Below are 144179 nucleotides of genomic sequence, written 5' to 3' on the forward strand. Positions count from 1 at the left end.
CACAGACATAGAAATCAGGGATGCTTTGGAAAGTATCAAAGAGGCAAGTACAGGGACTAACAAACCAACTACCCAGATCCTAAAAGAGGAACTTTTAAAAGTTCCTGCCCATGCTTCAGGTCAACTACCCTCAATTGACTCCCTAAAACGCACAATTGCACGCCAAAAAAGACTGACAACTACAACTCAACCTAACCCAAAAACATTTGAAGAAATTGTAATTTCCCCAGAAATGAGCATCACACATAATAAGGATAGATTTGTACTATTTGACAACGAAAGCTCTACAAACAGAATTATTATGTTTGCTACTGCAACAGTTTAAGGAAACTACAACAATGCGAACACTGGATGATGGATGGGACGTTTAAACCATGCCCTAAACCATTCTACCAACTGTATAGCATACATGGATTGTACCATCATTACAATATACCATTTATTTACTGTTTGTTACCTAACAAACAACAAAACACATATACAGAAATACTAAATGTAATAAAAAATGAAACTAATAATTATTTTCCCCAGAAAATAATTATTGATTTCGAGCTAGCAATGATTAATAGCATTTTAAAAACATTTCCCCACACAGCAATCCAAGGATGCTATTATCATTTTAACCAAAGCATATGGAGACATCTCCAAAAATCCACATTAAGCATACAATATGCAACAGATAGCAATTTTGCATATCAAATAAAAAAATTAATTGCACTATCCTATGTCCCTGTTACTGATGTAGCAGAACATTATAATAAACTAATTGACAGTCCATACTACAAGAAATATGAAGATAAATTAGCCCCACTTCTAGACTACTTTGAAGATACTTGGGTGGGAAGGTTACATAGATCTGGACACAGACGCCAACCTAAATTCCACATAGCTTGGTGGAATGTATACCTAAGTACATTGAATCAAGAGGCTAAAACAAATAACAGTGTAGAAGGATGGCACAATGCATTCCAAGCTACCACTAGCAAAGGGAAACCCACCTTCCACAATCTAATATAAGCTTTACTAAAAGAACAAAGCCACCAAGAGGTACGCATAGAACAATCTGTAACACAAATAGGACCTAAACTAACAAAACAAACAAAACAAATGTTCCGACTACTTCCAAGCCAGGTCACACTATATCCTTCAACAAGAGGTCTAGACTACCTATCCCTAATAGCAAAAACTCTACTGTAAATTATCTGTTAAAAATTTAACTATACTTTCTTGTATTTACTCAAAATGTTACAAATTCTTGACATTTTGGTTTAATAAAAAATATTACATATTTGTTGTACATATTTATAAGCATTGACAAAACATTCTGTAGACAAATATGCCATATTTATTATTACAATAACATTAAAATTTACATTTCCCACCCTAATAAAATAGATTTAAAAATACTTACAATTTCTTTAACAGACGAAAACGTAATACAGCCACTGATAATGCATCCAATCCCTTGGCAATCCATTATAAATCCAATTTTGGAACAACTTAAAAACCCGAAAATAATGAAAAATTGAAAAAAACGCTACAGGAAATTCCAATAAAAGAAGTGTGGTAACTGTATTATTTAAAGTGATATACACACACATAGTTAAATAAAAAAAAACACATATTCTTCTCCCAATCCAAAGCGATAACCTCAAAACTTGAAAAACAGGGAAACAACATTGAAATGGAACTAAAAAAAGTGTGTTGACTTTCTTTAAAAAAATGAACATACACACAGTTAGTTTCTAAAAAAACACATTAACTTCTCAAAGTCCATTCCGAACTGATAGCCATAAAAACCCGAAAATTAATAAATAAATGTAAAAATCGCTCCATGAAAACACGAAAATAGGAGAGAGAGTTTTAAATATTACATTTAAAAGTAATACACTCTTTTCTCCCAAAAAAAACGCTCACTTCTCCGGAAACAAACATCGACATACGGGAACCTGTAAAAAAGCATACAGAAAACAAACCCACCCACACAAACGCCCACACATTTCAAAATATACATAAACAGCAATGTAAAGCATTGAAATCCAGATATAATAACATCCTAAGCATTAAACTACACCATGCCTCAAAAACTCACAACACCTCCGTCAAAACGAATGTTCACCTGAAACGTTGCAAAACAACGACCACATACACACTATAGCACTATAAACCTCTAATATACACTCAAAAACTACTACTCTGTAAGTGATATTAGTTAAAATAGACCTTACCTTTCTCAACGCGACGCAGCTTCCAACCGCGAGCTTCTCCAGTCCTGAATGAAGCAAAATAACCTTACGCAGTAAAAAAGTAGTCCCCTTGAAACAATATTAGAAACTAAAATATACTAAATACAATGTTCTAAGTCGAAATAAAATATATAACTACACTTATAAATTTATACACAATTTTCTAACACATATAAAATTATTATTATTTTAAATATCCTTTGTTAATAAATATAAAAAAATATTTCATTAATATTATTTAATATTAATATTGTACAAATATATAAACATTGCAATAAATACATAAATCATATGTAAGGTGAAAATATATATTATATATTTTTTTCCTTTATTTAAGTGACTCTACAACTATATTCAATTTGTAAATTAATAATATTAATAAATAAAATGATTTATTTATTATTATTATTAATAATATTTATATATATCAATTGTAAATAAATACAATGAAAATATAAATGTGACTTAATATTTGTTGATGAGATATATGTTATGTTATTATAAAATTTATAATCTTTTCACAATTGTAAATTAATTTTAATAATTAATATACTATATAAATTATTATTATTAATAATGCTAAACATGTATTTTCTAAAAATTTATTTACCAATAAAATATTATATACAACTAACTAAATGATTTAATAATTGATATTGCATTAATAATAATGTTTTTTCCTAAAAGATTGATATACATGTAATAAAAAAAATTCTATAACTTATTTTCACAAAGAACTGTAGTGTTTTATTTAGGAACCTGAATCAATATTCCTAATTTATGCCCTTGTCCGGTTATAATCAATAATATCCATACAACGGCATAATAATCATATCCATAATTCAGTCGTAGCACATGCTGTCACATTAAGCAAGGCTACTTCTCCGGCCCCCTAGTAAGCACACTGAGTTCTCTAAACAAAACCAAGCCTCCAGCAACCTGGGAAATCCCCCTTGCTTTTGTTTTGATTTAGTCCTAGAACTCCTGTAAAGCACTGTAAGAACGGCCAGTTCTTAGTGACATCTTTATTGACGTCTTATGTCCAACCTTACATCAAACTCAGGCACCTTTCAGGCCAGCTGATGCGAGAGCCCACGGACGCTGCCCCTCCTCCTTGACGCACTGAGAGAGACACTGTCTTTCTCCTGCCGAGAAATCCAGCTCCGGTGTTTCCAGATACCTTCGCGGGTTACTGGGATATCGAGTCCTGAGAAAGAGATACAAGACCTCCTGCTTTCTATTACCCAGGTACGGAACTGACTAAACCCTTACAGAGAATTCTTGAGTCAGATTCTTGGCAAAACAAACTTAACTTAAACTGCTACTTACTTACTCCTTCCCACGTATTAGGCTTAGGTCAGTTACACCGGGGTAGGCGTATTTCGAAGCACCAGTTGAGTACGATTAGTCAATGTATATATGTATGTATATATTTTATCTATTTTAAAGTATCATATGGCTAAGAAACCATATCAATGCTTTTACAGTATTATTTTATAATCCTCCTTTTACTCTACGCACTTTACTTTACCATGAGTATTACAATCGTGGCAATTCATTTCTCTTGTATGAGGAAGAAGACTGCTCAATAAATAACACCTTTTATTGAAAACGCCCGTCTCTCTTTTCTCTGCATTCTGGTGAAACTAAGTACGCACATTTGACTGAGTGAAATAGCTGTCTATTGGTTTCACACGACTCTAGAGATACACTCTTATTCAGGGAGAGCAAAGTTGTCATGTTTTATGGTTGTCAGAAGCTAATCCCTTCTTGTCTATCCAGGGAGGTTAAACTCCTCCTCGTTTATTCGAGAAAGTTTCTAGTGACCTCTGAGCTAGCTGGCAAACCTTAAGTCTAATATAGTCAGTAGAGACCTAGATAACCTCAGTCCTACGTCTACACTGCTGAATATATTATTCCAATGCGCAGAGCCTATTGAGAATATAGGAACTACACTACATGGCACCCAACGTTTGGTAAGGCGATAAATCTAACGCAAGACGTTAGAGTAACTCAGTCGTGCTTTTTCACACAGACCCTTTTTCCCGTAAATACTCCAAAAGACGTCTGGAGTGGGTAAAAGGTTAAAAATCCGCCGGAACTTAGTAGGAAGAGATTTCTATGTATAGTTTTTGGTTTAGTCAAAGTTGAAGGATACAGTGTTCTAAAAATATTGTGCACCTAATCTTTGTTTCCTTGAAACTTGATCGGCAAAAAAAACCTTTCTGTCAGTAAAAATGTCAGAAAGTGAAGAAGAGAGGGAGGCAGCTAGAATAGCAGCTCGACTTCTAGCGGATGACACTAGTCTCCTGCAGACCGACCCAAATGCTATACTCATTCCGGTCAACATAAGAAAAACTATAACTCTTAAACTTATAGAGAATGGACTAACATCGAGAGGTGGTATAGTCGTATTCGTAATTGAGGCGCATGAATATCGGCAGACAGAGGTATTCTATTCATGGATAAACTTTTCAGCAGAAAATGCTGTCACACACGAATTCCACTATTACAAAATAGAGGAACCACCGGATGAATACACTCCTTTCGAGGAGGTGGAAATCCCATTAAAATACCAAGAGCACCTGCTCTGGTTTAAAGGCGCCCTAAAACATAATAATCACATCACCAGGCTCGGTCCACTAGGTAGACCAGGAGCAACGTGGCCGGTTCTAGCCAGCTACACACCACATCCCGACATTGAAAAAATGTCAAGTGAAGAACTCTTAGTTGAAATAAAAGAATTAACAAAGGCATATAGAGAGATGGTTCAATTGGCAACGGAGGATATAACATTCCTCCAGAAATTGAAAGAGAGAGATATAGCAGAACAACCATTTGAACTTGCGAGAATCATAGAAAAATCCTATGAAGAACTAGGAAGAGATAGTTTGGGTGGGAAACCAGTAAAACCCCAACTAACTGAAAATCCTGAAAAAATATATATTAAAAATAATCTAAACACTCCAAAAAAGAGCTGGGATGGAAATAAACAATCCACTCCCAAAGAAAAAAGATTCCAGTCCAGAGGAAGGTCTCCTCGGCGGAGAGAAAGATCTCCGGACCAAGGACACAAGTCTCCCCAGAGGGAGCCCTCTGAGAAAAGATACAACCTTAGAAATAGGGATAATCTAAAGGAACCTGATAGATATCAAGATATTGATACACGTCCCTCTCGATCTTTTCAGACTTCCTCGCAGAAATCGGAAAGAAGAGGACGGTCAGAACAAAGGGAAGAGCACGTCAAGTCCAAAGACAAAGAACCTGCTCATCAAAGTAAAAAATTAAAATTTCCAAGAAAGAAGGTAGCCAGCATTAAAATAGTCAAACATGCCGAGGATACTGAGGACACAGCTGAAAAACGGAGAGTGGGCCCAGACAGTGCTAGACAGCGCAGGAGAAGTGACCATAGCTCGCAAGATCCTGATGAATCATCTGGAGACAGTGGACACGAATGAATACATTCAAGTGGAAACTGCAGACAGCAGAGTTGGCAAACCTCATAAAATATACCAGATAACATTACGTATAGAGGGAGATAAGACTAGGAGAGTAAGGGGTCTATAACCTTTCCAAAGGCTATGACATCCTTTTAGCTGAAAAGGACTGGCCCCCAGAGTTTGTCAGGGAGTGCACTCATGGCGAAGAAATGATTATGCCTGCCTTCTCAAATCACGTTCCAATTCACAAAAAATATACACTTGCAAGAAAGTGGGCAGTAGCCCAAGCTCCTGCATTATATAAAAATCATGTAGGATAGGATGAGGACTCTCCTCCTCACAAAATCCAATTAAAATGTCAACCAACTGCACAAAGGCAGTACCCAATTAAGCAAGAAGCTAAAAAACAGGTCAGGGAGATCTTAGATCAACTTGAATACCAGGGGGTGATTGAAACATGCACCTCACAAATGAACAATCCTTTGTTTCCTGTCTCCAAGCCAGACGATTCATAATGCCTAGTTTTGGACTACAGACACCTTAAATCATGTTGCAAGACATTTGCAGTACAAAACTCACACAGTGCAGCACTAATGAATAACATTGTGCGCAAAAAATACAAAACAACATTAGACATCTCTAATGGATTTTTTTGTCAAAACATTGCACCTGAAAGCAGGTATTTGACCGCTTTCTCAATAATGGGCTCGCAGAAAATTTCTGTCGACTCCCACAGGGGTTCAAGAATAGCCCAGGATTATTCTCAGCAAGAGTAACAGAGTTACTACATATGTATGATGATGAAACACTATCTTATGTCGATGACATCTATCTGACAGATGATGACTTGGATACTCACTTGAAAAGAGTGAACACCATAATACTTGGGTTCGCAGCAGAGGGTTACAAATTCAACTTTAAAAAGTCACCAATTGCCCATCTAACTGTCCTGTTTTTAGGATATGAAATATCAAGTGAAGGCAAGAGCCTAGAAGACAATTTCTTAGAGAAGTGTGCTGTACTCCAAGCACCAAAAACGCTGAGGAACTTACAATCAATACTAGGTTTCCTGAATTTTGGAAGAACATACATTCTAAATTATGCAAAGAGGGTTAAACCTCTCTGTGAATTAATAAAACCAGACTTTAAACCAATCAATTGGACTCAAAAACACACAGAAATTTTGAGATCATTGCAAACAGACATGTTAGCGAAAACAAAATTGCAAACTCGCGATAACACACGCAACCTTGTAATCCGAGTCATCCCAGGAAGATGCGGATTCACGTACCTGACCTCTAATGAGGGAGAAAAGGTACCAATAGCATACAAATCACACTTGTACTCACAAGCTGAAAGAACATTCAGTCTTGCGAAAAATGTTGGAAATGCGGTTCGAACAGCTGTAGCAAAAGAAAGAGCCCAGGCCCAAGGCAGACAGATTACTGTTTTAACAGCAGAATCAGCCTTCGAGGCATTATGTTATGTTATGTTATGTTAAGGGGATTTTGTATAGCGCGCTGTCACCGGAGGTATCATGGCGCTGAAAGGGTGCTGAGGAAAAAGAGGGGATTTAGCAGGATTGTGGAAAGAGCCAGGTTTTTAGTGATTTGCGAAATTGGAAGAGAGTGCCGGAGGTCCTAACTGGGAGAGGGAGAGAGTTTCAGAGTTTGGGGCCGAGGAAGGCGAATCTTCGACCCCCAGATCTACAGAGTTTAAAGGAGGGGACCACCAAAAGATGTAAGTGAAGTGATCTAAGGTTACGTGAAGGACAGTAGGGTCGGATAAGGGATTTCAGAAAAGCGGGGCAAGAACCAGAGAGAGACTTAAAGATAAGACAGCCAACCTTAAAGGCGGCCCTTATGCTGACCGGGAGCCAATGTAGTTTGACAAGGAGGGGTTTGGCGGACTGCCACTTCGGAATCCCGAGGGCCAGTCTCGCCGCCTGGTTTTGAATGATTTGCAGCCTGTTGATGGAACATTTGGGCAAACCGTAATAGATGGAATTTGAAAAATCCAGGCGGGAGAGAACAAGGGCCATGATGACTTGTAACAAGGCATCGGGAGTGAGGAGGTAGGCCACCTTCCTAATCCTGCGTAGCTGGAACATGCAGGAGGAAACCACCGTCCCCACCTGCGGCCCGAGGGAGAGCTCAGCGTCAATAGTGACCCCAAGGCTTTTCACCGAGGCTACCGGGGTGGGAGGGGAGCCAAGCTCTGCCGGCCAGAAGTGTGGACCCCAGTGGACGGAGCTCTTACCCGGCAGGAGGAGCTCCGTCTTTCCTGGGTTCAATTTCAACTGGTTCTGACACATCCACTGAAAAATATGGGACATAACTGCCTGGAAGGTAGGAATAGCAGAGGGAGAGTTTAGAGAGAAAATGAGTTGTAGGTTGTCCGCGTAATTAAAGACGCGGACGTCCCACTGCCTCAAAGAAGAAAGAAGAGGGTGAAGATAAAGATTGAAAAGAAGAGGGGATAGAGAGGAGCCCTGGGGGACCCCACAAGGCAGATGTTCCCTAGGGGCCCTGAATGTACCTAGGCTGAGAGACTGAGATCTCCCCATAAGGAAAGATTTCACCCATGCCAACGCCAGGCCCTGGATGCCGGCCTGTTCGACACGGTGGAGAAGGATGTTGTGGTCCACCGTGTCGAAAGCGGCCGACAGATCTAATAATACCAGGGCCTGAGAGGTACCCTTGTCAGCTCCGTCTCTCAAGGTGTCTAGGACAGCCAGGATCACAGCCTCCGTAGAATGACAAGGACGGAAGCCGGCCTGGTTGGCCTCGAGAAAGATGGAACTCTCGATGAACCCCGAGAGGCAGGCAGTGACATGGGCTTCCAGGATTTTTGAGAGAAAGGGTAGGAGAGAGATGGGACGATAGTTTGCCGGGACGGCAGGGTCGGCTCCAGGCTTCTTCAACAGGGGCACTAGGACGGCCTCCTTGAAGGAGCTGGGTACCGTCCCGGAAAGAAGAGAAGAATTAAGCAAAGGAAGGATGCAGTCAGGTAAGGAATGGCAGATGTCACGAAGTATGGAAGGTGGACAGTGGTCGTCAGGAGAGCCAGACTTGATCCGGGCAGCCAGGTTGGCTAAAGATATGGAGTCTAGTAGAGGGAGCTGAGTAATAGAAAAAGCATTATGAGGGGATGTGACAGAATCAGCATCCAATGAGGTGACCAGGATAGTGCCCTTAATCAAAACAATCTTCTGTAAAAAAAAGGTACTAAGTGCATTGCAAGATTCCTGGGTAGGGGCCTGAGACAGGAGCGTTCTGGAGTCAGACGTGAATTCGTCCAGAACTCTGAAGATCTCCTTCGACTTACAGGGGGCTGACAGGATGCGCTCGGAGACATAGGCTTTCTTGGCTGCAGAGATAGCGGATTTATACCTATTGCGAGCTGCCACATAAGTATCTCTGCTTGACGGGCAGTAGTCTCTTCTCCATCTGCGTTCAGATTGACGAAGTTCTAACTGTAAAGTTTTGAGATGAGGAGTGAACCATTTATGTGAATGGTTATGGCGAGAGCGAGGGAACTTAGTTAGTGGGGCAAAGATGTCGCTGGCTGATATAAGCCAGCTAGAAACCTGCCCATCTAGCTCATTAATGTCAAGGTTATTGAGGGAAGGGGGACGTGTGTGAGACAGGTGAGCTAACAGTTTGGAGGAATCAACGGCCTTCCACTTGCGAGCCATGCCACCCTCCCGCGGAGGGATCCTAATCTGACCAGCCACAGAGATGGTGGTGTCGATAAGGCGGTGGTCCGACCACACGCAAGGTGTGATAAGCGGGTGGGAGGGCTTCACCCCATAGACCCAGATGTGGTCAAGTATATGGCCACCACTGTGAGTGGGAGAGGTGACTAATTGGCTGAAGTTTAGGCTCGAGAGACCTTCAAACAATTCAAGAGCGTGGGGACCAGCGTCCCTGTGCTGAAACCAATAGTTGAAATCCCCGGCAATGACTATGCGTGGAGAGGAAGTAGCAATGCTAGCAAGCTGTTCAATAAACAGCGCAGGGAAAGAAGGCATGGACTGGGGGGGGCGGTAGAGTACCATAAAGGTAACTGCGCCCACCTCGGTTCCAAGACTGAAGACCAGGTTATCTACATCAGGAAAAGGCATAGAGGTAGGAGTGATAACCTGAATATCCTTTCGTATTACCACTGCGACCCCCCCTCCAGGGCGACCCCCATGGCGGTTGGTGTTGAGCAGGCAGAAGTCAGGAGGTAGCGCTGCCAATATGTCCGGGAGGGAGTCGTCCGTAAGCCAGGTCTCAGAAAGTAAAAGGACGTCAGGCCTTTCAGTCATGAGTAGATGGAAGATGTCAGTTTGATGCCTGACTAAAGAGCGGGTATTCAAATAAAGTAGGCGGATCTGTGACTCAGGAATAGTGGAAGAAGTGGGGGGAGTGAGAGGACCCAGGTGGGGGGGTAGGTTACCAGTAATTCCGAGTGAAGTAATCCGCGTCCATTAACAAGCCCACGTAATTTAACTACCGTGGCATTAGATCCAAAATGGATACAATGGGAAAATTCTCTTGCTACAGAAAAAGTGAAATACTATTTTGACCCGGAAATGAAAAAATTGAAATATCTAACATATGAAAAAGAATATCCTCTGCCTAACGACATTCTGCTCCTACAACAGTACGCCTGTGTAATATACACAAACAGTTATGCAGAACCTTCAGTTTGGGGAAAACAAGCTTATAACGCTACGTGCGAGGTTGTCAAATGCCGGTGGTGCGGAGGTAAATTGAGACCACTGGTAACAATGTCACAATCTGTAAAAGACAATTCAGGTCAACAGACTGAATTAATAGCTTTAAAAATGGCGCTTGACATTGCCGATCAAGAATTCCCGACACTAATAGTGTGCGATTTGCATTCCTGCGTCAAATCATACAATAAAGACTTGCAGAAATGGGTTCAAAACTGTTACAAAGATGACACAGGTGCCACAATCAAGCAAAAATTGCTTTGGGAACAAGTAGTTCTTTTGAAGAAAGAACTACAAAAGACTCACGTGATACATACACTGAGTCATCAGCGTGATGGCGTTCATGCTGCAGAGAATTTATTGGCTGAGACAGCCACAACGGAAGCAACTAATCCGGCTTCCGTAGCCACAAAAAAGCGTTCAGAAAAATACATAGACGGGGAAACCATGCTGGTGGTAAAAACGTCTTCAAAAGGCGACTGTGCAGCATTACCCGTGAACTATCCACTCAATTATACATACATAATCGATGCAAACTCCGTTCCTTTTGCTCGAATCCCTGGAGTGGGGGATAGAGTAATTCCAAACACGAACAGGAGAATCTTCTTAATACAAGAAGCACATATGGGATTAGGTCTAAGGCATCAGATGATCAAGGAATCTCTGACAGAATTACAATCAGAATACTGGTGGCCGGGAATGAGCTTGGATAATCACAAATTTGCAAAAAATTGTGAAAACTGCAACAGAGATCGCAGTGGCGAACCGGCCGAAGTAGTGCCAGAACACCTAATAGAAAGCATAAGGCGATCTATACGCATGATTAAACAGGAAACATGCGTCCCAATGTATATTATTTGAGACTAGATTCACCTAAAATGTAGACTCCAGCGCTCGGCTGACGCCAGAACTGTTATAAAAGATTTGCGAGTCTATATCGGCACATACGCAATTGGCATGCTACATTCTGACCATGGTCCTGCTTTTAGCTCTCGAGCTTATAAGGAGGCCATGACCAGCATGGGCATTGCATTGCGGTACTCTTGTCCCTTCCATCCTGAGGGAAACGGGATTGTGGAAAGAAAAAACCGAGACATAAAGCAATATATAACGGCGAGGGTATTAGGTACGGGTGATGGATGGGTCCAACATTTAACAAGTGTCCAACGTAGTCTTAACAATCTGCCAAGAAATTCTCTAAAAGGTTTCAGTCCGTATGAACTATTGTTCGGGACTAGAATGCACATTCAGGACCTCGATAGTCAGACTTCAGTGGTAGAAGAAAAATGCTTTGATATCAAAGATCGTTTGGCTATTTTACAGGACTTAAATGAAACAAGAAAAGACCTGAGCAACGTAAAGCTAAAACAGCAGCCAATGGCCACTGAAGAGAAACCACCTGTCCCAGCAAGGCCTGTCTGGATTCCAAAGATTGGGGATCTGGTCAGAGAGAAGATCGCGGTGAAGAAGGAATTTGGGCCTTCTTACAGAAAAGCAGTGCCTGTCTTAGCTGTCAACGGAACAAGATCAGTTGTACTACCGCCCCTTTCTGGTAAAAAGGAGAACCGAGTTGTATCAATCGACCTGGTCAAACCACAATCATGTGGCCGATAATAAGTAGTAGGCCCTGTGGACTCCCAAGAAATAGCAGAAGACCAAATCTTGCTACAATCCAAGAGGTTCAAACTGAGAGACTAATCACATTTGATAAACCTGCAGTGATTAAAAAGGGACTATGCAATAATGCCATGGAACTTGTGCCTCTTGAAGCCCAAATTGAAACAGTTTATCAAGAAACACCTGTCTACAACGATGTAGCCACAGACTATGCTAATGAAACAAAGAAAATTCCAAAAGCAAATAAAAATCCGGAAGCGATTCCAACAATTGACAGAACTGCATCTGGCTACTTCATCAATTTCTATGACTTTTCTGAGGATCCAAGCGAGCCTGAAGAACAGCCAACAACGAAATCTTTTAAAAACAAAGTAACAGAACTCTTTCATCAACTCAAAGAAACCTATCTGATTTCTCCATGGATTGAATTTTGGATTGTGTTAGGTGTACTTTTCCTCCTGCTTTGGCTCATCATGGTTCTTTGGGAAAATTCATTGAGGGAAAATATAGTACAATGGACACAGCAAGTCAGAACATCAACTTGGTCCTAAAGCCACACAAGTCATCTCACATCGAGAAAAGAGAACTATCATCCGTGAATGTCACAGCCAATCCAATACCCGGTGGGGTAGCTTGGGACAAAACAGATTACGAAATGTATGGCCCGGTCGAGCTCTTGAAGTATCCACACCAGTTTAAGATTTCATTGAGTGACTTTGTAAAACCGAGCACATTCTCTGATGATTGGGGCTTTGAAAGTATTAATGATATGATGTCAGATTTAGTAATGTCAGCAAAATTTACAGAACATGATTACTTGCAGGGTTCATCTAATTATGAAGAAATGTACTGCTACAACCATTTTGCACATCACTATTTGCATAAATCTGCTCAACCTAGAAATGTTTTAAACTATAATCAATGGGAACATTGTGCAACTCCACCAAAAGGCAGTTCAAAAACATTTTATGAGAAATTCCCATACTTCTCAGGGTTTAACACAAGTGAAGCAGAAGTCTTTTATTTCAAAATGTTAAATAAGACAGGAATGAAAACAATGCTGACAAACACTAAATTAATCTATTCAGAAGCATTTTATGAACAAATGATTACATTTGGTTTTGATTTTTTGAAAAACAATATTGAAACAAAAACCATCTGGGGTACCAAAGATTGGCAGGTCCAAGGTATAGAATCATTATTTAGAGCCTGCATGATCCCAGAACAAATTATATTCTTGAATTATACCATTCAACAGACAACCTGTCTTGGCCTAGCCAAAGTTAAAGACTTAAACAAACCGTCTATTCCAAAGCCAACACCTGACAATAATAGCACTACAGATGTTGAGATAGACGTATCCCATATTTTTAACCAAAATAGAACACATCCTGATTGGAAAAAATGGTTGATCTGGCCCACAGACACAAATAACTGTCAAGATAGATTCCTGAACAAAATACAGGGGTTCAAATTGACCAGGCCAGACCCTAGATACTCCCAGAGACAACATCCAGGGATAGTTACAACATACAGTGTAGGAAAACTCTGCCTCGAATGGCTACAGAAATCCACACTGGCAGAAATTAAGCAAGACTTGACTTTACTTAAAGACGGTGCTGACTTGCGTGATTTCATAATGGGACCACGCAAACAGCGTCCAAAACGTTTCATAGCGGCCGGTATATATGCAGCTTACAATGAAGCTTGGAAAGAAACGCAAATTGAAACAGCAGAAAAAATACGGGAAATTGACCGTATTAATTTGGAAAAATCACTTTCTGTTGTGGACAATGGGTTAATGACTCTGTCTTCCAGAATATATTCACTGGACAGTATTGTATCATCTGCTATAGATATAATAGAGCAGGACTTGCTAATGTTACACCATGGTCAGTCCCAATTACGTTCTATTGTACAGCTAGGCTGGACGTTACAAAATCTGCGTTCAGGCTACGTGCCTTGGCGTTTAATCAACACAACGTCATTATTCTCTATCTTTAACCTTACTGATCCACAAATCAGCTTGGCACAGAAAGGAGCGGAATATACAATTCTGAGCATTGAAAAACTTGAGAGATTACCATTGACAATGCCAGAACGACCTGTCATTGAATGGATAATACACGGAATAATAACTATTTCGATAACAACTTTCCAATTTAAATTCTGTCAAGAGTATATACCAGCAGGCCAGTATGAAAGGTTGGGTAGAGGGTACATTAAGTCATCATGGAAATTACCTTACACACACACATGTTATAGTGAAAAGGAACAGAATGTATTTCTCAGTGGTAATAATTGTAAAAGTTCACTAAGTGGTATACTTCTGTGTCAAGGTATTAACCTGCATGGGGCCTGTGAGGGGACTTCAAATAACCTTTCATGTCACCAGCATGACACACCTGCAACTCGAATAGAGCCATTATTTGGACGGCTTTCTAACGGGAGCTATATTCTAATAGTGGACCACAGATGTTGTGGCATGGTGCCAGGAAAAGCTTATCTCGTGAGTGTTAGTACCATGGTCACTTTCTGTATGCAAGTATTGTTTCCAAACAGCACTCCAGACAGGGAGGCAAAAATTTGGCAATTTTTGAATATCTCTTCTATTCGAATTGATACTTTAAGCGGAATGAAGTCTGTTCTTTTACAGACAACTGTGCCCTTGACGTCATCAAAAGAAACGTATGATCTGCAAGTCGCAAGGACAACGGAAGAGATACATAGCCTTTTATCAACATACTGCCCCCTACATTTCGCAGAAATGTTAAGCCAAATCCTAAATATGTCTGATACTGGCGGTATCCCACATGTATTTAAGACAATTTTTTCGGGACTGTTAACACCCTTCACAACAGTTCTGGGCATATTTCCTAATTTTGTCCATTCTGTCTTTGGCGGCCTACCACTCCTGTTGGGACTCGTAGCAGGCATTTTATTTTTGATACTCCTGCTTCGTTATGGCAAGCCAAAACGCAGGCAAGACTCCAGCAACAATGGAAGAAACGATCCTAGCTATACGCTATCGGGACCGCATAACTAAAGTCCTTGGATTAGCCCGGCTAAGAGATCTGAATATGACCTGGTTTCTTTCATTCAGACCCATCTGGCAGAATTGTATCTTACCTGTGCTTCGATGTATGCTATGCGGAGAAGAATGCGTGTTGGACGTCTGTCTTACACTACAATCAGCAGTACCATTGGATACAGATACTTTGCTAAGTCCTGTAACGGCTCATGCATCGTGTTGTCCCCAGCAGTTACCAATCCTGATGACGGCATTCGTTGAGACTTCACCACTGCAATTAAAGGGTAGTGAAGTATGAGATGAGAGCAACATCACCCAGGTACAACCTTCTGTGAGCATTGCTGATCCTGACATCGATGATAGCAATCATTCTCACGACTGCACAGTTGCGGCATTTTCCAACTTGGTCGAACTTTCACCTGAAGCGGTAAACCACTTTTTTGAAAGTCTGTCTGAAATGATGTTTTCCCCCGAACAAAAAGAATAACTTTTAAGCAAACTAGTACACAGCGTTCCCTGAACTCTGAATTCGGCCTTCGGCTTTGATAAACAAAAGCTACTGAACATATTTGGAACTATATATTTTCTCTCTCCCCTGAAAGCGAAATTATTTTTTGCCCGATTCCAAAATATTTACCTTTTTTCTGGCACATGTACTCTGCTTGAAGTAGAACTATTCTTAGAGAACAGAGCTTCTATTTTAGGAACTATGAAGACAATATATCACGTCAGCCTCTAGCACATTTACAGCAACTGTATTTATATGTGATGGAATGGTCTCGACCCTTTTTTCTGTATTAAGAGCCATTTCATGTGTAAATTTCGCAAATCATTCATGCCGATATATATATGCATCCTTTTTAATGAATGATTACACTGCTTGAAAAGCGTACAGTACCTATAATCATTTTCATGTATTTCGCATACACCATTTCAAATGCAAAAATGTATTTTGGGGTGGGTTGGTATACACATGCACCTTTTATGTTTACTATTGCTTAAGTTTTAGTATTGATGGACATTAATTTGTGGAGTGGGTATAGTGTTTTATCTAGGAACCTGAATCGATATTCCTATTTATGCCCTTGTCCGGTTATAATCAATAATATCCATACAACGGCATAATAATCATATCCATATTTCAGTCGTAGCACATGCTGTCACATTAAGCAAGGCTACTTCTCCGGCCCCCTAGTAAGCACACTGAGTTCTCTAAACAAAACCAAGCCTCCAGCAACCTTGGAAATCCCCCTTGCTTTTGTTTTGATTTCGTCCTAGAACTCCTGTAAAGCACTGTAAGAACGACCAGTTCTTAGTGACATCTTAATTGACGTCTTATGTCCAACCTTACGTCAAACCCAGGCACCTTTCAGGTATAAATATACCAACGTTGCCTTAAGCAAACACACAGTGGTGATTCTGGAGCAGAGCAGCTATCCACTTGCCCGAGAGCCCAGCTGATGCGAGAGCCCACGGACGCTGCCCCTCCTCCTTGACGCACTGAGAGAGACGCTGTCTTTTCTCCTGCCGAGAAATCCAGCTCCGGTGTTTCCAGATACCTTCGCGGGTTACTGGGATATCGAGTCCTGAGACAGAGATACAAAACCTCCTGCTTTCTATTACCCAGGTACGGAACTGACTAAACCCTTACAGAGAATTCTTGAGTCAGATTCTTGGCAAAACAAACTTAACTTAAACTTCTACTTACTTACTCCTTCCCACGTATTAGGCTTAGGTCAGGTACACCGGGGTAGGCGTATTTAGAAGCACCAGTTGAGTATGATTAGTTAATGTATATATGTATGTATATATTTTATCTATTTTAAAGTATCATATGGCTAAGAAACCATATCGATGCTTTTACAGTATTATTTTATAATCCTCCTTTTACTGTACGCACTTTACTTTACCATGAGTATTACAATCGTGGCAATTCATTTCTCTTGTATGAGGAAGAAGACTGCTCAATAAATAACACCTTTTATTGAAAACGCCCATCTCTGTTTTCTCTGCATTCTGGTGAAACTAAGTAGCACATTTGACTGAGTGAAATAGTTGTCTATTGTTTTCACACGACTCTAGAGATACACTCTTATTCAGGGAGAGCAAAGTTGTCATGTTTTATGGTTGTCAGAAGCTAATCCCTTCTTGTCTATCCAGGGATATTAAACTCCTCCTCATTTATTCGAGAAAGTTTCTAGTGACCTCTGAGCTAGCTGGCAAACCTTAAGTCTAATATAGTCAGTAGAGACCTAGATAACCTCAGTCCTACGTCTACACTGCTGAATATATTATTCCAATGCGCAGAGCCTATTGGGAATATAGGAACTGCACGACAGAACATTGTATCTAATATGGACAAAATTATTTAAAAGTCTATTTAGAATTCAAAATATGAAAATAAATATTTACTTGCTTATTAGTTTGTAGTCATGTATATTGACAACATCTTTTTTAAATAATATTAATATATAATATATTAACATTATTAAATAAATGTGTAATATGCTTTAAAAAAATTGTTCTAAATGGGTTGTAAATATTACAATTTATTTACCAAATGTAAGAAACAACACTTTATAATTTATTTTGGAAATATTGTCAAAAATGTCATTATTTAAAAAAGTACTACATTTATGATTATAAATAAATGTTATGTAATACATACAATTTAACTAACTACTTAAGATAAATGTAACAAATGTTGTATACTGTACTGTACATGTTATAAATACAAATTGACAATACAATTTTTCCAAACATCCATGTCTACTTATTTTTTACAAATTAATAAACTGTAATGTAAAAAGTAGAAAATTTATGAATACAGATATAAATGTAAAAATTCATATACCATTACATAAATTTAAATTACAATTAAATAACATAAGTTTTTTTATAAATATTGTATTTGATATTGATTTTTAACATATATATAACTTACTATTCCCACTGCTTTGAAATTACATAGAACAACAACAAGATGCTGGAGACTTACCCAATGAAATATACTACTCAAAATACAGTCAAATCAATATCAGTGAAGATACTGGACACTGACCAAATGTAATTTACTATCCCAAATCCAGTCAGACAAATATCAGGGAAGGTGCTGGACACTGACCCATTATAATTTACTATTCCAAATCCAGTCAGACAAAAATCAGGGAAGGTGCTGGACACTGACCCATTATAATTTACTATTCCAACTCCAGACTGACAAATATTAGGGAAGATGCTGGACACTGACCCATTATAATTTACTATTCCAACTCCAGTCTGACAAATATCAGGGAAGGTGCTGGACACTGACCCAAGATAATTTACTATTCCAACTCCAATCAGACAAATATCAGGGAAGGTGCTGGACACTGACCCATTATAATTTACTATTCCAACTCCAGTCAGACAAATGTCAGGGAAGGTGCTGGACACTGACCCATGATTATTTACTATTCCAACTCCAATCAGACAAATATCAGGGAAGGTGATGGACACTGACCCATTATAATTTACTATTCCAACTCCAGTCAGACAAATATCAGGGAAGGTGCTGGACACTGACCCATTATAATTAACTATTACAACTCCAGTCTCACAAATATCAGGGAAGGTGTTGGACACTGACCCGTTATAATTTACTATTCCAACTCCAGTCAGTTAAATATCAGGGAAGGTGCTGGACACTGACCCATTATAATTTACTATTCCAACTCCAGTCAGACAAATGTCAGGGAAGGTGCTGGACACTGACCCATGATTATTTACTATTCCAACTCCAATCAGACAAATATCAGGGAAGGTGATGGACACTGACCCATTATAATTTACTATTCCAACTCCAGTCAGACAAATATCAGGGAAGGTGCTGGACACTGACCCATGATTATTTACTATTCCAACTCCAGTCAGACAAAAATCAGGGAAGGTGCTTGACACTAACCCATGATTATTTACTATTCCAACTCCAGTCAGACAAATATCAGGGAAGGTGCTGGACACTGACCCATTATAATTTACTATTACAACTCCAGTCTGACAAATATCAGGGAAGGTGCTGGGCACTGACCCATGATTATTTACTATTCCAAATCCAGTCAGACAAATATCAGGGAAGGTGCTGGACACTGACCCATTATAATTTACTATTCCAACTCCAGTCAGACAAATATCAGGGAAGGTGCTGGACACTTACCCATGATTATTTACTATTCCAACTCCAATCAAAGAAATATCATGGAAGGTGCTGGACACTGACCCATTATAATTTACTATTCCAACTCCAGTCAGACAAATATCAGGGAAGGTGCTGGACACTGAACCATGAATATTTACTATTCCAAATCCAGTCACACAAAAATCTGGGAAGGTGCTGGACACTAACCCATTATAATTTACTATTCCAAATCCAGTCAGACAAATATCAGGTAAACTGCTGGACACTGACCCATTATATTTTACTATTCCAACTCTAGTCAGACAAATATCAGGGAAGGTGCTGGACACTGACCCATGATTATTTACTATTCCAACTCCAGTCAGACAAATATCAGGGAAGGTGCTGGACACTGACCCATTATAATTTACTATTCAAACTCCAGTCAGACAAATATCAGGGAAGGTGCTGGACACTGACCCATTATAAATTTATATACATTAACCTATTTTGTAACATATTTTATTTACTAATAAAAAAATAGATGTTCAAATTTATAGTAAATATCACATTATTTAGATAAATTAAAAAAAAGATTAAAAATTTAGATTATTTATGAAAGTATTTTAAAATTGTGGGATATATATTGTATAAATATCTAATAATGTACGCCATATTTTAGTAAATTGATATATTCTGATATGTTTTCATATTTTTGTTTCTATTAATATTTAATAACTGTGTTATAACCTTTAGGAAAACATCCAACATATTTTACACATTTACACAATAAAAAAAAAATTTTTCAATAAAAATTATTAGAAAATATTGAATAATTTTTTTTTAAAAATTTCATTTTAAAAATATTTTTTCTATTTATTATCTACATTTCATACAAATTTCCAAATTACTCGTCATCCTTATCCCCTAATATCACAAAATCCCCCTCCTAAACATAAAAAATAAACAAATACTTTTTTAATATTTATAATTTATAAATTTCAATAACATTTTTATTAAATTTTGTTAAAATTTAAAATTTCTATTTCATTACAAATTTTTTATTTCTTCTATTTATTCTCTACTTTTCATACATATTTTTAAATTACTCAACACCCTTATCCCCTAATAACGCAAAATCTCGCTCATAAACATTAACATTAAAATTAATATATTTTTATTACAATTTTAAAAATCATTTTATTTTTAAAATTGTATTGTTAAAAATGAAATGTTTTTTTTTAATTTTTAAATTTAGTTTTTTCTATTTATTAAATAATCTCCCACTAGACTTTTACATTTATCCCCAACCTTATCCCTTAATAAACCAATATCCCACTCCTAAACATTAACGTTAAATTACATTTTTTTTATAAATTTTTTAATTTTGTATTTAATTTTTTTAAATTTAAAAAAAATTAAATTTTAATATTTTAAAATTTTAAAAAGATTAATTATTTTCTATTTATTAATTACTTTTCCTCAAATTTTTTAAATTACTCCCCACCCTTATCCCCTAATAACCCAACATCCCGCTCCTAAACATTAATATTCTATGTTTATTTTTTAAATTACATTTTTAATTTTTTGGGATTATTTTAATTGCATTTTTTTTTATAATTTCTAAATATATTTTTTTTATATTTATTTAATTCTTTTAGCTACATATTTTTAAATTACTCCCCACCCTTATCCCCTATTAACCAAACATCCCGTCCCTAATAGAAAACTTTTTCTAAAAATGTACACATTTCTTACATAAGAAATATTAACTAAAAACAACTTTATTTATGTTTTATACACACTATAAATTATTATTGGTTTTTATTACATTATTAGTACTTGATATTTATATTTTCGATATTTATACCAATACTCAAAAAAACGATATTAAGACTACTCTATATTTTTGAGTAGATATTTTTGTGTTCGATATTTTATTACTATTTTCTTTAACGATATTTTGCACATCAATATTCTATTTTTCGATATTTCCCTATACTCGATATTTTGTAATCGATATTTTGTCTATTCAATATTTTAGAATCGATATTATGACCAGTTACCGGGTCATAACATGCGTTATCTGTATTTAACACAGAGGGGCATTTTATCAAGGACCGATGTTAAAATGATCGCCATTTTATCGGCAGGAAACTGCCGATAAAACAGCGATAATTTCAACACCGGTCCTTGATAATATGCCACTGAATTCTGCATATTTTGCCTTTTTTACAGCCCTTTTTCACAACCCATACCTTTTGGCGGGTTTGACCTTCCAGAATTTATCAGGGGCATCCTCAGACAGTGTGATCATTTTAACACAACTCCTAATTGTGATCTCTGTGCGTGTTTGTATAGGGATAGGAATTTAACCCGCACTTGTAGGTCCGAAATTAATTTCGGCAAAGGGGGAAAGGGAGCCTGGGGGGCTGAGAAGGATGTCACAAGACACTTCCCAATTAGTGCACTTGGAGAACTTCGCCCGCCTCAGCTTTCAAGGCTACTTCTCGGAATGATTTTGAACTGCAAACAAAATGTAAAAGTACATTGAGACAGAAATGTAAATCTCCAACCCCACTTTTACCTTTCTTGTTCATCGGGCCTCGTGCTGGTATTTCGTCAGATACTCTTAGAATAGAGTAACTTTGACTGTTTGCATTTCAGAAGAGTAGCTTAAGCCAAAAACCACACTTTAAGAAAGTAATATTATTCACACCCTGATTCTCAGAGTTGTCACAGGTCAAAATTTACATTTGTAAGGCACACTTTGGAAAGAGGAACATGTTCCAGTACTTTGGAGCTCACAAGTTTAGAATTATTGGCAGGATTGTTAGAGTTTCCAGGACAGGTGGTGCACTTTGCGTAAGAAGGTAAGCATACACAAACTAGTCATTTTGGGCATATTAATTTTCCTCAGATAATTAGTCTCTCGCTCTGGAATCCTACATGAATCTCGTTCCCCGGGTGCAAGAGGGAAAGAAAAACGGCCATATAATATGAGGTTCCTGTGCAAGAAGTGATGAGGAAAAATATTTTTTGCGGGAGATAAAAGTCTTACACGTGGTAACACACTTAACTTTCAATAGTGGAGCAAAATTGGCCCTGAAGGTCATTCTTCTGAGGAGTGACACTCCCCAATTGTGCACGTTTTAAAGCCCCAAATTGCTTGGCAGTGTGGATTCATCTTTACATTAATTATTTGTTTTGTCTCTCCTACGTTCTGTCGTTCGTCTTTAATATCACTGTATGAGTCGTGCTAATGTACAACTGTGTGACGTTTGAGTTTTCATAGTTGTTTGTGCAGAGGCTCACACATTTTGATGTAATGCCCAAAGAAAGACTTTCATTTTCTGCTTGTCCAATGGCAGCCAGATAATGCTCCTAAATAGAGCTGTGACAAATCCGGTCGGCGCTCCTACACGAATATGAGTAGTTTTTATATTATGACATTTACATTTGTGTCTCCAACCATAAACAGTGTGGAAAGGAGTCATACTGCATTTTACTAACACCCAAAACCATACATGTGGGGGCTCTCAAGCTTCAAAGAAAAAACACACCTAGGAACACTCCCATCCCCACTTCTTGAGGAGGATTTATAAGTGCGGATTTTTCCACACTCGTGGTGGAGAAATCTGCACTCCTAAACTAATATATGTCTGCTAGGAATCACTTTGTGTAAAAAAGATATGTTCATGAATAAACTTACGTTTATGACTGATTTACCTTTATGGATTAAGTCCTATCTGTTTATTTAATTAATTGACATGGTGGTATATTCTGTGAGAATTGAGAGAAAATGTAAATACTACAACAAATCTCACGGCCTTCTAAATTTAAAATATGTTAAAACTAATGACGCAGGTGTATTTTGTTTCAAAGCGTCCACATCCCATTTTCTAAATTAAAACATATAGTACATTTTTCTAGTTGGCAAGGGGTGAACACATTTTTGATGGTCGTTCCTGACTGTGAACAAATAATTATGTGTTGTGAAAAAAGGAACTACTTTGCAACAGATATTTCCAGGCTGATCTTGCACCTGCAGCTAGGAATGACTGGAAGAGGCAGTAGTTTCTCTTACATTATTATTCATCAATAGATGAAAGAAAGTTCTATGCAGATGAACACAACTATCTACCCAGAATTTCAAGAGCAGGATCCTGAGGACAGGGCAAATCTCTCGGTTGCTAAGCCCTAAATACCAGTTCAGTTGGATTTGTCACATTCTGTGCAGAAGAGTAATAGAGTCAAGAATCAGCCAGTGGACTGGGAATAGATAAGCACTGTGTACCAATGGGGAAACAAAGGATAACAAATATACTATGTGACCTCATTATGTTTGCCCCTTTAGTTTTGTCGAGCCCGTTAGATTGAGTAACTGGGCACATGGGAAATTTAAGGTTTGCAGAAACACTTTGGACCTGTCAGTGGTGTCTCTGGGAGAACCCGCGGGGAGAAATATGGAATTACCTTATGAATGAGACCAGAATAAGCATATTTTCCATTTAAGTCTCAATTTCTCAGTGGAACCTCTGGATTCCACGCAGATACTCCCTAACTCTGCACCCCCAGAATTAACAGGACTCCAGTAATATTAACTTTGGAGGTGTGGACTTACTGGGTACAGGACCAAAGTCAAAGTCAAAGTCAAAGAGTTTTATTTGTATTGGTACTCGACAGAGGACCACAAATATACATTTTACAGAAATAAAAAAAAGAAATTTCACATCTCATCAATATAATGGCAAATTTTTTTAAAAAAAATTATAAAAATTGTAGCAAACAAATTCATTTGGTGGCTGTTTACACAACTCTAATAGTTCGCTCACTCGTGTAATTCTGCAGGCGCGATAAATAGGGGCAAGAAATCTTGTGCGTGCTATAGTTACTTTTGAGCTAGGACATACAAACAGCAGGTGCTCAATGTTTTGGTCACCCCCTTCACACAAAGGACATAGCGACGATCTTCCTGGCAACCATCTTACCGTATAGGTTAATACGGGTAGGATGCCCAATCTTAACATGGTAACCGACCTCCTTGCGCCATGGGTCAAAGAAAACCCGATGTACGGGTGAGTATGTTGATATTCCAGTGAGTCTACATAGGTTTTATATGTTGACAATTTTTTACAATGTTCATAATCTAGATCATAACTTAGCTTCGGGGTGAAACATTTTAAGAAAAGTTTCATTTGGGCTGCTGACCAAGTAAGCATAATGTCCGGAGTAATTTTTGCCATTTTGAATACAGCAGTCATGTTATTTAAAAAAGTCTGATTTTTTGCTTCATCGTCAAAGGTTTCTTTTTTCAGTAGGTATCTTAAGGTGCCCTCCTTTGCGTGGAGAAGATTGTGGGTCCACCTAATTACATTAGCTACCGCTGTGGCGTAGGAGCTTGTAATGGAGAATTCTAGTCGCAGAGCTTGAACTGGTATGGAATCTGAGACCTTCATTATTCTTTTTAAAATTTTCCCCTCTTTACGATCCATATAGGTCCATTGCTTTATTGGAATATACTCAGTTGCGTATGATAGCACAGGGGGGATTTTTACTTTACATATTTTTAACAGACAGGAAAAGTGCCTGTTCCCAGTAGAACGATAGAGTCTTAGGACGGCCTCAGCGTGTACTTCAGATTTCCTCATTAAGTTTTCTATCTGTTTTACATTTGACATGTTCTTGGAGAGAATCCTGCCGAGATAAGGATATTCGTTAACTACTTCTAATTTTTCTCCTCCTAGGTTCCAACTGTACTTAGCACTTGATTTCTTCCCCGAGAAGGCCACAATTTTTGTTTTCTTTAAATTTGGGATTAAAAAATTTGCTTTTGAGTATTTGTAAAGAATATCCAGTGATTTTTGCAAACCAAAGGGAGTGAGATCAAGCATCACTATGTCGTCAGCATAGAGTAGTGCATGCATGCTGTGCTTAGCGATTTTTGGGGGTAAACTTGAGCCCTGCTGTAACTGTTTGGGCAAGTCGCTAAGGTATAAGGAGAATAATATCGGGGCCAGAAGACACCCTTGTTTTAGTCCATTAGCTGTATTTATCATTTTCGTTAAACCTTTTTCTCCCCCCATTTGTACTTGACACCAGGTACTGGTGTGAAGATTTACTATGGTTTGCAACAATTGTTCTAGAATTCCAAGTCCCCTAAGTTTGTGCCATAGGATTGGTCGATCAACACGATCAAACGCAGTTGAGTAGTCTATAAATGCTGCGTATACTGCCTGAGATTTTCCCATTACATATTTATCTAATATTGTCTGGATGATAGCAATATTGTCTGTAACTGAATGTTTCGGCCTGAAGCCCGCTTGGAACATTGGAATTAGATCCAGCGAAAAAGCCCAATCCTTTAGTCGTTGTAATACCTCTGCAGCAAAGATTTTTCCTACGGCATCCATTAATGCAATTTGTCGATAATTCCCTGCGATGATCCTGCTCCCCTTTTTGTGTATTGGGATGATAATACTCCCCTGCCAAGATTTAGGAATTTGACCAGTTTTGAAAATATGATTGAATAAGGTTGATAACAACTGGCTCCACTCCTTTGAGTTTGCTTGAAAAATCTTTATTGGAATCTGGTCTGGGCCAGAGGCACCTGTTTTTCTTGCTTTTCGGATATTCCATTCCACTGAGGTTGCTGTAATTTTGAATGTTTGTGAATTATCTTTCTCCTTTTTATTGTCTGAACTTTTTTTATCGGAGCTAATCGGGTTTGCTTTGTACAGGTCAGTCAGATAAGTTTCCCATTCCTTCGGTGGGACAGGTATTGTTTGGAGTTTCTTTTTTGTGCCTGTTATTTTAGCTATGAGGGACCAATATTTGCGTTGATTATATTCTTTTGCAGCTATTTGGAGATCGACCCAATTACGATCTTGTAGTGCTTTTTTATTTCTTTGTTTCTCTCTTCTCAGTTTATTTTTTTGTTTATTGATTTCTTTCTCAATGGACAGGGAAAAGTTCATGTATTGGGCACGTACACGTTTGTTCAGTTTTTTCTTCGTGATAGAATTTTGGGTTTTATTTTTGTTGTAATTTTGTTTATTCCACTTTTTATCTCCCGGTATAGCATGATGTAGTTTATCTAGTAGAAAATTTTTGAGTTCTTTAATTATATATTCAAAATTTTCAATTGGGTCTTCCAAGTTTGTTTTCACTAAGAGTTGAGTGTGCTCAATCAATGTAGAAATTCTGTCCAGAGTTTTGGAGCTCCAGAAAATTCGTCTCTGCTCACTATTTATCAAGACAGAACTTCTATGAAAAATTATCTGGCTGTCAAATGATGTTAGAGGCATCCATTCAGTAGTTAGATTCATTAAAGCATGGTCGCTCTCTAGGCTAAACTTTGTATGTAGATATGTAGCAGTTTCCAGCAGATTCATGCTGCAAATGATGTAATCGATGATAGAAAAGCTTCCGTTGCCCCGTCTGGTGTAAGATGCCGGAATGTCACCTTCTATGTTGCCATTCAGGATTACTCCATTTAGATTGGGTAATGTTGATAGTAGTAGTTTGCCTCTTTTATCGGTTTGTATACCTTTAGGGAATTGTGGAGTTGAAAATTCTATAGATTCCTCATTGTATAATTGTACCCATTTACTAATTTCAAAATTAGAAATGTTGCCATTTAGATCGCCTGCAATTATATATGGTATGTGAAATTGATCTTCTACTATCTGCATAATGGATTCCATGATGTCCAGAAATGTGATATCATGTTTCTTGCCGGGAGGGGCATATACATTGAAGAGCAAGATTGCCGTTTTGGATGCTGCATTATGTATTTTTAAGAAAACCTTAATGCATTGCAGATTGTCTAGTTTGGTCTGTACAACTTCCTGGGCCCACATGTATTCTTCCCTCAATAGAATGGCCAATCCACCTTTAGCGTGGCCCCGGTTGGTGGCTTTAGCTGGAATATCGTAAACATAATAACTTTTCTGAAAAAATGATTCAGTTGCCCAGGTTTCTTGCAGCATCAGGATATCTGGATGATTACTTATGGCTTCCGACATTTTATTCTTAGTTTTTCCTGCCATGTTCCACGATATAATTTTTAAGCCATTGTTAAACAGATTGTCCTGGACGTGTGGAAAATTTAGTACTATTCAAGGTCTCAGATACCCATGACCATGACTTTATACATTCGCTAAATTCCTTTTCTTTTGGGTCTTGGTACCATACTGCTCTTTCACAGTTTTCCACCTGTATTTTTAGAATGTCCTTCCCTAAGTGTTTAATTCCTGAATTCATCACACCAGTCACCTCAGTATTTCTTAGAGGTTTTTTGTATTGAGAGTTAGAGATTTGTCGTATTTGGTCATCGTACCATGAAGGGATTTTGTTTTCTTTTGGATCCACTCTTTCGATGACGTCGTATCCATGTTTATGTAATGTCTCTTTTTCTTTAAGTATGATCCCGGGAAGAACAGATGACCAGAAGGTTACTGTTACTATTTTGTTATTGTCTTGTTTCGGGAAAATTACTAAATCTATTTCATTACTATTCAAGGATTTCAAAGGCTTTATGTGGTGAAGGAGGTTAATGACCCTTCCTCTATTAAGTGGGACTGAATCCACTGGAAAAAGTTCTTCAAATTGTAGTGTTTTGGAATATGACATTTCCGCCTCATGTTGGTATTTTTCTTCATTTTTTCTTTCACATATATTTTGATATACTGTTTTTTCAAAGAACTTGTGTGGAAAATATTCTTTTGCTGTTGGGTCCAATGATTGTAATTTCTCTTCATTATTGCTATGACTGATTTCCATTATTTCAAGTGGTTGAAGCTTTATAGTTTCAACTGTTTGTACTTCTTGTGTTTTATTAACAGTTATAAGTTTTTGGAATTTTAACTTACGGTTTTTCTTTTTATGGATCCGTCTTAAAGGTTTTTTCCTCCTCCTTTTACCTTCAACTTGTTCAGTTTCCGTTTTTTTGTTGGTTATTTCGCCATTTTCACTTTCTGATGTTTTGTTGAGGCTGACTTCTTGAGTATTTTGAACAGTATCATTTTTTTGTGTGACTGTTTTTATTGGTTTTGAGAAGATTGGATATTGCCTTTCCTTTTGGGGTATTTCCAAAAATAGTTTTTTTAAAGAGAATATTGTTGTTTCATTTTGACTTTCTAACTTTCCCTTTTTTCGTTTTAGTACATCTGATGTCTGAGTACCACAGTCACGTTTTAGTTTCTCCTTTTCAATGATGTAGTTACTTATGTTATTCTTTTGCTGTTCATTGTTATTGGGTATTAGTTGTTTTTTTTCCATTTCAGGGAGTTCTTTTCTTTTCTTCTTTTCCTCTACTAAGTGCCTTAATATTCCAATTTGAACATCCAGAGTTTGGTCCGAATTTTCTAATATGTTTCCCAAAAAGGAAAGGACCGACTCCAGTATTTCATGTAACGAAAAAAGGACCTTTGACACTGGTGTGTCAATATTAACAGAAATGTTGGTTTTTAAATTAAAAGGATCTATTGATGACTCAAGTGTAAGAGGTTGTTCAGAAGTTTTAAGCAGAGGACTATTAGTTAACTTAAACTCTGATTGATTTTCTGATGTCTTAGATTTATTAACACTAAGTTCTTCTAATTGACATGATTTTCCCAAGCTTTTTATGGGTGTGGACGATTTTAGATAAATCGCCTCTTGATCCTGGGATTGTAGGTTTTGTGAGGAATTGAGTTTTTTTTTATGTTGTCAGATACCAAATTGCTCGAATTTAGAGTTGGTTCAGCTTTAATTGGGGTGCATATTTCTACCCCTGTATATGATAGTGGAATGGGTATATTTTCTGTCTCCAATAATTTCTTAACTGTTTCCTCTTTAGATGTTAGAGCAGAAAAGTATTCACTGATAGCCGGGGTCCGTGTTATACGGCCTTGTTTTATTGATTTATCTGTCGATTTCCGTACCGCATCCTCTGTGCCCATACGTTTCATAAAAATAGTCAGTGATCGTAGTTTTTTAAGCCCCATTTCCTTTTCGTTTAGTTTTGTTGTTACTATCAAGCTTCAAGACTATCTTCTATTGGCCCACTCTTAGCTTGGGTAATTTGTATCAATCACGTTTATTGTTACAATTTGTCTTTGCGTTTCATGAGCAGATGTTAGTGGGGTGGCCCGTCCCGTCCTTGTACGTCCTCTGACGGCCACAGACGGCCCGCCCTTTGCCCGGGCTTCGCCCGGCGTCCCGTTCGCGTCCCGCGAGACGGTGCTGCTACTGTATTTATTCGAGGGAATGCGGCCGTGGGCGGGGCAGGCAGGGGGCGCTGACCAGGTGACGTCAGGTCTCGCAGGGACTCCTGGAACAGAGAGTCCCTGCCGCGCAACACCCCTGCAGCCTCTCAACACCGCGGCAGCTGTTCCAAGGATTCCTTCGCTCACAGGTCAGAGGTCTTCATGAGACGCAGCGGCTCCCGCGCAGCGGGAGCGGCAAGTTGTGGCGGTATTAGCAGATGAGGTAGCTTGCGAAGCAAACAAGCAAGCCACAGTTTCTCCAAGCAATCTGGATTCAGCAGGCAAGCCACAATTCTCCAATCGTTCTGGCACTCGGCGGGGTTATCACCGTGATGTCTTTGACAAACGCCTTATCAAGGTCTGCCGGCCGTGGGCGGGGCAGGCAGGGGGCGCTGACCAGGTGACGTCAGGTCTCGCAGGGACTCCTGGAACAGAGAGTCCCTGCCGCGCAACACCCCTGCAGCCTCTCCACACCGCGGCAGCTGTTCCAAGGATTCCTTCGCTCACAGGTCAGAGGTCTTCATGAGACGCAGCGGCTCCCGCGCAGCGGGAGCGGCAAGTTGTGGCGGTATTAGCAGATGAGGTAGCTTGCGAAGCAAACAAGCAAGCCACAGTTTCTCCAAGCAATCTGGATTCAGCAGGCAAGCCACAATTCTCCAATCATTCTGGCACTCGGCGGGGTTATACAGGACCAGAGTGCTCATAATGAGGCCCCACGTGGTGAATGCAGAGAGTTAGGAAATCTGATATATGGGAATTGTAAAAAGTACAGAAAGACAGAATGCATTGTAGAAGATGGCTCAAGAAATCACATCTACCCTCTTGCCTGTCTAACTGCAAAACCACAGACCCAGAACTCGTGGACCCCACGCCCACCATCTTTGTGTTTTTAAATTTGATATTTTTTTCTGGGAGGACCAGGCAGCAAATAGCTGCTGCCCCTGTATCTTATAAGAGGCTTTTGTGCTACTTTGTTCTAATTTCCTTTTACTCACTGATCTCTCTCAGATCGGTAAAATTAAAAAAAATCTTGCCAGCTTCATTTTTTAGGTATGGATACCTAATGATGCATGCACATGCACACGTCATCACACATGTGCTGCCTACAAAAAGACACAGCCGCTGCAGCTGCACCACCACACTTTATTTTTATAGCATTGCCAAAAGACATTGGCAAAGGTGAGAACTATTGGCTTTGACAGTGCTTTTGTGTATATAAACTTTCACTATTTGTCACACCTGAGATTGCAGCTATCTAGCTCCTTTTTCATATGGTTATTCTCATGCTAGCTTCTACTGGGATCTCCCAATGAAGTGGTCCATCCCTGCTCCCTACCTCTTTGTTTGTATTCCTCGATCTGGCCTCAGTTTCTTGACAAGGGATATCGGAACGTGACCGGTAGAGCTAGGGTGACCAGGCGTCCAGGATTTGCCAGGACGGTCCCCGTTTTTCACCAGCTGTCCAGACAGATTTCAAGAAATTTACCTCATGTCCCGGTTTTTGAAGAGGGTTGACTAAAAACGGGGTAGTTTTTTTTTATGTTTTACAAAGCAGGGATAGTTAGAAGTTGTTCCAAGAAAGCAATTTAATTCACAGTCAAGCTACTGGGTTTAAAAATTGCATCTTATGTATGTTCTTACTGCCTGTTTTGTAATTCTCTACTGAGGAGCGACTTCATTCTGTGCGCTCGGTTGACGTAAAATTATAGTCCTTCTATTTTTGTGAAATGTCCCATTTTTTTGCTTTAAAATTCTGGTCACCTTAGGTAGAGCTAATTCTGAGTGTCATCGTACAGGGAGCAGGGAATACCGCTTCTGGAATTACTGCTTCCGTTTAGTAATTCTGCTGCTTTACCAGGCTGTGATGACTTTTCTGGCCGGTGGGTTGAGAGTGCTTAATTTGAAACGGTGGTTTCCTGTGCCGGTGCTGGGTGCCGCCACTCAATTGTCAAAACCGCAGTTAGCACAGTATACCAGATGGTGGCACTGTTCATCTAATTTAACAACCGTTGTCCGTGAATTCAATATACACAAAAAATGACTAATTCCTGCCTCCCCGGCCATTCCTTCAGCTTGGGAGACCCGGAATAATCTAAACTGTCACACTTGCAGGCAAGAGAGATGGCTAGTAGTTGTTTTGGTACTGCCATTGGCCGTGATGATAGGGGCCAATGGTGGTGCAAACTGCAGTGACCTCCTGGTCAGAGCCCTGGTACTTATTGTTTTACAAATTAAGCACTGGTTGAGGCCCTTTTCCACATGTCCTCCCGTACTTTGGACCTTATTCCACTCACAAATGTCACCTGCTTTCCTGAGTGCATATGCGGATCATGTTTGCTCCTAGTATACTAGCATTGTGCAGGGTGGTTTCTCCTGCAGGCTAAATATACATTTATAACAATACTCAACCCTTGTCCACAAACTAGTGCTCTTGGATTTCGCATACTAAATCCAAAGCTTTGTGCTTTTTTTCTTACCATCAATCATCTGACTTTCATCAAATTTGCATGAAGCCATTGGAGTATATGGAGTATTGTTTGGCACTGCTTTTAAGTGCTTTTGCGAACCTCTAATAGTTTATCTGTATCCACCGCCCCAAGCGGCTGGTGAGAATTTGAGCTGAAGATGAGGTAGGATAGCTCGGTGATGATGCAGGGGACTCGGGGATTCCCTGCCCCCAGGGAAAAAACATTGTAAGTAAATCCCCCATGTTTTTCGTTAGTGGTAGCATGTAACTTGTTCTGTGTTTAAATGGCATCCTTTTTAGGTCAGTTGTCTGCAGTCGAAGGTTTGCAGGCATGCTCCTTGGAATGTTTTGTGAGTTTTCATTTATCAGAGGTGTGGCTACTTGAAAAGTGCATTTCTGCATGAAAGGCCGCTTTTTAGTTAATTTGTTTCTTACACAAAGAAAATATTTTTTTCTCATATTGAAATCCCTTTCTCTCCCTAGCCACCCTACAAAGTTCGGGTGTGTCCTGTTCTGTTTCCGACTCTAAAAAAAAACATTCACTTTAGCCCCTTAGCAGGAACAAATCTACAAAAATGTCTTGAGTGGGAAAGGGCCGAAGGGGAGCTTGTGAATGGCCACGAACTGTTGAGCTTTTTTTGGCGTTCACAAGCTTTTAAAGCTGTGTGTGACCTATAACGCCCACTTCCCACTCTTTGGTGGGATTTACACTCGCAAATATACCACAAGTGTGGGTGGGATACGACTCTGGGAATTAAGGGGCATATTACCAAGCAATAGCGATAATTATCGCTATTGCTTGGTTAGAGAGAAAAATGTACCGCAAAGCTGCGGCGATTTTTATCGCAAATAAACCTTGGTATTACCAAGGTTTATCGCAAATGCGATAAAAATCGCCGCAATGCATGAATATCGCTGAAAAGTCAGTGATATTCATGCATTATCGAGCTAATGCCCTTAGCCATGTTATCCACCTCCCATTGGATAACATGGCTAAGAACTGCTCAGAGCAGGTGTTACTTTTTGGAGATATTCGCGCTAAGCGCGAATATCTCCAAAAGTTGGTAATCGGAGATAGCGATGTTAGCGACTGTTTCCAGTCGCTAACATCTTGGCACGCCCACTTTGCATGTCATTAGTGATAAATATCACTGACATGCAAAGTGGGGCCCAAGATGGTCGCTATCTCCTACTAGCTGTCGCTAACTGGTGTTAGCGACAGCTAGGTAATAGGGAGATAATTTTATCTCCGCTTTCTTGGCTTTTAAAGCCAAAAAAGCGGAGATAAACCCCCTTGATAATATGCCCCTAAATGATTTACGGGTGCAAGGTATGAGTGTAACTACCTTGCACTCATACATAAAGCCATATGCTCTCGCCACATGGATATATAGCGTGCAAATCACTGCCAGCAGGTGAAGTTTTAACTTTGTGGGGTGAAAAATTATTAATTTATTCTGAGTGTGAGCACGTTTTTTTCACACTAGCGAAAGGCTAAAGAATCGTGTGCAGGCTGCAGCATCGGTGACAGTGTTTCTCAAAGAAATTATCTTTGGCATTTCCTCACTCTGAGAAAAATGTGCTCACTCGCCAAGAATCAAAGCAATCATTTTTCCCCACCACTTTCACTTCCCCAGCTGCCACTGGCGTAAATAACTTTGTAAAATCGCTCTTAATGCTTTGATACTCAATGATAGGCTAAGTAAAGCACTTCACAAAATATAAAATATATGAACATATTCTTCGGATCTCAGAATTTTGACCAAGTTTGCACTCAGGTTATAAAGAGTTTGTTAAAAAGTAACAGTGCTAACCTCACTGTGTCTTATCTGGGTTATTAGAGTGATATGGTTAAAAAGTTAATTTTCCTCAATTGTAATTTTGATATGATTGATGTTTTTTACAACCAGTGCTTTGAATAGGCTGGTACTGCCCGGTACTGAGTACCAGCACTTTTTTATTTTGAGAGGGAGAGTACCGGCATTTCTCAAGAGAGAAGTTATACTTTTAATTCGAGAGTACCGGCACTTCTCAAGAGAGAAGTTATACTTTTAATACGAGAGTACCGGCACTTCCTAGAAACAAGCAGGTACTCTGCTACAGAGTCCCTGCACTTCTGTTTTTCCATTTCAAGTGCTGCGTACAACGTGTATTCCTTCTTTCTGAGAATGAGGTTCATTTGTATTTGTAAATCCTCTTACTCCTTGAAATATTTTTAGACTGTCAGTGACTTCAGTTTACCTACTGCACGACTTTCTCAGATGCAGGACATAAGCGCCACCTTTAGGTACTGTGAGTATCTGTAATCCCAGAATGCAAAATTACTGCAGGATTACCACTCTGCCCCTATGGAATGGGATATTACTAGAAAAAGTGATGTGATCACAGTGAATTCTACATTCTGGGACTTTTCAAGAGCAAAATTCGTCCACATGTTACTTTTTCTCGCGAAACCTAGGGGCAGAAATACCTTAGGCGCAATTACCATATTACGTGTAAACCTGATTTGAGGGTGAAAACACCTGCATTACCCAAATCAGCATTACATGGAAACTCAGAATGAAGGCCTTAGTGTGAATGATGATTTAATGACTGCTGAATGAATCCATATATTGTTGTGTGTTTACTTGGGACAAAGTCACAAGTTCAGGGCGACCACGATGGAGTGCGAACTGGATAAAAGGACCAAGTTAGGCATGCTGAATAAGAGTACCTTAAAGCCTGGTTGTGGAGCATTGCAAGATCCCACGTCAAGGATGCATTACGCAGCTGAGACAATGCAAGGGTTGGAGTGGACATGTGAGGACCTTTGTTGACGTCTAGGATGTCACCAATGAGGGGCTTGTAATGTGAAGTCCCACATAGAGGATGGAGCACGGATTAGCTGGTTCCACAGAAGTTGTGGGGTATGTGACGCAGAGTCCTACATAGTCAATGATGATGGTGTCGACGAAGGGCTTGAGATGTGAAGACCCATGTCAAGGATGCGTCATACAACAGCTGTTCCGATGAGGATGTGGGCTGCGGTGTGAAATCCTGAGTCCGAGATTCATTGCACAGTGGTCCTGGTATGGAGTTTTGTGAGGCACTGTGTCACGCTGTGCCTGTTCTGCTGCAACCACAGCTGGACAGTCAGTGTTCCTTCTTTGCCACTTCTAAGAGTTCGGGACTGGGACAGCACCAGTTGCAAGGGTAGTACTCACAGCAGACAGAGTACAGGTGCTGTGTTCAAGGTGGTTGGAGACTTCAGTCCCTGAGGCTCTGGTCAGAAGGCCAGCCAACAAGTCCTTGAAATCCCTCTGGTGGTCCTGGGTTCAAGATTCAAGTCCAATCCATTCACTTAGACAACAGGGCAGCAGGGCAACAGAGTAGCAGTCCTTTTTGCAGAGTAGCACAGCAATCCTTCTGAGTCTTCCACAGGGCCAGAGGTGTACTGAAAAGTTGGTCTGAGGATCCAATATTTATACCTGCTGTCCACTTTGAAGTAGGAAAAGGTTCTGGAGGTTTCCACCCCAGAGGCGTTTAGAATGTCCTGCCTCCCTGCCCTGGCCCCAGGTTGTCTGGATTCACAATAGACTACTGTCAAACACTTTGTGAGTGCACTCTGGCTAATCCCGTGTGATGTGCAAGTGTGGCAGGTGACAGATCCTCCCGCTCATCAAATCAGAGATGGCCCTTCCTACCAACACCTATTGCACTTTGTCTCACTGCCTGAGAGAAATACATATAGACCAACTGCCACGGACACTGAGTCATGTGACCCAGGATACAGAAAGCAGACACCAAATGGTTGGGTCAAGAAAATGTCTCCTGTCTTAATTTTTCTCTTTAAAATCCTTTTTAATCTCACTCACATGGGGCGTTTTTTCAATCTTAGGTTCTAACCGTGCCTCTCTGTGGTTGTTTGTGGCTCGCTTATACGCACGTTTGATTACTTTACTAGGGTACTTCTTTTCCGTTAATAGGTTGGATAAATTGCAAGCATGATGTTTGTATAGTTCGACAGTTGAACAGTTATGTCTTACCCGTAAAAACTGGCCAAGCACTGCTTGCACCTTCTTCTGTTATTCATGTGGCCTGGTCACAATCAGATCCACATAACTTCACCCAGGGATATTGGATAGTGTTAGTAGCTCTGTAGTTCGTAGTGTAGATGACTGGGGTAGATGAATGGGGTAAAGTAACGATTTAAAAAAATTCACATTCACGTACGGTGGTACATGGCGCAATAATTGCTGAGTATTTGCGAGGCAATTGTGCGCCCCCAGGCTTGATTGTTAACTATGCCCCTTGTCTATTTCTACAGGTTAAGGTTTTCCTCAGAGATTGGTCCTTAATAGCCTGGCGCTGCACGCGCGACTGGCTAATCCTGATTATTAGCAAACGGTTAGGAGACGCCATTCTTATAGAGATACAGGCGACTGAGGCCCAAATTAAAACCACCATCACTAGTACCCTTTTCAAAAAGAGCCAAGAAGAATCAAATAAATCAAACAAAGAATTTAAACTTTCATCTAAGATTGAGAAATTCAAAAAAGACCTGGCCAAATTTAAGCATGAGGTGGTCTATCCATATACTAGTGATGATTATACCCCTCCAGAGTTTAATAAGAAGGGTAAGAGATATGACTCCACATACTCGGTTAGAACCGGGGTCTCTAGTTGGCAGGGGTATGCACCCTAGTCTAAGTAGGGACCACCGCTTCCGACCTGGTAGCTTGGCGCAGAGCAGCAAAGGCGTAACTTCAGAGGCAATGTGTAAAGTATTTGTGCAACACACAACGCGATGACACAGTAAAAACACTCACAAAAGGAACACCACACCAGTTTTGTATAAGAATAAGAATTTCTTTATCTAAAAATTATTCGAGAACCAAAAGCAGGTAAATCCAGCTCCAGGCAAGATCAATAATAAAAAAAGATTCCAGTTTCCAAGCAAGATCAATAATCAATAAGAATGAATCCAGTTCCCAGGCCTGATCAATAATAAAAAAGGATTCCAGTTTCCAAGCAAGATCAATAACCAATAAGAATGAATCCAGTTCCCAGGCCTGATCAAATCACCAAAAGCTCATGTGTCCCAAGGGCTCCTGCTGGTAATGTCTTTCTCACAGTGTCTTTGAATGGCAAAAGTTCACTTGAGGTAAGTTCTTATAGTCAAAATTCACTGTGGGAAGGTTCTTAGGCCAAAGTTCCCTTGTAGCGTAATAAGTGTGCCTCTCATAGAAATTATGCTCCCAGCGTAGGAAGTGCGGCTGCCCAGGCGCTGCTGGTAATGCTAAAAAATGCCCCAGTGTCAATTACCAAGTAATTATGCCCCCATAGGCCGGTCAGTAAAGGACGGTTCCCAACCAAGCACAAAGCTCACACTCCAGGTACCCGGCCAACCCGCACCCCGCCCCCTCGCAGCAGTCTGGTTGCATTGAGGCGTTACCTGGGGTGGTGGTTGCGGGCGCGGGTGCGAGGCTCCTCTCCCCCTGGGGCCTCGGGCTCAGCAGGCGCTGCACGGGTGTGGGTCACGGCCACACAGCACTCCTTTAGCACAACGCTTAACAGTGCCTCCAAGTCCGGGGCAACGACGGAGCCTCCTGCCACACAGCGCTTCGCTTCTCAGCGCTACACAGCGCGCTCCGGTCCCAGTGGCGGTGACCTCAGGGCCAGTTTCAGTTGGCTTGCGCCAGAAGCAGAGGCAATCACAGAGCCCTCGGGAGGATCACGGGGCAAGCAGTGCTGAGGGCAGGCCCAGCGTTGCAGCGCAAATCTTGAGAGTGTTGTTGCTGTTCCAAAGGGCAGTCTTTAAAACGCTGTGGTCCAAGGACAGGTAGTTTCCTTTAGCTTAAAAAGGGTGCAGTCCCAAAAAGGCAATCTTTAAAAGGTTGTAGACTCTTTAAAATGTGGTTCAAAGAAAAGTAGTTCCTTTGGGATGTTGTGGAGACACTCTGGTGGTGATGTTGCAGTCTCTCATGCAGGGCAGGATCAGCAGACAGTAGGGCAGCTCAGCAGGTTGTGGGGCAGCAGTTCCTTGGAGCAGTCAGCCTCCTTCCCAGTGGCAATCCTCTTGCGCAGCAGTCCTCACTCCAGCAGGGATTCTTCCAGGTCCAGCAGTGTAACAAGAATGTGAGGCCAGGACCCGCCCTTATATATCTTTTTAGTCTAGGCTAGAAAGTGGTGGAAGTCTCTGGAAGGGTCTGGGGGGCAGGGGCTTCTGGAAGAGTCCAGGGAGTTCTGGTATGTTCCCTGCCTTCCCTGACCTAGCTGTCACAGTGACGAGAGACAGGCCGTTAAGGCTACAGTGGGCAGCCCATCACAGCTCATCCCAGGGAAGAAGGTGTGAATCACCACTCCCACCTCCCAACCCAGGCAGGCTATCAGTAAGCAGAGGGGAGGGGGGAGTCTGCAGCCTAATCTAAGTGTAGGCAGGAAAAAGTCCCCTTTATAAAAGTGGGATCCCTAGCGTAGTAATGCCCAAACCCTATATATCATTGGAAAGGGTTCCCCGCCCCGAGTCCAACAAGACTAAACATGATAGACTTATTAGTTCCCTGTCAGAAGTTAGTCCATAAGGGGAGGTTCCCAATGTTAGCCTATGGAGGATTAAGCCTTACTGCGGTAGCAGTGGCTTGTGGCTCATATGCCAGCCTCACAAGGTTTTAGGGGAGAGCACCTGCACCTCAGCACTGTTTAGCAGTGGTGAGGCGCCCAGAGTCCTAAGTCCAACAAAATATAGGATAAAAATGGGAGGCAAAAAGGGCAAAAATGTAGGGGAGACCACCCTAAGGCTGACAGGTCTAACACGTGTCCCCCCCAGCTGAAAGTGGGGAGAACTACCCAACCTCTAGGGAGTTCTCATCACTAAGGCGGAAAAACCGAGAGAGACTGTCAGCATTGGCGTGGTCTACTCCGGGTCTGTGTTCCACCCTGAAGTCCATCCCCTGTAGAGAAATGGACCACCTCAACAATTTGGGATTCTCGCCCCTCATTTGCATGAGCCACCTGAGGGGCCGGTGGTCAGTCTGGATCAGGAAGTGGGAGCCAAACAGATATGGCCTCAGCTTCTTTACAGCCCAGACCACCGCGAAGGCTTCTCTCTCTATCGCACTCCACCGCTGTTCTCGGGGGAGCAGCCTCCTGGAGATGAAGGCTACTGGTTGGTCCCGGCCCTCCTCATTGAGTTGCGAAAGTACCGCCCCTATGCCATGCTCTGAGGCGTCCGTTTGGACAATGAACTCTTTGGAGAAGTCAGGGGCCCGGAGCACAGGAGCGGTGCACATGGCCTGCTTTAGAGAGTCAAAGGCTTTTTGGCAAGCCTCTGTCCAGATCACTTTCCTAGGGTATTTCTCAGCTTAGGTTAGCTCAGTCAAGGGGGCCACAATGGTGCCATAGCCCTTGACAAATCTGCGGTAGTAACCTGTGAGGCCCAGGAATGCCCTGACCTCAGTCTGTGTTTTGGGAGGCTCCCAGGCCAGGATGGTTTCTATCTTGGCCTGTAGGGGCTGCACCTTGCCCCCGCCTACCAAGTGTCCTAGGTAGACTACCGACCCCTGCCCTATCTGGCATTTGCTAGCTTTGATAGTCAGGCCTGCCTGCTGCAGAGCCTGAAGCACTTCCTGGAGGTGACCCAAATGGTCCTCCCAGCTGCTACTGAAGACAGCTATGTCGTCCAGGTAGGCAGCAAGGAAGGCCTCTAAACCGGAGAGGACCCGGGTCACCAGCCGCTGGAAGGTGGCAGGAGCGTTTTTTCAATCCAAAGGGCATCACTCTGAACTGGTAGTGGCCCTCTGGGGTGGAAAAGGTGGACCTCTCTTTAGCTCCATCTGTTAGGGCGATCTGCCAGTACCCCGACGTGAGGTCAAAGGTACTCAGGTATTGGGCAGCCCCCAACCAGTCAATGAGCTCATCCGCCCTCGGGATAGGATGAGCGTCAGTCTTGGTCACAGAGTTCAGTCCCCTGTAATCCACACAGAACCTAAGTTCTGGTGTGGTGCCCGGTGGGGCTGCTTTTGGTACCAGAACCACCGGACTGGACCAAGGGCTGTTGGAGGGCTCTATCACCCCCAATTCCAGCATCTTAGTGACCTCACTCTGGATGCTGGCCTTCACCTTATCTGATAACCTGTAAGACTTGGACTTGACAGGGGGGCTGTCTCCTGTGTCCACATCATGGGTACACAGGTGGGTAATCCCAGGGATAAGGGAAAACACTGAGGCAAACTGCCCCAGGACCTGGCGACAGTCCCTCTGTTGCTCAGGAGTCAAGGATGGGGAGAGGACCACTCCCTCCACCGATCCATCCTTCTCTTTGGAAGCAAAGAGGTCCGGGAGAGGTTCACTTTCCTCTTCCTCGGCCCCATCAGTCACCATCAGTAAGGTGAGCTCAGACCTCTCATGGTGGGGTTTGAGGCGGTTGGCGTGTAGCACCCGGTGGGGCTGCCTGGGGGTCTTAAGGTCCACTAGGTAAGTGACCTTACCCTTCTTTTCCAATATCTCATAAGGGCCAGTCCAGCGATCCTGGAGGGCACTAAGCTCCCCAGGCTCCATGACCCACACCTTCTGTCCAGGTTCTAGCTCCACAGGGTGAGAATTCTGGTCGTACCATTCCTTCATCACCGCCTGGCTGGCCTCTAAGTTGTCAGAAGCTTGCTTCCACAACTTAGCCATTTGGCTGCGGAAGGCCAGCATGTAGCTCACTACATCTTGGGGAAGCCTCCTTGGAGTCTTCTCCCACCCATCCTTCACTAAACTAAGAGGTCCTCTAACAGGGTGACCGTACAAAAGCTCAAAGGGGCTGAATCCCACTCCTTTCTGCGGAACCTCCCTGTAGGAAAACAACAAACAGGGCAAGAGGATGTCCCACTTTTTCCTCAGGCCCTCAGGCAGACTCCTGATCATGCCCTTTAGGGTCTTGTTAAATCTCTCCACGAGACCATTGGTCTGTGGGTGGTAAGGGGTGGAGAACTTATAAGTAACCCCACACTCTTTCCACATGGCTTGCATGTAGGCAGACATAAAATTGGTACCCCTGTCGGACACCACCTCTTTGGGAAAACCCACTCTTGTAAAAATCCCCATCAGGGCCCGTGCCACTGCAGGTGCAGTGATGGTTCTCAGAGGAATAGCCTCTGGGTACCGGGTGGCGTGGTCCACCAGAACCAGGATAAACCTGTGACCAGAAGATCCATAGGCCCAACAATGTCGATGCCCACCCTCTCAAAGGGGGTGCTAACGACAGGCAGCGGTTCCAGGGGAGCCTTCAGCTTAGTCCCTGTTTTCCCACTAGCTTGGCAGGTCAGACAGGTCCTGCAGAATGTATCTGAGGAGATCCTCATCTGCGGCCAATAAAAATGTGGGACAAGCCTAGCAAAGGTCTTGTCTTGGCCCAAGTGTCCTGCCAAAGGGATCTCATGGGCCAGTTCCAAAAGAAAGGCCCTGTAGCACTGGGGGACCACTAAGGCCCTTGATGACCCATGCACAGGAGCCTTGGGCTCACTGTAAAGGAGCCCATCCTCCCAGTAAATATGATACTTTGCGGAGGCAGTGCCTGCTGCTTGGGCTTCGGCCTGTCGCCTCATGCCCTCAAGGGTGGGGCACTCCTTCTGTGCCCGGAAAAACTCCTCCCTGGTGGGCCCTCCTTCCACCTGCCACCCTGCAGGGGTAGGTAGGTCCCCCAAGGGAACAACGTCCCCCTCCGTGGACTCCGGTGCGACCTCCCCAGGTGCCCCATCCATCTCACGGGGTGACTGCACCAGGGCGGGCTTCCCACGCCCTCGGGCTCCTCCCTTCTTAGCAGCTGGCTGGGCCATTTTTCCAGGCTCCAGCCCTGGCTGACTCCCTTTCCGGGCAGCCATAGACCGTGTGGTAGCACAAATCCACTCCGGTAACCCCAGCATCTCCACATGCGCTTTGAGCTCTACCTCCTTCCAGGCAGTATGCTCTAGGTCATTCCCTAACAGACAGTCCACTGGCATGGCAGGGCTCACAGCAACTCTTAAAAGGCCTGAGACCCCTCCCCACTCAAATGAAACCTGTGCTATGGGATAGTGACCCCCCCTGTTGTCAGCCATCACAACTGGATGGACTGCATCGGGAATTATTTGCTCTGGGGACACCAGCTGACTCCTTACCATAGTCATGCTGGCACATGTGTCCCTCAGGGCCTCCACCCCCCGACCATTGAGGGTGACCCACTGCCTATACTTGGTAGTATTTGAGGGCACATGGACCTTGGGAACCATCTCACTGTCTCCCGGAGACACTAGGACAAGCCCTGCCCCCTCACTCCCATCATCTAGGGACAGCTCCTCCCCAAGCGCTACACTAGCCACCCCGGGGTTTTTACCTCCAGTGGGCTGTGGTTCTCTCTTGCGACACTTGGGATCCCCCTTGTAGTGTCCATGTTCACCACACCCATAGCACCGGACAATTCTGGGCTGCTGACCTTTGTCAGGATAAGTGGGCTTCTGCTGGCCAGATTGGGGCTGGGACCCAGACCCTTTCCTTTGTGAATTATTTTGGGGGCCTTTGGGAAACTCTTTCTTTTTGTCTCCCCCCTCTTTCTTCTGGTAGGAACCCTGACCACCCCTTTGGGAGTCCCCCCCAGAACCCTTGTTGGACACCCTGGTACTGACCCAGGTGTCCGCCTCCTCCGCAAGCTTCCTAGGATTGGTCAACTTGCGGTCAACCAGGTGTTGGCGCAGCTCTGGAAAACATTTCTCTAGAAGGTGCTCTCTTAAAAACAAGTCATACAACCCTTCATAGTCATGCACATTGCTGCCCCGCACCCAACCATCTAAAGCTTTACTAGCGTAGTCCAGGAAGTCTACCCAGTTCTGTGTGGGAAGTTTGTGGCTATTCCTAAACCTCTGCCTATACCTCTCAGGGGTAAGACCGAACCTCTTAAGCAATGCAGCTTTCATGACAGAATAGTTAGTCTGGTCTTCCTTCTCTAGGTAAAGGAGGGTGTCCCTAACATCTGGAGGTAGGTACTTATACAAACCACCCCCTCAATAACTCTCTGGTACCCCATGGGCTCTTAAAGACACCTCATAGGCGGCTAACCACTTATCAATGTTATCCCCCACCTTAAAACTGGCCATCACATCTTTAGGCATAAAGACCCTGGACTCACGTGAAGCTTCCATAGGTACGCTGCCACCATTCTTGTTGCTGTTGGCCCCTACTTCTAGGGCCCAGATTTCCAGTTCCTTCAGGCTGAGCTCATGGGCAAGTTCTTTTTCCCGCATAGCCAGGGCAAGTTCTTTTTCCCGCATAGCCAGTCGCTTGTTCTCGCGATCCTGCTCCATGGCCCACCTTTCTCTTTCCCGCTCTTTCTCCAGCTTGGCAAGCTCCAACTTGAGCTGTCTCTCCTCCCTCCTGTCCTCCAGGTCCTCTACGGATAGGCTCTTCACTGACACACTACTGCCTGCCCTGGAAGGTACCCTTGTACCTGGTAACAAATTACCATTTCCCGCCAAGTGCAGTAGGTCCACGTTTCCTGTGGCGTCATGCTCTGGTCCTTGCTCGTCCCCATCTCCTTCTGAGTGGGCTGTTACCCATGCTCTCAAAGCTTTCTGAAGCTCTGCCTTCTTGGCGCTTCGCTTGAAGGGCACCCCTTTCTCCTCGCAGAACTCTTTGAGTTGCGCCACTGTGTAAACTTCCAGATTGGCCAGCTCGAATTCCATGTTGCTAGGTGGGGCCTCAGACGTTTGTAGAGAAAATCAATGGGACTTAGGCAAAAGGACTTTTAAAAAGAGCAGCCAGTCAGGGAGAATTAAAAAAAACAAAAAATTCAAAAATGCCAATTGGAGAGGGTAGACAAAAATTCAGTAGAGTCAGGTGTAGGGTTGCGGTGTACACTGCGTCGCTGCGTGGTGTTACACAAGCACAAGTCCTATCCCACCGCTCGATCACCAATGTTAGAACCGGGGTCTCTAGTTGGCAGGGGTATGCACCCTAGTCCAAGTAGGGACCACCGCTTCCGACCTGGTAGCTTGGCGCAGAGCAGCAAAGGCGTAACTTCAGAGGCAATGTGTAAAGTATTTGTGCAACACACAACGCGATGACACAGTCAAAACACTCACAAAAGGAACACCACACCAGTTTTGTATAAAAATAAGAATTTCTTTATCTAAAAATTATTCGAGAACCAAAAGCAGGTAAATCCAGCTCCAGGCAAGATCAATAATAAAAAAAGATTCCAGTTTCCAAGCAAGATCAATAATCAATAAGAATGAATCCAGTTCCCAGGCCTGATCAATAATAAAAAAGGATTCCAGTTTCCAAGCAAGATCAATAACCAATAAGAATGAATCCAGTTCCCAGGCCTGATCAAATCACCAAAAGCTCATGTGTCCCAAGGGCTCCTGCTGGTAATGTATTTCTCACAGTGTCTTTGAATGGCAAAAGTTCACTTGAGGTAGGTTCTTATAGTCAAAATTCACTGTGGGAAGGTTCTTAGGCCAAAGTTCCCTTGTAGCGTAATAAGTGTGCCTCTCATAGAAATTATGCTCCCAGCGTAGGAAGTGCGGCTGCCCAGGCGCTGCTGGTAATGCTAAAAAATGCCCCAGTGTCAATTACCAAGTAATTATGCCCCCGTAGGCCGGTCAGTAAAGGACGGTTCCCAGCCAAGCACAAAGCTCACACTCCAGGTACCCGGCCAACCCGCACCCCGCCCCCTCGCAGCAGGCTGGTTGCATTGAGGCGTTACCTGGGGTGGTGGTTGCGGGCGCGGGTGCGAGGCTCCTCTCCCCCTGGGGCCTCGGGCTCAGCAGGCGCTGCACGGGTGTGGGTCACGGCCACACAGCACTCCTTTAGCACAACGCTTAACAGTGCCTCCAAGTCCGGGGCAACGACGGAGCCTCCTGCCACACAGTGCTTCACTTCTCAGCGCTACACAGCGCGCTCCGGTCCCAGTGGCGGTGACCTCAGGGCCAGTTTCAGTTGGCTTGCGCCAGAAGCAGAGGCAATCACAGAGCCCTCGGGAGGATCACGGGGCAAGCAGTGCTGAGGGCAGGCCCAGCGTTGCAGCGCAAATCTTGAGAGTGTTGTTGCTGTTCCAAAGGGCAGTCTTTAAAATGCTGTGGTCCATGGACAGGTAGTTTCCTTTAGCTTAAAAAGGGTACAGTCCCAAAAAGACAATCTTTAAAAGGTTGTAGACTCTTTAAAATGTGGTTCAAAGAAAAGTAGTTCCTTTGGGATGTTGTGGAGACACTCTGGTGGTGATGTTGCAGTCTCTCATGCAGGGCAGGATCAGCAGACAGTAGGGCAGCTCAGCAGGTTGTGGGGCAGCAGTTCCTTGGAGCAGTCAGCCTCCTTCCCAGTGGCAATCCTCTTGCGCAGCAGTCCTCACTCCAGCAGGGATTCTTCCAGGTCCAGCAGTGTAACAAGAATGTGAGGCCAGGACCCTCCCTTATATATCTTTTTAGTCTAGGCTAGAAAGTGGTGGAAGTCTCTGGAAGGGTCTGGGGGGCAGGGGCTTCTGGAAGAGTCCAGGGAGTTCTGGTATGTTCCCTGCCTTCCCTGACCTAGCTGTCACAGTGACGAGAGACAGGCCGTTAAGGCTACAGTGGGCAGCCCATCACAGCTCATCCCAGGAAAGAAGGTGTGAATCACCACTCCCACCTCCCAACCCAGGCAGGCTATCAGTATGCAGAGGGGAGGGGGGAGTCTGCAGCCTAATCTAAGTGTAGGCAGGAAAAAGTCCCCTTTATAAAAGTGGGATCCCTAGCGTAGTAATGCCCAAACCCTATATATCATTGGAAAGGGTTCCCCGCCCCGAGTCCAACAAGACCAAACATGATAGACTTATTAGGTCCCTGTCAGAAGTTAGTCCATAAGGGGAGGTTCCCAATGTTAGCCTATGGAGGATTAAGCCTTACTGCGGTAGCAGTGGCTTGTGGCTCATATGCCAGCCTCACAAGGTTTTAGGGGAGAGCACCTGCACCTCAGCGCTGTTTAGCAGTGGTGAGGCGCCCAGAGTCCTAAGTCCAACAAAATATAGGATAAAAATGGGAGGCAAAAAGGGCAATAATGTAGGGGAGACCACCCTAAGGCTGACAGGTCTAACACAAAGAATTTAAACTTTCATCTAAGATTGAGAAATTCAAAAAAGACCTGGCCAAATTTAAGCATGAGGTGGTCTATCCATATACTAGTGATGATTATACACCTCCAGAGTTTAATAATAAGGGTAAGAGATATGACTCCACATACTCGGGCAGCAGTTCCAAAGATAATCTGAGCGACTCTGAACTTTCGGACAACAGCAGGCAACAGTTTAGAGGTCGTGGAAGAAGAGCAACATGGAGAGGCCAGGTGACACCGCATTTCTAACAATGGTGGCCACCTACACCATCGGGTTTCCCGCCACAGCAGTTCCAACTACCGGGTGCACCGTTCCAGTTTTATCAACAAGACTTTAACAACCAGTCTTTTTTAGGGTCTGGCCCAGGCAGAAGAAAAAGACGGCAACCACAAGTACACTGGAATCAACCCCCATAGGTGCCTCAGCAAATAGGTACCCGGAGAAAATCCAAACAGAACCAGAACCAGCTGCACTGCACTGACAACTCCATCACCCAAGCCATTTGATATCCATTCTAGAAAGGAGATAGTTGATAACTAAGTAATCATCGTCTTCTTTTTGCTTGCACCTTCTTCTGTTATTCATGTGGCCTGGTCGTAAATACGATCCACATAACTTCCCTCGGGGATCTGGAGGAGTTGTGGTAGGAAGGAAGGATATCCAAGTGATGACACTGACCTCTCTTAGTAGTTGATGGACATCCTATCATTCTGCGCAGGTCTTTCTCTTTAAACGCTTTTCTGTGTTCTTTTTAATGTGAATAGGTGCTGGGTGTTCGTTATCCAAGTTGTTGTGATAACCCAGTTTTTGCTCATTTTTCTGAGACCACCAGATTTCTTGGTAGCTGTGACCTTTCTAAAAGGGGCATTTTCAGAATTGTGACTTAAAATCCAAATTTACCATTAAAGAAGTCTTTAAATTACATTTCTATAGGCTCCAAACTAGACATTCCTGCCTGCGCCCAATTGAAAGTCATCACTTATTAAAGGTATTAAGTTAATCCATTGTTATCCTATGGGACAGGTAGGCCTTGCAGTAGTGAAAAACACATTTGAGAGTTTTTCACTATCAGGACATGTAAAACTTAAAAGTACATGTCCCCCTTTTTAAATACACTCAACCCTGCCTATGGGCTCTTTAGAGCCTACCCTAAGGGTGACATATGTTTTAAAAAGGAAGGTTTAGGCCTGCCAAAAGGTTTTTTTGCCAGGTCGAAATGGCAGTTGAAAACTGAACACATAGGCTACAATGGCAGGCCTGAGACATGTTAAAAGGGCTACTTAGTGGGTGGCACTAACAGTACTTCAGAACCACTAGTAGCATTTCAGTTCAGTTCAGTAATTCTTTATTCGATGAGTAGAAAACATCATAAAAGTACACATATATACAAAATTAAAAATAGAATTAAATTACATCTGAACAACATCTTGATTTGCGTTTAAAACCAGGTAAAAAATATATTCTTAAGTGGTCCAATGAATAGCCCTCTCCTCTTGTGTTTCCTAACCTCACAGCAATCTTAATAAAATTCATAATACACTAGTAGCATTTAGTTAACATGCCCTGTGTACAGGAAGTACCACTTTATCAGGGACTCACAAGTAAATTATATGTGCCAATTGAGTGCAGGCCAATTTTAACATGTTTAAAGGAGTTAAGACACACACATTAACACTGGTTAGCAGTGATAGAGTTCTAAGGCCAACAAAAATGAGATAAGCAAAAATGAAGAAGGAAGGCAAAACGTTTGGGGAAGACCACCCAAAAGCTGTCAGCTCTATCACTAAGGGACAATGCATATTATGTGCTTTATTGTTCTTTTGAAGGTGGACCAGTTAAGTATTCAGGTGTTATCAAGTGTTATGTATACCAGTATTAGGGTTTTAAGTCTTAGATGTGATGGTCTGTCTGCAATTACACTTAGGCCCAGGTTTACCAAAAGCTTTGCATCATCACAATTTGATGCAAAGTGACACAGTGGTATTTATTTGAAAGGTGCCCCTTTCTCAGTGTATGAAAGTGATTTGCGCTGCTTTGCATCAAAGGGGAATTAGGGGAGGGTTACTTGGGTGGATCAGTGTAAAAAACACTCATTCGGTTTGACACAAAGCCTGTTAGCCTGTTATACTGAGATAGCTAGACCCGTTTTTTTGTGTCAAAAACTAACACCTTCTTTTGTTTTTTTTGGACTTTATTGGTCATATAATTTTAGACTTTATTGTCCATATAAACCAATCCACTCTAATACATAAACCATCATTGCATGGCAAAACATTTCACAACCAACTGAAAAAAAGAGGAAATTCATTTCTACATACATATAACTCATATACAACCAAGTTTACATTCACAATAAACCTTTTTATGATCTGATTAACAAACGAAGGGGCATATTATCAAGGGATTTATCTCCTCTTTTTTGGCTTTAAAAGCCAAGAAAGCGGAGATAAAATTATCTCCCTATTACCTAGCTGTCGCTAACACCAGTTAGCGACAGCTAGTAGGAGATTGCGACCATCTTGGGCCCCGCTTTGCATGTCAGAGATATTTATCACTAATGACATGCAAAGTGGGCGTGCCAAGATGTTAGCGACTGGAAACAGTCGCTAACATCGCTATCTCCTATTACCAACTTTTGGAGATAAGCGCGAATATCTCCAAAAGCTAACACCTGCCCTGAGCAGTTCTTAGCCATGTTATCCAATGGGAGGTGGATAACATGGCTAAGAGCATTAGTTCGGTAATGCATGAATATCGCTGACTTTACAGCGATATTCATGCATTTCGGACGATTTTTATCGCTTAGGAGATAAACCTTGATAATAGCAAGGCTCCTAAGCGATAAAATTATTGCCGCTAAGCCAACATAGCGATAATTATCGCTAGTTGTTGGTAATATGCCCCGAAGTCACTGCTGTTGCCCTCTTGCCAGTGTTAGGAAACATTAAGGCCCCAATTGTGATTCTAGAGAAATTCGATTAAGAAATTCTGGGCTGGAAATATCATTATCAGCCACAGTGTTCTCATGGAATTCCTGCTAATTATGAGTTAATACCCATGGAATGGAGAATTATTGTGTAGAAATGGTTTTACCGGGCAGAAGTCCACACCTTAGTCCCAGATCTCTGTGCTGGTGGTACCTATGTGGGGGATGCTGCTGAAATGAAGGATGTAGATGGAGGTGTGTTCAGAGGGTAAGGCCAGTGGAGTCATGGCATGAGGAACTTGCCACAGAAAATGGATGCCAGGACGGGGGGACTAGAATTGGCTGCAGTTACAGCCAAAGCCTAGTGATTTTACTGCCTTGATTTTCTGTACGGTAAACTCTTATACGATGCTCCCACACCCAAGACAATCAGAAGCGAGAACACCAAGCAGAGGCGGCTCCTCCGCTAAGGTGGAGGAACGTCACTGCTCTTTGAGCAGTGGAAAAATAAAAATAAAATGATAATAATAAGACGTTATTATCATTTTATTTTTCCCTGCGGGACTCGGAGTCAGGTGGGGTCGGTCGGTGTGAAGCGGGGCTCAGCTCGCCAGAGTGAGGAGTGGTTTGCACTCCCTAAGTGCGCATTACTGTTTGCCCGGCACCCTTGGGCAGGCCAAACAGTCATTCGCACTTATCATGTTCTCCACCTGACTGTGTTGCACAGCCCGGTGGAGAACATGCCCAGCCTCCCAGGCACTGCCTGAGCAGCCAAACAGGCCACGCAGACCAATCATGACGCTGCTCAAGCAGCGTCGTGATTGGCTGAGAGAGTCCGGGAGCCTGGGTGCTTCCGTTCCGGCTGAGTGAGAACACCCCCATTCCGAGGCAGCCGCCATTGACACCAAGACAGGCGTGATAAAGCAGTGCAGTGTCCCCTTCGTGGATACGGCTTCACTTGATTCATTACCAGACCCTACTGGTAGTCAAATGCTGATATTGGAGACCATATCCACTATTAATGTATGGTTTCATGAAGATTTTCCTTTCCGCCATAACAACTGGTTATGGCAAAGTTTTAACCATGTTAATCAAAAAGGACTAGCCTATTTTGAAGTATTAACTGGACTCAGAGCTGTATGATGAAGTGTAAACCATTAGGTTTCTTCATGAAGCCCTCACCCACCAACCTAGTTGGTGGCATGCTTCATCATCGGGCCCACCCAGTGACACCGATTGTGTCCTGGGTGTGCTTCTACGCCTGGAAACAGCGGAGCAGTAATGTAGCTGAGTGTGCAGTATGGTGACGTGAACAGTGATAGTTAAAAAGCTAAACAGTGGTCCCAGTACCCGAGGGTTAATTAATCTTTATTAACTGGGCCTCTGTTAGCGTTTAAAAAGGCTGGTGGGTGTGATAGGAGTATATATTAGGGCCTCCTGCATCCAGGTGTGGTCTACATGTTTCAGCCAGGCCTTTGAAATTAAAACTGGCTTTCCTCAGGACAATTAAATAAGTGAAGGTGCAATTTTAACCGCTTCCGCGCTACCGCGTTTTCCCGCTGTGCGCTGGAATTTCAAAAATGCGCGGTTTGTGACAAAGCCAGCTCGTCATCCGCGTAGTGCAGGTAACGCCCATGACGAGCTGGCTTTGTCATTAGCGCGGAAGTGGTTAAACTTAAGTGAGTGTGTTGATTGAAAAAATGTGAAGCACTCTCTAAGGTGCTATATGTGTGGTTGAGGGATTCCCTCTCCAAGCATAAGCTGGCGTTTTGCCACAAATGCCCCAGGGAGAAATCCGGCAGAGGTTTTGACCGGTAGTGGCGGTAAAGACCTGCAGTGAACCTGTTGTTCCATCACGGACCTCCGAAATGTTAACCATGACATACAAGGTTGAGCTCACTTTTCATAGATACTGTTAGAATGTGCTTTGGAACGAGCTTTTCACACTTATTTACAAGCTCATTGCGCCGCCGAAGCGTCACTTATGTTGACGCACGGGCAGCGTAATGGTGTATCCATATTTACAAGGCCATGTAAAGTCACCCTGCATGACTTTTCATGACCTTGTAAATATTTTTCCCTTTCACGTATATCTCTGAGTGAAAAGGGCGTTACATGGGTGTTGCTGTGAGTGTTCCAACGCAACATCCATGGAACTTGTTGCATTCCTAAGTTTACAACATTTTGTAAACCTGGGAATGCATCAGAATGCTACGCCTCAAAGCAGAAGTAGGCGCAACGAGGAGAAATATTTTTATTTTCCCTTGTTTTTTCCTCTTTCCATGCGGTAAATACCTTTAATGATTGTTTTTGTGCAAGAAGGTGTCCCTTCCTGCTCAAAAATAATCATCCCCTCAGAGCAGGCACCTTTGGAAAATGACACATGGGTGTCTACGCTGGAGAACGGCTGCTGCTTGTGCACCGGCGCTGGGGAGAAGGATTGGAATTCGCACTATCTTGTAGATACGGCGCATTCCTGCACTTTTATTGTTACACACAGCAGCGCAGCAGGAAGGCTTGCTGCGCTTCCGTGCGTCAAAATATTATAAATGAGGCCCTCAATCTGAATGGCATAAGCTAATGCTGATACATTTTAAAGAATATAATACTAACTTGTTTTTAATAGCCCTTAATACGACACTTATGCTGTTTCTAAGCACTGCAAAATAACAGGTGGTATAATTACGCAATTTAATGGTACTCGGCACACTTTGCAATATCCAACTTTAACACTTATATAGTGTTTGCAGAGTTGTACTTTCAGATCTTTTTTCTCTCTATGTCTGCCAAGGAAAGGCTCTTCCTGGGGTGTTTTGCACTTTGGCACCGTAGAGAGGTAAGTCATAACTCATGACAATGTACCTACCCATCGGCAAACTTTTATAAATGTTGCATGCTTCCTCATACTTATTTTACTTGGACAACCGAAGAAAGGAAAATAGAACATAACACCAACCCAAAAGAAAAACGCTCTATTTTCGTTGGAACCTATCAGATACCTACTGTTAAAAAACTTCTTTGGGCCCAGGGAACATACCTGCTTGGTTTAAATTTCACATGAGAAAGCATTCTGTTGCCGAAAAAAAGGCTCTAAATACCCCTGTATTTATTTCCCTGGGCTGACGTTCATTGTATGAATCCGCCACACTTTATTGGCCTCTAGAGGGCACCGCATAACCATTCTTCAGCATTCTTCTCTCAAGCAACCCTCCACCCCCAATGACGGCTTCAGACAAACCCGAATGGCTTTTTGCTCTAATCTACTGGTACCTCCCTGTGCACCACTGGCACAAACGGATTCTTCCGAACAGATTATCTAGAAGGCAAATAGGCTTAGGTTTGTGCAGATGATATCTCTTGAGGCAATACAAATGTGTTAGCAAATATTGGTTCTCAATCTTCTCAAATGTAGGCAGATGTAAACACCAGAGGGCTCTAATCTTCCCAAGTTATTGCAACTCCTTCGGCTTCTAACTGATTAAAATTCATAGCACGAAAATAAAAAAATCTCAGACCGCGTCTAGTTCTATGAATTCACAGCCACGGTTATTGCTTTAGCACACAAAATGTGAGTATAGTAACTAACTACGGGAGCGGGTGTGGCCTACCGGCTAGAGCGGTCACCCCCGGAGCTGGCGAAGCAACTTCAAGTCTCGGCATGGACGCTCAACATCCTGTGATCCTGGGCAAATCACTTAGGGCCCGATGTAGGTAAATCTTTTTTACCACTTCTTAAATACCGATTCATACCGAATCGGTATTTAAGAAGTGGTAAAAAAGAGGAGGGCAGATGTAGGTAATTAATTACCGAATCGGAAGGAATCGGTATTTACCGATTCGGTAAATACCGAATCGGTAATGCCCATTGATTCCTATGGGCATTGAAGCCCATAGGAATCAATGGGCTTTACCGATTCGGTATTTACCGAATCGGTAAATACCGAATTTTGCAAGGGTGCAGGGGGTGTCACGTTGACACCCTCTGGCACCCCAATTACAGGCATGTGTGCCATGTGGCACACAGACATGCCCTAAGGGCATGTCTGTGTGTCACATGGCACAGGTGTGCATGCATGCACAGATGTGCATGCACACCTGGATTCGGTATTTCACCACCCAATTGGATTGGGTGGTAAAATACCGACTCCTAAAGGCCTGTGGCACTGTTTGCAGTGCCACCTACATGTGAGATTTACCGAATCGGTAAAATTAGCGATTCGGTATTTTACAGAATCAGTAAATTTACCGATTCGGTAAATTTACCAATTCTTTAAAGATGGTCCCCTACATCTCAATGAGCCATTTACCGGTCGGTAACGGCCGAATTCGGCCGTTACCGACCGGTAATGGCCACCTACATCGGGCCCTGAATCTCCCCATGCCCAACAAAAAATTTAAAAAAACGAGTGCGTCTCTTTGTAATGCAACTGGTGCTTATGTAAAGCGCTGCAATACCTGCGAGTATAGTTCGCACTGTATTAAAGAAAATACATTTCCTTATGACATTCAGTATAAGAGGATGAGTCTAAAAAAAAAAAAAAGGTGTGGTCGGCATGTACCGAAAGCAGAACTTTAGTTTTAACTACAGACACATTGCACCCGTGCCGAGCAATTTCGCAGTTGCTGGTGACTGTCACGGTTTCAGGTAATTTTAGATATTCATAAAGTGGACGAGATTAGAATTTAAGGGAAGAAAGACAACACTGACTATGCTGCTGGCGTACCCCCAGCTGCAAAAGCAGCCGCCATAGCTGGAAATTGGGTTTCGGTACATTTAGGAAGTATGAGGCTATCTCTGACGAATCCCCAAAGTTAAAAAAAATTAGCTGCAATGTTAAATTCAGTCTCTGAAGGCACTGTTAGAATATTTTCTGTGTCAACCAGTACAAAGATGACATGTTGTAACAGTCGGTCAGTGTGAATGTCTGTTCCAGACAGGAACAAATTGTTCCTGTCCCAGTGCAAAACTTCCTGACAAAGGAAGTTTATGTGATGTGGGACGCTTTTAATTAATGGTTTAATGTATGTGTGTTGCCTCATTTTTCCAAAAGAAGGTGAATTTCAAAGCTTTCGCACATGCATCCAGTATGGATTTGGTGCTTTTAAAACTAAAAAAAATACCAGGTGCACACCATTTTCAGATCAGCACATGCAGAGCACACAATAAGAACAACACAAAAACAGACCTGGTGCAACGAAGGGCTGCTGGGGGCATTTAAGACCTAGCCCCCATGAGTAGCCAGTATTGTAACAATGGACAAAAAGGGTTGGGGAGTTAGAAAGTTTGGAGTCAATAATAGTCAGCCCATGGTCAACCCATGGTCTGCCAATGCTTGTTTTTTTAAGGTCGAGCCTATAGTGGCAGCGCACATGCGCTGCTCACTTTGCGAGGCATGCAGTATTCAGTAATTATATTATTATCAAGAGATAAAGTCCTGTGTGGACCGTGCACTCCAGATATTTTAACTAGTGTTCTGAAAGATTAATTTATATCAGAAAGCCAAGGGATACTGGAAACATGATCCAAAGCAAGACAATTTAAAATAACCGATTTGGTAAAACTTGTTTCAGCTTTAACCAAATGGAAAACCAGAGTAGTAAGAGTTTTAATAAGAGCAGAACTTCCAAAAATTGCAACCCATCTTCCTTGTGAACAATCAGGGACGATGCAGATGGCTGGTAGTTATAGCAGATGCCTTAAAAAGTAATTCTCCTCAACCTGAAGGGAGTTACTAGGGGTGCAGCCGCACAGCCCTCCCCTAAGTGTAGTAGTAGACAGTCCTCTCACTTATACATAGTGACCTTCTCATTAACCGGTCGACTGCCCGGCTTAAGAGAAAACTTGGAAATCCCCTCGCAGTCTCTGCAAATTTTTAATCTAACATTTAAAATCTGGTGGGACGATGTGCCATTACTTAAAAAAGAGTTCCCTAAATACCAAAAACAGTTCACTCTTGCTATTTGTAAATCCACAATAATACAGGATTTGCCCTTCTGCACCTTCTTCCCAGAGGCCATTGTATACATTTTTGATTTGCTAACCCGTTTACCGCGGCGGACATTCTGCCGTGGTGCGGGCGTTCGATGCAGTGGGCGGGGCTGTGTTGGCCATTGGTCGTGCGCAGCACCCGGTTGGCCGACGCGAGCACGCAATGGGTGAAACACTGCTTTCTGAGATTCCATAAAGACTCAAATGCATTCATCAGTTTCTGCTGGCCAATGGGTGCCCTAGATAGTAGGAGAGTGTCGTCGGTATATAACAACAGTTGAGCGTGAAGGTTGGCAACGCTGGACACATCAGCGAGCAGAGCCTGAAGAGCACCATCAACCCCATTAATAAAGAGTGAGAACAAAAAGGTGCCAATACACGGCCCTTGTCTAATTCTCTTCTTTACTTTAAAAGTGGGGTAACAATCAGTGGCCCATGCAGGTAAGAGCAGTGGGGGGGGTGGGGCCGGGTGAGGGGATTTCGATTTATTTATTTAATTTTCTCTCGTGGTCGTCAGTCGAATCCCCCACTCCACCAACCCGGGCCCACTGCCCCACCACTCTTACCTGCATGGGCCGCTGCTGGGGGTAACATTTCCTATTGAGGCCATACCGAACCTTGGCTGAGAGGTTTCCAAACAGTTGTGCAAGAAAGCAAATAATCTCTTTTGGGGTACCAAGGGAGATTAGGGTTGAGCAAAGAATTGAGTGGTCAACCAAGTCAAATGTGCTGCTTAAATCAGCAAAACAAAGATAAAGGCATCCTACCTTGACCCTGGTATGCTTTCTGATCAGCAACTCAAGGTTCACACATTGCTCGACTATCCACAAGCCCCTCCTAAATCCAAACTTTACCTCTAATAGAATAGTTTTCTAGTGCCCATCTCTCAAGTCTCATTAGAAGTATCTTGCTCATCAGTTGTACTTCTGAGTCTAGGGGGAAATGGGACAATAACATTTGGTGTCTGATTGGTTTCCCTTCTTAAAAATGGGTACTATAATTGAGATTGCCCAGGTGGAAGTGATCATGCAATCGGCAGCCGCATAAAACACCTGCATCAAGATGGGGCGCCATAAATCCCTAAATGCTTTAAATACATCAGCTGGTACCCCAATGGGGCCTGGTGCTTTCCCACCTGCACTTTGTTCTAGGGCAAGAGGAACCTCAAGGGTGATGTATAATGGGAGATAATACCTACACAACTCCCTCTTTCCCAAAAGCTGGCCAACTAACCTTCCGATTCGAATAAAAAACGCCCTAAAAGTGTGCCACTTACGATTCACAACAATCTACCACCTACAAACAGGAGGAACTAAATTAACTTGTGAAGTAACATCAAGAGTATATTTTTTTTCACCTGATGGGCTTTTGAGCCTGGAGTGGTAGTGTGGCTTTGTTCACCTGTGATGCAAAATACTTCAGGCACCAGCTCTCAATTACGATATATCTTGAACACAAACCAATACTTGAAATGAGGCCTTTTGATTATGGAATGTTGGATGTGGGTGGCCGAATTCGATCTAATCCTCGTGCTGGCTGCACCTCATAATTACATGGCACATAATGGGTGTGCACGGGTTAAGATGGGGCATGAAATGCTCAGTGTGTGAGTACAGAAATCACATCAAAGTAGTACATTCTTAAGATTAAGACTTCAAAGTAAGCAAGCATGCTTCTCTGTCTATATGCTAGGATGTAATATTAAAAAATCTATTGTTTCATTAACAAAACAAATTTATTTATTTAAAAAAACATAAACTCATTATTTAAATAAAAAATGAATTGATTTTGAAGAGGAAGCAATTTCGAAATACACACATTGATACTTAAAAAAAAACAACAAATAAATGTAAGTGCAAAAATGGTTTGCAATACGCAGATATAAATCCAGCAGACAAACTCCAAATTTAGCAGTGTGGGAAATTAGATTTGTTTTAATTTTAAACCTGATTGAAATTAAAAATTAAAGAAAAAAACATTCACTAAGGTCTAATCAACAACATTTTTAAGTCTGGCGTAAGCCAAGATCTTTTATTGTTTATAACAAATATTATATTTAATATATATTTTATATACATGTTGTGGGCATTGATACGTCCTTCTTCAGCCATTGGCTCGATACGTTGTCCATCACAATTTGGTTCAGCCCACAAGATTGCATATAATGTGTGGGGCAATGGATCCACCCTTTTCAGCCATTGGTCTGGCTGCCACTGTCATTCACTTTAGGCCAAGTCCCAGGAAAGCCATTGATGCTTGAATTATCAGGCAGTTTGAGCGACTGCATTCTGCCTCGTTACATCAGCATGGTTTTTAGAACAGTGTGAGTTCATCTAAGTAGCCACCAAAAGAGTTCTTGCAGTCAGTTTCACAAATGCTTTTGAAATGCTATAAACTCGTTTTGAAAGATATTTCCTCTTCGTTCCCCAGGCGCATGTTATGTTGGCAATAGTTAGGCCTCAGTAATATCGCGCAACAAAACGACAATGACAACACCGGCACTTATAAGTGTAGCAGCCAAAATAACCACGAGTTTAGCACCCTGGGCCCTTTCGTTGACCCCCCCTGTGACGTCACTGCAGCAGCCATTGTTGAAGACAGTAGCGGGGTCCATTTGCTAAACACCCCTGTGCAACGACATATGTTGGGATGTCCAATCCCTGACATAACATTCCTCCTTTACCCATAAGTCGAAATAATAGAAGATAAGAACAGTTGGTAACTTTGCTTACAAAACGAAACACAGTGCATGGCATCATACTTTTGAAACTTGAAGGAATTGGAGAGAGATAAAGTGAGAGACAGAGACGGTGAGGGAGAGATAAAAAGGCAAAACACAACTGCTATTCAAACAAACCCAGCTCAGTTCAATATAAAATCTTTCAAATGGGATGACTTCGCTGGACGCGGGCTTAGGTGCTATCTCTCCGTCTCTTGCCGCCTGGGAGTTCTATCCATGTCTCCTGATTCTTCGTGCTGTGGACACCCATCAGGAGCTGATGACAGGTTTCAACTGTCCTTCCTTTCATTTTCACTGGGAAAAGAAGAGTCCACTGGTGGTGGGTCCATCTGCCTTTGGAGAGTGTGTCATTGTTCGGGGTTATACCGGACACCTCAGATGCCTGGATGATGAGCACTCATCCTTGCTTCCTACGTCATCTGCTGGGTGCATCTGAGAGTGATCATCAGGCCTGTGACTGTAGAGCTTGAAGAAGGATACATTTCTGGTGATAGGTTTGACGTGTTTCTAGGCAGATATCATGGTTCCCTTTAAAGAGGTAACACTCCAAGGATCAACCTCAAAAGCCGGCAAGAATTTACTTAGTGGGTGCTGATTCCAGATCACCAACCCTTAGGAGTCTTTGCCGGGGCCATCTGGTCCGGGATAGTTTATCATTTTGTGCCTGACGCTGATGTAGACAAAAAGAACAATTAATGGACAGAATGATGAACAGTACAGAGATCTGGGCCTAAATCCATAATATTTTTTCTCCCCATGCCATTCCAGTTTAAACCCAGCCATACGCAAATCAGTCTTGACCCTGCTCCCTATGGGAACAGTCCAGCCCTCCCTGAAACAGAAACAAGCATCCTGGGACTGGTTTCAGGGCATCACCTCTCATCAAGCCTGACTCCAGTGGCATGGAGAGCACGGGACCCACTTTTGGCTATACCCGTTCCACTCAGGGTGACAAATGCAAAAAGAACAATTGATGGACAGAAGGCTAACAATGTCTAACATTCACCCCAGTACAGAGATCTGGGCCTAAATCCATCGTTTTTTGCTCCTCATGCCAGGGTCAAGACTTATTTGCCTATGACTGGGTCCAAACTGGAGTGGCGTGGTGAGCAAAAGAACGATGGATTAAACCCAGATCTTTGTGACTGGGGGTGAAGGTTTGCATTGTTCAGCATTGCCCGTGCTCACTGCTCCATTGGATTCAAGTTAGCCTGGCTGATTAGGGGTGATGCCCTGAAACAGGTTCAAGGATGCTTATTTCTGGTCAAGGGAGGACCTGGCTTGGCAGTTCGGGCTGGACTGTTACCACAAGGAAAAGGGTCAAGACTGATTTGCATATGGCTGGGTCCAAACTGGGGTGGTGTGGTGAGAAAAAGAACGATGGATTAAACCCAGATCTTTGCGACTGGGGGTAAATGTTTGCATTGTTCAGCATTCCGTCTAGCTGATGTAGGGCTTCAACCACTTGGTTTCATAAAGTCAGTGGTCTTTCCACATGAGGAATGGTATCCCCCATGGCCCAGTTCATGCACAGAGCGCTTGGGCTCTCCCTGGTAGTAGCATGTGGCGTGAGACGGTATTCTCTCAGAAAAGCATAGAGAGCACACTTCGCATCTTCTCCTGCCCATTAGCTAGGGCATTTCTGAGAACCTTGTTTAATGTTTGCATGAATCATTCTGCATTTCCATTGGCTTTGGGTAAATGGGGTATGACTTTCAGATTGTAAATGCAGCGGAACGGTGAGTGCACAGCAAACTCCTGACTGGAGAAAGGGGCACTATTGTCGGTTCAGAGTTTGCTCAACAAACTCTGAGTGGCCATGGTCTTTTCCAGTCATGGTATTGTCTGGTTGGCTGTCGTTGACTCGATGATTTCGACTCCCAGGAATTTTGAGAAATCATCTATGTCGACTAGCATATGTCTGACATCAGGTAGGCTTCCAAAATCTGCACTGGCCCTATGCCACCGAAAAGGGGGGATGTTCTCTCTAATAATGGGTGCTGGTGACCCTGCAGGACGAGCAGCTTGACATGGCGGGCACTGTCTCACTGTCTGTTCCATTAGGTTGTCCAGACTAAGGAACCACACCTTGCACCTAAGTCTGGAATTGGTTTTGACAAACCCTTGATGAGTAGTGTGAACAAGGTCAACCACCTGTTATTTCAGGGCTCTCAGAATCACCAAGTGAGGGCCTCTCATCAAGCAGCTTTCTGGAGAAATAGCTTTCTCCAGTCGGACATTGTTTAACAAAACCAAAGTAAGTCTTGCTTCCTTGACAAAATAGGAGGCCTTTTGAGTGACGGTGTGCCTCAAGGAAACTGGTAATTAACAAGGGCAAAACCTTCACTATGGCATGTGGCAAAAAGACTAAACACAATAGGACCTTTGTTTTAGATAACGTCAGGCTAGAACCCGTCAAGAAATTTTGTTATCTAGGGATGACTTTTTCTGGGGACGGGGGCTGGTCTAGTGAGCAGGAGTCCGTACATTTAAAGCTGACAAGGAATATTAACAGCATTTTTAGATTTGCAACCAAGTTGGGGAACCGGAGAATTAAAGAAATGATCCATATTTATATCATGAGGTGCCTGTCATCTGCGTTGTATGGGGCCGGTGTCTGGGGACATAATATAAGTAGCTGTAACCTGCTTCAACATCAGGAAAATCTCTTCCTTAACCTTTTATTATGTACCCCGGCATCCGCCTCCATAGAGATTCTACATAGGGAAGTAGGTTTAGCCTACATAGGAGATTTGGCAGCATTACGTCCCTTATCCCTATGGAGATCCATTTGGTCTAAAGCAGAAACGGAGTTTACGCAAACTGTCATCCAGGACTGCCTAAAATTAGACAATCATATGCGTATTCCCTGGTTCAGGCACATTCGGTTCTGGTTTCAGACGGTTTTAGGTCTTGACCCCTTCTTGAATCCGGAATTGGGCGTCCCGGTTTCTAAAAAGGAATTGAAAGATCTGTTTCTAGAAAATGTCAAGAAGGCCAGGTCTACCAGATATGCTTCCCAACAAACATTTGCTTTTTATAATGAACACATTGTCACTGAGGGTTACCAACAGTATCTGTCAACTGTTACCAGAAGTTCTCATCGCTTTGTCCTGACACGGTTGAGATTAGGCACTGTGCATCATCTGGTGTCTTTCCCACAAACTAGAATGAGTGGCACTTTGCCCTGCCCTTGCGACGGGACATCCAAACAGAGCTATTGCCATTTTATGCTTTTTTGTAAATTTTATATTCCTTATAGGAAATTGTATTTAAAGCCTCTATTTTTTAAATGTAATATAAGAAGTACCAAAGATGCTTTGCAGTTAATGTTTGGTTTTAGTAGCGCAGATGTATGCTTCCATGTAGCCTCATTTATTTTAAAATGTGTTCTTAGTAGGAAATCCATTATTATATGATTTATTACCCTGATATGATTTTAGTAATTATTTGTCACTCTTGGTGTATTAGCTCTATTCATTTGAACCAACATTTTATTTTAACTGGTTGGACCTGTTATACATTATGAATTTTACCATGCTCCTAAATTTTGTAACGATACTTGAACGTATATGTATCATTCCAACTCTATCTGATAAGTTTTAGAACTATGCACTTTGTCACTTTGTTTATAGGAAATTCTGTAGGCTTTACAAATTAATGTAACTATTGAATTTTGTGGATATTCCGTATATGTAATATGCGAACGGAGTGTTTTTTTAATCAAATTTATGATGTATTAAAATGTATTTTTTTTCATGTATGCTATATGGTTATAACTATATACCGAATAAAGCATTTGAAATTTGTAATTTATTTTGAGTGACGGTGTGCCAGTTTCTGGATGTTACTGCATTGATGGCCAGGTGGAGACATTCATCCGTGGCTGCGGTCTGATAATTTCCACTAGGGAGATGGGCAATGTTCTAGGCCATTCTACTACCAGCCAAGCATATTCCTCCACTTCTTCAGCATCTGATTCCTCCTCCACGGTGACTGGCCTTGCATGACTAGATAAATAGTCAGCAGGATTTTGTGCTCTGGAGAAGTATAATACTGAGAAATTGTATGCCTGCAGTTGAAGGGTCCATTTCTTAAATCTTGGTAGTGGTGTGGAGGATGATCCAGTAAAAAGAGGGCCTAGTGTTTGTGGTCCCTATGAACCGTGAATGCTTGGCCATAAAGGTATATGTGAAAATGTCAGCAGTCCCAGTGCACTGTGATGGCTTCTTTTTCAATGTGGGACTTGTACTGTTCTGTCTCTTTCAAGGCATGACTGGCATACGCTACTAGAGCCCAGTCACCATTTGTTTGCTTTTGTGATAGTACAGCCCCTAAATCTTTCTGTGACTTTCTGTCACATTACCTTGATTTTAATCATCGCCGAGCTCACCTGCTTAAAAGCCCGATTTGAACGCGCTTTGACAGCCCTTCGCGACCACCCCTGAGACAGCGACCCCAGCGCTGAACAGGGAAATGCCCAAAGGCGGTAGCCACGCCCTCTGCGAGGCCACGCCCCCCCTAACAAGTACAAAACGCTGATTGGAAGCGGATTTGGCACTCTTGTGTTGTTATCCTCTGAGGCGGAAGCCGGAGGACTGTATTAGCATTTGTGTGTTTTAAAATTGCACTTTCTGTCACATTACCTTGATTTTAATCATCGCCGAGCTCACCTGCTTAAAAGCCCGATTTGAACGCGCTTTGACAGCCCTTCGCGACCACCCCTGAGACAGCGACCCCAGCGCTGAACAGGGAAACGCCCAAAGGCGGTAGCCACGCCCTCTGCGAGGCCACGCCCCCCCTAACAAGTACAAAACGCTGATTGGAAGCGGATTTGGCACTCTTGTGTTGTTATCCTCTGAGGCGGAAGCCGGAGGACTGTATTAGCATTTGTGTGTTTTAAAATTGCACTTTCTGTCACATTACCTTGATTTTAATCATCGCCGAGCTCACCTGCTTAAAAGCCCGATTTGAACGCGCTTTGACAGCCCTTCGCGACCACCCCATAGACAGCGACCCCAGCGCTGAACAGGGAAACGCCCAAAGGCGGTAGCCACGCCCTCTGCGAGGCCACGCCCCCCCTAACAAGTACAAAACGCTGATTGGAAGCGGATTTGGCACTCTTGTGTTGTTATCCTCTGAGGCGGAAGCCGGAGGACTGTATTAGCATTTGTGTGTTTTAAAATTGCACTTTCTGTCACATTACCTTGATTTTAATCATCGCCGAGCTCACCTGCTTAAAAGCCCGATTTGAACGCGCTTTGACAGCCCTTCGCGACCACCCCTGAGACAGCGACCCCAGCGCTGAACTGGGAAACGCCCAAAGGCGGTAGCCACGCCCTCTGCGAGGCCACGCCCCCCCTAACAAGTACAAAACGCTGATTGGAAGCGGATTTGGCACTCTTGTGTTGTTATCCTCTGAGGCGGAAGCCGGAGGACTGTATTAGCATTTGTGTGTTTTAAAATTGCACTTTCTGTCACATTACCTTGATTTTAATCATCGCCGAGCTCACCTGCTTAAAAGCCCGATTTGAACGCGCTTTGACAGCCCTTCGCGACCACCCCTGAGACAGCGACCCCAGCGCTGAACAGGGAAACGCCCAAAGGCGGTAGCCACGCCCTCTGCGAGGCCACGCCCCCCCTAACAAGTACAAAACGCTGATTGGAAGCGGATTTGGCACTCTTGTGTTGTTATCCTCTGAGGCGGAAGCCGGAGGACTGTATTAGCATTTGTGTGTTTTAAAATTGCACTTTCTGTCACATTACCTTGATTTTAATCATCGCCGAGCTCACCTGCTTAAAAGCCCGATTTGAACGCGCTTTGACAGCCCTTCGCGACCACCCCTGAGACAGCGACCCCAGCGCTGAACAGGGAAACGCCCAAAGGCGGTAGCCACGCCCTCTGCGAGGCCACGCCCCCCCCTAACAAGTACAAAACGCTGATTGGAAGCGGATTTGGCACTCTTGTGTTGTTATCCTCTGAGGCGGAAGCTGGAGGACTGTATTAACATTTGTGTGTTTTAAAATTGCACTTTCTGTCACATTACCTTGATTTTAATCATCGCCGAGCTCACCTGCTTAAAAGCCCGATTTGAACGCGCTTTGACAGCCCTTCGCGACCACCCCTGAGACAGCGACCCCAGCGCTGAACAGGGAAACGCCCAAAGGCGGTAGCCACACCCTCTGCGAGGCCACGCCCCCCCTAACAAGTACAAAACGCTGATTGGAAGCGGATTTGGCACTCTTGTGTTGTTATCCTCTGAGGCGGAAGCCGGAGGACTGTATTAGCATTTGTGTGTTTTAAAATTGCACTTTCTGTCACATTACCTTGATTTTAATCATCGCCGAGCTCACCTGCTTAAAAGCCTGATTTGAACGCGCTTTGACAGCCCTTCGCGACCACCCCTGAGACAGCGACCCCAGCGCTGAACAGGGAAACGCCCAAAGGCGGTAGCCACGCCCTCTGCAAGGCCACGCCCCCCCTAACAAGTACAAATGTGCCGACCTTACCAGCGCAGCGGACGAGCGCAGCGGGAGCGCCTAAGGCAAGCCTGTCTGCGCCCGTCTGCGCACGGCCGGGCCCAGGGCCAGAACCCCTGTCCAAAGCAGCCTACCCTACGGTAAGGTACTCACGCAGAGAGCTACTAAGTCTTAGACCCCCAACTTCTTCCTGCGATTACACCCATGATCTAAATGGACCTTTCACTAGCTGCTCTCTATGTAAGCCAGCCCAGCTCACGCTCCCCACAAAACCTCACAAACCCGCCTTCCTCAAACTTGCTTCACTAAATTGTCGCTCACTTCCAAAACACTCGACAGAGATTAACCATCTCATAGAAGACCTGGAGATAGATATCCTTTTTTTCACGGAAACGTGGCTTGCCCCACAGTTATAATCAGACATGGCACTAGCAACCCCACCGGGCTACTGCATTCAGTCCCTACCCCGCCCTTTAGGCAGAGGTGGTGGTGTCGCCATTATCCACCGAGACTACCTCCACTGTAAAATCAGTGATGCGCAGATTACTGACTCAGAAAGTCTCCACTTCACGATCAAACTAAACCCAACCAACTCATTAGCAGGAATACTTGTGTACCGTCCCCCTGGCCCCCCAGGTCCCTCCGCTAGCTCCCTCCTGGACTCAGTCACAACCCAGGCCAACTCCCTATCAAACTTTATGATAGTAGGTGACCTGAACATACATCTGGAAGACCCGGTAGACGCGGTGGCTAATGACCTGATCTCAGATCTGGCGGCACTTGATATCCGCCTACTCAACTCCGGAGCCACCCACATCAGGGGTCATCTATTGGACCCGGTGTTCACTAGCTCCCCCTCGATGCAAGCGAAGGAGGCCCTTCCCCTCCCCTGGACAGACCACTTCCTAGTCCCCTTCCAACTACCTGATACCTGCAGGAAACCCCAAAAACTTCCCATCTACAGCAAGGACAGGACCTGGTCCAGACTCCCCACGGAAGAATGGGCCAAGACCCTTGAAAGGACCACCCCTGCTCACGCAGAAGACCCGGCTACTGCAGACAAAAAATTCAGAGACTGTATCACCTCCTCCCTGGACTTAGTACTCCCACTTAGAACTAGGGAAAACAAAAATGGCAAACCTGGTTCAGCCCCGTGGTATACCGCGGACCTCCGAATACTACGCAAAAATTGCAAAAAAGCAGAACGGCTCTGGAGGAGAAACTGGCAACATGCCAACAAAGAAGCCTACCAGATCACAGTCAGACTCTACAAAGAGGCCATCAGACAAGCTAAAGCCTCACATTACGACACGCAAATACAGGAATCATCCAACTCAGCCAGAGAATCCTTTTTAATCGTAAAGGAGCTGCTCAAAGTCCCCGTTACCCCCCCCCCACCACCCCAAAATTGACAGAAGTAATGAGCTAGCGAATTATTTTAATGACAAAATCACCTGCATCCTAACCTCCCTCCCACCCCCCGGTCCCACTAGTCACATGGAAAGCCGCTTATCCCTAGACCAGGCTGAAAGCAACTCACGCCCCATACTGCCGACATTCCGGCCAGTAACTGGCCTAGAGGTAGAACGAACCTTAACGAAAATAAAAAGCGGATCACCTCTGGATCCAGCACCAATCAGGTTTCTTAAAACCGTAACCTCAGTCATCATACCCACTGTCACGGAACTTATCAACAGCTCGTTCGCCCACGGATTTGTCCCCGACAGCTGGAAGAATGCTGTGGTAAAAGCACTTCTAAAAAAACCTCAGCTGGACCCAGCAGATATGTCTAATTACCGACCAATATCTCTACTCCCCGGTATCAGCAAAATAACTGAGAAACTGGTAAACACACAATTATCCCAGTTCCTTGAGACCAACAACTTGCTTAGACAATCCCAAACCGGATTCCGCCCAGGCCATGGCACAGACACCGCACTTCTTGCCGTCATTGAAGAAGCAAGGCGCATACTGGATTCAGGAGGATCAGTGGCAGTGATCCTCCTGGACCTAAGCGCAGCCTTCGACACAGTTAACCACCGTGTCCTTCTGCATAGATTGGCGGATGCAGGACTTACTGAGACAGCACTCAGTTGGATCGAATCCTTCCTTACAGGGCGCACGTTCCAAGTGTGGGACGAAAACCATCACTCATCCACCCTCCCACTCACAAGCGGTGTCCCTCAGGGCTCCTCCCTGAGCCCGACGCTTTTTAATGTATACATGGCCCCTCTTGAGGACGTGGTAACACCATTTAACATAAAAATGGTAAGCTATGCTGACGACACTCAGCTGGTCGTCTCCCTGTCTCAACTGATCGACCACCCAGAATACCTGACCAATTGTCTTACAGGAATCCACAACTGGATGAATAATTCATCATTAAAACTAAATGGGTCAAAGACGGAGGTGATGCTCCTAGGAAAACAATGGACGACCATCCCTCCACCACTCTGGCCCGACGTGTTCGGGGAAATCCCCCCCGAAACGTGAAATTAAGACACTCGGTGTGTGGCTCGAACCAGAGCTTACTATGAAAACACAAGCAACCAAAACCTCGGGCACCTGTTTCGGGCTTATGCGCACGACTCGCAAGATTCTGCCCTTACTGCCACCTACTTCCAGGAAACTACTCATCCAGGGACTAGTACTGTCCCGCCTGGACTACAGCAATCTGGTCTACCTGGGAGCCCCTGAGGCCACCCTAACGAAGCTCCAGCGGACACAGAATGCGGCGGCGCGCCTGCTCACCAATATCCCCTCCAGAACGTCCGCCAAGCCGGCCCTCAAGGCCCTGCACTGGCTCCCTGTGCGCCAAAGGGTGCAATTCAAAGCGATGTGCACGACACATAAGCTGATCAACGGATCTGGCCCTGCGATCCTCAGCAAAATGATCACCCCTTACATAGCAACCAGACCCCTACGATCCCAGAATGAAAACCTGGCTAGCATTCCTAGATTTAAAAGATCTCGCACAGGAGGACGACAATTTTCCGTTCAAGCAGCTGCCGGATGGAATGCTCTTCCCCGCTCCCTCAGACTTGAACCCAACTACCTGGCATTTCGCAAGAAATTAAAGACACATCTATTCCCCAAATAGAATCCCCTATAAGTGTCTCTCCCCTCTCCCTACCCCTCATCAGGATCACAACTCTTACAGCGCGGGGATGCCCTTGGGTCACCAGGCGCTTTAGAAATCGTTAAATAAATAAATAATAAATAAATCAGTGGGGCTCACATCTACAGACAGTTCTGACTCGCGGCTGGGGTTCAAAGTAAGCTAATGTCGTGTCTGCAGACAAAGCTTTCTTAGTTGCTTGAAACACCTCTTCGTGGGTAGGTCCCCAGCTCCATGTGGCATTGGCTTTTGTAAGTTCTTGAAGTGGGGCAGTGAGAGGGGTCAGGTTCTGTATGAAATGCCTACAGTATTTGACCATCCCTTAAAAACTGCGTACACCCATGACATTGGTGTGAGCCTATGCTGACTAGTTGTCGTAGACCTTTGCAGGATCTGGCATGACCCCATCCTCCGAGTACCTGTATTCAAAGAAACCCTATTTCCTTCTGGTGGAATGCACATTTTTCTCTGTGGAGTGTGAGACCATTGTCCCATAAATGTTAGACCGTTAGCTTCAACCAGTCAAGGTGCTCCTCCAGTGTGGAGGCATGCACCAAAATGTAATCGCTGACATTGCTAATGCCTTTAAGGGCAGTCAAAACTCCTCTGAACATACCTTGATAAACATCCACCACACTGGACACTCCAGAACTGAGGCGTTTATACCTCTGCAAACCCACATGGGTGAGAAGGTGGTGATTGCTTGAGATTCAGGGGTGAGCATTAACCGGTGATACCCTGCATGGCGATCCATCTGGGAGAACCACCTCGAGCCACTGACTTCTGCCACAATGTCATCAACAGTGGGTGTTAGATGTCATTCACACTGGATTTCCAGATTGGGTAGACGCATATTTGCACAAATTCTGACTTCTCGTGGATGCACTTGTGCTGTCTTGACTCAACCTAAAATGACTGATTTTTAGTATTTTTTTTAACTGCAATACATTTTGCAATTAGATTCACAGTAGCTAACAAAACTACTCTGTTAGGTGATCTGTTGTATGTACTTTGTGGGGGCTGACTCCTCCCACACTTTGGGCTGGCTTTTGTGTGCGTCATTTAAAAAACATAGCCTACAAATGGCTAGTAGTTAGTGCATGTCACACCTTTTCTCACACGTTAACTCCGATGGAGTATTGCCGTAGGACGAGGAGGGAGGCACACCCTGCTTGCGTGCCAATTATGAGGAAGCAGTGCTGAGGCTGTTTCGCTCCTTTCAGCCCGGCCCACACTGCAGCTTCCTCCCTCTCCGATGCTGCTTGTGCGCCAATTACAAGGAAGCAGTGACGAGGTTGTTCAACCCCTTCCAGCCCAGCCCACACTGTGGCTTCCTCCCTCTTCACCTACAGCTTTTTTTGGTCACAAATGTGAACTTTATCAATTGATGGCGGGAACGAGCCTGGACGTGCACACTGCTTGCATGCCGATAATGAGGAAGCAGTGCTGAGGCTGTTCAACCCCTCCCAGCTCAGCCCACATTGCAGCTTCCTCCCTCTCTGACTACAGCTTTTTTTTCTTCAAAAATGTGAACTTTATCGATTGACAGATAAACAAGAATCACACAACACCGTGCCAATCATATGAACCTTTCAAAGTCCACAAATTAGTTAAAGTCCAGACTTATTTTCAATAGCAGTAAAAACAGTCCATCTCCCAGCATGCTATGGGTTGCAAGCCACTTTCTATCCCCTTTTGGGTGATGTTGTTTTTATGTGGCACCTCAGGCTTTAAAACTGATGACATATATGCAAAACCCACTACCCGCATTCATTTAAATGGGCATCTCACTGCCCCTTTTTCCATCTATCGCAATACAAGACAGGGGTGCCCACTATCCCCTCTACTATTTGCCCTAGTGGTGGAACCCCTGGCCATAGCCATTCGTCGAGACCAAGATGTATGGGGTATCCCCATGGGTGGTTATGAACATAAAGCTTCCATCTTCGCTGACGACCTCCTTCTCTCCCTATCCTCTCCACCTACTTCTCTCCCTGTTGTAGTGACTCTCCTAAGGTCCTTTGAAGACGCGTAGGGATACTGGATCAATCCCACTAAATCTCATGCCCTTAATCTTACGCTCCAGGCCTTCGAAGTCCAGGAATTGCAAGACCTGATCCTGGTACAGTGGACTGATGTATCGATTCGGTACTTGGGCCTAGACTTGACCCCCACACTCTCGACCCAGACCTCGTCCAATTGGCCTAGATACAGGAAAGCTATCCAGGAGGAACTGTGTAGATGGAAGGGCCTTCCTCTCGCAGGGTTAGGATCCATCAATACCATAACAATGTCTCTTCTCCCTAAAGTCTTATATTTTTTACAAACCCTTCCCACCCCAATACCACAGTCTGATATTCTTGCCCTATAGTGGTACTTTACAAAATCTATATAGGGGAACTCCCATCCACGCTTCTCTAATAAGATCCTGATGTTGCCTCGTGACCGGGGTGGGCTTGAGTGCCCCAACCTTTTGGAATACTGTTGGGCTTGTCACCTTCGGTTTATTTCGGAATGGGTGGTGCGCGAAAGTGATAAGTATTGGTTCCATTTAGACCACGCAGCATCCTGTAGACCTTTGTGGGACTTGGCATGGCTACCGTGAGGAGCCTGCCCGCAGCACATACATAGCCACCCCTACAAGAACGATACTAGAGATCTGGGATAAGTTGGCGATACCCCAAGGACTAATGACATTCCCCTCCCCTAACACACCTATAGCACGTAATCCCATGTTCCCCCCTGCTTTGCAAACTCAGGCATTTGGTGCATGGACAGAGGGGGAATGCCGGGTTATTCAGGACCTTTTTCAGGGCAATGACTTCCTTACTTTCAAGCAAAGTAGGCAAAGTTTTCATCTCGCAGGAGGGACACGTATGCAATACTACCAGATACAGCATTGGCTTAGCTCCCAGACTTTCACCCAGGAAGCCACAAGACAGCTTACCGCCTTTCAATCCCTCGTTTATAGGTTTTTGGGTTCAAAGGGTCTGATTTCTAAAACATACTCCGTCTTACAACATTCTCAGCGACCCACGCCCCATAGATATCAGACCCAGCGGGCTGTAGACCTGGAAGAGGATAAACCTCCAGAGGGGTGGGTTTGATTGTGGTGGGATATCCCAAGGGTATTCCGGAGCACACCGCAAAGCAAGTCAGCATACAAATTAATGAAACAGTGGTACTACACCCCAACTCGCTTGCATCAGATGTTCCCAAACTCCCCCCGACTTGTTGGAAGTGCCAGAGAGCTAGAGGAGACTTCATTCACATTTGGTGGCTAACTTTAACCACAAATATATTTTTTGTACCGCTTTATTGTATGTACATGTAGATATTATGTGTTTTGTTGACAAATATATGCACAGAGACAAAACATTCAGATCACGGACCATTGTGGGTGCCTTTCTAAAAAGATATATGGTTTGTTGAGAATATTTTTCACTTGAGGGACTAATTAAGGTTTCCTTCATTTTTTAGAAATTATTATTATTTTCGATCAATTCCGCCACATCAAGTTCTGTTTTTGCTGTTTATATTGCCCAGATGCGGGTGGAGTACTAGGGCAACCCCCTTTTTCGTAACAGCATCCATCTAGTAGCAACGGTGCAGGGGTTCAGTGACAAGTTGCATTACAAAATACCCTAGTTTCTGTTTTTTTATAGGTTACCATTTTAGAGTATAGTTCCCTCATCAGCCTTCATGTTTCTTATAGGTGTATTGCCATTAATTGTAATGCCTTTAAGCACATACCATGACATTTACACTACAAGCACCCTGCTCACTACAAGCTTATGAAGACACAGCAAAGCTTCTACTTTGACATTCAGCTTGCACTCAACCAAGCACTCCTCATCCTGCACTCCGAGTCACACCTCTCACACTACAGGCACATAGGCATACCTCTCACCCTGCAATCACATAGGCACATCTCTGACCCTGCACTCAACCAGCCACAATGCTCACCAGGCATGCACACAGGCATAGTGCTCCCCTGCACCAACACAGGCCTAGTGTTCACCCGTGCATTCACACATGCCAAATGCTCACTCTGCACTCATACAGGCACAATACTCACCCATGGATCCACACAGGCACAATGCTAATGCTACACTTACACTCCACATAATACCACTCAAGACCACAAAAGCCAACTCCACCTCATTACACAATACTGAATATCACATAAATACACCCCACATAAATCCCCTCTATGCCACATAAAAATCCACATAAATGCACTCCACACCATGCCACATAATTCCACTCAACATAATTTCACTCAATGCCACACTGTTCCATGCCACACTGTTAAACTCCACGCAAATCCATTCCACACAACATAATTCCACACCAAACCATACCATTCAACAACACAGTTCCACAACACACCACATATATAGAAATAAAAACATATAATTCAACATCATACCACAAAATTCAACAGCACACCAAATAATTAAACTCCACTACATAACACTCCACAACACAAAATACCGTTCCACGCAATTACACTCCATGACACATAATCCCACTCCACATAATTCCAATACACTCAAACACATAATTACTATACACATAATACCACTGCACAGCATGTCACATAATTCTATTACACAAATCCACACCACGCCACACAATGCCACAACTACCAATTACAATCCAACCCACATAATTCCAATACACACAACATACATCCACTTCACTCCATAACACATAGATAAGAGACATTTACAACGCCAACAGCTCTCACTCTTGCTTTTTTTTAACACCCAAACACACAGATGTGGAGCTTAGCTCCTAACTATTTGTTTTTTCATCACCAATAAGGCAAAGCTATCCACATAGTTCCATGCCACACAATTCAACTTCACTCATTTCCAATCCACACCACATAATACAACTCAACAACACAATTACACAACACACCATATACATCCAATCCACACCACAAACTTCCACATAAAGCCACACAATTCAAAAGCACACCACACAATTAAACTACACTACATACCACTCCCCAACACAAAATACCATTCCAAATAATCACACATCATAACACACAATGCCACTCCACATAATTCCAGTACACTCAGTACCACATAATTCCACAGCAAGCCATGCCACATAATTCCACTACACAAATCCACTCCACCCCACACAATTAGGTGTCACACATTTCCACAACTAATCCAATCCAACCAACAAAACTGCACTACACACCACATACAAACACCCCATAACACACAAGTAAAAAACATTACCATTTGTAATGCCAATAGCTCTAACTCAAACAAATGCGAGACATATTGCATTTCCAGTGCTGTTTAAATCATGGCACTCGCCTTTTTTTCCAGAGCGGATAGTTTCGTCTTTTTTTTTCCAGAGTGGATAGTTCATAGGATGATTTTTGTGGATCGATTCATATTTGGCTTGGGGTCCGTTGAGTTTAGCATATGTTAGTAAATAATTGTAGATTCCCGGTACAGCTTGTAGTTCCCTGATGCAAACAGCGAGAGCAGCCAGAGAGAGGGACATGCTGCACTTCTAGCTGTTTGCTATTGCCTCTGTTGACGTTTTATATATTGTTTGGTTGTATTCTGAAAAACCATCATTTTTTATCACTTTAGGTAAATAGCTAATTGTAAACAATATATACCCGTCCCATTCCTCCCTTAGGTATAAAGAATTAAATCCAATCTCCCATACTTTGACTTAACGTAATTTCTTAAAAATATTTTAAGATACCAATATGTCAGTCTTTATGTTATTTTTGTGTACCTCTTTTAGGTTCTGCAATTCTGTTTTTTAGGATGTTTCAAAATAGTTTACACGTCGGTCTGTGTTGTTTAGATACCTTTCCACAATACCTGTTGTCTGACGTGTTATGCAAGCCATATGAGTCAGGGGAAGAATTCGCTTTTCAGCCCATTCGATGCATGGCCTCTTTAACACATGCACAGCGGTTCCACTTGCCGTGGAAGTGCAAGAAGTGACATCTTCTGTCTGGGATGTAGTTTTGACGCACTCTTTCACAGCCAGCAAACTATTGACGCAAACCAACTTATACTACGACAGTTGGTGATCTAATAATTATACAATCCCAGCATCCTTAATAGTAACTATGACAGTGGGCGATGTGCAAATTCTAAAATCACAGCTCCATCTGGAATTTCAAGCTTTTTTTTAGAGATGGGGAGAGTGCATGCATCGTAGAATAATTTCATATTTTTTTAAGTTATTTTCAGTTACTAACTGGGGGGCATATTATCAAGCCCATTATCGCCGCTTTAGCGGCTGTTTACGGCCAAAAAGCAGCGATAATGACATCGCACTATTAGCAAGGACACGCCAGCGCGTGTTTCCTTGTCTCAGCAGCGGTTTTCCTTACGCCTTGCATCGCATCTCTAATGAGATGCAAAGTAGGCGTTACCAAGAAAAACAACATTCAAAACATCGCTATCTGTCCTTACCAGTATTTACAAGCCTGCCCAGGACACCCAAAGCGATATTAAAGCTGCGCTAACCGTGGTTATCGCCGGTATTTTACGTCTGATAACATCCTGACTTCACCATCTTTTACATGGGAAGTGGATTGTACGACTAAATCCACATCTGCCTATTACTAAGGATTCCCCTATTGCTGCAGGTTTATCGCTGGATTCACAGCGATAAACCTGCATTTCGCCGCTATCGCTGGATTTTTCATCGCCGTGGAGATAAGCGTTGTAAATAACGTGATATCGCGGCGATCCAATCCGGCGATAGCCGGCGTTAACCAAATCGCGCTAAGCATGATCGGCGATATTTATCGCTGCTCGTTGATGATATGCCCCTGGGTGTGCTGTGGCTTTGAGTTAGTTCTGCGTTCTGCCAAGTAAATAATTTTACCACTGGATATGATATATGCCTTGCTTAAGCTTGAATGACAGTGCACAAGCATTCTTGGTCGTACACTGCAATTTTTTAAAAAATGTTTGCAAGACAGAGCTCTTAAGTGAGAGAAGGATACTTGTATTTAATCAAGGCTCTGTAGTGTACAGCACGTTGAGCCCTCACTCTTTCCCCCACCAGTATGAATGTACTTAACCGCTTTACACAACTTGTCTGTGAATTTCTTCATATACCAGCAGTACTGGTTGTTACCCATTGTGCTTTCTGTAGCATCACCATGACGCTATTCATCCACATCACAGAGCTTTGGTATGCATTACTCCCTGTATCACATTGATTGAACAGACATGCACTGTATGGGTTGCATTATCTGATGGTGATGTCATGATTGACATTACGAGATATCAAATTTGATATCTGGGCTTTACAGGGTATTGTTCTGAAAATTTGGGTCAACTCTGTAGGGAGATGAAAAACATTTTGTGGTGGATATTGAGTATCTTTGCTTCACGCCTGCAAGCCTGATCCAACCAAACTATGGCTTCTTGTCTTAAAGAGTGCAGCTGCTTCATGAAGCTTGGTCCGCACTGAGCTTTGAGGAGCCTTCGGGTGGTATGGCGCACCAATAAAACCCTGTGAGCTATCAAGAAGTGTGGAATAGGCCGCTTTAATGAGACAGGTGCAGGCTCAAGTTATGGCATCAAGCCATACAAACTGTTAGGCCCGGCCTCACTAGACATTGTAACAACTATCCAGCCACCTCCCCCTCCTCTAAAGAGCCCTTTAAATGCCTCTGTCAAACAAAACTCTCCAATCTCTCCTCACTCAAAACTTCACCAGTTTAAAACTATTGCATGTTTGTGCCTTCCAAACACTTGCCTTCCTGTTGCCTTTCAAGTTGCCCCTCCCCATGCATCTCTCAGCTGTCTCTTAACCTGACCAATCTCCCTTGAAATAACTTTAAACCTGTTCAACTACCTGCACCTGCTCAGCAGTGAGGAAGCAGCACATCCGAATCGAAACATACCACAGCAGACCTGTCTCACCAAAGCCAGCCTCCTCCATCATAACAAAAAATCCCAAGGCCAAAAAGATAAACTACGGGGGGGGTTGGGGGAGGGGGAAAAGTTCCTGGCACCCTCAGACGGACATGTTCATAACTCTATTAACACTGAAATGGTCACCTTCAGGCAAACAGGCAGGATTTTAGGAAAACGCTTAAAACCTGGTTGTTTCCTTCCAACTAAGGGGGTCATTTGGATGGCAGGCGGACTAAGTCCGCCCGCCATCCTATCGGATTATGGGACCGCCCGCCATAAGGGCGGGGGTCCCTTGGGGGGTATTAGTGGCGGGCGCATACTGCATTTTTAATATTGTGGCGGGCGGTGCTCTCAGCACCGCCCGCCACAATGCTAAAAATGCATGTGATGCATTTGCATACACAAAGCGGCAGGCACCACAGGTACCCCCCATGTGCACCCCCCACCTCGCCTTCACCATGGGGGCCCGCAGGGGGCCCTCAAAGTGAAGACCGCCTGCCTTTCCGTGGCAGCATTGCCACCATGGAAAGGCATTCCGCAAAGCCCATACTAATATGGCTGGTGGTGTCTGATAGACACCGCCACCATATTAAACCTTTTCCGCCCGGTCGCCTTGCAACTGGGGCGGAAAAGCGGCAGATGATCTTTCGGTCCGCTGCGGTCCCCCCGCCATAGTAATATGGTGGGGGGGAAATGGGTGGCGGGCGGACAAGGATGTCGGGCGGATCACCGCCGCCCGCATGACGGTGGCAAGCTGCCCAACATCCTAATGAGCCCCTAAGTTCGCGTTCGAACTGAGCAGCTCCACTCTCACCACCTCAGCGCCAAGACACCACAGCATTAGAGCACTTTATAAATATATTTTACTTACTTACTTACCTCGATGTTCCTCTCTTAACCCTCCCGACCCTCATACACCCACCATTACCTGGCTCCCTGGCTTCCAAGACCACACGGCCTGCCCAAAAAGCCCAGGGATGCAGGGCTAAACGCCCACCAATCGAAGACCCCATTGGGCGGCACACACACCAATAAAACCTTGTGAGCCATCAATACGTGTGGAAAAGGCCATAATGAGACAGATGCATACTCAAGTTATGCAAACACCTTGACATCCAGCCATACAAACTATTTAAGCCTAGACTTACTAGACATTGCAACATCTATCCATCCACCTCCTTCGCTAAAGAACCCTCCAAATGCCCCAGCCAAACATAAACTCTCTTCACTCAAAACTTCACCTGTCCAAAACTGTTGTGTATCTTCCAAACACTTGCCTTCCTGTTGCTTTTAAAGTTGCCCCTCCCCCCTGCATATTTCAAACTGTGTGTTAAATGACTAACCTCCCTTGAAATAACTTTGAATCTGTTCAAGTACCTGCCACCAGAAAAGCTTCCTGAGTGTTTTTCTGTCCCCCCAAACCTCATAGTGCCTTAAACTGGGTCCCTCAACAATTCAGACAACACCGTCCTCAACTCCAGTATATAAAAATCTATGCCAAAACCAAAAAAATGTACCTTGTTTTCCCTGAAAAAATGTACATCTTTGTACCTGATATCACCATGCTCAATGACAAGTACACCTTCATTTTTTAAAATTATTTTTGGGTTTGAATACTTTTCTTCCGTGCCCTGTCTATCATCTCAGGAATACTAGCGACTCTCCAACTTCTCCGTGGCAAAAAGACCATCTACACCATCATTGTTCCTGCTCACATCCACTTGATCTCGCTCAAATCGTTAGGGCCAAACCCTTCATTTTCACCAAGTCATTCTCCCCCAAATGAAGTACAACCACATCAAGACCTTTACCACATCAACCTTTACAAGACACATACATACAAGACAATTCATTTTTTTTGCAAACATTCCAGTCTAGGCAATTGCTCCACTCAATGCATGCCGCTCTTACTAAACCATCTCAAATGAACTTTCAAATCATCTAAACTCAATTGTTTGCCGAACTTTCGGGAGCCAGCTTGCCTTGCGGTCCATTTTATAAAGGAGTGTCCGCAAATCCAGGCCTCGAAGTACTCCCGCTCAGGCCCTGCAATGCAAGCTAAAAGAAACAGAAAAGAGCAACATTATTAACCCTTACTAACATGCCAACCAAACCCCATCTCATGTAACGCTTGTAGCACTCAGACTTCCACCTCTCCAACTTCTGAATTTCGTGTCCCTGCCAACCACGCATTTCTGCCCCAGTTGCCATTCCTATTCTGGGAGAATATGTACCAAATTCCTACCCTGGGAAACCCAACACATGCAGAGCTTTCCTCAACACTCCCAGAAACTGGGATGGCAACATCGTATCCACTGTCAAATGTTGAAAAACGACACCCTCTGGAGGCACACCGAGTGAAGTTCTGCCACCACGAACCGGACAATCCCTCTCATCTGGGTAATGCCAAAGATTAACACACTTTTCCTGATCTTTCTGATCTGTCTTGGATCGCGGCAGCCTGCAGCCCGACCCTCAGCTCCCCTTACAGCACCGGCAAACTCTCTCCCCTGATGCCATCCCTCTTCTTGTTTCCAATTAATTCTCGCACACGAAAGGTTCCAAAGAACAGCCAAACCCTCACACGGAAAACAGCTGGTTTTCCTGTGCCCCTCGACAAATCTGGGAAATAACTTCCACCAATCCCTTCAATATCGTCAAAGTCGCAGGCCTCCAAATTTGCTCCCTGAGCTCCATTCCCTGGCCCAGCCTACTAACATTTGCTTTCCCAACTTACCCGCTAACGGCTTGTAGCCCCATACAGCTGCCAAAAAAAGCCAACCTGGACAGCTTACCCCCCCCTTTAATTTAGAAGCATAATAAACTTCACCACATCCGACCAGCACAGTTCATCTCCATCCTCCACTCTTCTCCTCTTAGCATTGGACACCATTAATTCCAGCCATGCCTGACTGTATGCTTGCCATGTGGAGTCCAACAATGAACCTCTGACCATGTGCATCAACCCTTCTCTCCAATGGTCCATAGGTGCCCTGGCATAGGTGTACTCTTCTCGTCAAACCAAGGTGCTAGCCCATGGAATCTCTACCACCGGGAATGAGAGAGAGAGCATCTGCTATGCTGTTATCCACACTGGCAATGTAGCATGTTAAAAACATGACATTCAAGCACAGACACTCCAACACAAAAACTCTTAATAACTTCAGCACTTGCAGTTATCTTACTGATTGTCTGTTAACACTGTTAAACTCTGCCATGTTAGCCACATGAAAGAGCAATGGAAAGAATTTAAAAACTGCAGTATTGTTACCTCCTCCTTTCCAATGCTCCATCCAGGCCTCCACACACCAATGCCCCTGCCAAAAAACACCAAAATCAAAGCCGCCTGCTACATCCGAGAAAATCTCCAATGACCACTCAGCTTCTTTGCCTATCCACTTCAATGGGGCACCATTGAGCTTTCTCAACAAGGTCTGCAATATCCTCAAGTCAGCTTTCACTCCGGCTTTCAACCGAATTCTATGATGAGGTAGAGATGACCCTGACAAAGCCAATACCAACGTCCTTACAAAGCACGCCCTGCTTGACATGCCCTGCAAGTAAAATGAAGGTGCCCAACAACACCTGGATCTTCTTAAGCTGCGTCTTGTCCTTAGCTAGCATCTTACTGAGCAAACACAACAATTTCTCTTTCTTCTCCATTGGCACCCTCACCTCAATTCTCACCGAATCCAGCACCACACCTAGGAAGGTAAAGACCTCGTCTGGTCCGCCTGTCATCTTTGGGGCTATAGGGATTCCTATATCCTGTAACAACTCCTGAAACCTGCTCAAGAACTCTGAGCACTCCGTAGATTATGGGGCACCCACAATGAAGAAAATCATCCAAGTAATGTGTCATAGTGTTGGAACCAATAACCATTTGTAAGCAGTACCTGCTATAAAACTGTACTAAATGATTCAACCAAAGAACAGGAAACTGAACAGTCCATCTGTAAAGCTTTGTCTACAAATATGCAACCTGGATTCTGAGTAACTCCAAATCATCCGGTTGAATTGGCAGCAATTGAAAATCAGATTTAATATCACATTTTGCCACCAAGGAAACTGACCTCACCCTTCTTAGCAATGCAATAGCTGAGTCTACTGAAGCATAATGCTCTCAGCTCCTCTCCTCTGGGATAAAATTAATGATCAATTGACGTTCCGGCCAAAAAAGATGCTGAATCATACAGATTCTCCAGGCACTTTCTTAGGGACAGCTCTTATGGAAGATATGTTCAAATTTGGCAGCGGCCAGTGAAGAAAAGGGCCGCCGTCCCACTTCTCCAACTTCCTTCATCACCTAATGCCAAACAATCTCCTCCTGCCACTAGTCGGAATGCAAATTCTTAGCCCAGCAACACTCACATGGGCCTTCATAGCCCAGCCTAAAACCAACCATCCAACAAGAATTTTTCCTTACCCAGCATATCACTCTGGGATAACCTATATCTCAGGTGGTCAATCCTAACTGAAGTACAAGCCTTTCCCCATGTTTTCTGAAAACCCTACCGTCTACCTCTGTCACTGTTTGGTGCCACTGAACCCCTTGTCCACCCACTGACCCCGTTTCCCTCTGTGGTTCACATTGCAAAACTGAATGTTTCCCACTGCATTGCAAGTATTCATGTCGAAAACAGCAGTTTTCTATATTGCATGTGCCTTTGCTGTAGGCCCAACATGCACCTGTGTTGGTTGCCTGGTCCCAGTTCTCTGCCCACACCCCTCCTTGGGTGAGATGGCCCTCTAAAATTGTATTGTCATGAAAGGGCTTGTAAATCACTGCCCACTCACTTGCCGTATATGTCGTCGGGGCTAGTTGGGCTGGCAATATTTTTTGTAGAAACAATTTGTTCCCAAACTGTCCCCATACAAGAGCCGCATCATCCCCTACCCGAACACTAAATTCCTCATCATATCTCACCCACAACCAGCCCCCAAAGGTGATCTGTACCTTCCTCACTATGTCTAGGTATTTAAACATAGCCATGCATCGTTCTGGAAACTTCTTTCAATATTGCAGGCTTATATTAGGAAAGCTACCATCCAGTTTTTTACGTTAACTGACACTCAAGCGCACCTGGGCAGCTCATATTCCTCCTCTTTTGACCCTTCTTTAATCCTTACCTCCCTAAACAACAGCTTGAAGATCTCAATGTACTCCCCTTTCCAAATTTGTTCCTTAGTGGATGCCATGAGGTAAGCCCCAATCGGTTTGGTAATCCCCATGTAAAGGAGTTTTTAAACCTTAATTTCCTTACTTCCTTTGGCCCTGTCCTCATCTTTCACTAAGTCATTCAATCCTCCCAATTCAGACCCGGCCGCTTTTACTGATATGTCACACTTTTTGGCAAGATCCTTTTTACTCGCCTCCTACAGTGCCCATTCCCACTGACTGACAGACTTTCTTAAAATGTGACATGTCTTCCTTACCTGGCCTCAAGGTCATGGCCCACTCCCAAGCCTACCGCCCCATGGCCAGTTGTTAGAAATTATGGGCCATATGTATGAAGGCAATTTTGCGAGCGAAAACGCCGAAATTCGCCAAATTTCGGCATTTGCGATCGCAAAATTGATAAGCGATATGTATCTAAGCAAAACAGACTTGCAAAATAAGAAATCGCAAATCTGTGATTCGCTATTTTGTGATTGCATTTAAGGAATCGCAAATTGTGATTCCTTAAATGCAATGTATGAGGCCCAGAAAAAGTGCAATTTGGCCATAAGGAATCCCAAATTACCACCAACTTCAAGTTGGTGGTAATTTGAGATTTCTTTGAAAAATGCCCTTTTTTGCATTTTTCAAGGTGCCATGTGGCACACATACATGCCCTTAGGGCATGTGTGTGTGTCACATGGGCACTCATGCACTTTTCAGGGGTGCAACAGGGTGTCCTTTTGACACCCTGGCACCCTTGAAATTACATTCTCAATTTGCTATTCTCTAATTGAGAATCGCAAATTGAGAATGTCTTCCCATTCATTCCTATGGGCCTCTAAGAATGGGGAGGTATTCCTTAATTGCGAATTGCAATTTGCGATTCGCAATTAAGGAATATGTAGGATTCGCAAAATTATTTGCAAATCCTACATACATAGCATTTTGCGATTCTCAAATAGCGATTCCCTAAAAATCGCTATTTGAGAATCGCAAAATGTAACTTTCATACATATGGCCCCAAGTGTCTAGTTGATAGAGGTTTGCACCCTTCCCTAGTAGTGACCAAAATCCTAGCCAGGGTAAGCTAAATATATGCTTTAAATTAATCTGTGCTTACCCTCTGGTAGCTTGGCACAGAGCAGGCAGACTTAGCTTAAGAGACAATGTGTAAAGTATTTGTTGAACACACACACACACACAGTAACACAATTAATACACCACATAAAGACTCCACACAGGTTAGAAAAATAGAGAATATTTATCTAAGTAAAACAAGACAAAAGCGACAAAAATAAAAACAGTAGAAGTCGAGATATGAATTTTTAAGGAATAAGTGCAAAAACAGTTCTTAGAATTCCATAGCACTAAAAGGTTACTTGAGGTCGTGAGGAACAGTGGTAAATCGAAAGTTCAGGCCAACCACAATGGAGGACAGGACACCTACGAGACTGACGCAGGTCCTGCTGAAAAAGTACCTAGGACGGAGCAAAGCGTTGATGCTGAGGGCATGATGCATTTATTTTCGGGTCGCAGTGTCGTCGTGGAGCTCCGTTGAGATGCATTGTCGTCAAGTCGCACAGAGCATCAGCGTCGGGCCGCACAGGCTGTAGAACCCCTGTCATCGAACAGCCTCAGCGTTGAAGGGTTATAAGCCAGTTCCGACTGGCATAAAGGTGCCGATGCTTCGGCTTTGTAGTAAAACAGCTGCAGAACCCACTTCTGAGGCCCAGGACTGGAGGGGGCATCTCAAAGAAGGGTGGGACTCACAGATGGCAGAGTTTGGCAGCACCAGCAGAATTGCAGGAAGTTGTTGTGTCCTTGAGACTTCAGGAATAACAGGAGGCAAGTCAGCAAGCCCTAGAGTCAAGTGAGATGGGTCCAGTCCTTGTCCTCAGCGGGGCAGATATCAGCATGCAGCAGGGCAGCTTAGCAAATCAGAAAAGCAGTTCCTCAGAACAGTCAGTCCAGGCAAAGTGGGAATCCTTACAGCACAGCAGTCTTTACTATAGCAGAGTTCTTTCCGGTCCAGTCTTGCCGACCCCACACTCCCGCCCTCCCTGCTCACACAGGCAGATTTTTGCTCTACAAGCACTGCCCAGCTACGCCCCTTCTCTTGGTGGGCTGGCCCGCTGGAAGCACTTTGCTCTCTGCTCCTGCTCCTTGTCGGGTATCACACTGACCTTCGATTTGGAATGCGAGCGGGCGAGTATCGCTGCTACCATCCTGCCTGCTGACCTCTGTTGCGGCCTCCTGGGGACCCAAGACTGGTCCAATACTCCAGGCAGTATGAGGTCAGACCATCCCTCAGCGCTCCTACAGCCCTCTTACTTTAGTCACTCGCCATGAGGAACCAATGGCCTACACTACTCTGCAAGTAGCCGGCCTAAAAAAACTTCCAGGCACCCTCTGATTGTTGCATTGATAACTCTATTCGCACTGCAACAATACCCTCTATGTTCCTCGTTTAACCCCACCCCCTAAGCTACACCAACCAATACATGGCTCCCTGGCTTCTCAGACTGCACCACTCACCCAAAAATACCGGGGGTCCAGGGCTAAGCGCCCACCCCCGGCAAGCCTCCAATACATCATACACATAACCTCAAAAGATTTAGAGTGTGTGAAAGTTAGTTCAAAGCAAAATTAACTAATCATGAAACTCTGATTACAGCTCAAATGTCGAACACTTAAAGGTTCAATCCAGAGAGTACAATGCATTTTTTTTAATGATTCCACCTATTAGATGTGCAAGCATTCCAAACTAATTTTGAGAGCTAAATGGCATTTTTCTCATTGATTGATTGATTGAATTCCCATTGGTTTGAAATTTTAATTGTTAGTGTCATGTAGGCATGTTAGTCAAAATTATAGTTCTAAATTCACTCTTTGCACCTAAAATGCTCAGGTGGAAGGGGAGCTGGCTGTTTCAGCTAGGTCTCTTACTCTTTATCATTCGTCAGACAAGTTTGTTAAGCCTTTTCTACAATAATGTTGATTTAGCTAAGTTAAGAATGCGTACTGCTAGTGAAATTTTATAATCAGAACTGTGCTATGCCCTTTAAAGCATCCTTGTTTTATGACAAATATTGTAGGGTAAACTACTGTGCTGGCTACTACACAGTAATTCCGGGATACAGAAGGATACCACCTCTGTACACATGTTTGTTATTTAGAGTATTGCTTAGCAGAGCTCTGTTATCTTGAAGAATTACAGAAGGACACCACCTCTGTTCACATGTTTGTTATTTAGAGTATTGCTTAGCAGAGCTCTGTTATCTTGGAGAATTCTATGATGACGCTGGGATTCTCATACAGATTTTTCCTTACCAATCCTTTGATTCCCTGGCCGATTGAATCTCTTTTGTCTGCAAAAAAGTGTAAAGGGAAGTTCTCTATTTTCATACTTATGACAATTTTCCAAAGACCAAATACATCCTCATCCAAAGGACCACTGACTACGAAGTATAGTTAAAAGATGTATTACAAAGCCAAAAACAACTGGACATGCAAGCACCTCAGCAAGAGGTTCAAGAAATAAACTGGCACTTATACAAACATAATCCTATGCAGGAGTCTCAATTGACTTAAAATGAAAAGCAGAGTAAGTTCAAGAAGCATTAGGCATACTATGATCGTTCCCACTTGAAGTCTTAACTGCATCTGCTCCAATGGGAAAGAAAAGATTAGTCTGTCCCTACACTAACTCTAAGGTGACATCCCTGCATTACATACCTCCCAGGAACGAGAAAACGGTGTCAGCTGTGAAGACTCCCTAAGAAGCTCATTCACTTTTTCCAGGTAAGTAGCCAAAGCTACCGAGCTCGTTCAAAGAAGCTCCTTCCTTTCCCCTGCCTAGTTCCCACTAAAACCCCCTATTCTGACTACATCTCCAGCTGGACTGCCTTGGACTGAACTCAGCCCAACTCCTTCCACGACTACCTGCAACTACGCCTGCGACTATAACTACAACTGAACCTCCTCCCTCCGGGCACTTTCCCTAATACAAAATCCAAAAACAATAAACACGCCCATAGCACACCCTCTTCAAGCAGGTGCAGCCCCTCGTACTTTTGCAGTACAGGTCCAGCTTCTTCCAAAAACCGTTGCTGTGTCCTTGGGTCCCAGGCACCTTCTCCACCAAATGTTGCAGTTGTGCATACCAGTAGACTCCCTTCGTTCTCACTCCTACCAGCTTAACTCCTAAAACAATGGATTATTCTACCTAACGAGCTACGTGGCCTTGCACCTGCAAGAGAAATGCATGGGAAATAATCCTACACACGCTCTAAGTTACATTTCGAATTCAACTGTGGAAAGGAGCCTTTTCCCAAGGAAACCATTTTTATAACCTGCAATGTTAGCCAAATAGGAAATACAGTTAGGCCTCTGCTGGTGATTTCATTTCTCAGGCCTTTACTTTTAAATGCATTTCTAATACAACAACATAAGCATTACATTTAAACCATTCTAAAGCAGTATTCCACTACATTTCTAAACATTATTCCTTCTCATGTTACCATCACGCGTTTCTTTAATAGGCAACATACACGTGTAACTTTAATATGGCACGTTCAAATCTAATGCAACATTTTAAACATGAAGCAATAATTTCTACGTTACTTAAGGCATATTCTCAAATCTGGCACTACATTAGTCTCCAAATGATATGAGCACACTTCTACACTTTGCAGTACACTCGATTAGTTCTACATGTCTAAGAATCACACGATAATACAGTCCTCTAAATATGCGGGTGCTGACTACGAGTGGTTATAGTGCACCCCTACAATTTTCAAAATAACATGGCGCTCTAGCACTATAATGGAGGATTTGTTTCAGATAAACTCCCCTTGATCAAGTTTTTTTGGGCAAAACACCATTAGTAGATAATAATCCTTTCTATGGAGGGAGAGATCGCACAAGGAAGATGGGGCATGGACCTTTTATACCTGTTATTTAACTTCCACCAACACGTGATTTAAAACAAAAAAAATCTATGCATTTGGCACCATTCCCCGGTGCAGCCAGTGCAGTCCAGCCATTTCCTGTTTAGGCACTGTGCTGTGTCCTGCTGTTTCATTTTAAGCTCAAACGTCATGAATTGGGAAGTGGACTTGTAGCACGCACCCTTCTACAGAATGTCAAATTGCCTTCCAAGATATTGGGGCTTGAAACCGAAGCGATGACAATCCAGCCTTGGTTTAATCTTTGACGTGCTGCTGATTATGTTTAATTAACATTCTATTTCATTACATGTTTTATGTATTTTTTTTTAAATACTTTACAGCTTTAATTTATAATGCTTGATTCCTAGCTTGGGAGGTTGGCATTATTTCAAGGGGGTGACAAATTGTAAGTGCCCCGGAATGTATTTAAGATGCATTTGTTTTCTGTTTGTAGCAGACATCTTTCATTACGTAGACCTTACTTTATGACCGGTTTTGACAATATCCTTGTATGCGAGCGCAGATTAGCAATGCTAATGTAGTCTGGGGAGGAGAGAGGTCATGCTTGCAGCTTCACATTTTTTCTTAGTCAAGAGGATGCTCTATTGTGTGATTTTCTTCCAAGGAAAACTGGATCAATGGAATAACATCCCATCCAAAACATTAAAAAGCCTTCTTTTGCTAATATTTTTCTACGCCAACTCATGCAAAAAAAGAAACAGTGCATGTATTTTTAACATTGTGATGTCTGCAAATGTCCAGAATTTTTATTATCATTTGTGGGCATGCATTAAACATCACCATTCATCTTCTACCAAACACATACTTTTACACTTGCAATTCGCACATTCACTTATTTGCCTATCAATACAACCCCACAAATAAAGTCACCCATTAATGCAATCTACTTTCACTATTAAAAAGCCAAACCGATTGGCTTTGTCAATCATTGTTTTGTGTTGTGTTGTGTTTTGTGTTGTGGTGCTGCTGAAATTGACTTACATACACCACCTCGGACATTCTAGAATGAGTATGATTTGCAAATGTTATAAGGTATTAATTCATTTTTGCCATGTTTCAAAGACAACCATTTGAACCCTAGTCTTAAACCGAAATCTGGCCAGGTCTCTTTGAGCAAATTAAGTTCACTCTTCGCAATTTTCTCCACTCTCGTGTATCTTCTCCTAGACCAAAAAACCGAACTGCTGTCAACAAAACTCAAGCATTCCCTCTCTCTGAATTGCAACAATTTCCTAAGTTCTCTTTCATATAACACCTCCTCCATCTCTGTTCTTGACATCCTGTTGCTCAATGTTCATGAGTCGGTTCGTCCTCTTTTTATCACCAATTAAAAGGTATCCAATCTTGGGATATCTATTGAAGCTTTGAAACTCAGACAATGGTTGCTCCCTAAGCTCAAGGCTACTTGGTTTGTTCAATGTTCTCAGTGGGATATTGTTACAGTGGCGCGGGAGTCCAAGTGCCAAAAAGCCACTGCAAATTCCTCAAGTAATGTTCAGCTATTTTTTTTAATCCAAATATTGCTTAAAAACTAATGCCCATCTTCCACACTCAAGTAAGTTTCAAATAATGTTTGGCAAATAATGATTAGTAAGTACTGGAAATATTCTTAGGTGTATTTCATGCTTTTTTTATAATCACAGTTTGGCAATTGCCTTTTCTCTTTGGCATCCACACCTCTCTGAGTGCGAGCAGCATGCCAAGTCACCACGACAGAGCGTTCATAATGAAACTTTTAATAGACTTAGCATTTATGTGCATCATGACATGTACTACAATTTACGATGATTTGACCTTTGGGATAATTGTGACATTTACATACTCGTGATTATTTATATTTGAAAACTGTTACCGATCACATCTTTATGTACAGCGTGCGATTTATTAATGTTCACCAGTGGGGTGTATCGTCACCTTTCGCCCTTTTTTTTGGATTCCGTACAGACACATGCCATGACAATCTCTTCATGTTGGATAAAGATGGGTAGAATTTCCAACTACATCATTGGTGATGACTTTTACGTTTTAGGCCATCTCACAACAGCTCGGTTTTAGCTTTTACGGCTCTATTTATTGTCATGTCGCCTCGCCTGACCCTCGTAGTGGTACAGGGGAGGCTGAGGCGGAAAGGGAGGAGTTGGAGGGAGGAGGAGAAAGGCAGTTCCGGGTTAGCACAGGGAGAATAAAGAGCTTAGCGAACGAGCTCCCGTGTGCGACTCTTCTTTGGGAGCCGAAGACCGGCTCGTCCAGCGCTCTGACGTGGGGAGAGCGTGAGAAGCGACTTGAGTCGCGTAGAGGCCCGCGCATTGACAGAGCGCCTTGGAAGGACTGGAGCATGAGCCAAGGGTGAGTCCAGATCGGCAATTACCCATTTTTAGAAGCAGCAGACGATATCAGGGTGAATACCATACATGAAGACCCACCTCCTCCCCGGCGGCCATCTTTAAGTCAGGCACCTTGCATAGGGTAACATTAGCTCCTATCACGGTGACCATTTTGAAGTCAGGCATTCACCGAAAACTACACAAATAGGCCGATTCTTGCAAATAAAGCCTCATACGGCCAGCTGAGCCTGCATCCTTGCTCAAAATGTCAGTAGAAGCCGACTCCTCACGTCCATCTGCCACCGGATCCACCCAGCAAGTCCCGCAAACGCCTCCAATGCTTTTGGGAGTGCCATACCTGTGTCCTCCGGAGCCTCTAGAGTTGACGTCTGGGAGCAGCATGGGGCCCAAATGGAAGAGCTGGGCTGAAGACTTTGAGGACTTCATGACGGGGTTCCAAGTGCAAGACTCTAAACAGTAGCTGATAGCTCTGCGAAATTTGATAGGAAAGGACAGTGAGCAGATCATCAAAGATCTGCCTGCTGCCAATGCCACCTCATATGAAGACGTGAAAGGAGCTCTAGACCGGAAGTTCCTTCACAAACGAAACTTGGACTACGAGCGATATACTTTCAACCTTGCCTCGCAAGAAAAGGACGAGCTAATGTGTGACTTCATTGCTCGCTTCCGGCGCCTAGCCCGATACTGTGAGTTCGACACTTTCAATACCGAAGATGCGCTTTGACTGCGCATCATTGAAGGGTGCCAGTCGGAATCACTACGCCGCCGATTGTTAAAGAAACACTATACGCTTGAAGAAATAGTAGAACTTACTCGTATTAATGATCAGGCAGAAGACCACCCCAAGAAGATGGAGGCCAGCAAATCTGAAAAAAAAGAACAAGCCTTCCGAATGCAGTCTCACACAGACTCAAGGCGCCGCTCCGACCGTCGCAAGCCTGGAAAATCGACGCAGTCCCTCCGCTCGACCTCCTCGCGCAACGGAACTCAAAGCAGTCCGACAAGCATGCCAGCCTCAAAATGTTACAGATGCGGCCAGGACTACCCGCATTCAGGCCAGTGTCCCGCCATAGGACAGTAGTGTCACCGCTGTGGAAGAGAAAATCACTTCGAAGTGGCCTATCAGACGCGACGGTCAGAAATGAAGACATCCAAGCCAAGCACAGAAACTCACCACCATGCAAGAGCAGTACGGGGAAGAAAAAGCCCCTCATCCAGTTCATCAAGGTCGAGCGCGCAGTCAGTCAGCTCCTACAGATCCCAGAGGTCGACATCCGGGATTCATCGCCTCGTACACCCATCTCCCAAGATAGCGATGAATACGTGTGCATGGTGTCAGATCCCGACAGATTAAAGAAATATCCATGGTTGAACATTCGAATAGGGAGTCACCCCGCCAAGTTTGTACTGGACTCAGGAGCGTCCCTGAACTACATCTGAGCCATGGAATATCAGAGCATGAAACCCCTGCCAAAGCTGGAGCCAGCCGCTGTCCGAGTCTACACCTGGATGTCCAGGAAACCCTTACCATGTCTGGAACAGTTCCGCACGACTCTGACCTATAAGGACCGACAAATACAAGCTCACATCCATGTGATTGAGGGTCCTGATGCGGCGGATTGCCTTCTCAGTCTACCGACAGCCGAACGCCTCAAGCTTGTCGAACTTTTATACACGGTGGACGACTCCCCAGATATTGTCAACATGTTTCCAAATCTCTTCAAAGGTCTGGGGAAGCTTAACTAGTTCAAAGTCAAACTACACATCAACGAGCAAATATCACAGATAGCACAGCACCACAGGAAGGTGCAATTTCACCTGCAACAGGCAGTGGATGAGGAGCTACAAGACCTGCTAAGAACAGATATGATTGAGCGATCTACAGGCCCCACTCCCTGGGTGTCACCAGTGGTAGTCGTGCCCAAGAAAGGACAAGACAACAAAGTACGCCTGTGTGTGGACATGCGAGCCCCGAATACAGCTATTGAAAGGGAACGACATCCCGGACCCCACATCAGTGACATGATTGCACGTCTCAATGGGGCAACCGTCCTTTCAAAGCTAGATCTCAATAAGTAATACCCCCAGCAGGAATTACATGAGAAATCCTGTTACATCACCACCTTCACCACCCTTCAAGGCCTTTTCTGCCAAAAGCGCTTAAACTTCGGAATATCTTCACCGAGATTTTTCAAGAAGCTATCCGGCGTGTAATCCAGGGCATCCCAAATGCTTTCAATTATAGCGACGACACCTTTGGGGAAAATCAAGCGGAACACGACAAAGCATTGGACCGTGTGTGCCACGCCCTACTCAATGCTAACCTCACACTCAACCCAGATAAATGTGAGTTCCACAAGTCCACGCTAAAATTTTACGGACATATCTTTTCCAAGGACGGCATGAAACCAGACCCTGAGGAAGTGTCTGCCCTTGCAGACACTCCACAGCCAAAGGACATCGGTGACCTCCACTCATTCCTGGGGATGGCAAGTTACTGTGCCCGCTACATTAAGGACTATGCCACCATCAGCTACCCGCTCAGAGAACTTACTCGCCAAGGTCAGCAATTCCTGTGGTCACCTGCGTGCGAACACGCGTTCAATAAAATCAAGGAGGCAGTGAGCACTGCTATCAACTTAGCATACTTCGACACCAAAAGAAAGACTGAAATCACTGTGGATGCCAGTCCTGTAGGCCTGGGTGCCATTCTGGCACAATATGACAATGAAGCAGACCAACATCATGTCGTCTCGTATGCCAGTCGCAGTCTCACCGATACGGAAAAGGCTTACTCGCAGCCTGAGAAAGAGAGTCTTGAGGTTGTGTGGGCCTGTGAACACTTTCACCTGTTTGTATATGGGAAGCATTTCACACTCATCACGGACCACCAAGCACTCATCACCATCTTCGGCAACCCGCGGGCGAAGATGCCCCAACGGATAGAAAGATGGGGTCCACGCTTGCAGGACTATGTTTACACTATTAACCACAAACCCGGGAAAGCAGAAAACCCAGCGGACTACATGTCACGGCACCCACAAGCTCAAACACTAGAGCGATGCTCCATAGCGGAGGAATACGTTCACTTAGTCATTGACAATGCATGCCCTCCGGCAGTGCCACTAGAGGCCATTCGTGAAGCATCTGCTCAAGATTCCACCACCCAAGCCATCATGGTCCGAATACGCACCAACTCATGGAGACACCTGGACAACAGTCACCAAGACACAACCGTCGACACTCAAGAACTCGCTGCATTCAAACATGTCCAAGAAGAACTATCAATCAGCACGGACGGTTTATTACTGAGAGGTGGGAGGATAGTCATTCCTCAGCGATTGCGACAGTGAGTCATCAACTTAGCCCATGAAGGATATACAACCATTACCACGCAACTTTTACAACGACCTACCATTACCACGCATTTTTTACAACGCAGGATCCATTACAACGAAATACCATTACAACGCATGTATTTACAACGCAGGTACCTTTACAACGCATACCATTACAACGTAAGTATTGGTAAGTATATCATTTTATTAAAAATATTATAAGTTTGGGTTTTTGGGTAAAGGGGTATTTTTAGGGTTTAGGGTCAGTTTTGGGTTTTTGGGTAAAGGGGTATTTTTAGGGTTCAGGGTCAGTTTTGGGTTTTTGGGTAAAGGGGTATTTTTAGGGTTTAGGGTCAGTTTTGGGTTTTTGGGTAAAGGGGTATTTTTAGGGTTCAGGGTCAGTTTTTAGTTTTTGGGTAAAGGGGTATTTTTAGGGTTTAGGGTCAGTTTTGAGTTTTTGGGTAAAGGGGTATTTTTAGGGTTCAGGGTCAGTTTTTAGTTTTTGGGTAAAGGGGTATTTTTAGGGTTCAGGGTCAGTTTTGGGTTTTTGGGTAAAGGGGTATTTTTAGGGTTCAGGGTCAGTTTTGGGTTTTTGGGAAAAGGGGTATTTTTAGGGTTCAGGGTCAGTTTTTAGTTTTTGGGTAAAGGGGTATTTTTAGGGTTCAGGGTCAGTTTTTAGTTTTTGGGTAAAAGGGTATTTTTAGGGTTCAGGGTCAGTTTTGGGTTTTTGGGTAAAGGGGTATTTTTAGGGTTCAGGGTCAGTTTTTGGTTTTTGGGTAAAGGGGTATTTTTAGGGTTCAGGGTCAGTTTTGGGTTTTTGGGCAAAGGGGTATTTTTAGGGTTAAGGGTCAGTTTTGGGTTTTTGGGTAAAGGGGTATTTTTAGGGTTAAGGGTCAGTTTTGGGTTTTTGGGTAAAGGGGTATTTTTAGGGTTTAGGGTCAGTTTTGGGTTTTTGGGAAAAGGGGTACAGGGTAAAAATTAAGTACAATTAAATTTAAATTACATTAAAATAAATTAAATAAATTAAATTAAATTAAATTAAAATAAATTAATTAAATAAAATTAATTAAATTAAAATAAATTATATTAATTTTAATTAATTTACATAAAAAAAATATTATAAACTTACCAATACTTACGTTGTAATTGTATGCGTTGTAAAGGTATCTGTGTTGTAAATATATGCGTTGTAATGGTATTTCGTTGTAATGGATCCTGCGTTGTAAAAATTGCGTGGTAATGGTAGTCGTTGTAAAAGTATGCGTTGTAACGTCATACATCCCCCATGAAGGGCACAGAGGAGTTGTAGCCACAAAGAAAGCACTCCGGGAACACGTCTGGTTCCCATCACTTGATCAGATGGTGGAGGCCACACTCAAGGACTGCTTCTCATGCCAGTTAGTGGGTCGAGACAAACCTGCCGGCCCCATTACAGATGTCTCAGCTACCAGATGGGGTGTGGCAAACATTTGCTATTGACTTCTGTGGTCCGTTAAAATCAGGCAAATATATCATTGTCATCATGGACGAATACTCTCGCTTTTCCATTGCGCATCAAGTATCCTCTACCAAAGCGACGGCTGTCATCCCTGTCATCAATGAAACATTTGCAGCCTGGGGAATCCCCATGGTAGCAACAACAGATAACGGACCACCGTTCAACGGCCATGAATTTGACGAGTTTGCAAAACATCTGCATTTCAAACATCGGAAGATCTCCCCCTTATGGCCTCAAGCCAACCGGATGGTTGAACGGTTTATGGGGACACTCAAGAAGACCGTTCAGAAAGCAGAACTCGCACACCGTGACATTCAGCAAGCGCTAAATGAAGTGCTGCGAGCATACGCCACACAGTACCACGAACCAATGCCCTGCCAACCTGATGCTTGGGCAAGTTCCCCGCACTCGGCTCCCCGCCTTGGACACTGTCATACAATCTCGAGCCGCGACCACTGATCATGACACCCTGGTGAAACTTGATCCTGAGAAGAAATCAAAGATGAAAGACTATGCTGACCGACACAGACATGCACGATGGACGGACATTCACGAAGGAGACTGGGTACTGGTAAAACGCGACTGAAGAACAAAAGCAGACATTTGCTACCTAACACACCCTTTGCGAGTCTCTAGCCGAAAAGGGACAATGATCACGGCTGAGTCTGAAGGCAAACGAATAACACGGAATATATCTCATTTCAAAAGATGCAATCCCTCTGTGTGCACTCGAGTTAAGAACCGGGACTCGGGTACAGACTCGTCAAGTCAAGGAAGAAACAGTGACGGAGCGTGTCCTAGATCAGTAACGTCTGAAGTCACAAGGGACTGACATGCACGATGGACGGACATTCACGAAGGAGACTGGGTACTGGTAAAACGCGACTGAAGAACAAAAGCAGACATTTGCTACCTAACACACCCTTTGCGAGTCTCTAGCCGAAAAGGGACAATGATCACGGCTGAGTCTGAAGGCAAACGAATAACACGGAATATATCTCATTTCAAAAGATGCAATCCCTCTGTGTGCACTCGAGTTCAGAACCGGGACTCGGGTACAGACTCGTCAAGTCAAGGAAGAAACAGTGACGGAGCGTGTCCTAGATCTGTAACGCCTGAAGGCACAAGGGACTGCCGTGCTCTGGAACAGTCGCGAACCTGCCGTCCACGAAGAGCAACCAGGCGGGCTGTTCGACTCATTGAAGAGCTCTGAGAGACAGTAAGCACTATTGTACAAAAGGGGGAGGTGTCATGTCGCCTCGCCTGACCCTTGTAGTGGTACAGGGCAGGCGGAGGCGGAAAGGGAGGAGCTGGAGGGAGGAGGAGAAAGGCAGTTACACGCTAGCACAGGGAGAATAAAGAGTTTAGTGAACGAGCTCCCCGTGTGCGACTCTTCTTTGGGGGGCTAAATGTGAAATGTATTTATTTAGATCCTTGTGTTCAGATACTTGATTTTCATATTTATTTTTTCAGTTTAGTTATCTAGGAACCAGTTTTAACATGCCATCCACGTGTTGAATGAATTTAACTAGTGCTTCATAAGGAGCCAGAATAATATTTTGCCTAATTCTAGGTCGTTAGCTTGCATGTATGGTCCTTTAACGTCTTTCACCTATATGAAACTGGTGTTTTATTCTCTTCGTAATGCTGCTATTTGATGCTATCCCATCAATTCTGTAACCTTTTTACTCGTTTTATATGTACTGTGCTTTGCATCCTTCTTCCCCATTGGACAGAATGTGTCCTGTTGGACTTATCGGTTTATGATTTTGTTTAACTAGGTTTTGAATTTCTCACCAAACTGTGGGGGATGGAACCGGAAATTCTGAGTACCTATAGTTATTTTATGTTATGGTTTGTTTATTATTTACAGCCCTGAAGAAGTAGGAGGCTAAAAAGCAATATGACGAAACACGTGTCGTCTGTGTAAAGTGCATTACTGATATATACAGATAGTTGTACAGAATCCAAAGTATCAAGGAAGGAATTGGTGGATTATATTAAAGACAATGGGTACCTCACGACTCCTCGTAAGACATTTAATTTTTCTTGAACTCTGAGTGCTCAGGACATTTTTGTATTACTTTAACCCTCGTGTTGTGGGTTATATTTTGGGCTGCTTGGTAGCCAATCCCGGCTTTTGTGCACCAGTCATTTGTAACATTTCTTTCACCTTTCCCCGGATTAGTACAGCGAGTGCCTGTTTTGGCCTGGCGGCTACCTACCGTGTTCTTTCTGTTTATAGGTTATGTATGGTGTTTGTACAACGATGCAAAATGGCGGTGTTGGTGGAGCAATGTCACTGAGTACCCATCTGACAGATGATGTCAAGTGATTGTACTGTGCTTCATGTGTCTACTAATCAACTAGAATAAGTTTGCCCTCCCCCTCTGGTGGTATTTCTACTAAAATGCCTGTCGTGTAACAGTATTGGGGCAGTGAGCAGCAACAGGTTATTTTTCATAAACCCCTTCTCCATTTCAGTTTACCTCTTCCATCTCAATTATTTCTTTCAACCTCTTTCTTTATAGAGCTTTTTAACTCATCATCTCTTCCTTTAAACCTCTGTATAAACCGCAACTCTCTTTTTCTGTTTCACTTATATGTCTCAACTTCCTCTGTTTGCTCCACACCACATTTCTCTTTCTATCTTCCCTCCTCTCTATACATTTCTCCCTTCCCCTTTACAGTTTACCCTACCTGTTTTTATACCTCTTCTCATTTTGCTCTCTAACTTACATCTCTTTATTTTTCCTCAATTCCCTGCTCGCTGGCATTACCCCCCTCTAATTAACCTCTTGTTCTACATTACCTTTCTACCTCACCTACTTGAGTACTGCACTCTTCTAACTCACTCTACCTTTCCTTTTCCCTGTCTCTTTCTGTTATGCACCCAAAAACCATACCCATTTCTCTACCTCTCGAACTCCACCAATAGCGTTCTTCATAGCCAGCTCACATTTCTCCCTTTACTTCAGTTCTCTCCCTACCTCACATATCTTTCCATATAATTCTTATCTTTACCTCCTTATCCCTCTAGTTCACATCTCTCACTAAACTGATCTCCCATCATGACTGAGGGGCATCTGCCACGAGTGTGGAGGCCCTTTGTGAATCGGCCCCTATGTGCATAGCATACTTTTCCTTCCATAGGAGCAACAAGCTGGGTAGATATTGAATTCCACATTAAATGGCGTTGTTGCAAGTAAAAAACATCTAGGGTCAAACTCTAAACGAAATGGCTTGATCAATGTTTGTTCACGTTTTTATTTGATATTGTTGGTAGTTTCCAGGCAGCTTGAGCCTTCTGCTCTTTTTGTGCGTCTATGTTTCTGAAGGTTTAACATATAATTCAATATTTTTTGGCATTAATAGTGCTTTAACAAGCTGAAAAAGGGCAATATATTTAAAGTTGTTCCAAAAAGGTGACCCCAAAAAATACATTGCCCGGGGCTCACATATTCTTGAGATGCCACTGTGTTACATATCCCATTTCTGTGTGAAGGCCTCTGTACACTATGCATAACCATGCATTCCTGTCAAGGTCTCTATCAACAGGTTCCAGTGACTTCCATGTGGTCTCCATTAATTTGGTATTGAGATGGCACTGGGTAATATGCTACGTCTATTGTGGTATCATGTGGGATGCAATCTCTATGTTCATATGTGTATCGAGTGGCGTGCTTAGCAAGACAGAATCTTTGGATCTGTGTCTTTGCCTATTCTGCATTGGGACCGGCGTACAATTGGATAGCAGTATGATGCCATGACTCAGAGACAATGTTTGGGAGGTGAACACCAACAAGCAGAGTGTTCGGGCTTGTAAACCATGTCTGATTTTATTAAGTGTCTGGGCAAGACCCATGTTCATACAACTCGAGTTAGAAAACAATGTCAGGCAGAACAGTAGGTGAAGACCTATGGTACAATTCATCATCGAAAATGTTGAGGTGGGAGGGTGGGTAGCAGGGGTGGCTACAAATAAAAAAATATTGTGGGGCGCTACAGCGCCAATCTCACCATATACTGCTCTGTCGGTGCAAACCTTTCTCCCCGATCGGTGTCTACGAGCAGGAAAGGGAAGGACTTCCTTCCTGCTCAGTAGACACCAATACAACCGATCCTGGAGCTGCTTTCATGCTGAGAGCAGCTCCAGGATTGGTGGGAGCAGGCTAACACAACGCTAATGTTGAGGCTGTGGGCCGGTGCCAGCAATTCCCCAACTGTTTCAGAGTCTGGGGATTGCTGGGTGCACCCTGCGCATGTAGGGCTGGCCGTAGCAATAGAACTGGCCAACTCGACATGAGCACTGCAGGGGCAGCTGTAATCCTGCAATTGCAGGATTCAGCCCCTTCCCCTGCCTTCACACTGCAGTGTTGAAATAAAATGGCATTGAAATGCCATTTTACCTATTTGTGTGCGCCTGCTGCGCTCGCAGCTGGCGGGCAACGCTCCTCCCCTCAAATGGAGGAGCCGCCCCTGGTGGGTAGAGTTCCTTGAGGAGATACGTTTTCATATTGTTTCTTATTTGCAGGAGGAATGGAGCTATTCTGATGTTGTGTTTATTCTTTCTTACACCTTTTTATTTGCAATCTGGTGATGTCCGGGCTCCTGGTATGGCGCTGTCTACCCTATCTGGTTAGCTGGTATATTCTGGGCTGCCACCTCCGATGGCTTTGTAGGTGATGCAGTTAGTTTATGATAAATTGTGTTCATTAAGTAACCACCACTCGAGTCTCTATTGGCACCTTTTGTTTCTTGTTGACTGCAGGGAAAGGCAACACATCCTGACAAGAAAAAATGGAATGCCTCTAAGATCAGCTGGATTGCTCTGCAGATGGTGCTTGTGGAATGCCAAGAGTATCTCTAGTTTGCTCTGTGGAGAGACGTGTAGCATGCTATCAGAAAGTAGTCAGTACACTCAGTTCTTCCTGCTCTGTACGCTTGTCTGGATCACTTAAGTAAGTCCTTGTTGTGGTCTTCTGGGAAACAGAACCTCCCTAGATTCTGCTGGGTGTAGTTCTGTAATATTTCCCTGCTGCAAAATTGTATTTTCCTATGTGCTAGCCTCGTTTTCTATCCAAGATGTATGAGCATGTTTGACTCCTGGATTTGTGCTTGTATTTCGTGAAGTTCCAACTGATGGTGAGTGGCAATGGCGAGTTAGGATTTCAAACAAAGATTCTTGCATGCGAGATAATGTCAGTGGGGGCTTTCATGTCCTGAAAAGTAGTTACCTATCATAAGTATTTTTTTCACATATACATATGCCTGTTGTGTTCTGCTGTGACATTTATGCACTTGTTCTGCATGCTTCTTTTATGGCGGTGCCTTTGCTTTCTGTGCCTCTGTATTTTAAAAGTTCCTGCAGATGTTGGTGGTAATCACAAAATGGGCGTTTGCTTTTGTTGAGAGTCATACATGCTCTCTGTTTTTTTTGCACTAACTGTGTTTGTCAGAACGAGGTGCAAGCGCCATGGTATATTCTCATTCGTGGTAGTCATGCCAGTTATTTCGGGTCAAGCAAATGAGGTATTCATTACGTAGATAGCGATTGTTTTGTACTGGGTACTACAATATTACCGCCTCTACTCTGATTGTTTGTTTACTGTGATACCTTAATTTCTTTGACGTTTAAAATATTTTTATTGTTAATATCGATTTGAAGGTTAGTTCAACAAAGTTTGGATCAATAATTACTTAGCTCCATCAAGCCATTTTAACAAAGGGTGGTGGGCATTGTTTGGCTTCACTTTATCATTCAAGATAAAACCAGTGGCGGCTCCTCCTTTATAGTGGAGGAGCGTTGCCCCACTGCTTTTAAGCAGTGAGAAACATAAAATGACAATAACTTAGAGTTATTGTCATTGTATGTTTCCTGTTCCGCTGCTTTGCAGTTGCAGCTCTGCTCTCCGAGCAGGGGAGGAGTGGTTCGCCCACTCCGAAGTGCTCAATGACTGTTTGGTCAGCCCTCTCGGGCTACCCAAACCAGTCATGCGAACTTCCCTGTTCTCCATGCAGGCTGCATTACAGCCTGCATGGAGAACATACCCACCCGTCCAGCCCCTGGCTGAGCGCTGTGTCATGGCACTCAGACCAATCGCAATGCTGCAATTGCAGCGTTGTGATTGGCTTATGGGTGGGAGCCTGGCTGGCTGCTCATTGTTCCTGTCGGAGGCAGGAGAGGAGAAGACACGGGATTACCCCTCGAGGTAAGTTTAAAAAAAGTATTAATTCCTATCCACCCTTCCACCATGCGTTATCCGCCACCCCTCCACGTCCCCCACATCACCCGCGAACATTACCGTCTGTGACTGGAAAAAACTTTCTTTCACGAGGCAAGACAGGATAAGACTGAAGCAAGACAGAAAATGTGACCCATCAAAAAGTCTTCAAAATGTAAACTTCCTGAAACATGTAACATCACTCTAGAAAAAGGTCGTAGTCTGTAATTATGCATCGAGTAACGCCTGCAATGACCAAGGAAGGGGCTCTTTTTACTGTATTTATTTAAGAAACTTAAGAGTATGTTAATTGACCACACACAGTACAGGCCATTTTCATTAAGCCATAGCGCAGGTATTGACTAGTACAGGACTGTGTAAGTGATATGATTTAGCATGCGAATTGAGCATGCTAACAACAAGAGGGTTATAGGTCATTCTAAACATGAAGCCTTAAGAAAGCTTTTATAGCATACAGGATGTCAGAGGGAAACACATGTCAGATGATTGTCAAAGCTAGAACTTTACAAATATTGTCTACAAAAAGGAATGCACTTCAAAACTGCCATTAAAATAAACAAGCATTTGCAATGCAATAGGTCTCACATTTATAAAAGGCAGCATCATTTATAATGCCAATGGCTTAAGCTCTCGCAAATGCGAGACCTACTGCATTGCAAATGAGTTTAGGCTATAAAAGTTTTTAAAAAGCATTAGGAGAGAGTGTGTCCTGCCTGCAACAGACGGCAGGACAAAGCTATTTGAGAAAATAGTGCTGAAGGCTGTAATTAAAGCCTACGGAGTAACAACACACGTAACAGGGTTGTCACCATGGGAGATTACAAAATGAGACAAGGCGGTACTAAGGAGGGACTACTAAGCCTAATGACCAATGAACAGCCACAGTTTACAGTGGTCACTGACACAAGCCAATGAAAAATATGGGCGCCCATTGGGCGGAGCTTCCATGCCCTACCTGAATACAGCATGCCTCACAGAGCAGCGCAGGCGCTGCCCAGACTCGACCTAAAAAAGGCAACATATAATGAAGCTCAAAATCGATAACACAGGAGTCGCGCGATCGCGCGGAACCAAGATGGCCACCGCGAAGTGAGCTCCTTCGCTTTTTCGCCCGTTTTTCATTAAAAACGACGAATTTAGGTCAGCAACTTGCCGCAAATGAGGTCGCTGGGCTAGTTTTGGATTTACCTGCTGGCTGAGGTGGTTTGAAGCCGATTTCTTCAGCGGAGACCCTTTTTTCTGCTCTGTGGTTCCTGCTCCCAGCTCTCTCACGAGGTATTGCCTGAAGTGTCTGTCAGGGGGGCGGAGATATCACCAGGAAAGGGCCTGGCTTGGGCCTAACCACTCCCACAGCCCTATTTAGCTGCTGCACCTGTTTTTCTTGAAGAAGAACTTAGTACTATTTTACTTCATATTCTCTGCTTTAATTACTTGCTCATTTTACTTCAAATTCAATTATTTTTCTTCGCAAAAATGGAAAATAAACTTTTTGCTAACAATAGAAGGAGACAGCAGGTTTCACCTCCTTCTTTAAAATCTAAAGTGGTGGAATCATCTGCACCTTCTCTGTCTCTAATTTTAGAAGAAATTCAAGCTCTTCGTGCAAATACTGATACTAGTGTGACAGAAATTAAAACTGTGCGAAAAGAAATGGCCAGTTTGTCCATGAAAGCATCTGATAATTCAATTAAAATACAAGATAATAAATCCAAAATTGACGCTTTTACCCCGCTGGTGGCGAAAATATCTCCTATGGGTTCACATCTTCTGGACATGGAAAATCGTAATCGACAATATAATCTTCGCATATTTAATTTACCAGAAGAAGTCGAGGGGTCTAATTGCCGATTATATTTGGAAAACCTGATTCCTAGTCTTTTAAATATCAAATTTCCAGAACAATTTGAGGTTGATAAAGCACATAGAATTCCCTCTCATCGCAATCCTCAACATGCCAAACCCAGACAAGTGATATTTAAAGTTTTTCGCCATCATCACTTGGTTTTGATCAGGAAAGCTGCAAGAGACATCCTTCGCTAATGGTTAATGGCAATAAAATCTTCATTCATCAAGACTTTGCTAAGGAAACGGTTGCATTGCGTAAGGAATTCTCTGACCTTCGCCCTCAGTTACGCAGTCTTGGATACAAATATGGCCTTTTTGACCCATCTACAATGCGCATATGGAAAGACACTTTTTCAAAATCTTTTCATCGACCAGCAGACCTCAGACATTTTCTTGATCTTCAAATGCAACACTCAATGGATACTCATGACCCTACTACTTGAGAATGTTTTTGCTGACCTGATCATAAGCCATACCTCAATGTTGGGCTCCAACGGTTTTAGGCCATGCTTGTAGGACGCGTGTGCTTCTCACTGTTCATATTTATGTTTTTTGTTTGTCTTTTTTCAACCTATCCTTCATATTTCATACTCTTTAGAGCTACTTGCACTCTTTTATATGTTCTCTTCACAATCATCCTCTTCTTCTCTCTTTCTTCTTCCATTCTTTCATTATGGCTAATGTTAAAGTTATTTCGTTAAACGTAAAAGGTTTACGACATCCAGTTAAGCGTACTAAGATTTTAGATTATTTAGGTCGTTCCAAAGCTGATTTTTGTTTTCTTCAGGAAACTCATGTTGATGATAAAATATTAGATTACATGAAAAAGAAATGGGTTGATTGTATAGTTTCTTCTCCTGCTCTTGGTAAAAAAAAATGGTGTAGCAATATTAATTTCAAAAAAGTCTCATTGCCAAATATTGAACAAATTTACTGATGTAGAAGGGAGGTACTTAATTGTTAAAGCTAAAGTTCATGATACTATTATTTCCTTAATAAATGTTTATGGTCATACTGCGGATGAACCTAAGTTTTGGTCTATTCTTGCTACTGAGGTTCTTAAATTTGGAAATGTTCCTTTAATTTTAGCAGGTGATTTCAATGTTATCTCCGATCCTTTTTTGGATAGACTGTCTCAAACGAAATTTCATACCTCTAAAGTGTATTTTGCTTTTAAACAATTTCCTCAAACTACAAAGTTAGTCGATTTTTGGCGCCTCCATTTCCCTACAGATAAAAATGTTACTTTCTTTTCTACTCCACACAATTCACACTCTAGAATTGATTATATTTTAGTTTCGCAACAACTTATTGCTTCTATTTCAAACCCTGAGATTGGAAATATTGATGTCTCTGACCATGCCATGATTTCTTGTATTTTGAATCCACAAACAACATCCCATAAACAATCTAGATGGAGAATGAATTCCAGCATTGCTCTTAACGACCGTAATAAACCAAAACTTTTATCTGCTATTTCGGATTACTTTCAATTGAATCCTGAAGGTTCCACTTCTTTGATTACTCGTTGGGATGCTTTTAAGGCATATATTAGAGGGGCTACTATTTCTATTATGGCTCATGAAAATAAGACTTTTAATGCGAATATTACACGTTTGAATAAGCAAATAGCGAAATATGAACGACTATTTATCACCTCCAATGATTTAAAAAATAGAGATACCTTACAAAAGTTGTGTTATGAGTTTAATACTATTCTTAGTAAAAGAGCTGGGGTCCAACTCTCCAAAGCCAAAGCTAAATTCAGTTTTAATGCAAATAAATCTGGTAGACTCTTAGCGATTTACCTTCGTATTAAAAAAGACAAAACACAAATTACTTCCATTCGTAGTCCTGCTGGTAAAATTGCCATCTCACACATGGATATTGTCAATGAATTTTTAGAGTTCTACTCTACCTTATATAATAAACCTGATTTTAATGATGATTCCCTGGTGGACTCCTTCGTATCCTCCTGTGATTTACCAAAACGTTCTCAATCAGATAAACTTGGATTAGATTTACCCATCACATTAGACGAAATTTTGTCTGCTATAAAATCCCTCAAACCAAATAAATCTCCAGGTCCTGATGGTTTACCAGCAGAGTTTTATAAAGAATTTCAATCCCAACTTTCACCCTTTTAACTTCAGCTATTTACTTTATTTACATCTTCAGGAAATATGTCTGGTTGTTTTTCGGAAGCTTTAATTATTGTTCTTCCTAAACCGGACAAAGACCCCACACTTGTTTCTAATTATCGTCCTATTTCTTTAATAAATCAAGATTGTAAATTATATGCAAAAATCTTGGCCTCACGTTTATCCCCAATATTAGATTCTATCATTCATTCTGATCAATCGGGATTTATGAAAAATAGATACTCAGCTAATAATACAAGAACATTATTACATGTCATTGAACAAGCACAAACATTCACTTGTCCCTTGGGTGTTATGGCTTTAGATGCCGAAAAAGCCTTTGACAAGCTTCATTGGCAATTTTTATTTCGTACCTTAATTTCTTTCAATTTTGGTGATAATTATATACGTATGATCACCGCCTTATATTCTACCCCTACAGCTAGATTATTTATTAATGGCCAAGTATCCACTCAATTTTCCCTTTATAGAGGTGTACACGTCAGGGATGTCCCCTTTCCCCACTTTTGTTTTTACTAGGTATTGAACCCTTTCTTACTTCTATCAGACAATGCAACTCCATTAAAGGAATTAAGGTTAAAGATGTTGTGGTTAAAACTCTGGCATATGCTGACGATGTACTTTTGATTATTAATGATCCCATATCTTCGTTTCCTTCCTTAATAGACATTATCTCTAAATATTCAATGGTGTCTGGATATAAATTAAATTCTAATAAAACTGATTTTTTTTCCCTTAAATGTTTATTGTACCCCTGATATGATTCCCATGCGTGAAATTATTTGGCAGAAGAAAAAGTTAAAATATCTGGGCACTTTATTTTCTTCTTCCATTAAATCTACAATGACTTTAAATAGTGATTTTGTTTTAAATTATATTAAAGATAAAACGTCTAAGTGGTCTTCATTGCATCTTTCATGGTGGGGACGTATGGAATGCATTAAAATGAATATTGCTCCCAAAATGTTTTACACTCTAACTATGATCCCCATTCAATTCCCATTAAAATTTTATAAAGATATTGATAAACCTCTTTCCAAATTTCTTTGGAATAATAAAGCAAAACGCATTAGTTATAAAAACTAAAGATGTTGAAAGGTAATGCTGGTTTTGGCATTCCAGATTTTCTTCTGTATCATAAAGCGTTTATTATGAAACAAAGTGCTATTTGGTTTAACCATACCTTTGTGCAAAATCCTCCAACGTGGTTCCTTATTGAAAAATTCATTGTGAATCCCTTTCCACTTCCCACTTTACTTAAATCTTATATCATTAAATCCACTAAACTAATTTTTAATGACCTTGATTCTATTTTTGAATATCCCATGTCTAATACTGTTGATTTATCGCTATGGTATAGTAATGTTATTAAATTAAATAGACACGTTAGTTTTTGGTCCTCATGGATTAAAGCTGGGATTTTTTATCTTAAGGATGTTTATTCTAATAATACTTTTATATCATTTCAAATGTTACAAACTACATTCAGTTTAGCTAATTCAGATTTTATTAAATATGAATATTTAACTAATTCTATCTTGGATTCATTCTCACACGCTATTCCCTCTATTACTCATACTGATTTATCCACGTATATTCAAACTGTATCATCTAATCCTCATTGTGTTTCTATTTTATATAAAAAATTGTCTAACCATTTAGGTTAGAATATTAATATGCTTGCAGAGTTTTGGAACAATGAATTATCACTTTCATTATCCATTGATTTGTGGGAATCTATATGGATCTCCAATATATCTGGTTGGTTACCTGTTTCTCTGTTTCAAACTAATTCTTATATTTTATTTAATTGCTTATGGACACCATTACGATTATTTAATGCTAAAATCCTTCAATCTGATACTTGTTGGCATTGTAATTTGCACTCTGGTTCATTGCAACATATGCTTTTTACTTGTCCTTTATTAACTAAATTCTGGACAGACGTATGGGTCATTGTTCAAAAGATTCTTAACATTCAAGAAGACTTATCTTATAGTCTGTTAATTTGTAAATCTGTACTCTTGTCGCAAGATTTAGATGCAATTGAATGTAAACTGTTTAATTTCCTAATTTCAGCTGCGTTAAAATCTATTACCTTTTGTTGGGAAGATGCTTCAAAATTATCAGTTCATGCATGGTGGTCCTGGGTTATTTTTACGAGAAGAGGTGCACAGTTATCTTTATCTGGGGTTTGTCAAAATTCTATTTCTTATCATTTATTTTGGACTCCTATTGATGTTTATTTATCGTATTAATCATAATATTTGCTTCTTTTTATGATGCCAGACTGTTACATATATTGTTATTGTATAAGTAGCTCGACTTATTATCTATTAATTGTATGATATTATTTGTTCCCTTCCCCTCCTTTCCCTTTCTTAAGTTATCATTGCATAAGGATTTCTTCATATTTTGCATTGCGAATTTCATATATTTTTCTGTATGTCTTGTTTATTGTTTCTTTTGCTGAAAATTCAATAAAATATTTTGAACTAAAAAAATAAATCGATAACACAAACAAGTATCAGAGGAAGTAGAGTGCCTTTGTTTTCCTCTACATCTTCTATTTCCCTATTTCATCAACCATGTGTGATTCCAGTGTTCTAGACAAGTTTCTTCCACCAGATCAGAATTAGATTTTTAATCTATTTCCATGTTAACCTGCAAGCAAACCTGTGTAACATTATTCTCTAATGATTGTACCTTGCAAGATGATCTCCTTAGATGTGGGAACAAAGTTCTACATGCTTCTTTAGACTTTGTACACATCACAGTGTCATTTCTTAGATCTTGGAAAGACAAATTGGCCTATACAAACTGGTATTGTCTCTTAATGATTTACTGGGCATAAAAAATTGGGCAATTCCACCTTTGTTAAGACAATAAAGGGCATATTTACGAGGAGTTAACAACACCAGACCATGACTTTTTTCTGCCGTCACTCCTTTGCATTATTTACAAAGTGGCGTTTAGCCACGTAACGTGGCTTAATGCCGCCTGTTTAAATAATGTCCCTATTCACATAGCACTTAGCGTGAAAGGGGCATGCAATGGGTGCAGCAGAGGATTTTCCGCCGCAACATCCTTTTTGACGCTACCCCATATTTACAAGGTATGGGGCAGCACCAAAAATACCACCAGGAATACCTGGTCTTAAGCAGGAGATAGGAGGAGAAATTGTATTTCTCCTCGTTGTTTCCCCTTTCTACGTGTGCTGCATGCTGCAGCACACAGAGATAGAGCAAATAGCTTGTAAAGATTGTTTATGTGCAGGAAGGCAGGAAGGTGTCCCTTCCTGCACATAAACACTTTCCCCTGCAGCGCAGGCACCCCAGCAAAATGGTGCTAGGGTACCTGTACTGGTGCTAGACAGACTTTTTAGCACCAGCGATAGGAGTAACGCAGGGGTGTACTGCAATCTTGTGAATATAGCATAGCCCTTCATTTTGAAACTGTTGGAGCATGGCATTACCTATTTTGGCCTAACAGTGCGCTCTCCCAGTTTCTTGTAAATATGCCCCTTCATGTTTAGCCACTTATGTTGCCCTACCTTGTCCTTGCATATTGTCATTTATTCTGCCTTGACATACGGTGCACACAGTAGTATGCTGCATAGGACATTTATATTGACCAGTGATGTCCTTTTCTATATGTTCAAATCAACCACAATACTCATCATCATATAGACCTAATTATTACGCCTGGAAGACATTGGGGGTGTTGCACTAAATGGTGAAGGCACGACCTCATCACCCAAGCCTCTTATGTAAAATCCTGTTTTGCTTATTGCCTTATTCAGTGCTGCCAAATAAGCAACACTTCTAGTCAAACCCTTGGTGCACCAATATTCCAGCTTGCCCTCTGTGTATTTGGAAATAACCCACAACATTCAGGATTAAATCTCCTAAATGTATCTAAACTGCCATGAAATTGTGAAAGTAATACCATGATACTATTACCGTGGCTAGTCTATCTTCATTGCATTGTTTTGGAAGGCATTCCTAGAGGGAGTCCACCCCCAATGTGTAATGGAGACTGACTATTTCAAGAAATGTTGTGAACTGTAATAGGGTGATCATTCTTTTCCAAGATGTCTTGAAGTATCATAAGACTTTTCTTGGAGTGGTGAATTTGACGGGCAAGCCATATTACCCCTCTTCATGGCTCTTCTTTAAATGTTCACTGTCTCCCTATAAAATACCCCACATTATTTCTATTTCAAAAGCTGCACTGCTTCTTTCAAACACCCCATCACTGTCCACCAGTATCAAATCCAAGCCTTTGGCTCAAATGTGGGTATTGTGTAGTCCTCTCTCATCACTGTAGATCAACCCAGCTGTGGTGTTGAAAGTGAAAGTTAATGTGGGAGCTAAGAGTATCCATTACATCTGATTTGCTTTATTTGTCAGCATTGTTTCATGGTGATCACATCTCTTTTTACACACAAGATCACTAGAAAACAATGAGAGGGAGAAGGAAACCTAGTGCATGCATAAGGGATCCATCAAAGGACATGCACACTCCAAAAGGCTTCCTGCTAGCGGGATGGACTTTATCTGAAATTATATAGGACATTGAAAAACACAGTACAACAAAGTCTCTAGGGGAAAACATGCCCTAGTGGGTGAAGAGGTGCTATGCAGAAATCAGGAAAAGGGACGTTTGTGGCAGATAAAGGTTGAAACAGACATTAAGAATGTATGGTATACCTGTGTTCATCAAAATGGCCTGTGTATTTCATGTAGTAGTGATAACATGCAAAGTACATAATAAAAAGGAGATACTCTGAAATAATGCCAGCAGAGATAGATGTAAGACAATGAAAGAAGAGGTTATCAGAATGCAGTAGGGCGCCATGCCTGACTTAGAAAGACATTGTGGTCCAAATACATTTACAATGCAGAAGTTCCCCTCAGTGGTCCATATTGCTCAGTAGTTAAGATTGCACAAAATCTGGTCAGTTAGAAATTGACACACACCTGACCAGAGAGGACCTTCTTGTCTCTGTCTTCTAACTGTTACCAACTCTTGTAGTGGTCAGAAAATGGGCTTGGCATATCCCTCATGTTCCCTTGGTGAAGCCCACTTTAACTCAAGAGGTCATCCTGGCCAGATCTAAAAACGACTTCACACCATGGGTGTCCAGGTTTTCATGTGCCAGCGAACTTCAGGCAGAGCCCTACACCTTGCCTTGGAAAGTATGGACACTAGTGCCTCACGCTTTCTCCTAACTTGACAGTATAAATTGGTCCCCTCCAGCTTGGGTGGTGTTTGACAGGTGTTAGGAAACTGCAGACACAATGGTCCTTTTGCCCTCCCTACCAATCTAAGAATGGTCTGCAGCAGGGCCTAATTTGTAAAAAATATATATGTGCCAGGGCCCTCATCAGGAGACCACCAGAGCATACACCAACAATTGCCACTACCAGCGCTGCCAATGACAGTACCGACACAACTTCTAACCACCACATTGCTACACATGTGATGTTTCAGACTGTTTGAGGCCCTCAAAGCTATAAGAATGGCTTGACGACTGGTACTAGTTGTTTTTAATATTTATTGAATTAATAAACAACTGTTGTTCTGGTCATCTTTTAATTGCACAAATAGCGCCACCACGGGGTAGCTGTCACAAGTGTCGGTGTTGACAATTAAATGCTGGTGCCGAGCACCGGAAACCACCAGCTCAAATTAAGCAATAGTCTGCAGTGATTGGATGAACTCTTAAGCAGTGCCCTCCCTTATTTGCCTAGCCCCTTTCTAAAGCAAGTGTATCTGGGGAGCCCGGAAATGAAAAGTGATGTACTGCTCACCACCATCTTTTTGTCTACTGCAAGTGGTAGGCTGAGGACTATGCAACTTGGCCGTGATGCAACACAGCCCCATTCCTTCGCCGAGTGGAAAGCCTGTTACCTGATGTGGTCAGCAGCAATTGTGTGTAATAAAAAATGGACACGAGCAATGTGGTCCAGGCAGCAGTGAGTATGATACCTCAGTGGCTTAGTACCTGCTGGAGTTTCCGGGTGAATCCTGCTGGTCTCAAAATTGAAACTGGCAAGGCTGACTTAGATTTTTCTATTCCTGAGTTTGATAAATAAGTGCTCATAAAAACACATTATGAAATTAATGTAATTCATTTTGTCACGTGCTTTGTATGGATGGACATCCTTTTTGGGAATCACCATTTCGAATTATTTTTTATCATCATAGAAAAGATTAAATCTGCCCTTCTAATAGTTTCTAAATCATCGCCTCTTCCTACTTCGAATACTTCACGTCAAAGTACTTTTCTATTTTGCATTCCGATAAACATATATTCTGGCTCTTCCAGAGGTGCGCATTGTCAAAGATTACCTGTGGTGCCTCCTGGGAACACACCAACTTCCTTTTTGTGAAGTCTTTTGAATACTTTTGAAAAACAAATGGAAATGCAAATGAGTCTGAGACAGGGATTAAGTCTGTTTGCGCAGTTACAGTAGGCAGCACATTGAAGGCATGTGAACCGCTGACAACAAACAGACTCTGCGGTCTGTCCCAGAAGGGCAGGCATAAACCAGTCCGATCTGGAAAAGGGGATCCTGTATCCTTTTCAGGATTTTTTTCTTGATTAGAAGTGTCTTATTTGCACAAAATAGCTCACAAAACATTTTGCACCGCATCATGTGAACATTTTTTTGTGTGTGCTTTATCATATAAACAGATTTGTGTTGGTGGTATTTGAATTTGTGGTAAAATCTGTTGGCGGTGTTTACATTTTTCATCTGTAAATTGCACAGTTCTTGAGGTTAGCAGAATATTACCAATTAAACTCATGTTTTCTATTGTATTCTCAGCCATGCTGGTGCATAGTGCCAGAGCCTAGTAAGACATTAAGGAATTACCTGTCTACCTGCAACACATTATTGTCAGTTAACCCAGGCATCAAGCAAATGCCTAAATGTAATGGACCTGTGCTGTATTCAAATGGTATGGCCATCTTACAACTATAAAATGAATGAGTTGTAACATGAATCCATTTGGATTGTTCAAAATAGGTAAACTATTCTGTGCATGACTACGAACGAAAAAAAAACCAAAACAGGTAATTCTAAGTTTAATAAATATAGTTAAGTGGCAACTGTGTAATATGGTAGTACATTGTGATGGAGGCATTCTTAATAAACTATGAAACTAAAAGACAAAGGCACAGATTTATCAAAGGATGATGTTGCCCGTGTGGCAATGCAATCCTTATGACAGGTTTACCAAGCTATGTAAGGCCCCCCTATATGACCTTAGATGACCTCCTGGGGCAAGGGTGCCGGGATTGGCGCTATACAGCACATAAATGCCGGCATTTGTAAAGCGCACAGCTACCTCCACCAGAGGTGTCCCGGCACTGTCCGTATACCCTTCCTGGCTTCCCTGTGAAATGTCCACTCCTGGGCACCCCCCAGGTGCAGCCAGGCATCCCAGCGCTGTTGGGGCCGTTGTGGAGATTAAGCAAGCTATTGCCCAGTGTTGCAGAGTGGACCCATGATTAGAGTAGGCACCGAGGCGAGAATTATCAGGTCCGAGGAAATTGAGCCCAAGACCTGCCGAGGCGGGAATTGAACCCTGGTCCCGGGCCAGACCTCTGCATCAGGGTCTAACGCTCTAACCATTGAGCCACACTTCTCCACTGAGCCACACTTCTCCACTCCAGCACTCTCCAGCACATAGTGAGCCAGCACAGTAAGAGAGCAGGAATGAGCCAAATGTTAGTAAATATGGTGAATCCCTGCCCTCTCCATTTGACGCAGTGCAGAGCAGCAAGTTGTCTTGCTGCGTTGCTCTACGTTAAATAATGATGTCTGGCCTCAAGTGATTTTTAAATTTCATCAGAACCCCGAGTTGGCAACATAGGCCCATGTGACATGATACTTTTATTTTTTGTATTACTTTTTTACTTTGATGCAGTTATGATAATGTGCTTTTTCAAACATGGAGATCCTTAACTAACAAATCTCTCTCTGATTCTTCTCAGAACACGTGCAAATGAATAACATCTTATTTGAAATCTAAAACCAGAGGAATCAGATTCACACTGAACTCGACTCCTTAGTCAGTTTCTTTGACTCAATAAATACGTTTTCCACAACAAAGATCTTTTTACCTTTCACCCCGTGACTGAAACTGGTGTTGAAACCACAGGTTTACCTTTGATATCCACGCTGACAAAATCATAAAGCGATTTATTGATCATATAATACCTGATTTAGTCCATCTATATAGCCACACTTTTATTCCACACAATATCTGGGTGCCTGAAAAGTGGTGTTGGTTAAATCCTTACTAAAGAAGTGCTTGTTGGCTGCTCACGATGTCAGAAACCACAATCAGATTTCTCTCCTTCCGTATCTGCCTAACCTGTCTGATAAGCTTGCATTTCAAGGTCTTCAGTCTTACCTGGAATCACACAACTTGCTGAGCCATTTGAGGCCTCTTTCAAACATGGTCACAAACGGACTAGTGATCACCTACATTTACGATGATGTGCGAATGCTGGCTGATCGCTGAGAGGTCAGGTCTGTGGTTCTATTAGACCACTGTGCAGCATTTACTACCATCAATCACTCTATACGCCCCATCAGGGCTAAACTCTTTGGCCATCAAGATGACACTATTAAGTGCCTTGACTCTTTTTGACTAGACGTAGGCAAACAGTTATTTTTTAGTCCGCTCAATCCACAATGAATATGGTCAAATCGGGAATGTCCCAAGGATATATTTTGTCTTTCTTTCTATGTGATCTATACATGGTTCCTTCAGTTTTTACATTACAAGATCTGGAAACCCATATCCACAAATATGCTGATGACATGCAAATTCATGAAATTTATTACATTCCAGCCACATCTTCAAGTACCACCGATTTTCTGTGCTTCCTGTGCACTAATGTTCTAAATGTGAATCTGGGTTAGACGCAAGGGTTAATCATTAGGCATCAAACCTAGAAATGGAATCCCACTTTTTCTCCTAGTATCATCGCCCCTCTGCAAGTTCACGTCAACATTGTAAAAAATCTTGTAGTCTCAGTCTATTCCATCCTTTCTCTTAATCATAAAATATTCAAGCTGACCATTTCTTTCTTTTGCCATCTCAAGCTCCTAAAGAAGATCTTCATTAATGGAATAAAAATTGCAAGTCATGATTTGACTATTCTAACTTCTGCTATCTGGCACTCCCTAAATAATCAATCAGAAGACTTCATTTAATTCAAAATGCTGCAGCTCCTATCATTGTCAAAATCTATTTAGTATCACATTACTCCTATCCTTATCCAACCTCATTGGATCTCTGTAAACCAAACAATGTAATTCAAAATCCTGGTCATTTAACACAAGGTTCTTCATAGTACTGCCCTCACTTTCCTATTTAGGAATTTAAGGTTCCTACCCCATCTTGTTGTCTCTGAACAAGGAACACATTCCTTCTAGATGTTTACAAAATTCACACTGCCTCCTGTGGCTAAGTTAAAAAAGGAATTCAAAACTCAATTTTTCACAGCTGCATTCAACTTATAATGAACACTTGTGTGCCTCTTTGGTGGGTAAACTCAGTTAGCTCCAAGAAGCTTCGGTGATCGTGTGCTCCAAAAATATACTTAACGTTACATAGCAGAACACAACATTAAGTGTATTACTGTACTATACTGTTTGGTTGTCCATAGCGACTACAAGTGAAAAATATTATTGTATGTAGCTCAGAAAGTAGGGTTCGAGAAAAAAAAACACTTTGTCAATACCTCACAAGGATTGCAATTAGAATGCACACTTGGTAAAGCTTAGCATTTAGAGTTGTCATTGTTTAAAAGTAAAGTAAAGTAAAGTCCACATTTGTAAAGCGCACAATCACCCGTAAGGGTCTCTAGGCGCTGGGGGCCGTCGGGAAGATTAAGCAAGCTATTGCCCAGAGTCACATGGTGCTGGGCAAACCTGCCGCCGGAGCCGGGGATCGAACCGTGGTCCCCAGATTCCAGCGTCAGTAAATGCAAAGGCATGCTTTGCAGACGATTAGCTGCTGACAAAGACACTAGGTCTTCCAATGAATAAAATACATATTTCACAGGAATAATGTAATTTCATGAAATATGAAAATTGTTTCACTGCTATGACATCATATCTGTGTAATATGTGTGTGGATAAAACTGATTAATACATAAAAGCAGTCACACATGCAATATAAGGACAAATACCACAACAATCAGACATGTTACACTGACATATAATTTGCTTAAGCCACTGCTTATCTTTTAGTGAGTGTTTAACTTAAAATATTCAATAATACATTGTTAAAGGGAAACACAGTCCAAATTCAGTGGAGTTTTTTATGGTCTTGGTATTTTTCTTTTTTGATTCCTTTATTTCATCTTTGTAAAACTCAATATGTATTTATATATCACAAACTTCACATTTCACATACAACGCCCCCCAGTGCTCTCAGCCTTCTAGCTAACAAAAATACTCACAGAATTGTATACCAAAATGATCTTACAAACTAAATCAGTCATCAGTTACAGAATCACTTTTTAACAAAAAGTCTTGCTCCAAAAACGAGACATATATTTACATTTAACAATTGAATGTCCTTTGAATACCAACATTTAAAATCTATAGTTCATTTACACATTTTCCCTTAACATATTAAAACTACATCAGATACACCTAACCCATTACTAACCACATACCTCTGATTTATATATGCCTAGCTTCCATGCATCATTTCCACAATACCTAACCCTTCTAATATACAAAAGGCGATTAAACATAACATTGAATATGAGCATGAGAAATACCTTTAGAATGTACACATTGTATGGTAACACCACCCCCTAACAAAGTCCACTTATGCAAACCATGATAGCAAGAGTTCTCAGGTGTGCCAATAAGTAACAGATAGGAAACAGTCTACCATTAGTATGACCTCAAAGTGCTATAAAATGTCCGGTTTTAATAACAGATTGGAGTTATTAGTTGTCTTGAGATACAGGGGGCTCATCACAAGAGCATTCTGAATAATGTATAGTAGTACTCATGTAGTACTCTTTTACATACTCTTATATGCCTTTTTGAATTGTCTCTAAAACCTCAAAAATGTAAATAAAATTGGAATATTAGGTCAACATTAATTTACAATTAGTATGGAAAGGACTGCTTTCTCTTTTCCTTTTTACTAATAAGGAGGTTGATATATGAAGGTCAAATCACAAAGACACGTAAGAGTACATAAAAATAACTCCTTTATTACCACTTCCCATATGCATAAATCCATTTAGGAATTGGCTCACACGTCTGCTGCTATGCTTTACTTTGTTTTTAAGTTGAACAGAAACATCACATTCACTGAATTCTGCACGTATTCCTATTAAAAAATAATCCCCTTCTTAGTTGAAGTACACAGTTAATGGAGACGTTATTTCTCTACTTTTCAATCCTTGGAAGGTTCTCAAAAAAGTGTAAAATAAATTGTAAAGGGTATGACCTAATTGATCTATTTATCACCTCATTAACAAGCTATAGATGTGTGTGTATGTGTGTGTGAATGTGTGTGTGTGTGGTTGGTGTGTGATAATGTCTGAGGGGGTGCACATGCGTAGGTGCAAGTGTGCTATATACACATTTTGTGACAGATTAAAGTCCAAGAAACGCTGTCAGGATCTTGTGCTTTATGGAAAGTGCATAATTCATTAGAGTGGGACAGAACGCTGACACATTTTGGTTATCTGTGAACCTTTCTCCTGGTTGCAAATGCTAAGTCCTACGTGTCCGTCATGCACTATTGTACTGTCTCAAAAAACAAACGTACATACATATATGTTTGTCTCTGTGTATGTATATTTATATATATTATAGAGATAATATAGATGCAGGTATTTGCATATACACAGAATTAATTAGACAACAAATAAGATTTAGCACTGTAGAAACAATATTTAATGGTTAAATAATGTTTATTATATGCAAATTTGTCATTCATTGTTCATTAGTGAGCGTACACACACAACAAGCTGTATTAGATGTTATGGTTTCTTTATATTTTGTCGGTGGGGAGTGGGGCATGCTGCATAGTCCAGAGTGAGGTTAGGGTGGCTGGTGAAGTAGGGCATCAGTGGAACTGGGAGTGCAGTGAAGTGGATGCCAAGTCATAGTGCTGAGTATTGGCATTTAAACAAATCTGTTGCATAAATCCATATTGAGTGGAGGTCATACAGGAGCTTCGGAACCAAATATGCTTTGGTTGATAGAAAGGAAGTGTGGAGGACAGAGGAAAGATCTCAGTGGTGTGCTTTAGTCTGGGGATGGCAACATTCATGAAGGTAGCAGAGGCGCAGTATCATTTGTAGTTGTGACTTATATGTATAACTTTTTAGGATGGAGGTTAAAGGGGTAAATTAGGGGTTGGTTATTTCAAAAAGTACATTTGTTTGCCAGAAAGTTATTATATGTGCTTTAATATTGTTGCAGACATCACTAGTATAACTTTTTAGGATGGAGGTTAAAGGAGTAAATTAGGGGTTGGTTTATTCAAGAAGTGCATTTGTTTACCAGAAAGTTATTATATGTACTTTAATATTGTTGCAGACACTACTAAAAATCAGTGCCTTCTTTTTCTTTCCTCCTTGCAGGAACACCAAAGAAAAGGAGGCCAAGGAAGTCTGAACTTTCTGTCGCCAACATGCTGGAAGTCATTCCCTCTGGTGTCAGTAAGTCATGTATAGTAATTTGTTTACTATTCTTGGATTTTATTTAATAATCTCACCTATAATAATATGCAGGTTGGCTGTCTGTCAAACTGTATTTTCCTTTATTTTCATGCTTCCTATCTTCCTCTTTGTCTAATTTATTTAGTATCACTCCGTACACTCCTTGTGTTTAGATCATCTTCTGCTTACGCAGCCTACTTCCTCTTCATCTTTATTCTTCCATTCTTTCTTCTCTTTTTTTTTTACTGCGGCACGACTAACCTCTCCAATACCCTTCTTATATTTCTCCTCTCCATTCCCTTCTGATTCCTTATACTCATTGTTTTTCTGATTCCTTCCTAGCCTATAAATTTAAAAAAAACACTACCTGCTGCTGCACTGCCAGGCCGCCATCTCGGGATTCTGCTGCTCAGGGTCCCTGCTCACTGCTCAGGCCTGGATGGCAATCAAGATGCTGCTCTCATGACAGTTGTACCTAAAGCCTGGAGGGTACGAGCGGGTGGGCGCATGTTCTCTCACAATGCGTCAACCTTGTGAAACGAACTCCCGATACACTTAAGATCTCTGACACACCATCTCACATTTAGAAAGCAATTAAAAACCTGGCTTTGACAGAATGTGGCTTAACTGTCTCGGGTAGTGATCACAGCCAACGCTGGGAAGCCTAAGGGTAGCCATGCGCTATATTAAGTTTATATGAATAATACAAATAATAACAGCAGCACTGTGATTAGCCTGAGTGGGCTTGTTTAATGCTCGCTCAGGTCCTCGGAACATGTGCCTCTACTCCACCCAGCTGTACAACACAGCTTGGGTGGAGAAAGATCAAAGCGCTCATGAGAGTTCGAACGGCCTTAGACAGCCGGCCAAACCATCATGCACACTTTACAGTGTGCACTACTTCTCCCCATGCACTCACCATGGCCCGCACCACCAAGACCTGGCTGCCTGCAGCAGAAAGAAAAAGTAAATGATAAGAAAATGGTTTTATTATCATTTTATTTTTCTGTTTTTCTCGGCTGCCTGGCATTCAGAAGGTGGGGCTACGCTCCTCCACCATAGTGGAGAAGCTGCTGCTGAGTTATTCAAATTTCACTCTGTCCTGCGAGTTTAGCTCTATTAATGTTGCATAATATAGTAAAATAAATTATGCAGCATAATTTCAAAGCACCAAAGTTTTCGATGGCATTATATATAACTTCGCAGGCTAGTCGTTTTTCTGGTCAAAGAAAGTGTCACCCCGTGAAATACATTTACTTAAACTATTCGATTTTTCTTTATCTTCCATTACTGCACAAACATTTTATTTTTAGTTGTGCAGGTGCTTGTGGTGGATTAATTAATGCAAAGTACTGTACTCAGTAATTAAGTGCATAAAGTGTATGTCATAAGACACAGAACTAGATCAAAAAAAATGCAGTGACCCTAAAGAACCAGCAATTCTTTGTGCATGACTGACTATATAAATGTGCTTGCAATGGTGCTACAATGCTACAATTCATGTTCTTTTTTCTTCTTTCCTCACAAGATCATGCTGTTCCCATTGGACGACAGATTGTGGTGGCCTATAGCTGGCTGGCGAGGAGGAGGCAGTTTCTTCTTTGCCCAGTGCTAAGTTAGCAAAACCAAGAGCACAGCATCACCAAGATAAGCAGGGGTCTAAGTGATCATCGTTATCTCACATAGCCACCTCTACCACTCTTACATTAACCATAAAGTCTTTCTCCTCAATGGCCTCAAAGAAATGGAGGAATCACACAATTGCCAGTAGGACATTATGCAGAAAATTGATTTTCGGAGGGACGTTGAGACAGGAGAGGAGTAGACCTGTTGCCAGGGGTGTGGGTGGTAACAGTTCTGGAAGGGGTACATTCGTTTTGTATAGTTTGGTTTTGTGGGTCTTTGAAGGATTTACAGGGGGGGTGGGTCTCTTGTGGGTGATGTGGGTTTGAACAGTTGGAGAAGGGGCAGATGATTAAGATGTAAGATAGCTTTTTGAGTTTTTAAATAGAGGGATGGGTCTATTGCAAATGGAGTGGATGTTTTATTTTGATAAAAATAAACTATTTTGTTCTACAGGGTTTTCATGATTATGGTTATCAATATTATGTTATGTTCTGTTAAGAGATTTTTAAAGCGCGCGGTTACCACAAGGTATCTGGCGCTGTCTGAGAAGGCAAGTGAGTGATGATTAGAGGTTAAATAGCCGGGTCTTTATCTCCTTCCTAAATATGTAACTGAAGGAATTGCTCTGAGATGAGGTGGGTGGCTGTTCCGGTGTTTGATTGTATTGAGGACTGTACCTCTACCACCCCAATGCATCTTCTTAAATTTAGGAAAAAATAATAGATTGGCATTGGCCGATCTGAGTTCTCTGTTGAACTCATAAAGCTGAACTAAGAAGGTCTGGCCCTGAATTATGCTGTCCTTTGTGGGTTAAGCAGAGGGCTTTGAATTTCGCCCAACTGTGCATGGGAAGCCAATGAAGCTTGCGAAGACCCTGCGTGATGGAGTGGAAATTTGGAAGATTAAATATCATTCTCGCCACGGCATTTTCGACTAATTGTAGTCAACTCATGTCTTTTTCTAAAATGGTTAGCAAAAGACTATTGCAGTAGTCCAGCCTAGGAAGTACTAGAAGGGTTATTAAAGTTTTCCTGTGGCTATCCGGGATAAAAGGAAGATTTTTTCTTATCATTTTTAAGATATTGTAGGCTGAGGATGTGACAGTTGATATTTGCGCACTCATATTAAGGTTCTCATCAATTATGCCTTCTTCGGACTTGCTTCAAGATTTGGAACGCTCTTCCTCCCGAAATCAGGTCCAATCCTTCCACTGCATTGTTCAAGAAACATTTCAAATGGCTACTCTTCAGTGAACATTAACAGCTCCAACCTGTACTCCTTCTCAAGCCCCCTGTCTACAGATTTGATACTTATTTTACACCATTGCTTCGATTTATGTTATGCCTCTCTGTTAAATTGTTATCTAGTTCTATGGTCCCTCTGAAACTATGCTGGTCGGGCCAACTCCCCAGCCCTGCACCTTGATTGTTTCCCCCCTTTTGTTGAGTGTGTTGACTTAGCTACATCTTTTGTGTCATTATGTTGGTTTATTCGTGCTTTCAACTCTATGTACAGTGCTCTCATACCCGTAAGGGTCATGTTCGTGCTTTATAAAACTCTTTAAATTAATAAATAAATAAATAAATGATGACTCCCAAATTCTTCGCTTTAGTGGCGGGAAGAGGAGACTGGGGCAAATTGTCAGGTCACCAATTGGTGGACCAGGTTGGAGAGGGGTGATGGTTATTAGTTGTACTTTTTTCTGTAACATCTGCTTAAACTAGGATACTCCACCCATTTACCATCAGAGCAGATGTTGAGCTCCGGACCTGGGCCACAGCAAAGAAATTGTCCAACAGTCCACCCTCATCATCCTCTCTCTAGCCTTCTCTCTACCTGTCTCCCTGAGCTCCTTTTCCAGACCAACCTCAAAGCAGGCCTGCCATCCACCTTCCTGCAATGAGTAGTAGAAAATTGGCAATGTATTACCTTTTCTTCTCCCCTATCCTCTGCACTTAGTCATCATCATCTCTCACTACTAAGAAGGAATATGGCCTGCAACAACCACACATGGAATACATGAGATGTGCTTATATTGTGCACGGTTCAAAGTCATGTCCAACCCCAAACCTAAACTCTTCTCCTCCCAGCTCCCTAAGACTTGCTGGTGTTAAAGTTGATAATGCAGTGTTCTTCTTATTCAGAATGTAGCAGTTGGACCAGCAAAGAATTATACTCCGTTTGCAATATTAAATAAAAAGAAAACACAGAGTGAATGGATCGTCCAAGGCAAAGTCCAGCATAAATCAAGTCAACAATTCAACACAGTAATTTACAAAATGCTATTACATCTCTAGAAAAGGCTACTTGGTAAAAGAAGAAGCCTCGAGTACAATGATTCTCCAATAATTGTGGGGGAAAAAGTACACACTACTTATCCTTGGCCGATCATTGTAATAATTCATTCTCCTTACAATAAATTAGTCATTTCTTGTAGCCTCACACAGTAACAGTTTATCGTTGCTTACACCCTATACGCCCTGTCAGGTGTGAGATCTGTTGATGGGGGAAGTAGATAACAGCACAATAGATCTCACAACTTGTGGGAAGAGGATTACAATGTAGATGATTGGATGGGGAGGTATATTAGAGAAAATGTTAGCGAGGCAAACACAGCATTTAGTAAGCCCATGAGCACAGCACATCGAAAATGGAAGAAAAAGTTAAGTTCAGTCTTCAGCAGCAAACAGACTCCCAAGTTAGTTGTTATAGCTATCCTGGATGGAGTCCAAAATTGCAACAATACACACAGTTAAAAAATATTTACATAAAAGTTAAGAAAGGTGATGCTGTATATAAATGATGCAACTTCATTCTTATGGCATTGTCCATCTTGGGAGAAGGACGGGAACCACAGATCAAGAGCCCTATGGAGGTTTCACTTCTTTGCAGAAGAGAAGGTAAGTAGAACGAGTAAAGAAAATGACAATATGTGAGAGTCAAGGTAAACATGGAGCATAAGGGATCAGAGTTTGGAGAATAAGCTCTAGGAAAATCATCTAAACACCAACATAGTACCACTGATTCTCGACAACAAGCTCCAAGTACCTTGAATGATTGATCACCCAAACAATAAAAAAGTTTCGCTGTGCCCATTATCATGTTCACTACAAACACATAGTATTTGCCACTCAAGCCACTAGTCTGCATTATTATAATTACCTAGCCTTTTACCAGTTCATAAAGGTAGACCTTTTTTAGTTGTCTTCTTTCCCATACACGCAGATAGGCATTGGTCCTTCTGTATGTTGTTGTGACTTGCAGATTAAATTTTTTCAAAAAATAGACAGACCCGTTGAACAAGAAAATAAAGATAATTTGTGTCTTAGTCTAGCCTACAGAAACCGAGAAGTTTCAGAAGAATCAAGAGATGCTGAAGTGCAATTACCAACATGATAATCAAGTAATTCTCATAGCGTACACACAAATAAAATAATCAATCACACAAGCATAAAAAGGTGAGAGTACTTTGGCTACGCCCGTCACATCTATCATGTGAATCATCATTTGGAATTCTCTGAAGCAAATTGCTTTTTCCAAGTGAGGTATCCACTTACCTATGCATCTCTTTTTTTCCCATGGAAGTGGCTTAAATAGACTGTGCAGCAGTCCTTCACATTGCCAATTTCAGCTGAGCATGACAATGCAGGATTAGGCATGGGAGGCAGCTATATTGTTTTTTCAGAAAATGTTCTGGAGGTGTCCATTGCTGACTTAGATCCCATTGATTGCTCTCTGCAATGTCTACAGTTGGTCCTAAGGTTAAATTCATTTTCTTTCTTTGTCACCACTAAGACACCAGGCTAGACATCCATATTCTGCTTCATTGTTTGTATGTGCCATGTACTCTGCTCCATTTAAGTTTATTTAGATTAAACGCACACCATGTGTTTCCTGTTTTGTTTACTGCAGACATTTCTGTTGTGTTATTTTATTTATTTTTTAAGCCGTGCTCTTCCTCGAATTCAGAAGGTCGCCTGAAGGATGATCACTTGCTACACTTGTGATGTCTGAGAACTGACCTTCATCCATGGTTGTGTCCAGTCTAATTTTTCGGTGTGAAATATTTCCTTACTTTAATCAATTTCAGTCCGTTCATGCTTTGAGAAGAGAGTCTGGTCCTTCTGACTATGATAATTGCCACAGTTACACTAAACACCTGCTCCAAGGATACAGTGGCTACGGGACATGCAAGATACTTTATTGCCAGCCTATTGAGGTCTGGCCACTGTTCCTTTTTCCCATATCAATAGGTCAACAACACTTAATTAAAGTAGTCTTGTTTGGTCATACAAGTAGTAGTGTACCTTCTTCTCTGTTGTCACATTTGGTTACATTATCTGTTTTGGAATTGCCTACACCTTTACACTTGACTTAAATCCTGGAACATTCATAAACCAACCCACTGCAGATGTTGGAAGTTAAAATGATGCTGTTGGTGCTGTAGGTTTAGTAGCAAGAGACTGTTGTACCACGGTTGATGCTCTCCAGAGATTGAAGGCAGCTTCTGGGTTCCGCTATAGCCTAGAAGTTACAATTGTTCATATTCTAAGTTAGTCGCTTTCCTGGCGATCAAAATCGTATAAATAGAGACATACACCGAGGAAATTTGTTTGCCATTTTTTGTACCATTTATCCAGTATTGTGACACAGATGTACTCTTCAGATGCCACAATCTTTTTTGCAGACTTTGGTTTATGTTCACTCAAAGGATTAAGCTGTTGACCAAAGCAGCTACAGCTTCATTGAATACTGTGTGTGTTTGTTCCATCTTTTGCATTGGTCCTGCAACATGTGCAACAATTGAACGGCCTGGCTCAATGTACAATCCTTCTTGCGGACTTCCAGTGTCAAAATCTCAAAAGGCAGTAGCATCAGGTTGATGCAATGAGGCAAGCATAGGACTCTGAAGTATCCTCAATCAGCCATGGCTTTCATATATTACTCCCATTGTCAGTGGCAATGAACCCAGTTCTGAGACCTCTGGGTTGAAGTCAATCATAGACTTTGGTAATAAATTGTTCATGGACGTCGGCAACTGTATGCGATTTCTCTATGTGAAAATTCCAGCCTTTGAATGCTACCAAATGCCTTGAAAAACATCCCCAAAGGGTAAACCAGAGACTATCCTTTGCTTAAGCTCATTGAAGGAGACCCGGTGTGAAGTGATGTACTTGCCTTCTGTGGCTTGACAACACTTTTGTAAGGTGAATAGACCAAACAGTGCTCTCTTCCATTGGCTCACTAACCGAATCCCAGCACTTGATAGTGTAGTGCTGGCACAACAACAGTGAGAAATGGGTCCAGATTACAACTTTCCATTTTGGACAAGGGATCTCAACAAATTCAAGAAACCCCTTTCTATCCACCACAGAAAAAGGGATGAGGTCAAGCACTAACATTTTGGCCAACTACCCATTGTACAAATGACCCAGCTCATGGGAACGGCGGCTCCTTGGTGAACATAGATTTGATAGTGTGTGTTGTGGCAGTTGTTGTCTTTGTGAGGATACCAAAAACAACAATTGATGGACGGAATGGTGCACAATGGCACATTCTCCCCAGTCACAGATCTGGGTTTAATCCATTGTTATTTTGCTCACCACACCACCACAGTTCAGACATGGCCATATGCAAATCAGCCTTGACCCTGTGCCTCATGGGAACAGTCCAGCCCGAACTGCCAAGCCATGTCTTCCCTGTATCGGAATCAAGCATCCTAAGACCGGTTTCTGGCTATCAGCCGTCATCAGCCAGGATAGCTTGATTCCAGTGGCATGGAGAGCACAGGACTCACGTCAGAGCATACCCGTCCCACTCAGGGTGACAAATGCAAAAACAACAATTGATGGACAGAATGTTGCACAATGGCAAAACATTCACCCCCAGTCACATATCTGGGTTTAATCCATCGTTATTTTGTTCACCACACCACCCCAGTTCAGACATGGCCATATACAAGTCAGTCTTGACCCTGTGCCTCATGGGAACAGTCCAGCCCAACTGCCGAGCCATGTCTTCCCTGGACCGGAATCAAGCATCCTATGACCGGTTTCTGGCTATCAGCCGCCATCAGCTAGGATAGCTTGATTCCAGTGGCATGGAGAGCACGGGACTCACTGCTGAGCATACCCGTCCCACTCAGGGTGAGAAATGCAAAAACAACAATTGATGGACGGAATGTTGCACAATGGCAAAACATTCACCCCCAGTCACAGATCTGGGTTTAATCCATCGTTATTTTGCTCACCACACCACCCCAGTTCAGACATGGCCATATGCAAATCAGTCTTGACCCTGTGAGGATACCACCACCTCAAGTGACCGTTAGTTTTTCAGATAGACCAGTAGGCACCCAGTGTTTTAATGCCCACTTGCTGTCACACTACGCACTGGTGTGTGGCAAATTGTGCACCCTGTGGTGTGGTCCTCATGTGGCCTAACTGTAAAGAATTCCCACACCAATGAGTAAAGCATTCTTATAGAGCCAGAGGATCATGTATTGGAGCTAGGTGGTTGTATTAGTCCTCCCTTCCGATGAGCCGCAGCTGCACTAACTCTTTCCAAGTTTAATTTTGAAAAATTACTTTACCCTAGACTTTACAATATGGAAATTTCTGCCCCGACTTCGCAGTCTTTCTAAGGTAAAGTATGGGAAAAATAAACATTTTATTTCTCTCGAAAACATTTTTTAAAACTATTTGTATGTTAACTATTAATGTCAATTAATTGTATATATTTATTATAAATTTAGCACCCAAAAAAATATACAGTGCTATTAACTTCATTTTGAATTAAAGCTTTGAATAATTTAAATATTTTTAATTAAATTGAACAATTTTGCTGAAGTTTAGGTTAACAAATAAATTCCCGCCTAAAGGAAAATTATTTCAAATTATGTATAGAATTCATTGGAATTAATTGAATTATATTTTAACAAAAAAATAATGCTACATTATTTTTAAATTACAAGGGTTGTTAACATATTTTTTCATTAAATAACAAATGTTTTATTTTTTATATTGTAAACATTAAATTATACGTACTTATATCTTAGCTAATTTAAATAATGTATTTTAATTTAACATTATTTTATTTTAAGTCCCTACATCCATTATTTTCTATGGCAGGGTATTGCATTACCAGTGGTTGGCCATGTGGGGTGCTTGATTTACTCCATCTCTGAGCTGGAGTATTTTACGACTGTATAGGGTCTCTTTTTGCCTGCAGCAATTTGTGAATAGTAATGGCCTAACCCTTTTGTGGGTGGGCGCACATCTATCCTTAAACCCTCATTAACCCTGCTTAAATTCCTCCTTACTCCTCCCTTATCCACTCTCATTTAAACGTAAGTATTCACCATATTCCAGCCACTCCCCTGCATTCCTCCTAAATGTAGTACTAAAAAGTTTGCTTAAGTGTACACAGACTCCCCGGGGGCAGAGGTCTCTACTCCCAAAACCGTAGTAGAAGTGGAGGCTGAACCTCTGCACGCAGGTTATGAATAGCATTTTGTAGTACATTTGTAGTACTATTGTTGTACTACAAAAAGTACTACAAAATGCAGTTTGTGAATAGGCCCCTATGTATTTGTGTTCGGTGCTTCTGAGAAGGTTGCAGCTTTTTCTTTGCCTATTAGGATATTGAAAACATCCTCGTGAGAAATCCTTGAAGTCTTACCACAATTTGCAATCACATGCCTCGTGCGTTTAGAATGTAAGATGCTTCTCATCTTTTCAGAACGTGCTGCTAAGACTAAGTGAAAAAACAGTCTTGTGATTCTGTGATGTCATACATTGCGAAGTTAACCGCATCGTTTCACGGGAACTAGGCATTAACGGAGCATTGCAAAAAGAAGAAATATATGTACTGATAAGGAAAAAAGCAAACCATGGTTGTTTTCCTGAAATACTTCCGTTAGACATACCCGACGCTAGACACGTGAGCGTTGTGTTTGAGCAGGATTCCTGTCAGTGCAAAGGTTTTCAGAAAAGAAGTCATGTTTACCAAAGGAAAGGTTATGGAACATAGCATGCATTGTCAACGCAGACGCACTAAAAATAACTCCTGTGGAGAAATGCCGACTCTGACGTGCGCTTGACGTGTTGCTTGCAAGATATTCCCCTAGCTTGCTGCTAGTAACACGTCAGGTACAGTATTTAAATATTTGTGTATGTATCGTGGTTTTCAACTTAGCGCCTGCTACCTTGGGTCTATTTCAGAGCGCTTGGATACGCAAACGATCATACACAGGGATAAAGAGTAATGCATGACAATGTGGGGGCAGTGCGACGAGCATATAATTATGCCTTACACCTAAAATGACCAAATGACTCCATATAATCTGTAAAGTTGCTGCCTCAATAATGCTCTGAGCCAGTGTAGGTAGTAAACGCTTCTTTATTATTAATTATATCTCTTAACTGAAGAGCGCCGAGCCGGCGCTGTGCTCCGCTCGGAACTCGCGCCTACACAATCAGGATGCGCGCGCATCTCTCTAGGATGGCCGACGCACGTCACGTCATGACGTGACGTGCATCAACTAGTATGCGCCACTACATATCTCCCCTTTTTCATACAACAATAAAGTCACTTACAGTTCACTGTCCATTTCGAAATCACGATACCTGGAGGGCCTTATCACAGTTCTACCACTCCTGGTCACTCTGGCAGTGTTCTCCGGGAGGCCTCGGTTTTGCACCTCCTCATTACTTTCCTCTCTCCTTCCAGCTGCCACTCCGTCGGAGTTCCCCCTTCGTGACTCCCTCTCTGTGCCTTGGTGATCACCATCACTTCCTTCCTCTGTGAGTCCATCTGCAGCACCTCTACCTTCTCGCTGCACCTCAGCCTCTTGTCCCGGCTCAGTATCCTGTTCATCTCCATCTTCCCAGTCATTTCCCATCTGTTCCCATCGTAAGACCTTGTTACACTTGGCCATGCGGTCTTGGGACCATACGTTCCCATCACTGAGTAAGGCCGCCCGATCATATACCTCTTTGACCTGCATGGGCCTGCTGTATTTACTGTCACCTTTCTTCTGTAACGTTGCCAGCTTCACTCTGACCCACTCTCCTTGCTCTAATCTCGTTCCCTTCACACTTTTCCTTTTGTTGTAGTAGTTGGTGTATATAGACTGCGCCCTTTCTAGGTTGGCGCGTACAATCGCAGGAGACCACTCGCTAGTGATAACTTTCTCTTTCCAGACCCGATTGTCATGGGTGAAAGGCTCACGCCCTCTCAGAATCTGAAACGGGCTATATCCGGTACCCGTTGGGGTTATTCTGTAAGCCCATACCATGTTCTCTATGGCCTTCTCCCAGTCCTTGTTGCTTGAGATTGCAGCTTGAACGGCACCCATCACCACCCTATTAAAACGTTCCACCAGACCATTTCCGGCCGGATGATAGATGGCTGTGTGCCTGCTTGTGATGCCGTTCCTCTGCATGAATTGGTTCCATCTGTCGGACGTGAATTGGGGGCCATTGTCACTGAGGATGGCTTTGGGAATGCCCTCCCTCACAAACGTGTCTGACAAGAATCTTAGGATGTTCTCGGTGTCCATAGTCTCCTCCACCTTCACCTCCGGCCATTTGGAGTATCGATCCATGAGCACACACACATATTTCTGAGTGCCTTGGTCGTCAAGGATGGGCCCTAATATGTCAATGGATAATTCCTCCCACGGGTTCTGTGGAATCTCAAACTGTCCTAGTGCGGGACGCAAAGGTTTTAGCGTTTTGTCGGCCCCTTGGCACTGGGGGCACTCCCTGACATGCCTCTCTGCTCTTATGTCCATGCCCGGCCACCAGTAGTTCTGTTTCGCTCTTAATTTCAATTTCCCAATGCCGAGGTGACCCTCATGTAGCATGTCCAGTAGTTTATTGACTAAGTTCCTTGGGGGAATCACTTTGTCCCCTCTATATACAAACACTCCTCTATCTCCTACTGATAATTCCTCTCTCACTTCATAGTATGGCTTGACCTGTTCAGTCACGTGTCTTTTATCCGGCCAGCCCTTGACAATGTTGGTTTTCACTTCTTTCAGGACATCGTCCTCCTCATATTCATTCATCCACTCTTGGTGGCTGATGATCTTTTCCTGATCCTCTATTAGGGCCACCAACTCACTGTGGCTCGCGGAATCTTCTTCGCCTGGCTCCATTGCTGCCGCCCTGCTCAGGTAGTCTGCCACCCGATTCCGACTTCCAGGAATATACTCCACGTCATACCGGAACTCGAGTAACTTCAATGTCATTTTAGATATCCTGGGGGTAGCATTGGCATGCCCACAAGATGTTAATACCTTCACCAAGGGTTTGTGGTCAGTCCTGAGCAAGAATCGAGTCCCCCATAAGAACTGCCGGAATCTCGATGTGGCCCACACCACGGCCAGCATCTCCTTCTCGATTACGCTGTACTTGCTTTCTGTGGCTGTTAATGTCCGGGATGCGAAACTGATCGTCTCCATCAGCCCCTGTCCACGATCTTGCATTAAGACAGCACCTAGCCCCTTATCGCTGGCATCAGTCGTGAGTACTGTAACGCCCTGTGGGTCATATCCCTTCAGAGGTACTGCTCCTGTGACGTCCTTTTTTATCGTGTCGAACTCCCGTTGTGCCTCTGGTGTCCATTGGAAGCTGGTGTTCTCCCTGGTCAGCATCCTCATGTGGTGTGTCTTGGAAGCGAAGTGTACCACAAATTTGCTGTAGTACTCCGCCATGCCCAAAAACGATCTTACCTCCTCTTTGTTGGAGGGTGGCGGAGCCTCAGCGATTGCCTTCACGTTTTCTGCCTTTGGTGTGATGCCTTGGGCCCCAATCTCATGTCCCAAATAGGTCACCGACTCCAGGCCCAGTCGGCATTTTGCCCATTCAGCCGTAAGGCCTTTGGTTTCCAATGTTTTCAGTACCTTCTCCAGTTTCTGATCATGGTCTGTTCTGTCTCGCCCCATCACCAGGATGTCGTCCTGGAAGTATTGTATGCCCGTTATGTCCTTAAATAACTGGCGCATTAGTTTCTGGAACACGGCGGCTGCCGAGGCCAGTCCGAACGGCATGCGGCGGAACTGGTAGCAGCCAAACGGGGTGATGAATGAGGTGAGTTTTCTGCTGTCTGGGTGTAACTCTATTTGGTGGTAAGCGGAGGTCAAATCGATGGTGGAGTACCACTTGACCCCTCTGGTTCTTGCCAGCATTTCCTCTATTCTCGGGAGGGGGAATTTTTCCACGACAATGTTCTTGTTTAACTCCCTCAGGTCAACGCAGAGCCTGACCTTTCCATTCGGCTTCATGACTACCACCAGTGGTGCGAGCCATTCTGCACAAGTGATAGGCTCTATTATCCCTTTCCTTTCCAAGTCCTGAAGTTCTGTTTGGACGGCCTCCCTTACAGCAATCGGCACATTCCTTACTTTGTGGGCCACTGGACTGGCATCTTCCTTGAGTATGATTTTGTGTTGGAATTTCTCCAGTTTCCCTACTGTGCCTCCGAATACCTTTGGATAACTCTCCTTCCATCTCGTCAAGTCTGGCCAGGTGTCTGGTTCGGTGAGCAGGATCTGTTCTTTTCCTCCTGGGTCTAGTTTTATTCCCAAGTCACCCTGGTCCAACCATCCCAGTACGGATGGTCCCTTCTCTGAGACGTATAGTTTGCACTTTGCTGAACGACCTCTGAACTCGAACTCTAGGAGCCGGAACCCTGCCATGGGGATACGATCACCATTATATGTGACTGGTCGGATATCCAGTTTCTCCAACTCTGGTCCTAGTACGGGTCTGAATGTGTCGTTCCACACTGCTCTTGGCACTATGGTGAAGGGTGAGCCGGTATCCGCCACCACCTCGACGGCTATACCACCCATCTTCATTTCCAGTATGGGTTTTGTTGTCCTCTTCCCTTCCACACTTAGTATCTGATCATAAATGCACAGGACTGTGACGACCTCTTCATCCTGGCTCTCCTCCTGATTCTCCTCTTCTTGGTCGACGTATCGCACTGTGTTCTTCGACAATTTCTTCCTGCACACCTTTTCGTAATGGCCGATGATGCCACAGTGCAAGCACTTAGCCCTGAACGCGGGACATCTCCTGTCATGTGCCTCATGCGACCAACTCCCGCACCTGTAGCACGCCTTTCTCGTGTCGTTGTTGGGTTGACGTCCCTGCTGTCCAGTGCTGCTTTGCCCCTTGTTGTGGCTTCTCCTTTCCGGGCCCTTGTATTTCTGGTCTCTCCGTGGTCCCTCTTCGTATACTTTGTTCACCATGGCGCCAGGTGCTGTGTCTTTCTTGGTCGCGTCGGCGCACCTACGTGCCAGCTCTGCCCTCTTGACGATAACCATCACGTCCTTGAGTGTGGTGTCTCCACTCGCCCACAGCTTGTCTTGGACGTTTGTGCTGGAGGTGTGCATCACTATCTGGTCTTTGATAAATTCCTCCTCCCACTCTTTGTACCTGCACGTGGTCGCTAGTTTCTTCAGAGCTGCCACATATTCCTCAATCGACTCCCCCGACCTTTGCTTCCTCTGCTGGAAATTGAATCTGTCGACTGACACACATACCGTGGGTCGGTAATGCTCATTTAAGTCGTCGAGGGCATGGGCGTACACATCGTCATCTGTGCTGTCTCTTTGTTTGGGCACCAGGCTCTTGTATATCCTGAGTCCTTCCGGTCCCAGATTTAGTAGTAATATGCGTTTCTTTCTTTTGGAGGTGAATTCCTCTTCGTTCTCATCCTCCAACACCCCTATAAAGTTGTCTATGTACTCACGCCAGTCCTCCCATTTCATCAATGGCTCCCCTGGTTTTGGTAGGAACTGGACTGGCGCTATGGCGTACCCCGCTGGTGTGCTCATCCTTTCTCCTTTGCCTGTGGATGCTCTGTCCGCCTTACTAGTGGGGCTGCCTGGGGTGCCGTCTGTCTCTGCCTTGTAGTGTTGTACCCGGGGACTCTCGGTGTCAGCCCCCTCTTCCTGCTTTGTGGTTGCCAGCTCGCTGTCTCTGGTGTGGTGGGGTCGTTTTCAGGGTTTGGCGCGCTTTCTTGTAGCTTGTGACTAGCGTGTTTTTAGGGTTTGGCGCGCTTTCTTGTAGCTTGTGAATAGCGTGCCCCCTGCCCCTTTGCTAACTTCTCCGTCTGGCGTTGTGGCTCTGCCGCGCTCTTCAGTTTCAATGTGTTTATTCTTTGTACAGGCACTTATCTGCGTCACCATTCGTGACTGTGCTCCTTCCTTGCAGTTCCTTCCCAGGGTCTGCCTGCCTTGGCTTGGTGAGTCTTCCCCGAGGGTTCTGGTCGCGTCCCGACCTCGTCGCCACTGTAAAGTTGCTGCCTCAATAATGCTCTGAGCCAGTGTAGGTAGTAAACGCTTCTTTATTATTAATTATATCTCTTAACTGAAGAGCGCCGAGCCGGCGCTGTGCTCCGCTCGGAACTCGCGCCTACACAATCAGGATGCGCGCGCATCTCTCTAGGATGGCCGACGCACGTCACGTCATGACGTGACGTGCATCAACTAGTATGCGCCACTACATAATCGTGGAGTCGGCATTCCGGTTCACCTTTTCCTTCCGGAAACCTCTGTGATCAAGAACGTTGATTCGCCACGTTGCCAGAGTTAGCCGAAGTGGCATCATCCCACACGTGACACCGATGAAATTACAGCCCACGCTCCAGGGACCACCCTGAGTCCTTCAACAGCTTCGGATTTGCTGCTGATGGGCTAATAAAAAGGGTAAGCAGTGGGCACTAGAGAAAGTGCTAGTAGGTCCTAGATCTTTTCTGTCTTTTTGTTCCTGCTGATGTCTTCTGGACCCAGGGAGGCAAGGACAGTGCCAATGGTACGAGAGGAAAAGCCAAGGCTAGCAGCTGCTTCCCTTGACTAGCCACAATTGAAGATCATAACTGAGGTCTAACTGAGAGCTGTAGTCAAACGGATTTAATTTAGGTGAACCAGATCCCCCAACTCCCAGAATGCATTTGGTTGTTAAGCCTAAGACTGGAACATGGGGCCATGTGCTGACATGGTGTCACCTGTTCGCCTTACCTACATATCATAAAAGAGATAAGCTTTTCAGAAAGAAAATACCACAGAAGGCCATTTGCATCAAGATTATTAAATATATTTTTGAAAAAGCAATACAACATAATGTTAACTAACGTCACTCAAGGTATGTACCTGGAACATGTAACTCTTACAAATGTATTCTAACTAAAAGCAAATAGCATCAATCAATCAATCAGTCATTTGTTAAGCGCACTACAAACCCGCGAGGGTCTCAAAGCGCTAGGGGGGAAGTGGGGGCTGCTACTGATCGAACAGCCAGGTCTTTAGTATTCTCCTGAAGGTCAGCAGGTCTTGGGTCTGTGTTAAGCTCAGTGGGAGGGTGTCCATGTCTTGGCAGCAAGGTGGGAGAAGGATCTCCCGCCGGTGGTTGTTCTTCGTATGCGCGGGACGGTGGCAAGTGAGAGGTTGGCGGAGCATAGCTGGCGGTTGGGGGTGTAGAAGGAGAGCCGTCTGTTGAGGTAGGCTGGGCCGGTCTTGTGGAGTGCCTTGTGTGCGTGGATGAGGAGCTTGAAGGATATCCTCTTGTTGACGGGGAGCCAGTGCAGGTTTCTCAGGTGGGGGGTGATGTGGCCGTGTCGTGGTACATCGAGAATCAGTCGTGCGAGGCATTTTCGATGCATTGTAGTCGATTGATAAGCTTGGTCGGGGCTCCGGCGTAGAGGGCGTTTCTGTAGTCGAGTCTGCTAATGACGAGGGCCTGTGTGACTGTCTTTCTTGTATCTTTCGGGATCCATCTGTAGACCTTGCGGAGCATGCGGAGGGTGTTGAAGCAGGAGGAGGAGACGGCGTTGACTTGCTTGGTCATTGAGAGTATTGAGTCGAGGATGATTCCCAGGTTGTGTGTGTGGTCGGTGGTGGTCGGGGCTGCCCACAGTGCCATTGGCCACCAAGAGTCGTCCCAGGCTGACGGGTTGAAGCCGAGAATGAGGACCTCCATCTTGTCCGAGTTCAGCTTCAGACGGCTGATCTTCATCCAGTCGGCGACGGCCTTCATTCCTTCATGGAGGTTGGCTTTGGCGGTGATGGGGTCCTTGGTGAGGGAGAGGATCAGTTGAGTGTCGTCGACGTAGGAGATTATGTTGAGGTTGTGCTGTCAGGCGACGTGTGCGAGCGGGGCCATGTAAATGTTGAACACTGTCGGGCTGAGGGAGGATCCTTGGGGTACGCTGCAGATGATCTCGGAGGCTTCAGAACGGAACGGGGGAGGCAGACGCTCTAGGTTCTGCTGGAGAGGAAGGATGTGGTCCATTCCAGTGCCTTGTCTTGGATACCTGCGGCGTGGAGGCGTGCGTGTAGTGTGCAGTGGCAGACAGTGTCGAAGGCGGCGGAGAGATCTAGGAGGATGAGTGCTGCAGTCTCCCCGTTGTCTAGCAGGGTCCTGATGTTGTCGGTGGCGGCGATGAGGGCGGTCTCGGTGCTGTGGTTGCTGCGGAACCCTGACTGGGAAGGGTCCAGGATTCTGTTCTCTTCGAGGTATTGGGTTAGCTGTCTGTTAACGATTTTCTCGATGACCTTGGCCGGGAAGGGGAGCAGAGAGATGGGTTGGAAGTTCTTGAGGTCTCTTCGGTCTGCCTTGGGTTTTTTGAGTAGGGCGTTGATCTCTGCGTGTTTACAGCTCTCTGGGAAGGTCGCGGTCTCAAGGGAGAGATTGATGACGATGCGTAGGTGGGGTGCGATGGAGCTGCTTGCTTTGTTGAAGATGTGGTGCGGGAATGGGTCTGACGGAGAGCCGGAGTGGATTGTGCTCATGGTCTTGATGGTGTCATCGATGCGCACGCTGATCCAGGCTAGCAAGGGGACGTGGTCGATGGTGTGCGGAGGGTCTGTTGTATTGCTCTCTGTGAGGGCTGTCTGGGTGTTGAAGCTGTCGTGGTTGTCTGCTATCTTGCAGTGGAAGAAGGTGGCGAGGGAGCCGCACCGGGCTTGGGACGGCCGGATGTCGTTGGTGTTGGAGCTGGGGTTGGAGAGTTCCTTCACGATGTTGAAGAGCTCCTTGCTGTTGTGTGCATTGTTGTCGAGGCGGTCTTTGAAGGAGGTCTTCTTGGCAGCCCTGATGGTGGTGGTGGTTGCGGACGGCATCCTTGTGTGCTGCGTGGCTGTCCGGAGTTTGTTCACTGTGCCATTTCTTCTTTAGTTTCCGGCAGGCTTGCTTGGAATCTAGGAGTTCTGGGGTGAACCAGCTGGCCCTCTTGCTTTTGTCTCTGTGGGGGGGTTTCTTCAGCAGCGTGAGGGTGTTGGGGCAGTCCTCGATCCAGCGTCTGAGGCTGTGGGCAGCGTCGTCGGTGTTGGAGGGTTTGGTGGGTGGGCTGAGAGCGAGGTTTGCGTGTAGTTGGTCTTCAGTGATTTTGCTCCAGCGGCGGTGGGGGATCTGTTGGGTGCGGTGGTGTGTGGTGCGTTTCTGGAAGGTGAAGTGGATGCAGCAGTGGTTGGTCCAGAGGAGTTTGATGGTGTGGCTGACGGAGACGTGCAGGCTTGAGGAGAAGACGGGGTCCAGCGTGTGGCTGGCGGAGTGGGTGGGCGTTGTGACAAGTTGTCTCAGTCCGAGGTTGGCGAGGTTATCGATCAGGGTTGTGGAGTTGTCGTTGTTGTTCTCAAGTTGAAAGTTCAGTTCTATGAGGAGGATGTAGTCGGTGGAGGTCAGGGCATGCGTGCTGATGAAGTCGGCGATGGAGTCGCTGAACTGGGGGTGGGGTCCGGGGGGTCGTTAGACGAGGGTTCCTCTGAGGGTTGAGTTGGGGTCTGTGTGGATCTGGAAATGCATGTGTTCGGCTATGCTAAGCGCGTCGTTGGTGCTAGTCGAGACCCTGACAGTGTTGAGGTCTTCACAGACATGCTACCCTCATAGCTTCATAGCGAAAGATAGAAAAAATGCACCAGGCTTATCCTGCTTACGTCTGTCCCTTAGACATGTCACGCCGAAAGACCTCCTGTCTTCTCGGATTTCACTTGGGCTGTCGTCCAACTCTTACTAGCATTTGACTAAATAATGTGTCCTTGCTGCTCAATGCTTGTATGTAAGTAGCTTTTTTTCACGTTTAAGCACCGGATTTTGCTGCCTAGTGACTGCAATGATCAGATAATCTCCAAGCAGGGACATGAGTCCTCCTCACACATGACCAATATTCCCAAATATGGACATGCTCCTCACACGCCAACCCTCAAAAACACTTCCTGTTTCCTGACGCTCGTGGTGTTGTATTCCCAAAATGAATGTTAACGAGAGAGTCTGGAGCAGTTTCAGTTTCTGTACTAACCCACTTTTGGCAGTGCCCAACGGCATTATTTCTAATATGGCTGCCTCTTAAAATTGACCAGGCCCCTCCAAGTGACATCCATTACAAACCTTTGCTGGCGTCATTGGGGCTAGGACCCAATTGTTAGACAATCCCATTAGAAGTCAACAAAAAGAAGTAGGAGGACGAGACTACTGCATGAGGCCAACTGGATAATAAGTAGGGTAGACATCTGTGTGGCTAACCCAGGATCTCCTCCTTCTCCCCCTGAGCAGCCAGATATTCTTATCCATTCCAATCTTCCCTTTCACCTTCGCTCTCCTTGCATTGTCAGCGCCAGTCTTTAGATAAAGTTGCACGTAATAAACGGCTAAGTGGACTGTTTTATTGTGGCTAGTGGTGTGGGAGCCACCACAATATGTCATCATTGCTTTTGGGGGTAAACCAACCCAATGTTGAGTGGATACATTTAGGAGAAAGTTTCATATTTGAAGATGAGACGAGTATTTTCTCTCAAGACACCAGTGCTTCTGCAACAAGTTAATTTTTGTGCAGTGGTGTGTAGCACCATCTTTTTACAGTGAGTGCACAATATTTTGCTGGGTCTGGTGGCTTAATGGTCTAATGTGCCCACCGTAGGGGTCTGTGTTTGACCTCATGGTCACAGGTTCACATCTTGTCAAGTCCACTCAGCCTTTTTCATCCTTCTGAGGTCGATAAAATGAGTACCATTGAGTCGGGGAACAATAAACATATGTTATTCAGCGTTAATAGGCCCTTCTGGGTGAACGTGTGCTTTACAAATACACACATTATGTTAAATCTTTGCAGTCTTCTACTACCTGGGAAACCCAGGTCTCCTCTCCATTTATCTGCAAAGCTTGTCTCATGCAAACCCAATAGTGCCATGCCTTGACAGAAGTGCTTTTCTTACACATCTCGTGGTGCATGGTGTCGTTTTCAGAATAATGATAGTTGCTTTCTAGGCACTATAGTTTCCATTACAAATATTTTTCAATCGTTCAACCAGTTTTATTGTGATTTCTTTCAGAACACAACACAAAGCAAATATGACAGTAAACACATTTACAAAAGAATTAACAATGAGTTATAATCTGACAAACTCACTACTAATAGTCAAAGTAGTTCTACAATATTGTCATTAAAATGTATAAATGTTTTAAGGAAATATTTTAATTGATAAAAGAAAGCAAAAGTAGGACATGAAACTGGGTAAATTAAATGCAGCGCGACTCACATCCATACATTATTTGTAGGACAGCAATGCAAATGGGATCCAGTCTAATAAATTGGGATCTCTGTATTAGAAAAGAGAACGAAGTAGATAGAAACAATAACCAAAGGGAAGGGGAAGAGCACAGAATAAGATGAATGAGAAGCCGGAAGGGTGTGGTATACATTATATTAAGGGCACTTTCATAGTTTAGGCTAGATCAAGCAGACATTATTCTTACGTCTTATAGTTGACATAAATTTCAATCGCATGTATGACAAGGCTTTCGGCTAAGAGTCAGAATGTGAAAACTGTAAGGCGAATAAAGCAGATGGTGCTTAATTTGTGCCAGTGATAGCACCAGCACTGATTTTTGGTGACCAGCATTTATTTTTCATCATTAGATTTTGGCCAAAAGCAAGGAAGAGAACGGCAGCAAACGGTGAAAGAAGGAAGAAGAGAAATATAGCAACACATACTTCTAAAAAAAAAAAGCAAGGATGGAAAATATATGCAAGAGGTAATGAGACGGTAAGTGTAGGCTTACTGAGAATGAGGTATGAGATGGGATCATGGCTTTGCATTCTTGGTATTCGATGATTTACACATATAATAGAAAAACCTTTGTTCGCTTCATTTAGATTAATTATTTATTTATTGATTTAACGCACTAGATAGAGAAGAGGGAAGAGAATGCAAAAAACTTTACAATCTATGAAAAACGTCTTCTATGATCCCATCGACCAAATTCATATTCATAAATTTAGAGGTATTGCTATTAATGTAGGCACATCGCCTCTCTCTAATGAAGGGGTGCGCATATTGCAGCGTTACGAAAGGTGTTCTATAGCTGGAGATTGTAGTGAGAACTTGGCATCTTCCTGCATCAACATCTATCAAACAGCAAGCCACTGCCTGTTCCTTTGACGATCTCAGCATAGTAATGGCTTCCTTATTTGTCCTAATACAAATCACCCAGAATAACATTCACACTCATTTGTATTTTTCTTTACCTCCCAAAGCAGTAGACAAAACAGACAGGGAGAGGTACAGTAAACTTTACACCACTAGCCTCATGTGCCTAAATGTTCTCCACTTGCTTATTTGACTCCGATTCAAGCCGTAGCATCACTGTCGCCATCTCAGGTGTCGCGAGCAGTTTAAGACACTGAATATATACATATATACGCTGTGTAGAGTGTAATTCACAAACTACAGCAAATCAATGCAGAGGGAAATAACTTGATACGCCTAAGACATAAGCAGGATAGGGTACCATGAGCTTGCATCAGGGTCCTCCCAGACTTAAATTCACATAGACTCAACAGAACTGGCAGAAAACAAACATATAGCCATCTAGTCTGCCGGGTTCCCTGAGGATTGAAGCAACTAAACTACCTCCTCAGTCTGGCTGTTGTCCAGTTTTTACTGTCAATTGTGAATAATGTATGTTTTTAATTCCTTTGTTTACTGTTTACTAAAATTTATATTCAACATTTTCACACACTTAAATTTTGTCCCTTGGTTCAATCAGGGGAAGGCCAACTCCAATCAGGGTTCTGTGATCTGACCCCTCTTCACTCTTACCAAATGGTGTCAAGGTCCACTTGGGCTACCCATCGCCATGTTGCAGGCCATCAGTACTCTCAGCTCCTCTTGTTATTTCTTCCTAAGGATGCTTGTAAGATGCTCTCTCATCTCTCACTGAAGTCCTGCTAGACTGTGGTTGAAGCGAGCATTCTGTCTTGCATTGACAATGGGAACTCCTTCTATTCATACCTTCCCACCTACCTACACAATGAATCCAACGCCTTCAAAATCTAGCAGCTTGGCTTTCTCTAGGGCATCCACTAAGATATGCCATCTCTGACCATCTCAAAAGATTTCATTGGCTTCTCCTAGCGAAGTGATCTACATTCAAAGCTTTGTACATCCGTCTTCGTCCTGTTCAAAACAAGGGTCAGTAGCGTAACAAAGGCCCCTGCAGTCCCCGCAGTGCTGGGGTGGCCCCCAAGCTCCAGGGTGCCCCATCAGCACAGTACCCTCGTCTGAGAGCTCTGGAGTAAGCCTGGAATGGGGGCCCCTCCATGTACTTTGCAGGGGGGGCCTCAAGTTTCGTTACCCCACTGACAAGGATGCCATCTTCACTCAGAGCCAGATACACAGCTATGTACCTGGAAGAACACTGCGCTCTTCAGCCACCTACTTAGTCAAAGCACATCCTATTTAAAGGGACCCAACTAGGTAACACTCTTTTTAGCAGCTTCCCACTCGAAAACCCTCTCACTTCACCTACATGCTGAACCCCACTATCTTTCATCTGGTACCTACCTCAACGCCTGGCTGTTTCGGTTAATTCTTAGCTTCTCACTTTCATCGCTTCGGCACCAGGGTACTCCCTTTGGGGTAACAGTGGGCTGCACAAACGTCATTTATTTTTCAGGACTACACCTGACAAAGGCACAACTGACCAGGATGAGACACCTGGGCAAAGTCATCTGTTTTAGCTGATGTCATTTGGGAACTAAATATGAAACAATGGGGTTTGGCTAATCCTCCCCACAAAGGCAACACATCCTAGATCAAACACCGGTGCCAAGCCGGCTTTGACTAACAAAGTATTAAGAACAAGTTCTCCTCAAAGTCAAAACAAACACAATATCTCTCCTTCCCTTCCATGGTAGACACCAGCCACAGCGAAGGTGCTGGCAAAGAAATGCTACCATGCCCGTAAAATTCATGCCCATGGCTAAAGCGAGAAAATTGCTGATTTTGATTGACACCATGTTATGGTTTCTTGTTTTCGTTTAAAAAAGGTAATTAAAAAGCATTCCCAGATCCTGAGAAGAACACCTCGGCGTTAATTATATGAAAACTACTGCATCCTGCAACTTGAATAACAAGATTTAGCATGCAGGAGTGCAGGCCTGACAAACACGTTTGACATGCCCTCAACCAACAACAATAAACTGGCCAAGTCATACAGGCAACGGGGGCCGGGTGGCTATTAACTTGCTTTGAATTCATATTTAACCGCCAGGCTGGCGCTGGGGTTGAACGTGCAGTTGACAGGCAGTGTCTGTCTGTTTTGTTTTTTGTTTCCTTTTTAGAAAAGAGGCAGAGGAGGCCCAGACTGACAGGCGGACAGCGTTTTGTTCCTGTCAGTGACTCACGCCTACGTTATGAAGTTATTGTGATCCTTGAACATCACAGGCTGTTCCACCCTGCAGAAAAGTTACGACACAATGTCACCGGGCACAGGTGCCAACTCGAACTGGGCAAGCATGAAATCAAATGACTCATGCACTGTCCCAGAGTTAAGTTAAATCCTCAGATTGATTTAGGGTTGGGTGGCAATAGAAAACCCTCAGACATCTGGAGGAAGTGCTAAATCTGGTGGATAATCCGCCAGTGGCATTTCCTCCAACATAGTATTGCTATAGTGAAGAAAATTCCTCTAGTGCATTTCCCTCATGATTTTGCACTAGTTCCAGAAATCGAAGGGTTTCTCATTATCACACAACTCTAAATCAAGTCCAGAAACTTGATGGTAGAAAAGGGAGTTCCTTCCAGGCCATCCAGTCTAGCCATGACCTATTTTAACGCAATTAATGAACTTCACATATCGCCCACATTCACTCTTGTACGCTCACGCACTCTCTTGAGCACATACAAAAAAAACATGGGCCCTTTCCATGTGTTTTGGGACACAAATAGCCAACTAACCAGAGGCTGCACTACACACACACACCTTTAACTTAAATGTACGAGGAATACATTTATAATAACTGGAAAATAAACGTCATAAGACATAAATATTATGGTTGAATTTCGCCAAGAGGGCCAATCTTTTGTTAGAGATGCAAGCACTTTGCCCGGACCTGTAAATCTAACAATTACTAACAGGCATTCTAGAATGGTCATTTATTTGATAACCTCAGCTTGGGTTTTGTTATCAAAGGTGACACCGTTCACTGGACGGTCCCTTTAATATAAGTACATGCAAACATAATATCGCAATCTATCAATCTCCCACAACACATCTGTGTGCCAATAGAATGTCTACCATGCGGGACCATACTTCAAACTCATAAAATCATGGATTTCGGCCATAAGTAAAAAAAAAACACCTACAAACACAGAATTCTTCCAATAATCCTGTGAAGAGAGTCTTCCAAGCTCCTAACACCTAATGAAGAGACATTGGAGACATTTTCTGTAGGAGTGGAGGTCAGGCTTAAGATAGAAGCATAAACTATGCATCCTATCAACAGCAACACTTGAACAAATACATTTTTTCTTGAGGATTTGCAATACTGCCTTGAGTACAATAAAACCTGGACTCTCTGGAAATTGGAGAGGTTCTAACACAGACTCCTGCCTTTTCAAAACAAAACCCAAACTTTCCAAATGAAAACCCTCAAAATGCTTGTGACCTACCTGTGCTGCTTTGCACTGAGAGACTGAAAGAATGTTGTTGAAGAACACTTTGAAATGCATACCTCTTGTTCCGAGGTAAAACGCCACAGGTTTCAATATTTTCATAAAACAATAGGGACTGAGCTCAGCCCAAAAGAAAGAAGGGAGACAAGTTATTACCAGTGTTGATACTTTTTGTTCTGAAGGGTATCTTTTAGACAATAGATTCTCTCTGTCTTTAAAAGTCGGTAAAACACAAGTTCAATCACATCTTTTAGATGCATTATCAAACAAATATCTTTCCTTATTACTAAATGGCAAAAAAATTATTATGAATACCAAAGATGAAACTGGAACCTCTGTTATTGTGTGTGATTCTAACTTTTCCTGACATCCATGTTGTCCAAATTATTTTTCATCTGGTTGAGAAAACACCTTTCAAGGTATTGGTGCATGTTTTTTTCTACCTCTACTGGGTAACCTTAGACACTCTGCATAGCCTAAGGATACAATGTAAATCCCTTCCAAACATTTTTAAAACTCCTTAATTTCCAGAAGATGGTTGATTTACTGGTAGCTTGGTGTGGCCTCTAAGCATTCGGCCCGAGGAACATACAAAGAAACAACACATCTCTTGTAATTTTGAACCTTCACCAGGGCCGCAAATTTTGAGACATCCTTCCCTGTACATTTATTAAATCCCTGACCAGACAAGAGACCCCTTGACCTTAGAGCCTTGTCTTTCATAGTCATATACCTTAACTCAAGGCTCTTCCACATCAAAATTGTCTCACGTTCTTATGTGCCCTCTGCCAACAAGGAGGCTTTGTATTTGCCAGTCAACAAATGGACCATTGACCACAGCCCCACATCAATGTTTTATCCAGCTGAACATTATTGCTGTGTGCTTCCTCAGTCATAAGAAATATTCACCAAAGGATCTACAATATTTAAAAGGTTACCTGGTAATACTTGAGTGGCCTAATAAAATGTTGTGAACTAATATAAAATAATTTACATCTATATCGATTTTCGGAATGAAAGACACCTGCTCAGCTGTCACAAGCCCAAAACAGTTGAATGCAACACATTCTTCTCTTCCCTCTCCAGATGGTGGTGAAACCAATATTTCTTTAATAAAATAAAGCACACGATCTCTTAGCCATTTGCCAGTCCACCTAGAATACCTTATCCCTAATGGTTTAAACATGGTCGGCCAGGCAGTATTTAAGGTGAGCCCTCTCAAAAATTGATATCTAGAAGATTGAGAAACACCCTGACATTGGCTGTACTTCTCCTAAGCAGTCCAACAAATGTCATTTGACCTATCAAACATGTGATATTTATCACAAACATTGTACATCACTCACATTGCAACTTGATGGAAGAAATCAAACATCTTTTGCTGCATCCTCATGGAAGACATAAGATCTTAGGGAGCACCGCAGGACAACAACTCCATGAATGCTTCTAGAGGCACCCACACCTTGCATGTCACCCAGCACACTCACAATCTAAGACACCACTTCTTCACTTTTTCATGCATGGTTGTCTTAGGTGGCTTGATCCACATTTTACAACCTTGTAAGCTCTCTTCAGTGCTGGTGCAGATCCAATCATCTCATAAAGGGACTTATATTCATCTGATTCACACTCAGTATGTTTCTTTTACTTTGCCAACTTTCACATAAAAAACTGTCTTTGTAGCACTTTTTATAATGAACACAATGTCTGCCTTGATTTACCACGCATAGTCATCAGTGACAATCTCACCACCACCAAACTCTGTCTCACATAAATTCTTGTCCATCTCTGCTTGAACCTAAACACGCTAAATATACATTTTAGAGTTTTGCAGAGGCGGCCAGCTTCATAAATTTTTTTTGTATTTAATCTTTGTTGTGTGACTAATTAAAATGGGGAAGTTAAAAAGAAATGGAAAGTACAAAAAGTAAAATGAAATGGGACCGAACCTCGAATAGATAATCTAAAATCAATATTAATCAAAGTGCTCAGTACCACAATAGCTCCAGGTCAACTAGTCATATTAGTATACTGCCATCAAATGTCTTAGTGCCATATCCATAAATATTGCATATTTTGCAACATTATATAGTTCACAATGCCTAAACGTTAAGTCATAGTGTTTTGTCAATTTACATTTTGGCATTTTAAACTCAGATTTTAAAATGTGTCAGAACTGCAAACACTGGGCAATATGCATAGTATGCCAGCTAAAGTATCTGAAAAATATGTGTAATACGTGTTATATGTGGTTTTATTTTTGTAGTAACTTAGACTCAGAGTTTGTGAATACCAAAACGTAGTAAATGTAATCAAATGTGTAAACTTACTCAAAAGTGTAAGTTACCTTTATGAACCAGACTCTTTGTGTGGTGCACAAGTCTAAATTATAGTTTGGACATTTCTGCCCAGTTTGGAAGTCAATGTCTTCTTCAAGTAAGCTCCTTCTGTAAGGTTCAAATGGTAACTGAGTGTTACAGGTACAGGTAGCAAGACGTTTGAAGTTCATGCCACTCCTTCACTCCTCCTCTTCTCTCCCCTCCCCTCCCCACAACTATTCGGTTTACAGCAAGTTTATGTAAACTTTCAGGAGAAATTGAAGGCCTGGATATTACCTGATTAATCTGCAAACACTTCTTAGGTTACATTATTTTTGGCTATTTGGTTCTGCTCTTCAGGATCAGTTGTGTCAGCCAATGAAGCTTTTGAGTATGTGTGTTCTCTATGAGTAAAGATTAATTATAATTACTAATTTCATATACCGTAGAACACAAATCAGATAGTATGGGTGGGCATGGATGTACCCAAGATGAGAAATCGATCAGTGCCCATACTTTTATACACAGATGATGCAGAACTGATCGCCAACACACCAATTGGCCTCAAGAACCTCTTAGACAACTTCACAGAGTATATGGAGGGTTTGGAATTAAAAGTGAATCAGCCAAAGTCCTGTACCATGACATGTGGGCCAATATGCACGAAAAAGAAGCACTTTAGAATAGGGGGGACACTATAAAGACCAGTGATTTTAGCTATTTAGGATTAGTATTTAGTTAATCGCTAATGGGGAAATCACACCTCTTCATTAAATAACAATTCCACGCTAAAGCAGTAATACAGGCTTGCAAGTAGTATCCAAAAACGCAGGCTACAACATTGTACGACACTGATAGGAGGCCAAAGGTGTAGCAAACAACGGCATCCAGAACTGTTGAATCATGTTTGCTACATTACCTGCATACCCCACATGATTAACGTCTTGAAAACTGCAAAATACCAGTAATTATGCCCCAAATATATTTTATAAAATTGTATTTTATAACTAATGTCATGTGATATACTAATATATATTAATGTTTTAATGTACATGGAGTATCATCATTTTAACATGTATTTAATCTGTATTTGTATTGTGATGGTTTTATTAACTAAAAACAATAAATAATAATCAATGTGGGCAAATATGCACGAAAAATAAGCACTTTAGAATGGGGAGGACACTACAAAGACAAGTGATTTTAGCTATTTAGTATTAGTGTTTAGCTCATCCCTAATGGGGGAAATCACACCTCTTCATTAAATAGCAACAAATGGGAAGGAACATGGAAGCCATTTTCCGTTTTGCAAGAAATTTAAAATATAAACCATTGGCGGAGATGATAGCCCTATATAACTCAAACTGTTTTTTGGCTGCTCTTTATGTGGCAGGGGTACCAAAAAGCTGATTCTCTTCAACACACAGAAAATGGCTTTATGATCAGGATGCTTCCAGTCCCTAAAAACAGCGCAATCGTCATCTGTCATGAGGAGTTGGGCCTACCTTTTATAGGGGATCAGATAAAAGTTGCACCACTCTTATGGATTAAATGTTAGCAAAATCCAGAAGTAGGATTGTTGAGAGAGTACTTGTCGGACTGTTTAGTCCTGGAAGATGTAAACAAAATGCCGTGTTTGATGTACATAAAATCATGTTTCAAAAACTTGCGTTTAATAGAAATGTTTACACAATACCAATGCATTAGGGCGAAAGCTAAAACTATTGTAAAGATCGCAATGCGGAGTACTGTTTGAACGAGAGATAACGAAGTATTTGAGA

The 144179-nt window shown here is 43.0% G+C and overlaps 1 long non-coding RNA gene across 1 annotated transcript; it reads left to right on the forward strand.

Moving 5' to 3' along the window:
- The first annotated feature begins 53534 nt into the window (after window positions 1-53534).
- Window positions 53535-117342, forward strand: LOC144819911 (uncharacterized). Its single transcript, XR_013607620.1, has 3 exons — window positions 53535-53581; window positions 115411-115488; window positions 117017-117342. It is a non-coding gene; the product is annotated as an uncharacterized LOC144819911 (long non-coding RNA).
- The last annotated feature ends 26837 nt before the right edge of the window (window positions 117343-144179 follow it).

The sequence above is a fragment of the Lissotriton helveticus genome, chromosome 2_1 (genome assembly GCF_964261635.1).
Source record: "Lissotriton helveticus chromosome 2_1, aLisHel1.1, whole genome shotgun sequence".
In the NCBI taxonomy this organism is placed as follows: domain Eukaryota; kingdom Metazoa; phylum Chordata; class Amphibia; order Caudata; family Salamandridae; genus Lissotriton; species Lissotriton helveticus.